The 144,179-nt window shown below is 33.9% G+C and overlaps 4 protein-coding genes across 12 annotated transcripts; 2 read left to right on the top strand and 2 right to left on the bottom strand.

Annotated features, from left to right (window-relative positions):
• The first annotated feature begins 21,600 nt into the window (after positions 1-21,600).
• On the top strand, positions 21,601-76,436 carry LOC126703373 (histone-lysine N-methyltransferase ATX2). 8 transcript variants are annotated; one of them, XR_007648036.1, is made up of 28 exons: positions 28,401-30,474; positions 30,575-30,626; positions 30,762-30,836; positions 30,927-31,146; positions 31,798-31,921; positions 32,057-32,161; positions 32,829-33,031; positions 33,365-33,457; positions 33,600-33,697; positions 33,824-33,865; positions 34,308-34,478; positions 37,661-37,804; positions 38,124-38,171; positions 38,962-39,079; positions 39,161-39,226; positions 39,311-39,372; positions 39,618-39,674; positions 40,873-40,941; positions 41,039-41,237; positions 42,092-42,376; positions 43,852-43,913; positions 44,001-44,078; positions 46,325-46,420; positions 46,906-47,009; positions 47,085-47,231; positions 49,519-49,782; positions 75,203-75,291; positions 76,005-76,436. XR_007648036.1 is itself a non-coding variant. In XM_050402334.1 (26 exons), the coding sequence occupies exons 1-25, from the start codon at positions 21,701-21,703 to the stop codon at positions 47,224-47,226; spliced, it is 2,748 nt and encodes a 915-aa protein (XP_050258291.1). In that variant the 5' UTR covers positions 21,601-21,700; the 3' UTR covers positions 47,227-47,231; positions 49,519-49,944. The 8 variants fall into 8 exon arrangements, 5 of the variants coding, with proteins under 5 accessions (XP_050258291.1, XP_050258288.1, XP_050258287.1 ...); XR_007648038.1 differs by lacking the exon at positions 49,519-49,782 and having other exon boundaries at positions 28,398-30,474; XR_007648037.1 differs by lacking the exons at positions 75,203-75,291; positions 76,005-76,436 and adding an exon at positions 54,765-55,408.
• Positions 76,437-81,414: 4,978 nt separating this feature from the next.
• LOC126701422 (aspartic proteinase 36-like) lies at positions 81,415-100,828 on the top strand. 2 transcript variants are annotated; one of them, XM_050399511.1, is made up of 10 exons: positions 81,418-81,872; positions 82,014-82,143; positions 85,728-85,975; positions 88,884-89,114; positions 93,562-93,724; positions 93,831-93,904; positions 95,653-95,740; positions 97,307-97,382; positions 97,659-97,730; positions 100,396-100,828. In XM_050399511.1, exons 1-10 carry the CDS (start codon positions 81,640-81,642, stop codon positions 100,554-100,556), a joined length of 1,476 nt encoding a protein of 491 aa, XP_050255468.1. In that variant the 5' UTR covers positions 81,418-81,639; the 3' UTR covers positions 100,557-100,828. The 2 variants fall into 2 exon arrangements, with proteins under 2 accessions (XP_050255469.1, XP_050255468.1); XM_050399512.1 differs by lacking the exon at positions 88,884-89,114 and having other exon boundaries at positions 81,415-81,872.
• A 1,672-nt stretch (positions 100,829-102,500) lies between these two features.
• On the bottom strand, positions 102,501-103,384 carry LOC126701423 (uncharacterized protein At1g05835). The gene is made up of 2 exons (XM_050399513.1): positions 103,204-103,384; positions 102,501-103,084 (listed from the first exon to the last, which is right to left on the bottom strand). The coding sequence occupies exons 1-2, from the start codon at positions 103,271-103,273 to the stop codon at positions 102,777-102,779; spliced, it is 378 nt and encodes a 125-aa protein (XP_050255470.1). The 5' UTR covers positions 103,274-103,384; the 3' UTR covers positions 102,501-102,776.
• Positions 103,385-109,141: 5,757 nt separating this feature from the next.
• Positions 109,142-115,629, bottom strand: LOC126703555 (probable protein phosphatase 2C 33). The gene is made up of 6 exons (XM_050402516.1): positions 115,376-115,629; positions 114,824-115,273; positions 113,566-113,937; positions 113,364-113,481; positions 111,751-111,974; positions 109,142-109,974 (listed from the first exon to the last, which is right to left on the bottom strand). The coding sequence occupies exons 2-6, from the start codon at positions 115,112-115,114 to the stop codon at positions 109,681-109,683; spliced, it is 1,299 nt and encodes a 432-aa protein (XP_050258473.1). The 5' UTR covers positions 115,115-115,273; positions 115,376-115,629; the 3' UTR covers positions 109,142-109,680.
• Between the last annotated feature and the right edge of the window lie 28,550 nt (positions 115,630-144,179).

The following is a 144,179-nucleotide window of genomic DNA, read 5'->3' on the forward strand; positions in this document are numbered from 1 at the left end:
AAAATTTTTTTTTTGGTGAGTTGGTAAATAAGATCAAATAGGAGTAGGGCATGTGGCATGTGCGAAAAATTTTACCTCAACGCTAGCTAACTTCAAAAGCTCATTACTTTCATCACATAACTCCAAATAATGCAAGGCCGGATTCATTGGAATGTACACTACGAGATCTTTCTAACAACAATAAGAACACAAAAACAAAATTTGTTAAAGCCTCTAACAAAGTGCATAAAGTTGGTACAACAAAACTGGAAAAATTGGATCAAATCTAGGTTGGAAAGTGTCGAAATGTGCTAGAAAAGAGCAAAACCCGCTAGGCCCAGACTAAGACTGGGCCTGGCACTCTACTCCCGTACTTGATCTAGGCCAGCACCCCTCCCTCTCGTCCGTAAGCACCAAAAGTCCACTAGAAGAATTCCAAACAATCTAGAATGCTCCATAAATCCCACCCCTCTTCCTAATTAAGGTCTTCATGGGTAATCACTCACACTTTCTTCTACAATTATAATTTTTTATTGCTTCTAATACTTGATTGACATGTTCTTTACATGAATATTGCTATGATTTTGTGATTATGCTACTTTGATTCCTACCATGAGTGGTTTAGTCTACTCTTTAAATTGTAACTATTTGACTAACTTTCTCCAATCTATGGGTGCATATGTCGTAAATTAGGGACGTATGTGATTATTATCTTGTTTGGATATTGTTGTTTGTCTAAGACTTTGATGTTTTGTTTAATTATATTATTATGATGACTAACTAAAGTAAGATAAGATATGTAGTGGCACTTAATGTTAGCCTTGTTAAACCTTGACGTAAGTTATCATATGAATCAAATCGGAGAATGTAAGATTAAATTAATAATTTAATTTAGTTCGGTGTCCCATTTGATAATGGAAAATTATTGTATACTTCAGGAGTATACTTCCTCCCTCTTACAGAGGGGTGGGCTCCAGGAAGGGAGCATATTTCCTGAGTTTGTAATAACAACCCTTTAATAACCTATATGTATGGTAAAGGTTCAACTAGGAGTTAAATACATGTCCCTAACTCTTCTTTTAAAAAACATACACGTCCTTAATTATTTTGAAATCTTATGACCCTACCTAAAAGGTACTTAACATAAAATTGCTCATACTTCTGAAAGGTCACTATTATTAGACACAATACACACATATATTATAGTTTTTAGATTAAATAGTGTTTTTTTCAAATGTGTCAAATCATTCCATTGTGTATAAAAGATAAGAGTTGAAGTATTAATAATCATTCTAAATTTAGCTTAAAAATAAGAAATTTTACAGGGTGGGAATAGATCAATGGATAGATAATTAATAGAAAAATGTTAGTGGGAATGATGATGTTGGTTATCGTTATAGTCATTGAAGTTCAATCTACTGACCTTAACACATTTCATATTTGCTTTACAGAGTATGTTAGCCATCGCCAACATCATATAATGAAATTTGAGATGGAGTTATTTGGAGAGTGTGTTTTACAAAGTTTTTATCAATGCATGAATGAACAAGTACATCCTTATGACCCAGAATACAAGGCTGCTCAACTATGTCTGCATAATTGCCACAAAGAAGAAATAAAGCCCTCTGATTATGGAATTTGCTTACTAGTATGTTACAGATGGCATAAGAACTTTTAGATTTGGTAAATCTCTTTCTCTCTCTTTCTCCTTTAATGCACATATGCATGAGCAATAAGTCTGTGCCTTTTTGTAAGTCCAAGTCACTTATATTTAACTCATCCAAACATTGGCCTAGAATTTTGTCTTTAGCCGTTAACCTCATGGATTATGACATGATAAAGGATTTTTCACTTGGTTTTATGTACTAGGAACTAAATATGGTATACACAAATACATGTATGGGACCACCAAATATGGTATACACAAATTTGTAGCTTGAGAATTCAGTTTCTAGAGTCATGTATGCAAGGACCCTGTTGACACCCATTCATTCATCATTTGACCCTATGTAGTATAAGTTGCTCTCCATATATGCATCAATTTCTTAACATCCTTTTGCACTCTTCTTTCTTCTTTGATATTTTTGGTCATTTCCTTTATTTTTTATATGCTATAAGATTAAATTTTTGTTGTAATTTTCTTTCTATTTTTTAGATAATAGTTATGTTTGACTGTTTTTCCTCAAAATTATGAGTAAGGAACATAAGAAATGTATTATAATACTATAAAACTATTTATGAGGTGTCTTCAATGTTGGTATACTAGGTCATATGGCTAATATGTGCAAATCTATTATTGAATTAAAAAATATTAACAACTTCTTATAGTTGTAAAGTTTTTAGGTTTCATGTTGCTTTAAAAACCCCTCATGTTGCAACTTTTATTATTTTTTGGTTGCTAGTATGAAAGATGAAAATAGGAACTAGGTAAGTAGTGTAGACATCCCATTTTATACCGAAAAATATTTGAAATCCTTGATCTCCCAACATGATGATTCAAGAAGAAACATATAATCTCCCTTATGATTCAAAAGTGGACACAACTCAAAAATTGCTCAAAACTATCCCGGGTTTTGATGCTAAAAAAGGGCATTTCATCATTCTTTGGTTTATATCTCACAGAATACAAGGAATTTGGACTAAAATTAATTTATTTGAAAGTAGATATCTAGGTCTTTAAAATGAGTACCAATTTGTTCCATTCTGAACAAGAAACAAGTGGTATCTGATTTTTATAAGTTAATCATACTATGCAACCCAAGAAGTTACGAGATTTATTTTTTTAAATTGGCTCAAGCCCATTTTTCAGAAATTTACCTAGCCTGAAACTTCTAAAATCCTCTGGAGAATAATCTCAACCATCCAAAATGGGACGGTGTCTTGCTCAACATCATTTTCTTTATCTTCTTTAAAAAAAATGTGAAAAATAAATAATAAAAAAGAAAATGAAAGAGAAAAAAGATACGAATCCAGAAAAATGGGGTGGCAGTTGTGAGCCCGATGATGTCATGACTCATGATCTATTTTAGGCTCAGGCTTGATGATTGTTCAAAAGGTCCTCAATTTTTAAAACTTTAGGTCCTAGTCACAAATAAATCAAAATCATATTCATATGTGACGAGCTTAAGGAGAAGTAATTGGCCCAGGGGGATGCTCTCGGAAAATTATGGGTCAATCCCGCGAACACATCCTCAATCTTTTTTGGGTTTGATTTGATTACCTACATCAAGCTAGTTGAGGAAAGTCTCTATTGTCCAGACTACTACCACTCCATGTCCTTCGTATCAAATTGGTTTGACAACCAAATCTTGATTGATGTTATCCCTACATCATTCACAATGAGTAGAACGTCATCAACATATAACACTATGAATGTCACCATGGAGATTGTGGGATTTTGGCCCTGAATTCCCCCAATTGTATACTTTATCTTTCCAATAAAGGTATTTTTTATTTTATGAGATTGTGTGTATAAATCTTGGACATAATGTATTATAATCCAATAGATGTATTGCATGTAATTTAGGTATGAGAATGAGATTTGCATATATAAGATCTAAATCACAATTTGTTGTAAGCTCAGTTCCTTTTCGGCCAATTCTACTCTACTTCCTCTCCCTCCCCCTCCATCCAAACAAACCATTACAGTTTAGGGGATTCACACCATTTGATTGCTGGAATAAAATATACAAAAAGATAAAGAAAATACAAACAAGTGGGTTTGATGGTTCTAGTGCTGATGGTGGAAAAAAGATTAATAAAACTGGTTTTAATGTCTGGTTTCTCCAATTTCGAAGTTGTGAAGTTTATACAAGTATTGTGGGGGCCTTTTTGTATAGTTGGGCCTTAACCCCTTCTACTGCATAATGGCCCGTTAATTTGGAGTAAGAGAGTTAGGATTGGCCTTGCTAGGGCTGCGCTTCAGGCCAGCTTGTGCACAATTCAGGCTCACTTGATGTAGATGCATCCTGATGTGATCATGTGAGTGTTGTGGGCTGGACACAAGGTGTAGTCACGGCAGGAGTAACTGTTGCAAATATTATAGCAAGAATATACTACAACAGGATAACTAAAAACGTGCTAAATAAAGTTAACATCGTAAACAAAATTAATAGAGTTACAGCAAAGTAATGCAACAAGTAGAAATAACACTACAGTAGGAAAAAGTAAATGACTTGGTAGCTTCTAATCAAACAATAAGAAATCGCCCTAGTAAGTATAATGAAAATAACTCGTTTTCTGGATTATGTGTTAAGCTATTCAGCATAAATGAACCCAAGAAGGAAACCAATCTCCAACGCGGGTAACCTCAACAAAGGCTTCTACTATAGAAGTTACCAGTTCTGGAGAAAGAGCCTAAATGATTTGAGCTTCAATTTACAACCTTCAGAGAGTGGGAATGTCGAGAAGGAAAGAAAAGATGGTTTATTGGTGCATGCCTCTATTTCTACCACATTACTTTCTCTTTGGTTTTCTTCTTACCACTTAGTCTTTTTTTTCTTTTCTTTTCCTTTCCGTGTTTTCTCCTCCGTATTCTTTTCTACCTCTCTTCCCTCATTTTTCCTCCCCTCCTACTATTCATGGCTACCCCCTTTTATACCATCTGCCACTATGAGATTTACCCCTTTTGTCCCTCAATCATTTTTGGCTTCTTGTGGGCATCTCTCTAGGACTGCGCACTAATCTGTTGGTTATCCAGCCATTACTTCTGCCCAAAGTGTGCTGGTTGCACCGCTCTCCATTTCCAGACAAAATTACTTGTCTTGTTTCTTACCTTTCTTCGTTTCTGTTTTACCTCAATGGATTTTGAAGATTTCTCTACACTTACTCCTATGGCATACATCAAGTGGTCCTAGCCCATACTTACCTCTTTTGGGTGAGATGTTACCCCAGCAAGACTTTCCCCCAAAGAAGCTTTAGCAGGAATGTGGATGTAAGGAGGGATTGAAATGGAGTCGCCACCTAGTTTTTTGCAATGGTCTAGGAACCATATATATAGCGTTATTTCGAGAAAGGACTTTTTGATTTTATTACCAAAGATATGAGTTCAGAGTTAAGGTACGGTCTTAAGAAGGTGCTAGGCTCCCAAAGTCACCCAACCTTAAGGTTGGCTTCCCATAATTGTGTCTTATGTCTTAACCCTATTAAAGGCATACTCAACATTGTCATCTAACTCACACACACACTAATCATACATCTAACAACCAACATGGCATCAAACATCCCTAACCATACATCTATCATGCTCACAGACAAAACCTACCATACATCTAATCATGCTTATCACTTCATCACAGACCCTAGCATTCATTTAATCATGGCATCAAAGTATTAACATAAACCCTAGTTCCATACATCTAAACATACTTCATCACATTACATCATAGCATACCCTTACGTACATCTCATCACATCATCCTAGCATTCATCTAGCATGGCATCATATCATATTCAAGGCAGCAACACGTATATCAAACCAAGGTAGAAACATGTAAGCATTAAAGATCAAAAGAAGAAACAAAGCAAAACAAGCATATCATCATTCAAGGCATCACTATCACCAACATAAGCATGAAACCTAAGTAAGAACATATCATAATGCATGAACATTCCCAATGCATGACTTACCTTTACTTACCTTGCAACGACTCAGCACCTATGACATTATACATGAGCATGTGAATGCATGATCACAACATCAAAGCAATAAAACACAAGATAACCCCTAATTCTAACATATGATAGCAAACTAAACAATTAAACATGTGAAACATAAACATTAAGAGCATAAAAACATGACAAAGGAAGCTAAACACACAAACATGTGAACGTAGAAATGAAAACAAATTGGGAAAAAAAAATTAGGGTTTCTGGGCAGCGGCTTGTGCATGCAAGAAAAGCCTGCGTATGTAGGCAAGATTATGCGTACGCAGGTTCTTGCCCAAAAACCCTAAAAACACAAAAACAGGGCAGAACCTCAAAACAGAAATTCTAACAACCTAACATGCATTTAAAACACACAACCATATAAACCTAAGCTAGATAAACATGTTAAAGTATATTATAACAATAAAATAAAGCAAACAGAAGACTAAAGTGCAAAAATAGAAAGAAAAGAAAAGGAAAGGTTTAAAACTAATACGTCAAATAAAAGCTCTTTAAGCTTGATTTTTGACCGTTCCCCTCAGTCAAATCTATTCACAATTCAATAAAAAGTGATTAGTAAATATTAAACTCAAAGATCAAGTCCAGAAAAGACCCTAATCAAAAGAAAATTTACTTGAGGGTGTTTTGTGAAAAACTCACTTTTGATTCACTATTTCTAGTGAATCTCAGTGTTTTCCTGTGAGATTTCTATGTGTTTTGAAAATATACCATATAAGACTTCTTATAGAGTGAAAAAAAGGTTTGGAATGATTCCCAAACGATGTGAGATTCATTCCAAACCTCAACATAAATGCAAAAAAACTTGCTTTGTATAAATTTTTGGAAATCACTATGCGTGAGCAAGATCAAGCTTGTGTACGAATGCAGAAAGCCGCATACGTAGGCTGATTCATGCGTATGCATAGCGAGGGTTTCCTTTGCCTTTTTTTTCAAAAGTTGATTTATTTGCTCATTAAAGTTATATTTCTCATTTTAATATTTCTTAAGTCAATTTAACTTCTGATTGGGCCTTAAACCAACCTTGGGTCTTAGAATTCAGCATCATTGGGGAACGGGGGCTCGAGTCGTAAAGGGTACAAAATGCAGTGTCTATAGGAAATCCCAAAATAGACCCCCCTTTTTCCCATTGCCAAACCACACTTTCTGAATACCTTGACCTATGACCCACTTCCTATGTATTGGCTGGGTACAAGTAGGTGGTACCTGGTCCTTTGTACAAGTTCCACTCCGTCTGTATTTGTCTCCTTCTGCTCTTCATGCCATTTTTGCTACACTTGCATTGTCTGGTTTTGCTGCGTGTACTAGTTTGTGCTTATCCTTTGTGGCATGAAAGATGCGTGGGCTTTTGAGCTTGTATTTTCTTCCTTTTATCCCTTCTTGGGCTGGGCATTATCCAAGCAAGGGCCTTTGCCTCTATAGCCGCTGGACCAGCGTTATTCGTCTTTCTTCTTCATGGTCGTCGATCTTTTAGCCATTAATCCTGCCACATTACTTCATTGTGTTTGCTAGCTCTCTGTTTGGGCCTCCTTGACTGCCCTGCCTTACTTTTTCTTCTTATTACCTCCGTAGGCTTGCTAGTTGGTGTTCTTGCCGTGTCAGCCCATTGGCCGATTACCTCTCTCATTTGTGCTTCCTTAGCTCATTTACTTCTTATTTACCTCTTATTGCTCACATGGGTTTTGCCTTATTCCTAGGTTTTCCTCAGCCCATTTAGTACATCTTTACCTCTTATCACTCTTATGGGCTCGTTGGCCATCATTCCTACCATGTTAGCTCATTGAGTTTACCACTTTATTCCTTCAGCTTCCCCATTTATTTTTTCTTTACCTCTCATTGTTTCCATAGGCTTACCACTTCATTCCTTGGGCTTCCTCGGCCCACTTACTTCTTTTTTTACCTTTTGTTACTTCCATGGGCTTGTTGGCCATCATTCCTACCATGTTAGCCCACTGGGCCTGCTACCTCATTTTCTCTCATTTCCTTTATTGTTGAGCTTCTTCTGCCACTGGGCCTTCTATGAAAAGTGGGCATCAATAACCATTAAATTTCATAGTTTGCACAAAATTCCATTTGTTCTTCTTAATTAATTGTTTGCTATGTCCATGTCTAATAAATGAGTCAACTCCAGAAGCGGCACCATATCTTTTTTTGTTGTTGTTGATAATCTAAAATTCATTGAAAGCTAAGAAAAGGAAAGGGGGATAGTCAACCTTACAGATGGCTGAAAGGACCAGGGGAAGATTGTCCTCATAAAAAAAAACAAGACAAACCTAAATCTAAAGCAAATCTGGCAACATCATGTGCTGTAGAGTTGCAAGCTCTCCTAATCCAATGTCTCATCTCTGCTTGCTTGTGTGAATGAGCTAATCTAAGCCTGCTGACATACCTTTCATACCACAGAACTCATCATCTGGTATATGTATGTGTAAACATACACATTATTAACTAAATAACACCATATGCATTAAACAAATATCCCAAAAGAGCATAATAAATGGTAACTAAAAACAACATAATATTATATTCTATGTAGCCCTAAACTCCTAACGTAAGCCTGAAAGGCATCCCTTCCTATAGGCTTTGTTAGAGGATCAACAATCATGCGACTTGTAGAAATGTGTTTTAGAACCACTTTATTGTGAGCAACCATGTCTCGAATGTAGTGATATCGTATATCAATGTATTTGGTTTTACCATGACATTTAGAGTCTTTAGCATAGGCAAGTACTGTCATGCTATCACAATGTACCATAACGGGATCTGAGGCATCCTTGACAACCTCAAGATTCTGAAAGAACCTCCTCAACCAAACTACTTCTTGAACCGCTGCTGAACATGCTACAAACTCAACTTCCATAGTTGATAATGCTATACAGGGTTGTTTCTTGCTACTCCAAGTGATGGCGCCATTATTTAGCAAAAAAGCATATCTAGATGTAGATTTGCGTTCATCTAGGTCACTACCCCAAACAGCATCACTATAGCAAATCATACGCAAATTTGAACCCTGATAATAAAGGACATAGTCCGTTGTCCATTTAAGATACCTTAATATCCTCTTGACAGCTTTCCAACGAGCAAGTCCTGGATTAGATTGAAATCCGTTGACTAATCGAACAACATAACATATATCAGACCGAGTATACATCTTTGCATACATCAAGCTTCCAACTGCATTAGCATAAGGAACACAAGCCATTTTTTCTTTTTCATCTCAAGTCTTAGGACACATATCCAGGCTTAAGCTCTCATTTTTGGCAACTGGAGTATCTATGGGTTTGCAATTATGCATTTGGAAACACTCAAGAACTTTCTTAATGTAGGTTTGTTGTGATAAACCTAAACGTTTATTTGAGTGATCCTTGAGGATTTTAATTCCCAGAATATAATCTACCTCACCCATGTCCTTCATTTTAAAGTTAGAGGACAACCACCCTTTTGTGGCGATAATCATCTTTATGACATTACCGGCCAATAATATGTCATCGACATACAATGACAAAATAATGAAACTTCCCTGGGATCGTTTTACATAGACACAGTGATCTTCTTTGATCATCGTAAACCCATTCGATAGAACAGCTTGATGAAATCTCAAATACCACTATCTAGAAGATTGCTTTAAACCATATATGGATCGCTTGAGTCTGCACACTTTGTGCTCTTGACCTTTGGTCACAAAGCCAATAGGTTGATCCATATAGATTTCCTCATCTAGTTCTCCATTGAGAAATGCTGTCTTAACGTCCATTTGGTATAATTCTGAAAGCTCGGATTTGTGATAAAACACAAGAGCTATTTAGACCCCCAAATTAAAGATTATGGCTCAATTGATTTTACTCTAACTTATACTAAGTGTAGAATAGAGTAAATGCAAGCGGATAAACAATATAACTACTCCAAGCCATATTCAATAAAACACAGCAGTAAAATAAAAGCTAAAAGAGTAGGGAAGAAGAATGCAAACATAAGATAACACGCCGATGTGTTATTGAAAAGGAAATCGAAATACTCGGCGTAAAACCTCTCCGCTGCCCTCCAAGTGGTAAATCGATTCACTAGACAATCAGTTGGGATATACGAGTAACAAGAGACATTCCAAGTCTAGTCTACCCAACACACCTAAGCCCTCCAAGCTCCTACTCCAACAAGGCTTCTCGGAATCGTGTCTTGTCTAGCTCTCCGGATCTTGTAATACGCCTGATTGCATCCACCAAAACTTGGCTTCTTCCAATGCTTCCCAACAGCACCAAAACCTCACTTGACACTCTGAAAGGGTGTGGTAAGTATTTAGGCTATCAACCTCTCAAGGATATGAAAAAGGAGAGGTAGGAGTTGAGGAAAAACCACAATGGATTGTGTAGAGAAATGTGGGTATAACAATTTCTAACTCTTAAGGATAGTGGCTAGGGTTTTCTCTCAGAAGCACTCCTCAACATCTGTGGATAATATGGGTAAAGAAAGTGTGTATCAAATATAACAATTCAGTAAAACAGAATGTTTCGCGGGTATCTCGCGGGAAGGCCTTACTCAGACACTCGCGAAAACCAACTGTCTACATCCTATCCTGACTCTTCGCATTCCAAACATGTATTGGGCACATGCTTCACTTCGCAGGAAGCCTACTCGCAAGCTACCCGCGAAAACTGCTTTAGTCTTCAATTGCCTTGAGTCTTCACACACACTCTCTCTCTCACAACCTTTACAAGAAATCCCATATAAAATACAATGTACAAAAAATTGAACAAAACTACAATCAAATTTGGCACAAAATTAAAGCCAACATAAACTAGTTGTAAATTACAACTTTATAAATTCCAAATTCAAGTTTGTAACAATGGCCAGAATGAGTTGAATAGGGGCAAACCTCACAACTGGAGAAAATATTTCCTCATAGTCAACACGCTCCTTTCGAGTGTATCCTTTTGCCACTAATCAAGCTTTATAGCTCTCTATTGACTCATTTGCCTTACATTTATTTTTAAGAACCCATTTGTTCCCAATTACTTTTCTCCCTGACAGTGGTCTACCAGATCCCAGACATGATTAGTCCTCATAAACTTCATTTCATCATTCATTGCTTTCATCCAATCATCACTAACAGAAGGTGAGAAAGCCTCTTGCACAGTTCTTAGAACATCATCATCTTGTGAAGCAATAATAAAAGCTTCCCCCTCTATCTCAAAATGACGACGACAATTGCTTGTACGTGGTTGAGGTTGTTGTGGATCATCTTCTTGTGCTCCCACTAGGTTGTGAGTTGCTCCTACTATCTCAAGGAGTTTTAGGAATTTCTTTCTTATCCTCTACTAGTCTACTTGGGGCGCCTCCCTCTTGATCCATCATTTCATAAAGAGTCAAATTCTTTTCAACCTCACCTTTGTTAAGGAATTCACTTTCAATGAAATCAACATCATGTGACTCCAATTCAGTCACACTTCCATCATATTATTCACCTATCAACACATAGCCTTTGGAATTCTCAGAATATCTTATAAAGATACACTTCTTTCCTTTATGCCTTAACTTCCCATATTTATGAGAAGTATTGTGAACATAACCTATTGAACCCCCGCAAGTTATTCAAGTCAAGTTTCTTGCCAGTCCATAGTTCATTAGATGTGGAAGATACTGATTTAAAGGGCACTTAGTTAAGTATATAGGCTGCAGTCAAAAGTGCATCTCCCCAATACGAAATTAGTAGGTTTGCTTGCGCCATCATTAACCTAACCATCTCTAGTAATGTTCTATTTCTCCTTTCTGCCACACTATTTTGTTGCGGTGTATAAGGCATCATTAACTGCCTTGCAATTCCCCTTTCATCACAGAGCTCCTTAAATTGCTCAGATAGTACTTACACCCACGATCAGTTCTAAGAGCCTTAATGCTCTTGTCTAATTGATTCTCAACCAATCTCTTGTATCGTCTAAAGCAATCTAAAGCCTCAGACTTTGAGAAATCAAATAGACATGACCGTAACATGTATAGTCATTTATAAATGTGATGAAGTAGAAACCTTCATGCCTTGCCCTCACATTCATTAGGCCACATATATCAGAGTGGATTAGTTGCATTGGAAAAGATGCCCTTGTGGCTTTTCCAAATGGTTTTCTTTTTTATTTTCCCACTAGACAATGTTCACATGTGGACAAAGTGACCTTAGCGAGACTGCCCATAAGGCCTTCTCCAGCTAACCTAGTCATCCTCTCTTGCCCCATATGGCCAAGCCTAGCATGCCATACAATTGAATTATAAGAAGCATTATCAGATAAAGTCAAAAAAACTGAACTATCATTATTATAATATTCAATATCCAAAATTAAAAAACCATTTGAAATAAAATCACACCCATAATAAATTGTTCCTAAATACAATAAAGCATAATTTTTTCTAAAAAATAAACCAAAAACCTAGTCTTAACAAAGTAACTACGGAAAGTAAGTTTTTCCGAATCTCTAGAGCATATAACACGTTGTGGAGTAACAAAGTGCGACCACCTCACAACTCTAGCTTGTAGGTACCAATTCCAAGTACCTCCACACTAGCTCCGTTTCCTATCTTGATGTCTCTACTCCCAATAAGAATCCGGCGGTACTCCACAAATCCTACTCTATCTCTCACTACATATCCTGTTGTTGCTAAGTCTACAGTCCACATAGGAGCAGAATTAGCAATAAGGACATGACTAGTTACAAAAACATGGTGAAATGGAGGAATAGGTGTTACCTTTTTTGGCTCAATGCAATCACAAGCAAAATGTCATTTCTTTCCGCAATTATAACAAGTAAACTTAGACTCGTCATTCTTTGCGTGCTTTCATCTAGTATTGCACTTGACAAACTTTGTCTTCTTAGGCAGTGGTCTAATAGGTCTCTCTTGTCTAGGAGCATAATCAAGTTGCTTGCGTTTAGGCCTAGATGTTTTACGCATGCTAGTCTCAACCACGTGCATAGAACTAATCGGCTTGGCCGCTTCAAGGTGCTTAGCTTCAAGTTCCAAGTGACGAGCAACATCATCAAATGTTTTGATGTTCTCATTATGTGTCAAGTTTTGACACATCGTCTCCCATGAACTTGGTAGTGAACAAATCACTGCTTGGACTTGTTGTTCATCAATAAGATTGTTTCCAGCTAATTTAAGCTCTCGAATCATGGAGGATATCACCCTAAGATATCGCTTTATTTTATGTTTAGAGCGCATCTTATATGAATCAAATTTTATTGTTAAGCCACGCAGTCTAGTGGCTGATGTCCCTCCATATCTTAGCTTAAGAGCTTTCCACATGACTTGCGCAGTTGTATACTACTCAAATTCACCAATCAGATCATTGTGCATGCTACTCAACATTGTAAAGCACACACACAAATCTTTCTTACGCCAACTTTCATAGGCAACAAGATCACGTTGGTGTTGCTCAATGCTTCCCTTATCGGGTTTACTCAACGAATGAGTTAAAGTCTCCAAGACTTCTTGTTCATTTAGCATATACTGGATTTTGCAGTGCCAAATATTGTAATTTTCACCATCCAGTTTCTCTTCTTTGTTAAGGTCAGCAACTATACCTTTGGAAGCCATTTCACTATATTACACACGTATTTCAAAAATTTTGACATTCAATTTAAAATAAACTTAGATAATCAGCACATGTTGCAAGATTAAAAATTCGCTGAGCTTCTTAATCATCTCTTTCGCCACTAGTGTTTATTATTAAGCTTGATTTTAATTTATTTGTGCAAAATAATGTATGGGAGATAACGCAACTTAAACAAACTCCCATTATTCCATATTTCAATTCTAAACATATTTACAAAAAATATGCATTGAATAATAATTCACCAATTTCATTAATTAACTATTAGGCCAAACATGCTATCACAATTTAAACTCATGAGAACAAATCATATAGGTATGTCATTATTTCAATAAGAAATAATTATTGCTTTGTCGTGTTAAATATAATATTTAACATTGTGTAAATATTTTTAATACCGTAATTTAAAGAATCAATCAATTCCATATAATTAAATATTTCTTAAAAATATATACACCTCCAATACAGGGCCGCATCATCATTAGTCAATTGCAGCAGCCCTTTAAATCTAAGAATAATGAATCTTCATGATATTTAAACTAGAAACACTATTCACGTGTCATGCTACAGGTTTAAGAGCAACTCCAAAACAAACAAAAAAAAAAAACTTTTAGGCCACAAGAAAAAATTATGAGACCATCTTATTTTCAAATGCTTTATAATAAATACACATTCATGTAGGCTGAATGGTGGCCAAACAACATATCCATTTCTGGCTTTGTGTTTACTGTCCTCAAAAGTTTATTTATTTATTTATTATGTTAGACGCGTGTATTTCACTCTTTTTGTGTTTAATTGTAATACTATCAGTCTGTGTAAACTGTACTAGGCGAGTGAGACTCTATGTAGTGCTTTATGTAGAGGACAAACCTACGGTGTGCTAGAGAGAGTGGGTTTTGCTGGAATTGGTTGTCTTCAACCTCCAACCTTCAAAATTCTCTAGCAAAAAACGAGTTTAAAAAAGAAATTTCAAGTGCTTATATCTTTTTCATTTCAAATCTGTTTTTGACATACCAAATACTGATTTAAAGCTTATAACATGTAGATTCATAATATAAAATCATAATTTGCAAATAGAAATCATATAAGAGCAGTTTTGTCCTTAAAGTTTTGGTGTTCTAAGTTTTGTCAAATTATATTTCATGGCACACTTAGAGATTTGCTATGAAACTTAAGGTAGATATTAATACGTGTAATATAAACAACATATATTAATTTTAAGGCACGAAATGCTCAAAATCAAAATTTGCCATTGAAGGCCATATGAGGTGCATAAAATTTCATAGCATATTACAGAAGCATAAAACACATTTATAACTAATCATATATGCATATAACATCGAGAACAATGTAAGAAACACTCTGATATAAACACTTTGATACCAATATAAGAAACAGAGACTTTGTAGCGAAATATAAACAATCAGTTTTTCAGCATACTTCTCTTGGCCTAAACCAATGATCACACAGGAGTTTTGAGATTGTTCTACGTTGTCCAGAGCCAGCCTCAACATAGACCAGCTATTCAAACACGTTTTGAATTCCAGTTTGTATAAATTACAAACCAAGGACGTTTCTCTGAAGGTATTGCACACTACTAGAGTGATGCAAACATAATCCACAACCTAAGAGCCTTACAACACTCTATAAACACTATGAGAGAAATACAGGATTCATTCTCCATACAATGGGTACCACTCTTGGTGTTTATATACACACTACTCCATTAATATTGAGTGTGATAGTGGGCATAGTGGGGTAGAGTAACAGTTCAAGCCATTACTCCATAATTCCTGAATGTTACTCATGGTGAGGTATACAGAGGGACATACCCACTTTGGATGTCCTTCTATATTCCTCTTAGTTTCTCACACTTGGAAAGAGAAAGAATATTGGAGATAGTAGCACTTATGGGCCAATTAGGGGCAATCCTTTTGTCCGTGAAGGGGTCAATGCAGCACTTTGCATCACCGTCGAAGATACATGACACTAGAGCTCTCTTTTTGCGATCTTCACAACCCAAAGCAGAGCCTTAACCTTAGCTTGGAGGGGGGGGGGGTGAGTCTCTTAGTTATTCCAACCCAAATTTTGATGACGACACCATTGTGGTCTCCCACAATGATAGCTAGAGAGGCTTTTGAGGATAACAGGGCTACATCTACGTTCACTTTTATCCAGTTTGGAGGAGTCCAAAGATGTTGGGTTGCACAAGAGACAAGAGGTGAGGGTTCAGCAAGGACATGGGAGGCTTCATTGAGCTTGTGGTGAATGCGTAGGATGGAAAGGTGGAGATCAGAAGTGCTTTTGTTAAAGAGGGTCTCATTTCTAGTATGCCAAATTTCTTCTTAGGTGAAAGCCATGTTTAAAGAGATGAGTTGATAATAGCTTACTTTGCATATTTATATCATTATTAGAAAGCATTATCATACTTATTTTGAGTTAATTCATACATCTTATATTTGGTTTTGGAATAATGTTGAATAATTAATTTTGTACTTAATTGAATTTTAATGCGTGAATTTGCCTTTTGTAGGAGAATGGAATTAAATGAGGGGATTTGTGCAAAGAAGAAGGCCAATGGACTTTATATTTACAAGAGCTATAATGAGGTCAAATTAGGCCAACCCAATGAAATTTAAGTCCAATTGGAGCAAATAATCAAAAGAAATTTGCACCAAATCCAAGTCCAATTCGGATTAGGATTCCATCTTGTGCACTAGTTAGTATTTTGGGTATAACTTTCGGCTCAGATGTCCAATCAAGATGATTCAAGTTGGGCTTGAAAGTTAACTTAAAGGGCTACAATTTGAAATTTACCAAAAGTCCAAATTCTGATGTTAAATGGGCCAAAAAAGTCGGTTAATTGAAGCCTTGAAAACTTGGAATTTTCTCCAAATGGGAATTCAATTTGTAATAGGATTCCTTGACCTATTTAAAGGTTTTTTAGGGCAAAATTCAGAGAAGACTTGCCGTAGAATGTAATTTAGGTTTTCTTAAAGTTTCTTTATAGTTTTTATAGTTTTATTTGTATTATGGCTTCCTAGAAGCCTTACTAAGGTAAGGGGTGAAACCCAACTATTTATTTAATCATCTTGAAAAGTGTTTAGTTCTATATAATTCTTTGATTTATCGTAGACTCCGGGCACGTTAAATGCTTAGTATTTCCTGCGAACAATTCACTAGTTTTGTTTTGCCTAAAATCAATCAATTTTATGAAACTGCCTTAGACAATTAATTCTTGAGTTTTTATTGTTAAATCATTTGACTAAGATCATCCTTTGTATGAATTTTAATTGAGTTATAAAATAAATTTTTTAAGACTACCAATAGATGTGTTGTGTATGGATCCCTAAACCTTAGCACCTTAGTACATTATTATTTTCTCTCAATTTAAATTACCTTTGCTAAACCATCAAAATCTCTTCAATTAAACTTTATTATTTCAGTTTTATTCTCTTGTGGTTTACTAATCATTTCCCTTTTTCCTGTGAATTCGACCTCGAACTTATCGAGTTATTACTTCGCAACAATACTGCACTTAGGAGCATTATTTAAGTTGCAGCGTAAGCCAAAAATCTTTTGTGGGGCATAGGGATTTTGGAGTATTTAGAATCGAATTGATAATGCTCTCCAGCGAAGAAATGGTACATTCATTTGCTCTAAGACCCAGCATGCTGCAAACCATATTGCTTTGGCAAAAAGGGCATAAGAAGAAGAGGTGTTGAAATGATTCTATGTCCTTGTTGCAAAGCACACAACTACGATCAATGATATTCAGGTAGCAGGAAAGATTTTCTTTGGTTGGCAGTGTTGTTGCCTAGATGCCACAAAAACATCTTGAATCTCTATGGAACTTTAAGCTTCCAGATCTTCTTCCAATTCACTTAGGAGTGAGGTGTGGTATTTTCTTGGGGGAGAGAAAGACGATATGCCGACTTGACTATGAAGACTCCCTTTGAGTTTGGAACCCAAATAAGCTTGTTTGCTTTGTTTTCTATGGGAATGGGGATAGATAGAATGGGTTGAGCAAATTGGGGGCTGAAAAGATCATTTATAAACCCTGGTTTCCAGCTATGAACATCAGGGTCAATGAGATCGGCCACCTTGATTGGGAGTGTGGATCATGGGAAATATTGACATCTCCTCTTCAGTGGGAATCACCAACACAGACAGAGAGAATAAAATGTGACGTAACAATGAATGAGGAGTCCCAATATTTGTAGACTCCTTCATGCCTATTGGGAAGAGATATATCTATTTACCAAAGAGTTGTATCTTATATAAGAAATGTGATTTTTTTAGTAAATAATTAGCTTTAACGCTTAATTAATTCTCTACGGTAGGTTGTTGAAGCAACACCATCCACCAAGTGCCAGGTCTTTGTATGAGTGATGGTATGATCATCTATCACTATATATACTAATATCTCCCACTTGATCGCACCATAACTAATTATGTTAACTACAATCAATATATATTGTGGTGTCACCCTGGTATTGCCTAATGTTGATTCTCATCTATGCTCTTCATAGATCAACATTAGTGTCTAACTATGGCAAAGCTGTGTACACATCTTGTCATACACCACTGACCGCACCCTTCGTTATATACCACTCTTGTAGTATACTTTGGATGTCTTATCACTCAGTATTATTTCAAATGAATGGCATTGAACATGTGGGACGTTTGTCACCACGCGCAAGAGGGGATTTTAGTCCACACCCGCATTGTCAGTCGATGTCCTTCAACCACACACACCAAACATGTGTTGACCAACACTTAATTGCTTGATACTTCCTCTAAGCCAATACCCTGAAGGTTTTCTTGTATGACTTCAGTGATTTTTCATTGTACAAGTTGTGTTATGTATGATGCACATTAGTGGACTTTACATTTATCCGCTAACTTTTCATACAATACTATTTTGCTTAATACTAACCATTTGTGTCCCCAAAGCATAAGCTGCATAGCCATGTTCTACGGGTGTCCCCAGTCCTTCCATTTGTGCAACTGCATGTGGTATCCCACCTAGGTTTTTGGATCTACGGGTCTCATTTTTCCTACATGCACTCTAGATCTATCTAGAGTCAATCCTTTGGTCATAAGATCTGCCACCATCTCACTCAAGGGGATATCCTAGACTCGTGCCTCAACTTTTCTCCACTATATCTTGAATATAGTTATACATTGATGTATTTGCCTTTGAAACCATTTACTCAACTTTTTATAAACGAGATAGCAAACCTTTTGTCACAATACACATCGATCAATCTATTAGGTATACTTAATTTTAAATTGTCGATATAATTTTAAATCTAGACCGTATTACTTATTGTTATGCTGCATCATATGTATTTCGCCTCCATTGTATGCTTCACAGCATAACCTTATTTCTTGTTTAACTAAGAAACAATCGTTCCATTGAATAGGAATATATGTTAAAATATCCTATTATCTCTGGATTACTCATGCCAAAACATAGTTTCATTCCTTTAGTGCCTTGGAGATCACGGAAAATTCGTTTAACTAACCGCCAATGTGCCCTATCAGGATTATATTGACATATACTCCCACTGGGATTATATTGACATACTCTCCCATCGCATAACAAATATTTGGTCTTGCACTTATCATAGCATGATGAGGTTGCCCTTAACTTGGGCATAGGAGATATTTAATTTCCTCCTCATCCTTAAGACACATTTCTTTCTTCGGATAATTCCTGTGCTCACCATACATAATCATAATGATCTAACAATGGACTCATTTCAAAATCAATCTACAAGATTGCTTGGTGGAACTACAAATACTATTACCTAAAGTATTAAATGAGTCCATACATGGATCTTTTTAACTTGTAGACTTTTACTCATGTCCTTTAACTTGGAAACCATCTTGATGTGACATATAGATGTCTTTCTTCAATTCACCATTGAGGAAAGTATACTTAGACATCTAATTGGTGCAATTCCAACTCTATCCGTGCCACAATAGACATGATTATTCTAACCGAAGCAAATTTTGCTACCAACAAATATGTAACAATAAAGTCTACACCAGGTTTTGAGTAAACCCCTTCGCAACCAAACTTTCATTATGCATGCCCAAGATATTGTCAATCTTGTACTTTTACTCCCTTTTTTTTTTTCAGGATCAGAGGCTTGTTGTTCTTGTACTAGTATACTAACTTTTCTAATGCTCCCGCTATTTTGAGCATCCACATATTGATCCTGATCTTGTGATTTGTCATTTTTTAGGTGAGTTTAATAAACTTCTTCACTGTCATAACAAAGTTGAAAATTTTAATTTTTGTCATATTTTTCTCTCACACATATTTATATAGTTATATAATCCAAAAAAGAGAAAATGAAAGGTGGTTTATAATATCCAAATCATTACATTTTTAAACCATATTTCAAAGTTCAAACACTGATTTTTTTTTTTTTTTTTTTTATTGGAGGTTAGTTTAGGATCTAAAAAACTTGATTTTAAAACATTGAATACAAAAAAATAAGATCTCTCAATACACGCAGGACACATATGAAGCCTGTAGTTAAGATTTATACGTTTCAAATGAAGACCAAAACTTATGTACAGTTCCTTATGATGAAAAGAAAGGGTGATGCTACGTTCATAGCATTTTTACAACAAATTCTAGGTATTAAGCTATTATTGGTTGGTAAATAAGTGATATCGGTGGTTGACATTGTCTTAAAAACCGGACTAGACGGTTGAACCGGTTCAACTAGACATGGAATCGGTATGGCAAAAACTAGGAAAAATAATCGGTTTAACTAGAAACCTGACCCATTTTTGGTTCTTTGATTGTTTCGATTTTTTAAAACCATGATAGTGGATTCAGATTAGAACTAATAACAACAATCTCTTAGGATTTGTTGTGAAACTATTGTGAAAATATTGTGGATGTTGCATTAATTTAAAGAAACCCTTTATAAATATATGTATATGTGTGTGTGTTTTCTTAAGAAAAAAACCTCTAAATATATAAACAAAATGTATGTGAAAATGGTAGATTATGTAAGGTATTGTCAAGTTGGTGTTACCTAGGTGGTCATTTAAGATATAACTAGCTTTAAGCGTTACAACATACATATAAAAGAAGAGAAAGTTAACTCGTATGCCCCAAGGGAATTGGTTTAGGAAATATTTTTAGAAACTTTTCATGAAAAAAAAAAAAGCGACTTATTTTTTTTACACCATTTTATATTTCTCATGAATTTGGCACATTTCGTGTGATCTTAAAGTGGAATAGATAATTTGGCGAAAACCCTCCCTCCATAAAAACCCAATCCCAATCCACTTTAAAACCCAAATCCAGACTCCTTTCCCAAAATTTCGAAATATTCATTTACTTAGAGTTCGTTTGGTTGGAGGAGTGGAAAAGTAGAAAGATAGAAAATTGTGAGATATGGAAAAATGGGAGGATAGAAAAGATTTTAATTTCCCTAATTTTTGTTTGGTTGGGAGTGGAAAAATGAAGGGACGAAAAAAGTGAGTTTGTATAAATTTATGCATATACCCTTATTAAAAAATGATGCCCAATTAAAACCAAAAAAGTGATAAACAAAAAAAAAAAAAAAAAAATCAATCACCTATATTTATTAGGAAAATAAAAATCATGTTGATAAAAATAAAATAAAATAAAAATCTAAACAAAACCAAAAAAAAAGGAGGCAGGTAACATCTAAGAGGAAAATAAAGAAAAAAAAAGTGTGAAGAAAAGCAATGTGGATGAAGCCCATATGCAATTGCACATGGGCATTTTTGTTCAAAAATGATGCCTAATTTCTTTCTTCAGTTTTCTCTCCATTTTGAGGAGAAAATTTTTTAGTGGGTAAGGAGAAAACACCTGGACTGCACTATTTATTTTCCTTTCTCCCCACTCAACCAAACACACTTAAAAAAATTTTCATTTCTAATTGCTCTCTAAAGTTTTTCCTCCACCCTATTTCACCTCTTAACAAATACACCCTTCCTTACTTTTTTTTTTTTTTTTTTTTGAGATCAAATACACCCTTACTTTCACTTTCTCATTCCACACATTTCATGTGATCTTATTTTCCTTTCATCGTCTTCTTTTCACAACAAACCTCCTTTCCTCTTTGTATACACTTGCCACTATAAGCACCTTCGCCATTCCTTACAAAACCCCTCTTTTTTTTTTCGCGCCTGAATCTCTTTTGGCGACGAAGAGTTTGACACGAAGGATTCTAAGGTGGACACGTTATTGTTAAATGTGAATAAGGAGAAGTAGAAGAAGAAAAGGAAAAGATTAGGGAGCAGTGAGCTTTTCAAATTGGGAGTCAATTCCACCGTCTTGCGAACCTTGATCGGTTGTAGTTGAGGGGTTGTAGAACTCATAATAGTAGTAATGCTGATGTAGATGGTAATAGTAGTAATTTGAAGAAAAGGAAGTGGAATTCGGAGAATTGCAAGAAGAATATGTCGGATTTGCCTACCACTAAGCGATGGATCAGGTCAAGGAGTGTTTTGATTTTACTTGTATTGTTTTTAAGATTCTTGAAGTGATTGCGAATTTAGATTTGAAAGTTTAGAGTAATTTGAACCAGTTGACTTCTGACAATGTTGAGCCTATTAACATTTATTGGATTACAATGCAAGGCAAACTCTTAACAAGCTTTTCAAAGGGTTTTTTTTTTTTTGAAGACTTGGTATTATTGAATCAATACATTTACTTTGAATCGAAGTCTTAAATTTTTAAATGATTAAGTTAATTAATTATTTATTGTCTTAAAATTAAATATTTCATCATAATTGTAAAGAGATTTTATTTTTTAAAAGTTTTGTCTTCATAAACACAAGTTTTCAAGTAGTACCAAGGAAGTTAATACCGTACCGGAGGCTGTACCGGTTTGGCCAGCGATACGATATATTTTGGATACCAATCAATATCAGTGTACCGTTTCAGGTTTACCGCTATTTTTTTATATTTATAAATAAATAAATATATATATATATATGTATATATATATATATATATATTATAATAAATACAAAAGTTTACCATAAAACGTTTTCTCAATTAAGAACTAATTATTCATGGTTTTAGACTTTAGTATCAATTAAAAGAAAAAAAAAATAAAAAATAGAAAGCTTAAAAGTTACCATTGCATACTAAGAAAACAAATAATCTATATATCTATATATATAATAATAGGTGAAGCAGAGAGAAAATCCAATTAGATTTCAATTGGATTCTCAATTTTGCGCCACTTGTCCTAACTAAAACTCAAAAAAAATTTTAATTAGATTATAAATTAGAATTCAATTTTGTGTCATGTATCTTATCTAAATTTTCTAATTTTTGTGCCCAAATAAATAATGCATTAACATTTAACACGGAAGCCAATAAAACCACAATAATAATGCTCATTGGCCTAAGCAAAGACATCTTACCTGCACACTTTCATGAAGATTATAAATTGGACTCCAATTTTGTGTAATGTATCTTATCTAAATTTTCTAATTTTTGTGCCCAAATAAATGATGCATTAACATTTAACACGGAAGCCAAGAAAACCACAATAATAATATTCATTGGCCTAAGCAAGAACATCTCACCTGCACACTTTTATGGGTGATCTCAATAGAGTCTGGAGCTCTTCTAATCCCACAACCAGAACCAAGGAGTCCAACGAGAAAGACTATAAAAGTAAAACATCATCTCCTCCTAATTCCATATCTTCATCCCATGTCTCCTCCTCTCTCAACCTCTACCAACTAGATCCACACACTGCCCTCTCCTCCTCCTTACGGATTTTTTAGAGCAAGGCCGGGTTCAAACACAATGTTCAATCCCACTCTTCCTTGCTTCACACTCTCATACATTATCGCTTCATTGGCGCCTCCAAGAAGATTCCAAGCTCAATGATTAGTTCTTATTTTTTAATAGTTTTTACTGTGTCTGGATTAAGATTTTGTTAATTTGTTAAAAGTGACAAAAATATAATCATATATATTATATTAAGTTGAAGTTCAATTTTAGAATTCAAATTGAATCAAATTAATTTATAATTGTAGTTTAATTTTGTGCTATGTGTCCAATTTGATTTTTAAATGTTGGTGTTAAGTTACTTCCATTCATAATGCTCAATGTGGAAATTGAATCTACTAAGATAAACATCTTATCATCACAATTGTTAATGTTTCCGTGCGTAAACACGGACTACATGCTAGTACTAATAAGTTAATGCAAATAAGTTACCATTCTGTCCTAACAAAAATTCAAAAATTACAAAATTAAAAAAAAAAAAAATATATATATATATATATATATATATCTATGTGCATGAGTAATAAATCTATGTGCAACCAATGCCTAGGTTCAAGTCAGTTATCTTTAGCTCATCCAAAACATGGGCCTAGAGTCCTAGACTTTGGATTTTCTCCATTTCTTAACTGAGCGAGCAATGACTTTAACTAACGTTAGTTTCAACTTTCATCGTCTAAGGTTTTATCTCAACTTGGTTTCTGTCTCCCTCCCATCAAAGGCTAGCCATGGTCGAGCTTCTCCTTGCACCCACAACACTGCTGCACTTGCATCACCCTGGCAATGATGCTCCGAAAACATCTCCACCCTGGCCATGCACCAACGGTATTTCAGCTGCCCACCTCTGTTTCTAAAGGCCAACCTAAAAAATAATAATAATAATAAATTATTAGATTTGGTGAGGAAATTTTGATATCAAATTTATGGTATTTTTTTTTTTTTTTTTCTATTCTTGTTTCCTTTGAGAAGATCATCATTTTCTTTTATTTACAGCACTAAAGATTTTGCTTTTCTTTAATTGAATTTTTTTTCCTTTCTTGTTATAGACTTGTGGTAACTGTAGTTAGTGTATGGGTCTTATCTCTCATCTTTGTTGTCTTTTTTCTTTAATTTTTCTTTTTGTTTACTGAAACCCCTTAGGTCTCATTTTGTTTTAGTTTTGATTAGTTTGATGACTGGGTTTTATTGTTATGTATAAAGCTTGATGATTTTGCTTGGGTTTGAAATTTGGGGTTATTGGGTATGGCTTGTTATTGAACGGAAAGTGGCTTGTTTGTAGTTGGAGTGTATAGGTCTCTTGGCTTTGGTAATGATCAAGAGTAAGTTTCAAATTTTAGAACTTTGACAAAAAAATTTATTGAAATTATATGCTAATCAAATTTTATATAAAAGTATGTCAAACTTTTGAAGTTTTAAAATATTAAATCTATGTGAACTATCTTGGGGAAGCCATGACTGATTTGAATGCCTAATGCAAGTTAATTTGGTAGTCATCATGATCATAGTTGCAACTTGAAATGAACTTTCATACTTAATTCCTTCTTACTAGGATATCCACTCCCCTTTGCTTATATGGACAATATGGATAGAGATAATTAACTACAGGTTTAATGGTTTTGACTTATCAATTCTTGAGCTAAAATCTTTATTTTTGTTGTCATTGTATGAGTAGTCTATTGGTTTTGGTAGTGTTCATATCCCTTCCTTTGTAGACTGTTAATAATTCGAATTTTAGTTTGTAATTATTATGAGGGAGTCTATGGGTCTTTTGGATACCGCTTATATTGCTGAAAATTGAAAACACTGTGGCAAAATAATTTTAAAACGCGGGTTCTAGTACAAACATGACATGACAAGACAAATTGCACCAAAAATAATTTTGAAGTATTACTTCATGACATAGAGCTATCACTGATAATAAAAGGTTGGGTGTTGAGCCAAAAAGTTACTAGAATGAATGGTTGAAACTAACTGATTGTATGGCACCAACTAACTAATTTTTTTTTCAAATAAATTTAATAAAATTTTATGCAGTTTAATGAAGGCATTTAGTGTAACCACAACTTTTAAGTCCAATTTTTATTATATAGTATGGTACATATGATATGATGTATATTGTATCGCTTGAAGTTAATTACATGTGGCAAAATAATTTTAAAACACGGGTCTTAGTATGGATATGACATGACAAGACAAATTGCACCAAAAATAATTTTGAAGTATTACTTTATGACAAGGAGCTATCACTGATAGTGAATTGTTGGGTGTTGAGCCAAAAAGTTACTAGAATGAATGGCTGAAATTTACTTTGATTAAAAAATTATATTTGAATGAATGGTTGGTGTTTAGTGTATTTGTGTTGTGAACATATCTTCTAATCTAGTCAAATACCTGTGAAATTATTCTTAAGTGGATTTCTTGTGACTTCTTTACCGTATGTATAATTGTATATTTGTATAAGCATTCTTTTAACGTTTTCCCCATAATTTGTCATTTCTCCTTTTTCAGGGTTTCTTAACTGGTTTACCATAGATGAATTAGTTTACCAGATAGACTACAGTTACTTGTATAGTGTTGCCCATGCATTAACTCGTGAGGCTAGATATTTTGAGGAGTTTTGGGCTTTCTTTCAAAGAAATGCCTGAGAATGGCCTTTAGTGATTCGTGATATGATCAATGTAATCTCATTTGTTGTCATTCAATGAAATTTCAGTCTTAATTCTTCCAAAAAAAACCTATCATGATATAATGGGATGAATAGAACTCTTATTATTATAAAATTGTGATCAAAATGGACATTTTAGTAAAATTTTCTTCATTACTGCTCAGATTGATTTTCAAGGAAGCTTTTGTTAAGCCTTGGATTGATTTTAAAGCAATATACATCATATCATATGTATTATGCTGTATAATAAAAGTTAGGCTTAAAAGTTGTGGTTACGCTAAGTGTCTGCATCAAACTGCATAAAATTTTATTAAATTTCTTTGAAAAAAAAAATAGTTAGTTGGGGCCATACAACTACTACTAACAAGAAACCTAATGAGTTTAAATCTAAGCACCTTATGTCCTAGTGCCCTATAACTACTAACTTAAGGCTATGGTTTATTGTTGTTGTTGTTGTTTTTTTTTTCCCCCTTAGATAAACATGCATCCTATGCCATCTTATTGATATTTACAACATTTCATTTTCACCAGAACTTCTCATTTTTGCCTTTTTATTACATAGTATATGATATGATCTTTCTCTAAAATTTTGTCTCTATGAATCTCAGTCATCACATTTTGATTTTTTATTTTGTTGTTGTAGACCTTTAATTGATGGCTTATAAAGTTGTTGACAATCATGGTTTTCGTTTGGCGCTTTGTTATGTGCAGTCTAGCTTCTTTAAAAGCAAATTTTGTTGTCAACATGAAATTGGATACAAGAGAAAAAGAAGCGTCTAAAAAAGTTCTTACATAGGGACTAGCTTATACTATTGAGATAAATTAGATTTATTGGTCCAAATTCCTATGTAAGTCCCTCTTTGCTTAAATCCATTTTCATATGTTTTAAATGTTCATAAATTTGGATTGTTCTTAATTAATGAATTGAGATTTTTGGTTAATTTCGTTTTTAAAATGTTTTTTAATTATTAAATTAATTATTTTTTCATGTGTGTATATATTAATATACATGTTGTGATTTTTGCTTTTAGTTTTAATTATTTTTTAATACTTATAAATTTGGATAGTTTATAGATGTGGATCACGCGGTGATTGCTTGAGGCTTAAAGCATAATACAATTAGAGACATTAGTCAAGTTGTATAAATTAGGGTGTAATATAATGTGGGTTCCTTCTTTGGACAGAGCCCAAGCCCAATGGTCTAGGGGGATCCTGAGCCTCCAAAGGATGGTGTAGATGGTTGGTGGATTAGGCTTGACTCACCGCGGCTTTGTTGGGCTGTTTACGAGCCAATCTGTGCACAAGAAATGGGCTCCACAACACACACACACACACACACACACACACACACATATTTATTGGTTAAATGAATAACTAAGGAATAGCAAGCGAACTGAAAGAGTGCAAATAAAAAGAACGCCAGGGATCCTCAAAATATAGTGATATTATGTTTCATTATATTAAGTGTTTGAATACGTTAGGTCCTACTTTGCTAGGATATATCACAAGATTCAATAAAGTTCAAAAATCACAGACTAATATAGCTCTCTTTAGGATTCCAAGACTTGTAAAGATTGAATCCCTTTGAATCAAAGTGTATCCTTAAGTATTTTTTTGAAAGATCCTTTACAGCCTCACTCTTCACTCCATTTCAAGCTCATAGCTCTCTTTCTAATGTCTTTTATGGTATATTAAGTGCTTCTTGCTAAATGCCCTTCTTGGCTGGTACTTTACCCCTTTTATAGTGCTACTTGGATGCTCCTCACCATCAATCATCATTCTCTTTTGTGTACTGGGTACTAGAACCCATGTTATATCTGAAAGCTTTAGTGGTTGGCCCCTTATCCTTTTCATTCTTATTTCACTTTTATGGATTTTAACGATCTAAAGCTCCCTTGCTGACTTCCTTTTATGGGAGATCCCTTCTAAGTAAGTCCAAATGCTTCTCCAAGGTCAAGGTTTCTTATTCTTCCCCCAAGGCCTTTAAAAATGTCATTTCAAAGATCTGAGGCTCTAATGTTGACCTCTCATGCCTTGTTTCTTTTCTCAAAATGGGGTGGATCCCTTCTTGATGATAGTGTAGTCGGAAAGGCTCTTGACCACCTTCCTTCTTGGTTCTCCTTCTCTTCTTTACCCAATGTCCTGGGTTTCTTCATTAGGTGTTGGTCCCGAAGTTACCAGTTGTCCCCATCATCCTTTCCTTGGTTGTGGACACCTAATTTTGACAGGACACCCTTCGTCTTTCATGCCTTCCTTTTATCATGAGCATACCATTCAGAGTTGTCCACGTCCGGGATCCCATATACCAGTCTTTCCTTAAGGATCCCTCCTTAGGGCTACCAGATCCTATGTCATTCTAGCCTAGCTCCTACTTGCCTCCCTTTTGGGCTTCCTTAGATGCCACCTCTTGCTTAAGTCTCTAACCCATGCTTCCCTTAACACCTCCTTTCTTCCTAGGGCCTAGAACTTATTATTTTCTCTCCATGGGCCCGGCTCCTCCCTTCTTTATTTCTAAGGACCAAGCCTTTCTTCTATTTTCCCTTACCTTCATGGGCTGGGCCTTTCCCATTTTTTAAGGGCCTGACTCCTTATTACATTTTGAACCTCAACATGTATGTATATATATATATATATATATATATATACTTTTGATGAGAAAGTTAGAATGTTATTGATACTACTTTCACCACTAAAAAAAATTAATATCGATACTACATATGTCAGTTTTGTGACAAACTAAGTATGTGATATAAGTATTTGAATAAAATGAACACTACAAGAGACGATTTAAATATCAAAGTAGAACTTACAAAATGAAATTTATTTTAGGTGTACAAATACAATTGACATTTTTTTTAAGTATTAAATTTATAGCTGGAGTCCAAAATCTCTCATTCTTGTAACCACTTTGGTACTTTGCTTATATAGCTTTTTAAGGTTCTTGTGGGAGGGGTAAGATCCGAGTATGGAATAGAGCCCATGGTCAAGTCCGAGGAAGGGGAAGGGCCCACCCATGCATTAGTCCTTACCCAACACGTGGATGAGAATCCGAGGAGGAACCACAAATAGGCCGATCTTTCAAGGAGCCCGAAGAGTGAGCGCTTCCTTGGGAATTGTTGGGCAGGCCACTTGTACTAGATAACATAATACTGAAGAAGACGGTAGAGGCATGCAAGCAAAGAATAAGGGAAGTATCCAGACAAAGTAACCATTACCTTCGCATTCAATGCACTGAACCTTGATGGAACAAGCATACTCTACCACTTCTAGCAAAACCTTGATGGAACAAACATCTAAAGGAAGGTTAGTGACTATACAAGTGGAGGGCTTAGATGTAATTCAGCTAACTATATAAAGAAAGGAAGGTCCAACATAAAGGGGATGAAAAACTGAAAGGAAATAAAAACATTTTGTAGCACTATCTTGTGATTAAAACTTGAATAATCTATGAACAACTGCTCTTCGGCCAGGCTCGAGGAAGTGTTAATTCTAAAAATCTATTCTTCTTCCTTGAATTGTGTAACTTTTACCCATTCATCTAAAGCTCAAATCATACCAGTACATTAAAGATGACCTTGGAAGCCTATCCTCTAACAAATTAATTATATTGAAATGTTTAGCTTAAATTTATTATTTTAAGTGGGCTTAGCCTGTTAGACCTGCTCACAGTTCCAATATACAAAAATTTGCATTTTATAGGCAAATAAAAAAATCATTTATTCATTAAAAAAATCATTTAATTATTATTTCTAAAAAAAAATATAGAGAAAATTTATGACCAAAACCTGCAACCCACTGAACTATCACTGTTATGCATATAAAAGAAACAAGTACCCATATATAGATTCCGTTCATCTATGATCTATCTCCTTTTTTTTTTTAATTGTACCTTTACACACGGCGGGAAACCGATAAATTTGGCGAAATTCCTCCCTCCAAAAACACCCGATCCTTCCCAATCCCCACTTTAAAACCCTAACGCACACTCCTTTCCCAAAATTTCGAAAAACTTTCATTCACATTCACATTTTCGCATTCTCTCTCTTTCCCACACTATTCGTGTGAGAGAAAACAAAGAGAGAGAGAGAGAGCAAAATCCCAAACCCAAACCCTTATTTCCATTTTCGTCACTTTTGCTCTCTCTCTAACAATGGCACTTGCTCTGAAGAAGCCCCAACATCTCCACGACGACGACACCACCGTAGACGGCACTCCCGTTCGGTACCTTCCGCTCGACCACGTCTACTCCGCCACCTCGCCCTGCCGCGTCACCGCCAGCGGCTCCTCCGCCTTAATGTCCAAGAAAATCAAAGCTCGGAAGCTTCTCTCCACCAATTTAGACGACAATACTAACCTTTCCTCGTCTTCTCTTCCTAACAAGCCTCCTCTCCTCTACGTCTACACTCGCCGCCGTAAGCGCCTCCGTCATTCCCTTCCGAACCCTTCCTTTCTCCGCTCCTTAATCTCTCGCGACGACGAGGAGTTCGAAGTGCAGGAATCGAAGGTGGATGCACTGTCGTTAAATGCGAATCAGAAGAAGAAGAAAAAGCATAGGTTAGGGACTGGTGAGCTTGTCAAATTGGGCGTGGATTCCAGCGTCTTGCGTAGCCTTGATCGGCCGCGATTGAGGGATTGTAGAATTCATAATAGTAGTAATGCTAATGTTGATGCTAATAGTAGTAATTTGAAGAAAAGGAAGCGGAATTTGGAAAATTGCGAGAAGGTTTTGTCGGATTCGCCTACCACTAAGCGATGGATCAGGTCAGTGCGTGTTTTTGGTTTTACTTCATACTGTTTTTCCAATTCTCGAAGCAATTTTAAATTTGAATTTGAATTTGAAGATTTGGAATAATTGGATCAGGTTGAGTTTGGACAATGTTGAGCCAAAAACGTTTATTGGATTACAATGCAAGGCAAGCTCTTTGTAAGCTTTTTAAAGTTTTTTGTTTTCCTAATCCAAGAATTGGTGTTATTGAGTTTGATAATGTTAGAAATGTTATGGAATAAAATTAGGTTTTTTTTTTTTTTTTTTTTTTTTTTGAGTACAGGTTTATTGGCCATTGGATGCTGATTGGTATTCTGGTCGAGTTGTGGGTTACACCCCAGAGTCTAATCGACATCATGTATGGGTTCTCTTGAGTATTATTTTAATTGTTTGAATGTTTGAGTTGTTGAGAGTTTCTGATTATCTTGTGAATGAAATTAAAATGCAGGTAGAATATGAAGATAGTGATAAAGAAGAATTAATTCTCTCAAATGAGAAAGTTAAATTCTACATTTCCCACGAAGAGATGCAGCGTTTGAACTTGACTTGCAGTGTTACGAGTACAGATGGTGATGTGTATGATTATAATGAGATGCTCGTGTTGGCTGCGAGTTTGTATGACTGCCAAGAGCTCGACCCTGGGGATATCATATGGGCCAAGCTTACTGGTCTGTGCTTAATATTTGTTTGTTTGTTTGTTTGTTGTGTGTGTGTGTGTGTGTGTGTGTGTGTGTGTGTGTGTGTATTTGGCAAGCTTAGGGAAAATATGTAGAACAAAACGAGAAAGAAAAAAGAGAAGCCTAGAGAATTTGTTTTGAGATAGACATTGGAAGATACCTCATATAGGATATTGGACTTAAGATTGATTCTTACACATCAATGCTACTTGCTCGTAGAAGTCAATTACAGTGTTTTTGTGGATTTGGTCATGTTATTGCTATATTTATGTAAAAGTGCAGTGCTGAGCTGTTATATAAAGTCACCGATGAGATAGAACAAAAGCTTTTACAATGTGCTATATCATACACAAATGACATGGCTTTTCAAAATGTGCTGCTTTTTTTAAAATTGAAATAATTAGTTGTATAAATTTCTGGGACACTAGTCATTTCACATCACTATGTTTCTAATAATCCTTATGATGTGGTTCTTATTGTATCTTTGTCATTTCTTCAAGTGTTGCTTGACTCGGTGTTTTAATTTTTCTAGAAATTATTTTTCAGGTCATGATATGCTATGTAAATTTCACTACTATCGTTATGCATGCCTTTTCTAATTGACTAATTTCACACCAACTTATTTCAATCGTTTTAGTGCAGGTCATGCAATGTGGCCAGCAATTGTTGTGAAGGAATCCCTCATCCGTGATCGTAAGGGTTTAAGCAAACTTTCAGGTGGAGGGTCAGTTCCGGTGCAGTTTTTTGGCACGCATGATTTTGCAAGGTTTGTGATCCTTTTCAAGTTTGAAGGAAATTTTTTGTTTATCATGTGCATTGTGCACTAACAAATTTATTAAGGCATATGTCAGACCTATTTCTTTTAAGCTGACATCATGTTTATTTTCTCGTTATTATCCAGGATCAAAGTGAAGCAGGCTATCTCATTTCTTAAGGGACTCCTTTCTTCTTTCCACCTGAAGTGCAAGAAACCTCGTTTCATTCGAGGCTTGGAAGAAGCAAAAACGTAAGTTTACTTATGTGAGTTCTTTTTTGGCTTAAGTGATGGGAGAAAATTTTTTCACTGAATTTCATGCAAGCCCCATCTTTCTTCTCTTACATAAGCTTAACATGCCTACTCTAGGATTTTCATGGGGTTAGACTTGGTTTTATATGTGATTTTTGTTGGTATAAATCATGCTTATTTCATTGCAGATTTTCTTTATCTCAAAAATTCCTTTTGAGATTATTGTATTGGTCAGTGCTTGTCCTCGTAAAATATGTTTTATGTAATCGCAGTTTGAATAAAGTGTGAAATATTGTTCATTGAACTAGGAATCATGTTTCCAGGAGCTATTTTTCCCTCCCAGTAATGGCTAAACTTACTGACTTGCCTTGTATCTTGTGGAAAATTATAAAAAAAAGGCTTTTACCAAAAAAAAAAAAAAAAAAAAAAAACCTACATATATTGGATATATTTAGTTTTATAGTAACTTCATATGGCTCTTAAAGTATTCTGGTTGCATTGTATTTCTCTGAATGTTCCTTCATCCAGACCATTTGATCTTTGCTCTATCATTTTAAAAGTATGGGTTTAACCACAAGTACTTTGTTGGGTATTTTTAGTTTCTATTCTGTATTTTGTTCCAATCAATTCATTCACATCAGTTATTGCAATCCTGTGGCTTTAATAGGTATTTGAGCGAACAAAAGCTTCCAAGAAGAATGCTACAGCTGCAAAATGGTATTACCACTGATAATGTTAGCACAAGTGAAGATGATGGAGCGAGTACAGATACAGGTGAAGATTGCATTGAAGATGCAGGGATTCAGGGAGCAACGCAGGGCCTTGGAACTCCTCCCTATGTAATTGGGGATGTGCAAATTTTAAGCCTTGGTAATTCTCTATATTTTTAAACTGCTGCTTACTGTGAGCTAAACATTGTATAGCATGCTTGTCTCACGTGTTCTCTAAATTTTCACATCATGTTTATGACTAAAGCATTATTTGTAAGACATGGCCCTATCATTTTTTTTAACTTTTAACTTTGACATGTTCAGTCAAGAAAGAAAATACTTGTTTGGATCCTTTTTGTATATTATCCTTTTGGGATCCAATAGTTTTGCTATTAATTGTCAAACTGCATTTAGAGAAGAGTATTTGAATTATTTTATTGATGGGTTTTGGAGACCACCATTCTGCTCATTGGTGTATGAAATGATCTTGCAGGAAAGATTGTCAAGGACTCTGAACATTTCCAGGATGAGAGATTCGTTTGGCCTGAAGGATATACTGCCATGAGGAAGTTTACTTCAATAACTGGTGGAGCATATTTGAAAGCGTTTATATATTTTTTCCCTATCACAGTCATATTGATGTGATTTATATTTTAAGTTTATTTGATCATCATCATCATTACGATTTCAGTTTCATAACATTTTTGCTTTTGTTTTGGGTGTTTCAGATCCCAGTACATGCACCTTATATAAGATGGAAGTGTTAAGAGATGCTGAATCAAAGATTCGACCTCTATTTAGAGTGACATCAGATACTGGAGAGCAGGTGAGTGTGTAATTCAATGAAATGAACTGTATGTATGAATTAATGGTCAATCTGATTCTTTTGTTGCATTAGACATTGTTTATGCTTATTTCTTTGCACTTTTTCACGAGTTTATCTATCTTGTAGATCAGTGATGACAGTAGGTATGCTATTGCATCACTGAATCAGGTATCGTATTTTTTTTTGGTTTTCTTTATAACCTAGAACTAAACATTTCACTATGTGCATCTTTGAACACATTCTCACATGTTTCATAAGACGATAAATTCGCCATATGTTCTTGATTTGGGTTATATTGTAGGGGAAAGTAAGTTATTAAAATGGGTGAAAATAACTGGGAAGTTCTATGAAATGTTTAATGAATCCACATTAGTTTGTTTTCATTTCAGATTTTGTTTTATCATCTATTTCAACGGAAAATTTCCACCATCCCCTTTCTTTCCTTGTATAAGGCCAAAGCATAAACTTTGTTTCTTTTTTGTTTTTTCAATATCATTGCACAAATATGGTTGCCCTTGCGTTACTGTGTAGTTTGATTTGTATAGATAGATTTGCTTGTTTTTTTTCGTAAGTGTATGTATGTAAGTTTTTCTCTTTCTGTTTTCCTTAGTTTGAGGGATCCACTCCATCTGATTGCTGGAATAAAATATACAAAAGGATAAAGAAAATACAAACAAGTAGCTCTGATAGTTCTGGTGCTGACGGTGGAGGAGAAAAGATTGATAAAACTGGTTCTGATATGTTTGGTTTCTCCAATCCTGAAGTTGTGAAGCTTATACAGGTCAATTTTTTTTTTGTCAAAAATGATTTTGCTGTTGAATTTTCATAGTTTGCAATTAACTCCACCTGTTCTTCTCAATTGGATGTTTGCTATGTCCATGTCTAGTAAATTAGTCAACTCCAGAAGTGGCACTGTATCTTAGTTCACATATAGCTAATTATTTTGTTACCTTTGCTTTGCAATTATATGGAAATGAATAAATCTTTAAATTCATTTGATGTTTGGCATTATGGTTGCTTATTTATAATTTTAATATAAATGTGTTCTGAAAATGGAGAATATTTTGTTGCATTTTTTGTCAGAATGGGTACAACATCTGAAATCACATAAATAGCTGTAGTTTGGTATGTTTGGGTTTGTAGTATGGGTATGTGAACATGGTATTGTATTGAGCTTGTTGTGTGGTATGATATGGTAGGCTGGCTTTCCTGCTTGGGCTTGTACATATTGTGATGCTAATTTTTGTTGGTAACTACAAGTGGTTACTTTGTTGATGACCACTAATATAATTGTAGTTATTCCATAAGCAAGCCATGTTCATCAGAGTTCATTGGTTGGGTTCATTGACATAGAGTAACATGAACATGTTCAAGATGGTTATGTGAAAATAATGTCATGCATATTTAGCTGATTTCTTTGGCTCCATCCCCACCTCTCCTCCAACACACATTCTTTTTCTTTTTCCCTGCTCCCCAACTTATGTCCTATAGTTGTATTAGCTCTATGGCTTTCACACTTTGAGCAGACTATTTTTGTATGTTTAGGTAGCTCAGTAATTTTTCCCATTCATTATGGAGATCATGAGATAAATCGTTTTGGAAAAGAAGCACGTAATGAATGGAAATCAGTACACATGATTGAGTTTTATATATGAGTTTAGTGAAGCATTCAGTACTATGATTGATTGTGCGCTAGTTTTTAAATGCCTATGCTGCGTTAAGGACTTACGCAATTGGTAGCTACTTTCAGTATTATGATTAATAGTTCATCTTGTAAGCAGTTTAGGCATAATAAATTATAAGGGTCCGCAACCAATATCAAAATGTGGTCTTAGGATTGTTGTTTCATGATTGTAAGGATTAATTGATTATTGTTACTCATCAGTATTTGGATTTCTACTTGGTGGGTTACATTCTGAGATCCAAATAACCTGAAACCAAGTATCAAGAAGCTATTTTGACATTTTCTCTATCATTGACATCCTTTATAAGTAACAGAAATTTGTTGCCAAAATGAGAGAATCTAGTACACAGGAAGTGTGCAAGAGGCACACAAAAAATTACACTCTGTGATTCATATAATCAATAAAATCAAAAAAGAATTACGAGAGAAAGCACTATTAGAAGCACATTGTTTGATTGGTCTCGTGCGTGGGGTTTTACTTGTTCGAAATCCATTCTGCTGTTTTTAGATTCACTTTTTTCTTGTACATAAGTTGTTTTGTTTTCCTTTGTTGCTTGTACATATTTTCTTCTTTTACTTCATCTCTTTGATTGAGTAGCTTCTTTTTAATGCAAAATTTTCTTACCTATCCAATATATATATATATATATATATATATATATAACCCTCTCAAAAAATGATATTTAATAGACAAGACCATATTCTCCACCTCCTTATAAGCTTGACCATTGCGTCCGTTCCAAATTGTTCACCTAAGGGACAATGGAACAACTATGCAAATATTAACATTATTATGTTGTCTGAACTTCCCTTTACAACATTCTAACAACTCAAACTGTCTTAGGCATTATTTACTGCACTCTGAATAAAGACAGCATTGACAATGTTGAAGTAGATGACTAACTGTATCCTCAGAGCTCTTACACATACAACACCAGTCTACAACAACTGTATGGCCCCTGATAAGATAATCTACTATCAATAGTTTGCCCCAAGCATTGGTCCACCCAAAGAATGCAACTTTTTTAGGAGCCTTAGCTCTCCAAATGTTTCTTCATGGAGAATAATTGTTATCAGAACCCTCAAAACATCATAGAAAGATCGGATCTCAAACTTGCTACTCTGTTACAGCTTCCAACACTTTCTATCTTCCCGTCTATCTGTTGGTAAGTATGAGTATGATAAATAAAAGATTAGGGGCTGCTTCCCGTCTACCCTTTTGGATTTTCTTTCATCTATTAGAATAGATTAGGGGCTTCTTGTCTTTTTGTTTCTTCTTTTCCTTGTTCACTACCGTGAACTCTTTGTGTTTCTCTTGCTTTTCTTTTATCAATAATATTCTCTTCTTACTTATTAAAAAAAAAAGAGTATGATAAATAAAAGAAGTAACAGTTATCATTCTTGAAATGCTTTAACATGAGTAGGATTCTAAAAGCAAGCCCACTCTTCAATGCTTCTATCCAAATAGGAGGCTACTGAAGCATCCTTATCACATGCTAGCATATATAAATCAGGAAAGATGTTTTACAGCCAAATCTTCATACCACATGTCATGCTAGAAATGAAATCTTCTATGCCTACAGCAAGTTTCCCACCCTAAAAGCATTGCCAACCACTCCTAATATTTTTCCACGTATTTATGAACATAAATTCATCACTCACCATAATCACATTTTTTAATTTAATTTCAAATTACTTAGGGAGCTCCACGTGAAGTTTGCAAATCTCTGCCAAACCTTTGCATGCGTCCTAAGTCAAGTTGTCCAGTTGTATTGAGTCATGTTAAAAGGTGCCTGCCTTTGCATTCTGAGGATCATTTGACTCACTACTGTTGATTGAACATGACCTATAGTTTGAACACCTCCATGATTTCTACCTTTAGCTCCTAGAGTAATTTAGTGTTTTGCATGTGTGGTTTATTAGAAGGTGTGCACCAATTGATTTTGATGGAATAGTTCTATTATTTCTTATAGTTCTACCTATGTTTTGCATGAATTATCATGGCAGGCAACTTGTCAAAAAAAAAAAGAAGAAGAATTATCATGGCAAGGAATAATTATATATAAGTCATTTTTGATATGAAAAAACCTTTCCTGATGCTTAGTCAGTAGTTCTCTGTTAATAATTAGCTGGCAAATATGACTGTTCATTTTTATACTATCTTGATACTGTTTGAGATCCATTGAGAATATGTCATTGTTATCACTTAAACTTATGATCTTCCTTGTTTTTTTATGCTCTAATATTTAGCCTAAAATAAGTGCCCATGGTGTTGACAGGGTTTGTCTAAATCTAGATTCTCTTCTAAATTATCCATGTCCAAGTTAGCCTCTAGACGACATCAAGACCTGCCTGTTGGTTACAGACCTGTTCGTGTTGAGTGGAAAGACCTTGACAAGTGCAGTGTTTGCCACATGGATGAGGTAAAAGCCAATTTTCTTTTGCATTATTCATCATTGACACTTTTTTTATAAAATTTTCCTGTCGACTTTTTTGCTTGCTGTCCTTGTTAATCTCTATTTTGTTAACTATAAAATTTAGAATTCTTTTCATCTCTTAGGAAGCCTGTTCTTATCTTTGGGAGCTCATATTATTTGCCTTTTTCTGGATGGGGATTTGGAATTCCTTTGCCCCCCCCCCCCCCCCCCCCCCCCAGCTTCATTTTTTCCCAGTCTATTTGGATTTTTTAAAATGATTTTGATGCATATGTGGTTCAGCTAATTCAGGCTGTTTTGTTTACAGGAGTACGAAAACAATCTCTTCCTGCAATGTGATAAATGCAGAATGATGGTAAGGGCTTCTTTATTTGTTTATCTGATGCCACTTTCATTGCATATTAGGATCATATAAGTACAGTGTTTGGTCTAAGTACTAGATGTTTGCATCATATCTGCTATGCTAAGATGGGTAAGTAGAAATATAAGAAAAGATAGGATACGAAATGAAGAAATTCGTTTAAAGGAAGGGTGACTTCTATTGATGAAAAGATGGGGCAGAGTTGATTGAGATGGTTTGTTCATGTGCAAAAGAGAACAATTAATGCCCAATAAGGAAGGATGATTTGGTTCAAGTTGAGTGAATGAAAAAAGGTAGAGGAAGACCCAAAATAACACTAGTAGAAGTGGTAAAAAAGGACATGTTAATTAAAGAGAGAACAAAAATATGATTTTGGATCGGATAGAATGGCGGAGAAGAAAATGTGGCCAATTGCAATTTGTCTGTTGAGGATCTTTTGCTGCCCCAAAATTTTGGGACTAAGGTTTTGTTGTTTACATCATATCTACTGTTAGTGTCAATGGTCTTTAGACCAAATGGTATATCTGCCCTCCATAAATTTGGGGTGGAGGATGAGGCCGCAGTTTCAATCCCATACAAGAGTGTGAGCTCTTTTTACCTATCTAAAGATCATATCTATGGTTAGTAAAAACAAATTGCTCATTCTGTGCTGTAGTCTTTGATGATTCTTCCTCTGCTTGATTATTTAATTCATATCTTGAGAATCCCTTCTTCTGGTTGTTTTGATATTTAGCAAAAGCACTAGCGTACATGTTACTTATATTTTCATTTTCTGTTTGCTTAGGTCCATGCTAGATGTTATGGAGAATTAGAACCTGTTGATGGAGTGCTATGGTTGTGCAACTTATGTCGACCAGGGGCTCCCAACCCTCCGCCACCTTGCTGCCTTTGTCCAGTAATAGGTACTTAGATATCATTAGAATTTCTTTTACTTAAAGCCATGGACAAAGCAACATTGAATCAGTGAAATAACTTTCCTTTAGGGGGTGCAATGAAGCCTACAACTGATGGGCGCTGGGCTCATCTGGCGTGTGCAATATGGATACCTGGTTCGTCTGTGTATAGTTCACATTTTTGGTTATCTAGATCTTTTATTTTTATTTTTTAGTTTTAACTCACCAAATATGCTGCAGAAACTTGCTTATCTGATGTCAAAAGAATGGAGCCCATTGATGGGCTAAGTAGAATCAATAAGGTATATATTATAGTCATATTCCTATGACCTTCCTTTGCTTATTTATTTACTATTATTTTTAAATTAATAAACTGACTTTTGTGATCTTTTCTTTGTGAAGATTAAGTAAATTTCTGTTGTGACATTTAAATTTTTCACTAAGGAACTTAAAAATTTTAACAATCGAATCTTCAACATTCAGCAAAGTTTGTTTCCTTTTCCACTAGTCCTTTATCTGTTCATTTATTTATTGCTTGTTTAAACAGGACCGCTGGAAGCTTTTATGTAGCATCTGTGGTGTGTCTTATGGAGCTTGCATTCAAGTAAGTTCATTGTGGGGCTTAATTTCAATTTTATCTTTTTCACATTTAATGGTTTGCGTTATGGTAGCTCCACTGAAGTATGTCTACTTCTTTGCTTATCCTCTTATCTCTGTATGGAGTCTGTCAAATTGTTCTTTTTAATTTCCCACCTTTCGTCAAATTGTTCTTTGCTTATCCTTGTCATTTTTCCATTAGTACCAACTTCAAACTTTTAGCATTCCCATACAAAATTTATCTATTTAGTTTGAAGAATGCACCAATTATGTAAACATTTAACTGAAGTTGTAAAAGAAAGTTATTGTGTGCAAGATTTTACTCCGCGCATGGGAGATTGCTAGAGTTTAATATAGGAGAGAGTGAGACCAAGCCCCAACTCGAGGGATGAAGGTAATTAAAAAACCATGCCTGAACAGTATCTTCTAGGATCCAACTCTTCACGTCTTTTTTAGCCTAGATCTTCTGTTTCAACAACTCTTGAGACAAAATCTGAGCCCATTTATATAATTTGGCAGAGATGTTGCTCTTTAGATTATTGAAAATTTTTTTGGTAACAAAATCTGGTAGATTTCTTAGCAGCATGCTGGGGGAGAACAACTTAATGTACTGTTTTGTTCTCTATTTAGAAAGTTACTTAGTGTAATTGTGTGTATTCAACACATCTTTATTTTTTTAATTGCCAATCTGTCCTTATTAGAATAACAATTTTGCACAGACAAGAAAAATGTAATTCGCTTTTGAAAGTATCCTATCAAATGTAATTCTTTAGGCTACTTGTGTTTAGTTTCATGACGTAGTCTCCTTTCAATTATTTTTACCTATAAAAAAAAAGGTATCCTTTCGTAGCTTAAAACGACTAGTGATCTTTATGTATAAAAAAGTTTACTTTTGCAATTATTTAATTACATGAATAGCAGAATATATTTCCTAAAAAATAGAATTCATTTTATTTCACCCTTGACTGATTGCAACCCTCAGAATGAAAAATACAGGAAAGCAAATAAAGTAGGCCAAACCAATGGTTATTTTCTATTGTACATAAAGCTTGGATCATGATTAGATAGTAACATATAAATCTGGTCTGCTCTGACCTACTTCTAAGAGAAAAAATTCTGTATCTTTTTAAAAATTCGTTTTACATCTCTGGTGTTTCTTACTTATTTCTGATTATGAATTCTCTCTCAATGGAAATTGGTTACAGTGTTCAAACAATACTTGTTATGCAGCATATCATCCACTTTGTGCACGTGCTGCTGGTTTGTGCGTTGAGGTATATTTTCCTCTCCTTATTTCATGGCTTCAGTGATGTTTCTCATATGGTTTATTTGCATATTGCTTATATATTTATCAATTTATTTTCTACGTAGCTTGAAGATGAGGATAGATTATATCTACTAGCTGTAGATGATGATGAAGAAGATCAATGCATTCGTCTGCTTTCCTTCTGCAAGAAGCATAGGCAGCCCTCCAATGAGCGTTCTGCTGCTGATGAACGTCTTGGGCGAGTTTCTCGTCAGTGTTCAGATTACATACCACCCTCTAATCCGTCTGGTTGTGCTCGCAGTGGTATGTTAGTAGACATTCAATATTTGTGTATAGGAATTTATAGAACTAGAGGTTGGGCTAGGTGTGATGGCAAGTGCCTTCCACCAAAAGTGACATTTTGCGTGTTCGAGTCCAGTAATTAGCTTCTCCCAAAAAAGGAGTTAAGGTTACCTACTAATCACCTTTCCCAGACCCCTCAAAAAGTGAAGTTTTGTGCACTGGTTACAACCTTTATATGTATTTATAGTACTGTTGCTAAATACACCACACAAATGTTAATCTCTTTTCTCTTGCGAGGTTCTCTCTCTCAAAATACAATTGTGATTATAATGCTGTTGTAATCAGTTTCTTCTCCTTATTGTTAATAGTGTCTGTCTATTATCTCTCTCAATTTTATTTTGGTGCCAGCTTCCAGGTAGCTTTGCCTGAAATAGTAATAGCTTTGGCTTTTACATAGTAATTGCTATACTTTCTACTTTAAGGGAAGTTTGCACTTTGAATCCTTAAACTATTAGCCTGATTGTTTTACTGACACTTGCCAAGTGATTAAATGGATGTTAGATTAATACTCTCCAATGGTCAGAAGTTGAAAATAGATGGAATTGGGTCATGTTTCCTTATCAGCACTTCCATTCTCCCTCCAACTCTGGCTCCCACTGTTCATGTCTTTATTCCTTACCGACTTACAGCCAATTCAATTTTGCATTTTCCCATAAATTTCTTCTGTTAAATAGTTCCTTATACATTTAGCTGATGGATTGTGATTAGATGTTATGATTGTTGGTTTTGTTAGTTAAATTCTGTTTTTTCTCTTGTTTTTTTTTTTCTTTTTTGGTTGTTGTTGTGTCTTAATATTCTTTCCCATCCTTGGGCAGAGCCTTACAATTACTTTGGTAGAAGGGGACGAAAAGAACCCGAAGCCCTTGCTGCTGCCTCCTTGAAGCGCTTGTTTGTACAGAACCAGCCTTACTTAGTTGGTGGCTACAGCCAACATGCATTTTCAGGCAATTCACTGCCTTCCAGTGGCGTAATTGGCTCTAAGTTCTCTTCTACCCTTCAGAGACTGAAAACCTCTGAGCTTGATACTCCTAAAGACATACGTTCTATGGCTGAGAAATATACATACATGAAGGAGACATTCCGAAAGAGACTAGCTTTTGGTAAGAATTGATTTTCTTTTACTGAACTTCCAATAGAATTAATGTTATCTATCCTGTTTTCTTGCCATTTTAGTTTTGCATGTATCTAGCTGATCGTGTTAATATATTTCATAAATTTATTATGTCATTTCTATTTTCCTAATTTTTTATATTCACTGGTAAGTTATCTTCGATCCAGTGACACATTGAGGCAAGTGGTAGATGTTATGTTGATATTGATAACTTGTTAAAATTAATTCAACTTTTGGGGCTTTTGGCGATGGTGTTTTTTTGTTTCCTTCTTCTGCATGGGCAGTCCTTCTGCCCCTTTGCACAAATAAGAATTTTTATTCCAAATAATAAAAGATTCCTCATTGTTCTATGAACACATTAAATTATTAAGTTAATTCTCTATTACTTGCGTTCCAAAATGTTTAAATTACTATTTTGATATTTCTAAAAGTTTGAAAAATATAAAATAAATATCATTATTTATTTTAAATTATTTAATCATCTATCCTAAATTTTATTTTTGACAAAAAATTTGGCCTTGCACGATAATATAAGGCAACTGTTTCTATTTTGTTTATTGATATTTTATTCTTCAATTTTGATGGTATTTGTTATGCATATGATTTAATTAACTTGTGCATTGTCCGACCATAATACTAAATTACTAGTATAGTAAATGGTACTTTTGCCACTGTGGTGTTTGGCTATGGCATTGATATTGCAAATGTTTTTATTATTGGTGATAATGCCATGGAATCGATATTCTTTTCTTTTAAAAATATGATGCTCCACATTTGTTCAGTTCTACAGAATTTAGCAAGTGGTGCTTTGTCATAGTTGTGAGATGGCCTAATTCTCATAACCAATTATGCTCCAGTACAATTTCAAAAAAAATGGAAGGCCAGTGTTGTATTCAATTTTTTCTATTAGTTATACATCAGTTATTTTTTTCATTGAGTTTCCTGCTTTTGTTAGTCTAATTCTTTGGCGCTCATTGTTTTACGAATCAAATGAAAATTGTACTAGTTTGTCATGATCTGAGGAACAATAATTACATATGCTCAATGCTGTTCTCCAAAAGGATTAGTCAAGTCATGAATAAGGCTTCTTGTAATTGCTTATATAACTTGGATTGACCTAGTACACGCAATCCACTACGAATTTTCCGGGTATGAAGAGTTTCATGTCAGCTTAGTTTTTCATATTTTTAGTTTGGTGTACATTCTCATCTGCCGAATGTATTCTTGAGTTCTTAGCATTGATTTATTGATTTCTACTTTTTGGGATCTTTCAAACACAGGCATTTGACTGTTTGTGTTGTGTATCTATCTGTATCTTGCGATAAATTGTTTGCTATCATTTTTATTGTGTTATAAATTTGGGACCAGCACTAGGTAATGACTATACACACAGCTCAAGAGAGCATTTTATAATTTTGAGTATTTTTCTTATTTTGGATTTTGTTGCTTTTTTTTTTACTCTAGGGAAATCAGGAATCCATGGATTTGGCATCTTTGCAAAGCATCCACATAGAGCAGGAGACATGGTAAAGTAATTTGCTTGGTATTATAATGATGATCCATTTTAAAAGCAAGAAGCATTTGAAGTGAAGGATACAATTTACTGTCTGTAGGTGATTGAATACTCTGGTGAACTTGTTAGACCTCCTATAGCTGATAGGAGAGAACGCTTTATATACAATTCCTTGGTGGTAAGTGTTTTTGATATAATAATTGCTCTGATTATTGATATGTGTGCATTATTGTTTCCCTACTGAGTTAATTGAGTATGAGAGGATTAAGCACTTACTATTGTAATCCTAGAAGTCCCCTTACAATTTTACACCTTAGTTTTAGATACCATATTGTTTCTCTTAGCTTGCTAGTATTATGAAGGTTTGCTGAATTGGAAACTGGATAATTGTTTAATTTTGATTATGCTACTATAGTTTAATTACTTCTACTAGTGGTATTTGCTTTTATTAATATAATATATATATATATATATATATATATTTTTTTTTTTTTACTTTGAATAAGTTGTCCTCTCTGTTGTACATGAAGAAAACATCAAGTTCCAATGTGATGAAGTATTTGACTTGTTGGAGTTAATGAATGGTGGTGCTTAACATAACTAAGCTTGTTGATGAGAAAATGCAATGCACTTCCTTTCATGTCTTTATACTTGATGCTCCATATGTTGGGGTGCTCATTAGGTGTTCTGTTAGTTACAAATTCTGTAGCAAACAATTACTTTTATGGAGGAAACCAATTCACTTTTGAAAATTTTGAGAGTTGGGACCATCTAAGTTCATGGGTGGTTAATTTTCCAAATTGCATGTTTAAGGGCACCGAGATTCCAATGGCAAAGTCTCTGAAAGGTCAAGGTTCTTACCAAAGTAGCTTTTTTCACTTAGACAGCAGCTAGGGGAAAAATTCTTATTCTGGATAATCTTTGGAGGCGTCATATATGTATTGCTGAGTGGTGTTGCATGTGTAAGAACAATGGGGAGACTATGGACCATTTGCTTCTTCATACAGACCATTTGCTTCTTCATTGTGCTTATGTGCACAATCTTTGGTCTTTGGTGCTTTCCATGTTTGGTATACAATGGGTTTTGCCTAGGAGAGTAGTGGATTTGCTGGCTTTTGATTCTATTCTTGCAATATCTCTTAGAAAGTTTAATGAATTTCTGTAATTGTCTATGTAGGGAAAGAGAATCAATAAGGTCCTTGTATATTATATTATTGTAAAATCTCAGAAGTTGTGTATGTTAATTAGCTTAGATAAAGGGAGGATGACTTTTTATGCATTTGGATGGAGGGAGAAGAGAGGCAAGGAGGGGTAAGAGGTGGGGCTCCTGTTCGCTTTGTTTGGATCTCAATTTTCAGCAGGGGGGGAAGATGTGAAGGGAGTTGGAGAGGTTCTGCCGTAAAAATCATTTTTAATGTGTCTTTGTCAATTATTTTTGTCAATTAATTGACAAAAATCAAATTGAAGGAGCTTGAGGGGGAAGGATACCAAATCAATGTGTTTTTCTTTAACAACCTTTATACTGCTAATAATTTATTAGAATTTGAATAACTTTCCCACAAAAATTTATCACTAATTCCTTTAAATAGATAATTGACAAGATATCTCCTTTGTACTTTTCAACTAAGCATGGAAGTGACATGTTCTCTGCTCTCCTCCTAGGTTTGATTAACTTTCTAACAAAAAAAGGATGACTCTCTCCTTTACTCTCTTCTCCCTGTAAACTGCACAACATGATGTTTGGTTGCTATCTATTGCTACGTAGAGTTGACCTTGTTAGTGCTCGCTCTCTCTCTTGTATTTCCTTTTAGTCCTGTTTGATATATACTTTCATCTAGATTTAGTCTTTCCTACGGAATAAGGAATTTATGGACTTTTGAATGGCTTGAACTTGCATTGATATCAATCAAAGATTTATTCCTAAGAATTTTGTATGCTTGGGTGTCTGCCTTAGGTAAGGTTCATTCCACTTCTTTTGTATAATTTATTGATATTGTAAACTTTAGACTGTAATACTCCTCATTATTTGGTTGTATAAAAAGTATTAAATACGTTGGCACATATTATATCATTACACTCAAGGATGTGGCGGAGTTATAATTGGTTTAGTTGCACCATACGTCACATTGTGTGTTAATTTCCATTAGGTTTTTTGGTGCTCTTTTAAGTGAAAAGTGTTAATGATATATATATTTGAACACCACAATTAGGCTTACCTCTCCTGGTTAGTTTTGGGCTTTTGGCATTCTGACCCTGGGGTACCTGATAGGTGTGCTTGTGTTTCCACTTGACTTTTGTTTTTGTTCATAAGATATACATAGAAAACTGTTTTTATGTATTTAGTTTTAGTAACTATTGCATGTCTAGCATATGAAATGGCAAAGTGCAACTCCAAAAATTTGTTGAGTACCTTTCCTCATGCAGGGTGCTGGGACTTACATGTTTCGGATAGATGATGAACGAGTCATTGATGCGACAAGGGCCGGAAGCATTGCTCATCTGATTAACCACTCTTGTGAAGTGCGTATTATCTGCTACTGCCTTTTATTTTATTTTATTTTTCTTTTTTAAATGCAATTTGTTTCTCATATGAAGTATTCTTCATTTAGAGTAGCCTTATATATGTGATAATCCTGTGTAAAGATTCATATGCTACCAATCATATTAATGAATTAGATGCTTAGTTATATGTTACTAATACTAAAATGCTGAAGGTTAGGACAATATCTAAATCTCTACTCCCAGCACTACTGTTCTCTCTTGTAACGAACTCTTTGGGAGAGTTATGCTGGCAAGTATTTTTTAATATCAGTAATAACATAACAATAGCTTTGGTACTTTTGTCTAGCCATTCACATTCTTCATATGCTCTAACATTGCATGTATACTGAGTTTGTAGTAATGCGACATCAGCTTTGGGAGATTTTTTTGTTTCTTTTGGTTCGAGGGTCTGGATTTTATATTGTTGTTGATTGCTTACCTATTTTACTTTTTCTTGTGTGCAGCCAAATTGCTATTCAAGAGTTATAAGTGTTAATGGTGATGAGCATATAATTATATTTGCAAAGAGAGACATTAAAAGATGGGAGGAACTCACATATGATTACAGGTTTTTTTCATGTCCAAATGTATGCATCTCTTTCAAATTTCCTTTAGGTGCTGACTTTCTATATTTATATTACAGATTTTTTTCAATTGATGAACAACTAGCATGTTATTGTGGCTTTCCAAGATGCCGGGGTGTAGTTAATGACATTGAATCGGAAGAGCGAGCAGCAAAGCTATATGCACCTCGCAGTGAATTAATAGATTGGAGAGGAGAATGAGAGAGGTAAGCAACTAATTAGAAGATCTTTTTGGCCTCTCATGTCTTCTTGTTTATAGAACTTCCTAACCCTTTGCTTTATTGAAGTTGGGTATTAATGTCATGAAATAGGTTGAGACCTTGTAGATTTTGTCCTGCTTTGTCAGAATAATTCAATGCAGCATCTAGATATTGAACTGATTACTAGAACATTTGGGATGGGTAGTAAATACTTAGAATTAATCAAGAGTTTTAAATACAATGACTAGTGGAAATAATTATAGCAATCTGGTTTTGCTAGACTCCAGATTTTGAGGATTGATTAGAAGATGACGAGAACTTTGCAAAGGTTGACAGTTAAAAATTATTACAAAAGGAGTTTAGAGAAAGATTGGAAATAAGATTGACATGGGGAGTTGTGGGAAATAATCAATCAGTGACACTAGCAAGCAGCTCATCTTCAATTAGTATAAACTTCAACTTTGAAAAGAATTAGGCCTTACATCTTTGTATTACAAAGCTTGCTTGATAGAAGCAATAACCTATGTGCTACTTGTAATTTAGTCACTTATAGGCTGCTTGATGTTTCTTCACATTGAAGTCCTTCATTGCTAATGATTTTTAATATGCTAAACCGTGTAAACCAGCAAGTGGAGTTACAAATATCTTGTTAAAGATGGTTCCACTTATTTTGTTCCCCTTTATGACTGGCCATTTGCGCCCTTAAGGAATCCATAGCTAGGCTTCCCTAGTTTACATCCAAACTTTATGTTTGCAATTGCTCTAAAATGGGAATAGTTTATCCAGCCATGTGACTGCTTTGTCAGTTTATCTCCTTTCATCTCTTTTGCCTCTATAATCATCCAAACATGGCAAAGAACTATTACTTACTTTCTATTCTTCCTCCACCATTTTTCTATACATTCTTCTCCTTTCTCCTGATATTCTTCATTTTTGTACTTTCATTCTTGTTTAGTTTCTTTTTCTTCGTTGCCATTTAGCACACTGCCTGTGTGCCTTGCCTTTTTTTTTTTTTTTTCTTCCTTGTATTGATTTTCGATGAAGTTTATTATTTATCAAAAAGAAAAAAAAGAAAAAAAAAGATAAATTTTATAATATCAAATTTGAAATCTTTTCATATAATTTTCATTGGAATCAGTTCGTTTCATGTGGTATCATCTTTAGAGGTTAAAACTGTTATGTTGTTCTTTAATCTTATAAGTTTGAGTTTCTTCGCAAAATAGCAATCAAGCCTTAGTCCCAAAATTTAGGGGTTAGCTATCCTCAACAAAAGGCATTCAATGTGCCAATTGGAGCATGGTAAAAAATGGAGAAAGTGGTCCTTCAAAACAACCAAATATAAATGTTCATCTCATGGTATAATCCAAAATCTTTAAACTCAGTAAGCGTTTGGAGAGTTAAAGAATGAATGCTGAGTTCCTCCAGTTTAGACATTTTTCTCTGTTTTGGAACACATGAATTTTTCAGATTGTGTTAAAATTTCCTAGAAGTGCATTAAAGCAACGTATATTAGAGTGCTATCTTAATTGATGCCTTTTTAGGTTACGGAGTGCTGATTATTGTGAGCTTGACGTAACCTATTTTATTGATAAAATTTATTACCTATAAAAAATTAATACCATTTTAGAGAAGCATGATTCTGTCTGTACCCAATTTTTTATAGTCTAGTGACATAAATTGGATGCTTTTACTGGATGTGAAAACTTTTGTATCGTGCAACATTGCCTTGTGCTAACATAAGATTGCACATATAAACAGTGTTTCCATTTCTTCATATAAGCAGTTGAAAAATGTGGAATTGTTATAGGGTTGAACTTAAAAAATGAAGAGTTCTTAGTTGGACAAATGCTGAGTTGAAGAATTTTTTTTTTTTGGGAACTACAGAAAATGTCAAGAAGTCAAAATTATGTTAACTGGAGAGCCATTGAAATATAAAAGAATGATTGTCTTCAAGTTAAACTTCTCAAACAGATATATATTTTTTGGTGTGCCAGTGGTTAAATTTTCCTGGTGAACCTCCGCATGTTTCTTCATCTGTGCTACCACCGGAAACATTGCTCATCTTGTTCTGGCTCAACATATTAATTCATATCGTTTTTCTTTTGTGTATTTAGAGTTGGCTACCAGCCTACCACTTCTTCCCAATGTGTCTACTTGTGGTTCTTCTAACTCAATGTTTTCCTTCTTGGCCAATATCTCACAACTGCTTTGTTTTCTTTGTCAATATACTGCTTGTGTTGAGAGCTCTCTTTGTTCTCTTTGTGCTGATTCTTCTTCCATTTTCCTTTTGCAGAATTCTCATTGTAAAAATATGCTCATCTAAGATCCTTCTGAAGATACATTGCTTCCTTCCAACAATCTGCTCATCATCTGTTATTCTTATCAAGGCAGATAGGGTTGTAGAGCTCTGGTTTTCCTCCTGTCACCTATTTGTCATACCACAACCAAATGAAAGCTTTTTCACTAAAGCTGATTCCTCTTTTTGGTCTGAACAAACTAACTTGAGAATGGTGTCAAACAGTTTTAACAAAATTTAATTTCAAACATTGAAAAAAAGGTACTTTGGTCTCTATCTTAACGTCTACCTATTTGCCTTGATTTTTTCACTTGCCATTACTTAGGCACACAAAAATGTTTATGTAATGGCATTAACCTTTTGTAAAAATACGATTAAAATGATGTATAGTATTTATCAATGATTGAAACTTTCAATGACCTATTCTCTTTCATTTTTTATTTCTTTTTCAGTTTTTGTTTTTGATCTTAATTCATTGCATACCTGGGATGCCCCACACTGGGGCCTAGGAAAGTTGATTTCCTATCTCCCCCAAATCGACTTTCCTTGGTGCCAATGTAGATCAGTCAAAGCCTCATGCAATTAAATTATTAATTCCTTTAATTAAATTGTAGCATTTGCATTATGAACCCAAATTAATTTCCCTTATCATAATTAAATAGAGTAACATTTTGAATCCAGAGATCAATTACGGTACGTATTTTAACAAAAATGATTGTGTTCATATTTGTGTAAATACTTGATTTGTACATTAATAAAAAAAAAAGATGATGTGAGTGAGTCGTGATTACAATCCCTAAAGACCTATTATCAACTTTGCCTGTAATAGTGGGTAATCTCAATAGGTAAAATCCTTTACCCTCAAATAAGAGACTTGAATTTCCACTTAAACAAAAAATCAATTGGTGTCTTGGCTTGATGATAAAGAGTAATTTTCATGGAGTGGACATTAGACCCTGCTTCATTTATAGATGTTAACAGCAGTTTCTTCTACTCTTCTACGTTCCTCTGCATCTAATAGTCACTATTCTCTTTTGGTAAATTTGGATGGGAAACATGTATTTTAGTTTGTGTTTTGTAACTTTATTGTGTTGGGATTTTGAATTTTGGTAGAATACATCCTTTTATAGATGTAGTGTTTTGTTTTAAGCTTTAACAGACATAAAAAGGTAATTATACTTACAAAAAAAAACATAAAAAGTATGATTGGAATTGAATTTTTCTGATCACGTGAGAAGTACTTTTTTTTTCATTAAATTTTTTTTTCCTTTTAATTATTTTCATCTCCCATAGTCACAGCTGCAAGCAAAACCACCATTGTTGAAAATTGCCACCTCAATTGGAAATGATCACTTTTGTGCTTCAAAACCCAAACAATTGATGTTCATGAAAATCCAAAAACCCATTGTCATCAATCCATCCAACCTCTACTCAATTCTTTCCAATCTGCTACGCCAAAGTAGCTTAATCACTACCATGCACAGCTAATCAAATCCAATCACTGTCATGACATTAATCCAAAATCATCAAAATCCCATCCAAATCATAACTCTCAATACATCACCATGCACCTCCACTTTTCTGTCGTGAAAATCTGAAAGCAACCTCTCCTCCCACTACCAAATCTGTGACATCAACAGCTCCAAACCATCAACGGTAGCTCAACCCACAAGAGTTGCCAATTACCATGAACCTATAGTTAGCAATCCCCTTGTGCACCACCACCTCCCCCTCTACACAGAATCGCTACTTTGTAGCGATGATGCCTATAAAGAATTGCTAGGGGGGAGAGAAAAATTAGATCAAGAGGGAGGAGCAAAAGAAAAGAAATAGAGAAAAAGTGGAAAGATCTCATTGATAAGACCTTTTGTCGTGTGCATGTTAGGTTCTTCAATGAGAAATGTTAGAGGAGGTGGAAGTTGGAATGTCAGATTTTAGAGACTTTAATGATGGGAGTTGGTGTCGGTGAACTCCTTCCTAAATCTCCTTCACTCAAATATCCCTAGGAGAAAGGGTTGTGATAGAATGAGTTGGAGCTTGAGAGGGAGTGGTGCCTCTGATGTTTGTTCTTCATAGTGCCTTACGGGGTAACATCTGCAGTTTCATTCCCATGGAAGAGTATTGGTGTGTTAAGGCTCATTGGAGTGTCTCCTTTTTTGTATGGACACCATCTTTTGGGGGAAAGATCCTTACATGTGACAATCTCATTAAGAGAAACTACGTGTTACTTGGATGGTGTTGTATGTGTTGGTGCAGTGGGGAGATGGTGGATTGTTTCTTGTTCCATTGCACTGTTGCTTGGGTTTTGGAGTTTTGTTCGTAGCTCTTTTTTGGATTCACTGGGTGTCACTGAAAAAGGCCATTGGCCTTTTATTTGGTTGGAGGAATTGGGATTGGTAAACATTCCTCGGATATTTGGAAATTAGTCACTTTATATTTGCTGTTGACATTGTGGAGGAAACAAAATCGTCACACTTTTGAGGATATTGAAAGTTTGGGGACTCAATTGCTAGTATTGTTTATTAGATCTTTGCTTAATTGATCTCATGTGTGGGGTTTGAGCAATAGTAATTCCATCCCTGAATTTATAGTCACTACACTTTGTACATAATACATTTTCTTTGGAATTCTTTAGGGCATTTTGTGTTCATTATTATTTTTTTTTTTGATGATGTAGGAGAACTTTACTCAGATTAGGCTGCGTTTGTTTCAGTGTAAAATATTTTCTAAGTGTAAAATATTTTTAGGTGAAAATATTTTCGTTTCCCGAAAATATTTTCAAGTGTTTGGTTGCATTTCAAAAAATGCTTTGAAAAATATTTTTTGGTGTTTGGTTGTATTCTTGAAAATACTATAGAAAACACATTTTTTACTTGTTGCTCATATTTTCTCAGCTTCCAAACAAATATATAATATCATTTCTCAATAGATAAACATAAGAAGCAAAACCCAACAAAAAAAAATTCATCGAATCCGGTCAAATTGAGAGAAGAAGGAAGAGAGAGAGAGAGAGAGAGAGGCGACTGGGTTCGATCTAGAGGCGGCGGAGGCAAGATCGCACGGCGGAGGCGATTGGGTCATGGTGGGTCGCTCGTCTTGCGGTGGTTTGCTCGACATGGGTAGAGAGAAAAAGGGTAGATCGGTGACATGGGTGGCACAGGGAGGAAGAGAGAAACAGGGCAGATCGACGGTGAGAGGCACGGCCCAGATGGCGGTGGAGTCGATCTCAAGTTCAGATGACTGGCCTTTCTCTTTGTGACAGTGGGCGGCTCTCTCACACTCTCTGATGGTGACCGGCCTCTCTCTCTCCTGGTTCGGTTCTTTTTTTTTTTTTTTTCTTTTTGGGAAATGGTTTGAAGGTAAGCTTGGAGATGGGTTTTGGATTGTGGGGCGGCACGATTTGGGCTGGCCGGAGCTTGGCTGAGGTGAGCTTGGAGATGGGTTTTTTATCATGTGAGGAGTGTGCTCGAGCTCTCTCTCTTTAGGTGTGGTTTTCGGAAATTGTTTGAAGGTAAAATCAAAACGTAAATGATTTTACGCTCAAAGTGGCTTATTTTCCGTCAAAGTGTAAATGATTTTCCGTTGATTGTATTTTCCGTAGCTACCAAACACACACAAGGGTTTAAAATAATTTCTTGAAAGTGTTTTCAGGCGAAACAAATGCAGCCTTAGTTGCATGTTGCAGAGCATACTATACAACAATTCTTTAGGGCATTTTGTGTTCATTATCTACATGAGGTAGTATTTTTTCAATAAAATATTATTACTTACAAGTAAAAGTATAAAGTAGAGTTAGCAAACATGCCAACAAAAATGAAAAATGCATTCAGCTTGTTTTGACTTATAAAGGATTGCCATTGGTTATGTTGCTTGCAGCTGATTGCTTTCATGGGTGGGTTTATTAGGTTATCAATATATGGTTTACATATATTTTGAATGGAGTTTAAATTCAAAAATATGTTTTTGTAGAACTGTGATATTATCTAAAAAGTGAGTATCCAGTAGAGTTTTCTTACATATTATTTATAACCTTAGTGGTTTATCTATGTATTTCTACTAGAACTTGTCATGTGTTTGTATTTAGTGAAGGTTAGTTCTTAAAATGGTATTTGTAATTTTATAGTGTCTTTAGCATATTGCGATTTGCATGCCATGAGGCTTGGACATATTGTAACTTTGAGAAAGCAATCAACCATTGTTGCATTCTAATCGATGAGAGTTTTTAAATTTTAGGAAACGGAAGCTTTAGATTAGAAAAAAGAAGAAATATCTTGATCTTCAAATATGAGTATTTTGTTCTCTTCAAAACACACCACATGTGAGCCAAGGGTATAACTATCCAATTCATCACATTTCTATCCCCCAAAATGACCTCTCTAACAAGCTGACAACTCCAGCAGCTATTAAGGCATGACTCACATAGTCCTTCAGAAAAACAAATTATCAAAGTTCTATTGCTATGAGCAGAGGAGATGGAATGATGAAGTTTAGATGAACTTGCAGTCTTGTTTGCTTCTCTTTTAACTTTGAATATTAAATATCAAATATGACAATTGTGTAAAAGGAATTCTTTTTGTGGGATACTTAGGGCCTTGATTTGAGGGAGAGCCATGGAGAAGAATTTTTTGGGGTAGGTTTAACTGTTTTGCTTGCAGAAGGCAGATTGAATAATGGCTAAGGAGACTGTTGGGCAGTATTTTTTTAGTGATCCATCATGGGTGGGGTTTTTTTGGAGTAGCGGATTTGTAAGATCTGTTTGTGGGTGTAACAAGTGTGGTAAACAAAGAGGATAATGCTTTTGATGGTTTCTTTAGTCTCTGTAGCTTAAAATGTGAAGATGGGTGTGATTGGGATTTTTGAAGTTTCTTTGGTGTGAAGAATGTTAGTGTGCTTAGGGAAAGAGACTGGTTGGAATTAGAGGGGCTCATAATAGGCGGATGACAACTTACAGGAGGGAATTTCAAAGATATTCATGATTTAGACGTATTTTAATCATTGCTTTGTTTTATTTGGCTGTGGCAGTATGTCTTGGGGAAAGGGATTGTCTCCCATTTTAGCCTTTAAGATGACTTAAATATAGTTTGAACTCAATTAAGTTTTCATACTTATTAATTTGGGGTTGGCTATTATCCTTTTCAAAACCGCCTTTTGGTTTTCTCATTATTGCATTCATATGCTTTAAGTCTATTGACAATGTGTTTTGGGGAAGTGTTGCCACAATCTTATCATGGCTTTCTTTTCAGTCAATCAACAGTGGGAATCTGAGTATAAGTGGTGGGGGTGAAGATGTTTCTCGTAATTGACTTGCAAATCTACCTACAACCATCCATTGCATTGATTATAATTTGAAGATGGGTGGAATAAAGATCATATAGATCAAGGAAAAGATGTTAAGAGTTAAGGCTAGGGGAGGCCATTTTCAAAGATGAATTTAGAGTGAGAAAAAGGATAAAGAAGTAGATGTATCACGCGTTCAATTGTGTCAAGGCAGGGTGCAAGCTGGATGAGTGACAACTATTGATTCTTCAAGAGGAACGAGTGATACGATGAGTGACAAGATGGAATTGTTGGTTAGAAAATGATGAGAACCAAATAGAATCATGTTGGTCCAATGCATGCTGACTATGCATGCTGACTGGAAGAGAATGTACTTCTTGGTGTTAGAGTTGACTGCGTATTTAGTATTAGAAGATGTGTGATTTGTGGTATGTATCAAATCAAGGAGTTGAAAGATAGTCTCATGTGCTTGTATGGCGGATGTTTATTTGTACGAATTGTATTGAATTGTGGTATCAGTGTGTGTTGTCTGATTCATAAACCAGTGGATTTATTTTGTGTATGCGTAGTTTTATGATATTGGAATCAAGTGGGTTTATTTTGGGTATTAGTAGTTTTATGATATTGGATAAAATCTTGTTGAGGCCAACAATTAAAAAAAAAAAAAAAATCTTTTTAATTTGTTTCATGGGAGAATATGCTACTAAGGTGGAGTTTGGATTGCATTTCAGCACATTTGCGTCCCTGTCATTGGGTCTCGTGCACTGTTTGCGGGACCCACAAGTTGTCCAATTCAGCAAAATTTTCATTAAAACTGGGTCCCACGATACTATTCACACATTTAAAAATTATTTTGCTACAGTGTTTTTAGTTTTTAGTTTTCAGCAATAAGCGATATCCAAACAGATCCTAAAGGTCTATTTAGGAGCAACTTATTTAGCTGAAATTGAAAACTTTTTGCTGAAAGTATTGTAAATAAAGGTAAAAGTTGGTTGAAATAGTATAGTGGGACTTATGAATAGTATTAAAAAGTGTAGTGGGATCCATGAATAGTAGCAAAAATAAGCCAAATAGTAAAATAAGCTGACTTTATAATCTGTTCTCAAATGCAACCTAATTATGGACATGGAGATGATAGGGCATAGTGATGAATGTGATGATAGATTTGGGACTAAGATTTAGTTGTTGTAATATATTGTTTTGAGTGTAACCAATTTGAATGCATGTATCTAATGTAATATGATATTTAGAAGTGGATACTGAGAGAATGTACAGTTTAAGAAATCCATGAGTGCATTACGTTACACCAAGTGGCATAGCTAACTTCTTACAAATCTAGTTGTTTAATTAAATTTCAACCAATAACAACAACAAAACCTTAATCCCAAATATTTTGGGGTGACCATGGATACTCAACAAGATTTATAGTTTGTTACATGTATTCTTTTCCTTATTTCTATTTTATCCATGATTGTTACTTCCTTAATTGAGATGTCTTTCAAACTACTAATAATGTTATTTTTGGTCTTCCTTAGCCTTTTTTCGTTCCCTTATCTTGAGTCATTTCACTCTTTTCTTGTCGTTGAATTAATTGCTCTCCTTTGTATGTGATCAAATAATCTCAAGTGACCTTCCTTTATCTTTGCATCAATAGGGGCACCCCTATCTTTAAGTGGATTTTTTCATTTCAAATCATATCTTTTTATGTATTTTCACTTATTCATCTTAACATTCTCATTTTAGCTATACTCATTTTATGAATACGTTGCTTTTTAATAGTTTAACATTTTGTACCATAAAGCATAGATGGTCTTATAGTAATCTTTTAAAAATTTCTCTTTAACTTAAGAGGTATTTTATGAGAACACAATATTTCTGATGCGCATCTCCACTTCATCCACTATGCTCTTCCTCTTTGACCACTCTGTATTTATGGATTATTGATTCAAGGGGTCGAAAGCTATCTCTTTTGTATCTCTTGACCATAGAGTCTTACAGCCCAATCTCTATTTCTACTTTTGCTAAATTTACATTCCATCTACTTTGTTTCAGTTCTACTTAATTGAAAGTTTTTAGATTCTAGAGTACGCTCGCCAAATTTTCAGTTTGCCCTTAACTCCACTTATAGTTTAATCCACTAAAACTATATCATCAACAAAAAGCATACCCCAGGAAACTTTCTCTTGAATGGATTTAGTGAGCTCATCCATCACTAGTGCAAAGAGAATGAATTTAATGCTAATCCTTGATGCCTACCTATAGTGATAGGAAAATTCACTTGAGATGCCTCCACTTGTTCTCACACTAGTTACAGTAGCTCCATCATACATACCCTTAATCAACTTAAGATACTATATAGGGACTCCTTTAAGGACCCTATCATATGTTTTCTTGAGATTGATAAAAACCGTATGAAGATCTTTACTGGACTCTATATTTTTCCATGAGATGTCTAATTAAGAAAATAGCTTCCATGGTAAATCGTCCTGGCATAAAACCAAATAGGTTCTCCAATATTGTTGTTTCATGTCTTAAGCTGTGTTCAATTACTCTCTCCCAATGTTACATAATGAGTTAATGACTATTAAGTTTAATCCAACAGCAATTTGTATAGTTTTGATTATCCACTTTGTTCGGGGATATTTGTAGACTAACATCGTGGAGGAATAGAATATAGTAAGTTAATACGGGTTTGAAAGGAAAATGGAAACTAGCATCTCGAGTCTCAAAGACTCGCTTTCTACTTGCTGAGTTGGACACAGTTATGCCACATAGATCTCGAGTTTTTAATAGTCGAGTATAAAAAAAAATGAATCTCGAGTTTTTTACACTCGATTTCAAACAGTATAAACCCAGAAAAAGAAGAAAGAACCTGACCGAAGAAAGAAAGAACCCAGAAAAAAAAAAGAAAGAAACCGAAGAAAAAAAAAAAAAAAGAACCTGAAGATAGAAAGAACCTAGGAAAAAAAAAGGAAAAAAAGAAAGAAACCGAAGAAAGAAAGAACCTAGAAAAAAAAAAAAAAACCCAGAAAAAAAGAAGGAAAGAACCCGAAGAAAGAAAGAACCCAGAAAAAAGAAAAGAAAAAGAAAACCCAGAAAACCCAACCTTAACAATGAAGTTGTGTGATCTCATCGAGTCTCCCAAATTGAGGTAAATGCTTTTCCATTACCATTTTCACTCTCTCCTTGCATTTCAAATCTCAAATCTCTTTTGCTTTCTATATATATTTTCCTTCCAAATCTCGCACTCAAAAATGAGCGCAAACACGATCAAACGACGGCATTGAGTTGTCGGGTTCCGAGCCGAACTTTTGCTTCCAGTGGCGTTGGTGCTCGGGATTGTGCTGCCGTTTCTCTTCGTTAGAATTGCATTTTTGGTTCTCGAATCCACCCCGCTTGCTATTCTACTCTCAATAAATTCCAATTTCCCTTTTCTTAAGAACAGAACAAAGATGAAGCCCAGTAGAAGAAGAACAGAACGAAGATGAAGAAGAAGAAACCCAGGAAGATGAAGAAACCCAGAACGAATAAATAGAGGTGAAGGGGATATGTTAATGAAGGAACTCGAGTCTTATAGACTCGAGTTCCACGTGGATAATTTTTGTTTGCCAGCTCCATAAGACCCGAGTTCCATGTGGATTCCATGTGGATAATTTTTATTTGCCAGCTCTGGAACTCGAGCATTTAATACTTGAGTTCTATAATGGAACTCGAGATGCTATTTTTCCACATTGTTTTGCAAAATCACCGCTAACGAAATTGTTAAAAATTTGAGGCCAAATGGAAAAAAAATTCCACTTTGTTCTTGTAAATAGGTATTAAAGTACTTCTCTGGGGACATGCTCCTAGCTTTATTTGTTGGAACCTTGTTTGATTGGTCACGGGTGTGGGGTTTAGTGTCTAGGGAATCCATTATGTTTTTTTTTTATTCCCTTTTTTCTTGTACATAATTTTCTGTTTTCTTTTTGCTGCTTGTAAATATTTCCTTTGCCTACTTCATTTCTTTGATGGAGTAGTTTTTTCTTATACAGTTTCTATCCTCCATTGGGTTGTCCAAATTGCTCTAATATTTCACATCATTTTCATTAAAAATTTATCAAAATAACTTTTCCATTTCTCTTTAAATTTGCTTTTCTTTTACTAACACTTTTGGATCTTTATCTTTAATGCAGTAGACACCATTCAAGTCTCTTGTTCTCATTTCCCTTTTTCTTAGTAAGTGTATAAATATTATGTTTTCCCTCCTTTGTCAACAGCTATATAATTTATCATAAGCCTTATATTTAGCCTCTTGGACAACCTTTTTTTATCCTCTCTTTGCTACTTTATAATTTTCATTAGCAGCATTGTCTCTACATCCAGGTAGGTTTTTATTGCTTTCTCTTTAGTCTATCTGGCTGGTGGGGTCCAAAGGGCCCTACCTTGGTGAGGTTCCATGACATTAGGAAAAAAAAAAAAAAACTCTCTTTAATCTATTTGTTGCTTGAACCTCTGAATTCCACCACCAAGTCTCCTTAGTCAGCTACCTACATCCTTTAGATTCTTCAAGTACGTCTTCATCTGCATTCTACTTGCATTCTTTGATCATATTATTTTTAAATACATGTTTCTCTCCTTTCAAACTCCACTACCTAATCTTTGGGTTTTTTGTCTAACACCTTTTTTTTATTTTATTTTAAACTTCTAAAACAAATATCTAATACCACCACCCTATTCTGAGTGCTTACACTCTTTGCTGGTATCACCATACAATCTTTACGACATATACTATATCTACTTTTTGAGTGAGGTTGAAATATATTTCATTAACTTTTGTCCCACTTTAAAGGTAATTAAGTGTGATTTTATCTTTTTGAACCAAGTATTCATTAATATCAAATCATAGGCTATTGCAAAGTCTAGGATAACATCTCTTGGATCTTGGTTCATTCCTTACTCCATAATCCATATCCCGTGTCCATGAACTCTTTCAAAACCCCATATTTTCCAACACGACCATTTAGGTCTCCAACAAAAATCTTTTTCCCATTTAGTAACCCTAGGATCAATTCATCCATGTCCCCTCAAAATTTTTGGGTAATGGATTCTTCCTATCTTATTTTTGGAGCGTACGCACCAATTATGTTAATTGTTTCCTCTCCTAGGACAAGTTTTATTAAAATAATTTAATCCCCCATTCTCCTAACCTCAACAACTTCTTATTTAAGACTGTTATTTATGCTTTTCCCTACATCATTTCTATTCTTATTTTTTCCCATATACCATAGTTTTATCCTGTATGTTTATGCTTCTCACCTACCCACTTAGTCTCCTGAAGATATATTATGTTTATGCTTCTCCTAATTATTGTGTCTACTATTTCCACTAATTTCCCAGTTAAAGACTCTGTTTTAAGTGTCTATTCGAATCCTATTCTCTTGAACTAACTTCTTTACCTGTACCTATCCATCAAAGTGTGGGAATTCTTGCCCAATTATAACTATACCCGAGGGCTGATGTAGCGTGTTGCTTATAGGGAACACACTAACCCTTGTCCACTTTTCACTGTATTTGGGTCCTATGCAGCACATCACTGTTAGGGGACACCTGCGATTATTTGTATTGGATCCATTCATAAAGAGTGACTAAATTTTACACTGGCTGTCAACTTATTGTAACCCTCCTCCTTTCCTTGGGCTTGGGACCAGCCATGAGCAACCAAAAAAAAAAAAAGGATAGAAAAGAAAAGAAAAAAATCAATCAAGATTATTTGAAACTCTATTATTCTGAGAAGGTATAGGGTGAGTTCTTATTCAAGAGGGTATATGGTGAGTCTTAAGATAAGTTTACTTTGTATTCAGTTAATAAACAAGTCTTAAGTCAAATCTTCCTACCACTTAATTCTTCTTAAAAAAAATACTTCTCAACAAAGAAAAGTCCAAGTGCTGCCACAACTGCCAATAAGGTTGTTGGATGTGCCTTTATTCAAGTTGGACATGAGGGTGGTCTAGGGACCTTGATTTTGGATCAACCATTGGCGGCCAAACAGCAGGTTAGAAGCTACATCTTTGCGAGTTCGTTCGTGAATTGTATCTTGGATCAGGACAGTGAGATGTGGCCAGAATTTCTAGGTATTTTAGATGGTTCTTTTAATTACTAATTTTTTTTTGTAAAAGGTCCAAGTGCTGACTCAATTGCTTAATAATGTCGTTGGATGTGGCTTAAATCAAGTTGGACATGAGGGTGGCATAGTATTAAACTCTGACTGACTTGGCTGGTCAGACTGATGAACGGGTGACCCAGCACTGGTCTGAGTCTTTAATTAGATTGTTTAAGAATATGACCCAATCAAACCTGGTGCATTTTTTATAGCTTGTTTGAACCTGGACAGGTTCTTAAGAACGGCTGTTTTTTATTTATTTATTTATAATTTTTAATATAGTTTATTTATTGAATTTTCAATTTTATTTTAATAAATAGTTTTAACATTTAATCTTTTGAAGGTAAAATGCAACATCTTTGATGATTATTAACAATTATTTCCAAAATGTATCACTTAATTAATATAAAGCTATTAAGAAGAAAATTATGTACTTTCAAAATGACTTGAGTTATTTTCATTTCAATATTTTAGACTTATTTCATTTTTTTTTTCCTAAATGAATTATTTTTACTTATATTTGTGTTGAAAGTTTTAATATATATCTAATTTTTCTTTCATAATTGAAAATTTTTGGATTATATTTTTCCTTAATAAGTTAAACACTCTGTTCTTTTATAACTTGTATTAATTCTATATATTTATTTGCTATAACTTAAGGATCTCTTAATTATAGAAAACTTTGTAAAAAAAAAATTTTGCTATTATTTTTTTTATCATTATAATTTTTTTTAGCTATTTATGTTTACCTTAAACAATGAGTATTCAATAATTAATATATTGTATTAAGCGTCATTATATGATTATTATATCTTTTATTGTGAATTATGTATATGTATATGTTATTGTATTTTTATTTTTTTAAAATTGATCTATTCAGAAGCAACATATGCTTAAAATGAGTAGCAGAAATGAGAATGTTAAGATGGATAAGTGGGAATATGCAGAAAGATATGATTTGAAATGAGGAAATCCGCTTAAAGATGGGGGTAGCCCCTATTGATGAAAAGATGAGGGAAAATCGCTTGAGATGGTTTGGTCATGTTTAGAGGGAAGTGAGTAATGAATCGGTAAAAAAGAGTGGGTTGAAGCAAGTTAAGGGAACAAATAAAAGGTGGAGGAATGCCTAAAATAACATTAGTAGAAGTAAAAAAAAAAGGACATGTCAATTAGGGAAGTATTGAAGAGCATGAATTTAGATAGAATACAATGTAGAAAAATAATTTTTGTGGTTGACCCAATCTACAATCTAATATGTTGAGCATCCAAAGCCAACCCCAAATTTTGGGACTAAGGCTTTAGTGGTGGTGGTGTTGTGTATTTATGGTAAAATGTTTTTAATTTTTTTTCAAAATTTAATTAAACCTGTTGTTTGATAGGTGATGGTTGACACAGTGACCCGAAGCCTATAATGTGTCAAGTTTTGGTTTGGATTTAATTACTTTGGAGAGTGGTCTTGGCCTCTTGGGACTTTTTATTGAGGGTCAACTATTGGTGGCTGAACAAACAACACGTTGGAAGCTTCATCTTTGTGAGTTAATTTGTGAATGCTATCTTGGACTAGGACAGTGAGATGCTGACGCAGGACAACCAGAACAAAATTGAAAGAACGGAAAAAATAAAGGGATATGACCTAGGAGTCAGCACCTAGGTCTTGCTTGGAGTCAGCACCAAGCGGGAAACAATTAAGAGTCAGCACCTAGGGTAGGCTTAGAGTCAGCACCAGACCAAAGAAAGACCAAACGGCCATTGTTTTCATTCATCAAAATATCAACTGTCCCCTCAAGGAGTACAATAAGTTGCTTATAAAGGATTACTAAATCCTAGTTTTAATTGGCTAGGAAACCCTAATTGCCTTATTACAAAAATACCCTTGCTTCTAAATTAAAATTCTAATAACCCAATAAACTAATAGGACCTAAAACATAAAAATACAATTGACTTGGAAACATAAATAATACTAAATGATAATTTTCTTGCATCTCCCGCATCATTCTTCTTTGGTTGGAGAAAACTCGACCTCGAGTTTTAAAACATTGAAGGATTAGGATGCTGACAAACAACACTTACTTCAAGTCTAAAATCATCTTAGGGAGCACAGGGAAAAGAAAAACCTTGAATTCCACCACATCAAACTCATTTGGAATAACAAAATCAATGTGTGGAATCAGTATAATCTCGTCTTGAACCTTATGAACCATAGGAAGCACTGTGGTTTTAACCTCTTTGACTTCACCAAGATGTAGATCTTCAAGGATTATGGAGGGTTGATCAGAAGCACATTCAACAATTTCAACTTTCACAACATGTGCACCCTCTAACATAATACTCTCTTTAGGCACCATCTTTTCACTTTGCTACTCTTCAATAGATTCATTTCCTTGCATGCATGTTAAAGCAACACTTGTCAAGGCATGTACGTCTGTGTCAACATTAGGCTTTGGTGGTGCTGGAGGATTCTCCACGACCAAGATATCACCATCAATATTGTCTTCTATGGGGGCAGCAATAAGTTCATTGTGATCAATTATCCTTGGTTTCCCAATTGAATCGAGTTGAGTCTTTATTTGGTTCAGTTGAGCAATCATTTCTTGAACATTTTTCATGAGCTTTATAGATAATTCCTTTAATTCCTTGGTAGATTGTTCAAAAGTGTGCTGAGGACATGAAATGGGATGAGGATGAGGATTCATCGCATTTGCTTCAACTTGAAAAGTACCACACTGAGATTGGGGTAGAAACTTAGCTCAATAGTATGGTGACAAATACTCATCACAAAGCTTTTCTTTCATATCTTCCCACACAGTAATGGCAGGTTCATAATTCATATAACGGAAATATTCAAGATTCTCCTGAAACCTTTGTGCTTTACCTATTAACTTCAACTTGGCATACCTAACCTTTTTGTTATCTGCAAAATTTGCTTGCTCAAAAAATTGCTCCATCCCACTCATCTAGTTGACAAAATCTCGTGGATAAGTTTCATAACCATCAAAATAAGGTGCTTCTAATATTTCCATGATTCTCTAAAATAGTGCGTCAACAAATAGTTTGGAGTTGGAACAAGAACTTGGGCTGCTGTGATGTTCTCTGGACAGGTTGTTGGAATGGGCTTCTAAGACTATTCTCTCAAATAGTTGCTGGAACTGGGCTTGGACGGTTTGTCACGGGCCTGGACTCTGCTTGGTCTTTTTTTTTTTTGGGTGAAATACAATAAAGAAAGAGTTACAACTTAAAACTAAATCTGCCAAGTTAAAACATTAAAAACACCAAAACTAGAAACTAGAAGCAAAAGAACCTAAAGAGAAGGGAAGCGGTGGCGTAGTCACAAGCGGCGCTTGAGTCAACGGGTGAGAAGGGCTCACCGGTGGTCGCTGTCGGCGGTGCTCAATGGTGCAGATCGGAGCTCGATGGAACCTGTAAAGCATGAAGTGGCATGGTGGGAGCGGCGTCAATAGCGAGTTGGCGTAGGTGGTTCTTGGCGGCCTGATCCCATTGGCGGCTCTTGTTGACTTTCAAACTCCGTTTCTGGTCTGGTGGCTGATGGGTTGGCGGCAGCTAAGTGCTATTCTGTGGGTTTCGACGGCTGGGGGGTCAATATCAGCGGTGGTTGGTCGAGGTTGCCGATGGGTCTCGACGTGGGTCTCCTCTCTTTGTGGTTGCAAGGGATTTGGAGACTTGATTGTGGGTTCTGGACTAGAGGTTTCTGGTTGGCTTCGAAATCTGGTATATATATATATATATTTTTTTTTTGTCTGGTTCTGGATTGACTTGCGATGATGCTTCAAACGGATCGGTGTTTGCTCTAATACCAAAATTGACGCAGCACAACCAGAACAAAATTGAAAGAACGAAAAAAATAAAGGGATATGACCTAGGAGTCAGCACTTAGGCCTTGTTTGGAGTCAGCACCAAGCGGGAAACCACTAGGAGTCAGCACCTAGGGTAGGCCTAGAGTCAGCGCTAGACCAAAGAAAGACCAAACGACCATTGTTTTCATTCATCAAAATATCAACTGTCCCCTCAAGGAGTACAATAAGTTGCTTATAAAGGATTACTAAACCCTAGTTCTAATTGGCTAGGAAACCCTAATTGCCTTATTATAAAAATATCCTCGCTTTTAAATTAAAATACTAATAACCCAATAAACTAATAGGACCTAAAACATAAAAATACAATTGACTTGCAAACATAAACAATACTAAATAATAATTTTCTTGCATCTCCTGCATCAGATGCAGGCTGATATTTTAGATGGATTTTTATATTGCTAATTTTCTGTTGGTAGTTAAAGTTATAATGGGTGGTTTTGTAATGTAAAGAATATGTGAAAGTCTAGATAACACAGTGTGTTTTGAGTATTATTTAGTGTAAATTTTATGATTATCTAATATCTAATCTTATTTAATATATTATATATTACATGATAAAAGTTTGCTTTTTGAAGCAGTGGTTGTGTCAAGTTACTATCTTCTCTGTATGACAAATGGCTGTACTCATTTTTTTTTTTATTAAAATAGTTTAGTATATTAATTGTAAACATAGTTTACTTAAAGTAAAACATTATTGCCTAGTTTCAAGAAATATAAAATTATATTCCACTAAATTTCTATTTCCAAAATTTTTCTAGAAACTTAAAATAAAATTTAAAATGCATTTTAATTATTTTGATCATATACCATAATTTTGTATTTTAATACAGTAAAATGTACACACTACATATCGTCCTTGCACCAAATGGCTCAATGTATTATATATTACAATAGTTGATCTATTAAAGTTTCAAGTGCTTTGCTAATTATTAAATAGTTTATATTTGTAAAATATATATACATGTATGTATTTTCTTTTATTTAGAACTTCTGATTAATTTGTTCTTTCGGGCGATGTTGTGCATTTGGGGTGTTACTTGTCATGGGTGGGTCCAAAAGGCCCTTCCTTGAAGAGGTTTCTTGTTATTCATAGCGAAATATGACCCTCGCCACCGAAATCACCTCCACATGCCTCAGATAATGACCACTAAAAAAATCTTTGTAGGTCGTGATATAGGACAAAATATGCAATTTATTTTTTGTAATTTATTAATTTTGATAAATTTATGTAATTTTTGGAATTTTAGGTCTAGGGTTAGTATTTTCTGGATTTTAGGCTTGGTGTAATGATCACTCCACAAGTATAAGTGCTTGTAGGATGTGGGGACAAGGGCCGAAGTTCAAGTTTCCAGGAGGGAGCTTCACACACATACACATAGATTAGGCTAGAATAGAATTCTCGCTCAATTAAAAAAAAAAAAAATTTTCTTGATTTTAGGTGTTTTGAATGTTTTTTTAGTCAAATTAGGTCTTGTTATGGTAGGGTATCAATTAGGATCTCTTTTAAAATATTTTTACATGTCAATAAAGTTTTATGGAGCCTTTAATTAGGTCTCCAAATGAACATTAAGTTCAGTTTCTCTAAATTAATAAAATTTTTCGAGTGTTTTCTCCATTATTTTTTCTGTTGGATTCTGGAGGTTCGCCTTGTGTATCTAAGGGTTATTTTCTTGAGATAGATGTTTTCTGTTTCTTGTGGCTTTCCGCTTGGAGTAGTCGTTCACCACAAAGAATTTATAGGTTTTCTAGGTCTACTTTGTTCTCCCTCTCTGTTTCTCCAAAAGCCGTTCAACAATTAGTGTAACATTTCTCTTTCTTTTTCTTATCCCTTGTCAACAATCAACCACCGATCTATAGAAACCACTGTTGATCTTGTTGGCATTTCAACCTCTATGGTGTGGTGGTAGTTCAATTTCTATGAACCCTAATTAGGTTGATGCAGCCAAAAAGCCTCTCCCTAATTGACCACATTGATCCATGAACACCCCTAATTATATAATAAATTTTATTGTGTTCATGTACTATATGATATGAGCACACGAACACATTAGAATTTGCACTTTGATAGCTATGGTTGGATGGTGGATGAAGGAGAGCTCAAGTTTGGGTAAAATTAGGTACAATGGGATAAGCAGACATGGAGTGCATAAGGAAAAGCCATTGACTAAGGAATTGTTATGAGTAGTATACATATATGTTAGGGAGAATCTATAATTTGAATTGGTTATCATTATAAATGCCAAGTATGTTTTATTAGGGTAAATTTATGAACCTTACACACACTTCTTGAAGTTAATATGGTATCCAAGTTGGATGTTTAGCTCCAATCTAAGTTCCATTTAAAAGTTAAAATTTTTTCCATTGGTTGGGTCCATATATTGAGGGGATTCTATGCCACATGTGAGGAAGCTTTAGAATAATGATTAAATGATTACATTAACCATTTTCTATTAGTTTAACCTTATTGGAGTGATATCATGTTGACTTTGTAATCTCATCAATGGTAAGCCTTCCGCTGTTCTAGGAAGTCAAATTTCTTTTATTGTGTTGTCTCTCGATAAACTGTTGTTTCATTTAACTTCAAAGATTTTTGGATTTGTTCTTATGTACACATTTAGGTCTAGGCATTATGAACTCGATCGCTTGAGTGTATTTTTTTAGGGTATTCTTGTGCTTAGAAGGGATGCAAGTGTTATTATCCTACGCTTCATCGTCACTTTGTTAGTGTTTGATATCACTTTCCTTGACTCCACTTCATATTACACCTCTCCTCCAAATAGTGATAGCTATCCTTTATGTCTTCCTCGATTACCTCCTTCTCCTTTTTCCACTAGCGTTAAGAGCATTCACAGCAGTGGAGCTAAAAAGCTAAATTTAGCTTTTTAGCTCCACCAAAAGTTACTTTATCTATTTTACCTACACACATGCTGCAGCAGTGGATCTATTTTAGCTTTCAACACAATAAAATAATATAAACATCACAATAAAATAATATATTCCCTACAATTAAATAATATATCCCACTATTCAAAAAAATCCACAGCACCAACCACAACCACAACCACCTCTACCATCAGCCACAACCACCACCACCACTACCACCAGTTCACAGAAGAAAAAAAAAAACCTAAATCTCCAATATTTTTCCTCAACTCAGACCAAACAAATCACCAATCACAAACAAAATAAAAAATCACCAATCATAGAGCTGGGCTTCGGTGAGGAGGACAGTGTCGGCATGGGTCTGATTGGCGGAAGAGAAGTGGGTTTGAGGTGGATGGGTCTGATCGGCGGAAAACCAAAGCAATGGTCTGATCGGCGTTGGGTGAGCGTTGAGACGGAGGACTGGGCGGAGGCGTGGGTCTGATCGGTGGAAAACCAAAGCAATGGTTTGGGCGGAGGCGTTGGGTTGGAGACGTGGATCGGCAAAGCATGATTTGGGGTTGGGTGAGCGTTGAGATGGAGGATTGGGCGGAGGCGTGGGTCGGAGACGTGGATCGGCGGCTTGGGACTTGGGTCGGTGACATTGAGGCCGACGGAGGCGTGGGTCGGAGATGTTGAGACAGAGAGGTGAGAGTGACTGAGAGAGAGAGGCATGGAGTAAATGAGAGAGGAGAAAGACTTTTTATTATTTTAATCAACCGGCAATAATAAAATAATATATATTTTTTTTAGCTCTCATGAACAGTGCACATCTATCTATAGATGTGCATTGTAGCAATGGAGCTAAAAAGAAATAGATTTAGCTCCACTGCTGGAGCATAATTTTAGTGTTTGAGGAGCTAAAATATAGCAATATAACACCACTGCTGTGAGTGCTCTAATAGTTCATCTCTAGTCACTCCTTTTGAGAAACCCTTATAGGTGTATCGTTGTTGATGACCACCTCTCATTAAGCCTTCTATTCCATTTGGAGTTCCGCATCCTGGTCCTGATTCTCTTCACATTGTTTTATGCAAAGGTAGTTCTTGTACTTTTCATTCTACCTATTTCTCAGCTCATACCGTATGCATGATTATCTCCATCGTTTTGTGATTTTTCCTTCTCTTTGTCTCACTTGGTTATTTACTTATTTCTAAGTCTGTCCAAGAGTTGTTATCTATTCCAGGCTCGAAGTAAGCTATGGAAGAAGTGTGCTAGCGAATATTTTAAATACCTTTCCATTCCAGTCAAAATGTTCGGAATTTTTCATCCTAGTGTGTAGTTTGGTGCAAGTGATACCTTGCCCCATATCACCCTGAATTTCTGCCTGTAATGGAGTTATGGTTGGAATTTCATCATTTTGGGTGAATGTTGGTTTTGAAGCAAAATGAAGAGTTGGTTTTCTTGGATCTGATGGTGGGGGAATATTCAAAAAGGAGAGGGACTAAGTTAGTAAAGGAAGACTGAGAACCAAAAAATCAAAAACGAAAATAAGAATTTGAGCTGAGAAGGTAGAGGGAATGGTAAAAAACTAAAAATAAAAGTAGAAAGAAGATGACAAGGATGAGAAGAGACTTACAGAGGACACTAGAACGAAGAAGATAAGAAGAGAAGGAATGGTGAGACTTACTCTTGAGAAAGGACAAAATAAAAAGTAGCAAAGAGAGAATAGGTGGGAGGGGTAGTCTTTTGCAAATTTTAAGTTGAAGGAGAGATCACGTGTTGCTATAGATCTATGTCAATGTATTGTTTCCTGGTTATGTTTCTAGAATGCTATAGGTGCTTCATAAGCTACAGGCTTGGTGACTAATAGTTGGATTATATTGTTTTGTAATTATTTGAAGTTACCATGAATCAACTTTCTGTGTTTTTTTTAATAAAAAAATATATAAAAAGGAAGCTTCTTGGAAGGTGCCTGCTTTTCAAATTTACCATTACAATGCAATAATTGTCATTTGATTATCAATTTGAAAATTTTAGCTTAATAATAATAAGTATAACATTTATTATTATTATTATTATTTATGTGTGTTTAAACCTGAAATTGTACACCGGCATGTATCGATGCTAAAATATTTCGTTCCAGTAGCCAATTTAGAGTAGTCCCCAAAATGGAATTCAAAACTTTGATGTCAGCACTTCTTGAGAATGACACTTGGAACTTAGTTACTCCTTCATTTAGGAAGTTTATTGTTGGTTGTTGATGAGTTGGTGCTGTGAAGTACTAGCTAAAGGGGATCTATTGAGTGTTTCAAAACTAGCATGATCGCTAGGGGTAATACTCAGACTTGTGGTTTAAGTTACTCTGAGACCTTTTCTCTTGTTGCTAAAATTTTAAGATTTTAATATCATTGGCTACTAATTTTGGTTGGGCACTATTTCAATTAGATGTTAAAAATGCCTTCCTATGTGGTGATTTATAGGAAGAGTTATACATAGAGCAATCACCTGGGTTTTTTGCTCATGGGGAGCTTGGTACGGCCGTAAACGAGCCGAGCTTTGTCGAGTAGTGAATGTTTAAGCTCGGCTCGACAGCAGAAGTAGAACGTTCAAGCTTGGCTTGGTTCATTTACAGCCCTAGAGCCTGGTAAGGGGTGTTGATTAGGCTATCTATGGCCTTAAGTGATGTAGAACAAGATATGGGGTTTAATTTTTATTGTTTGTTGATTTTTAAAATTTTAATGTAATTTTTGTTATTTTAGGTGAAGATTTTATTTCCTTGTTTTTAGGTGTTTTTAAGAGTTTTTTATTCAAATAAGAGTCCTATTATTGTTGGTTATCAATTAGGATCAGTTTAGAGATATTTTGACTTGGAAAATAAGTTTTCTGGAGCCTTCAAAATAGGTTTGCTAGATGTATTATGAATTTAGATCAATATACATTCAATGAAATTGGGGTTTTAATTATTTTTGGTGGATTCTAGTGTTCTTCCTTGTGGATTCAAGGGCCTTCTTATATGGATTTAAAGGTTTCGCTATGCTCAAATGAGATCTTGCCCACTTTCATGTTTCCATTCTGCATCATTTGGAATTAGAGCTTTTCAATGATCTAGTATGGTAAACAATCAAGGTAAGAGTAACAACAGTGTTGAAGAAATGCATGGGGTACATGGCCTTGGGGATGCACTCTAGGCTTATCAACAATGTATAGAATATTGGTTCAATGAGATTTGTGACACGCTCAATGATTTAAGTTTGAAAACCAAACAAAATCATGAAGACCATGGAAGTAATCATGTCCGAGATTGTTTTCGTGGCCAATCTATCAACAAAAATGTTTGTAATTTCAATGATATTCAATACTTTGATGGTGAATCATACAAAGAAGACTTCATAGATTGGATGCTGGAAGATAAACAATTTGAAGAAAGATTGTCTATTGAAGATAATATTTTAGAATTTCTTGAAGAGGCTTAAGAGGAAAATATGGAGTAAATTAGGGAGAAGGGCATAAATCATGTGAAGGAAAATTTTGTGAATATTGTAGAAGATCCAACTGAAGTCAAATACGATAATGAGCCCATAACCCAAAATTCCCAGGATCCAATTGATTTTCTTACGACCTCTACAAAACAATCTACTGATTTTCTTGTAGTTGAAAAGTTTAATGTTTTCTTTAATCCTTCTCTGGTTAATATTGCAAATCAATGGGAAGGGTGAAGAGAAGAAATTTTGGATCGTACAAATTGTGGAAAATAATTTTAAGCTGGTTTTGAAGATGCCAAGTATTTGAAGTATCTGTTTATTTGGAGTGGAAGATTTCAATTTCCAATTGAAAATTCGAGGTCGAGTTTCATTCAAGTGGAGGGGTATGATGTTGGACAAGATATGGGGTTAAATTTTTATCATTCATTGATTTTTGAATTTTTGATGTGATTTTCGTTATTGTAGGTGATAGGATTTTATTTCCTTGTTTTTAGGAGTTTTTAAAGGTTTGTGTTATGACTTTGCTCCAACTATGTAGATATTGTCCGCTTTGGGGATTCATATCCTTCACGTTTTTGTTCTCCTCCAAAGCACATAACAGTGGGTGAAAGACCTCTACACATTAAAGGGAGGTCACTCCTTATAATCACATTCCCATGTGCTTTCACGATGTGGGATTCCATAGAGTGCAAGACCCCCCTACTTTTGGGTCTCTACAATCCACCCCCCGTACAGGCACACATGTCCTCGCGTGTGGGGCCCACACTTCCGGCTAGGGCATGACTCTGATACCATTTATAATGACCCCGTTCCAATTGTGTAGATATTGTCTACTTTGGGGCCCATACCCCTCATGGTTTTACTCTCTTCCAATGCACACAACAACGGGGAAAATGCTTCTACACATTACAGGGAGGTCACTCCTTATAAGCAGATCTCCATGTACTTCTCTAAGCGGTGTGGGATTTCATGGATTGCAATACCCCACTTTTGGATTTCTATACACATACCCCTCACGGTTTTGCTTTCCCCCAAAGCACACAACAATGGGGAAAAGGCCTCTACACACTAAAGGGAGGTCACTTCTTATAAGCATATACCCATGTGCTTTCCTAAGCAATGTTGGATTTCATGGATTGCAAGACCCCACTTTTGGGTCTCTATAGTTTGTTAGTCAAATATGAGCCCTATTTTGGTAGGTTATCAATTAGGATAAGTTTAGAGTTATTTTGACTTGGAAAATAAGGCCCCATTTGGTACATCCACTCAAACAAATGTTTTCAGTTTTGAAACAACATTATACATATTTTCACACACTTTTTCATCTATACTTATTTTCACACATGTTTTCAAACAAATGTTTTCAGTTTTTAAGTGCATGTACCAAACACTTCTTAAGTTTTTTGGAGCCTTTAAATCGGTATTACGAATTTAGACCAGTTTAAAGTCAATAAAATTGAGGAAATTGAGGTTTTTATTACTTGGATTCCATTGTTCTTCCTTATGGATTCAAGGGCCCTCTTATATGGATTTAAGGGTTTCATTATGCTAGAACGAGATCTAGGCTCTAGCTCACTTTCACATTTTTGTTCCACATCATTATGTAATTTCCTAGAGCTTGGTTTGGTAAATTAAGTGATGCCGTACCCAAGTTTGGGTTGCACTATTGTCAATTTGATCACTTAGTTTTCTCTTACATGTCTCAGAGAGGGAAGATTTTATTGACTCTTTATATTTATGATATTAGTAGTGGTTGGTCTACTTTTTCACGTTACATATAGTTTGAGATTGGAGATGGGACTAGAGTGAAACTTTGGCATGATGTTTGGTGTGGGGATAATCCTTTGAGTTTGTGTTTTCTAGAATTATTCAAAATCAGTAGTGTTAAGGAGGCTTATGTGGCTCTCATGTAGTTCCTAAATGGGGTTCTTTATTGGGACTTGGAATTCTTGTGAGCAATTCAAGATTTGGAGTTGGAATCTTTGTATATTTTTTGGGATGTTATATATGGAGTCTTGTTGAGGGTTATTGGTGAGGATAAGATGTGTTGGATGCCCTCTAAGAGTAGGGGCTTTGAGGTGAGCAATTATTATTAGGCCTTGTTGGGTGTATGTACTCAATCCTTCCCTTGGAGAAGTATTTGGAAGCAAAAAGTTCTTTCCAGAGTTGCGTTTTTTGTTTGGATTGTAGCTTTGGGAACTATTTTGACTATTGATAATTTATGTAAGAGGAAGGTGTTGATTTTAGACTGGTGTTATGTGTGCAAAAGTAATGGAGAATCGGTAGATCATATTTTATTACATTGTCCTATTGTTTTTGAGTTGTGGTCTATGGTGTTCACCTTGTTTGGTATATACTGGGCAATGTCAAAGACTGGTTGAGCTCCTTACATGTTGGCAAGGAAAATTTAGTCATCATTGTAGTGGTCTTATTTTGGATGGTTGTCCCTCATTGTTTGACGTGGTGCATTTGGCGAGAGAGAAACAACTGGTGTTTTGAAGATTCTGAAAGGATTGTAGCCGACGTAAAACTTTTCTTTTTTAAAACACTATCGGATTGGATTTCTATTGTAGCAAGTTATTTTATTTTTTTGGTTTATGATTTGATGGATGCTTGTAAGTTATGTATTTGATTGATTGGGTCCCTTACTGTATACTTCCTGTATACTTGGGTGACTCCATTTTATGACTTTGAATAAAATTTTCTTTACTTATCAAAAAAAAAAAAAAATAATAATATTGTTTGTGATGACAATAAGGGACTTGACGAGTTAAAGACAACCTTCCAAATTTCATTGAAAGGATTTGGGAAAGCTATGTTGTTTCTTAGGTATTGAGGTACCACGATCTAAAGAGGAAATTTTTTGTAACAAAGGAAATATGTGTTAGATATTTTGGAAGAAATAGTCTCTTAGGTTCACATTCCTAATATATCAATTAAATAATCATATTATATATTTTTCCTTTTCTTAATAACATGTAATATAGTTGAACTAATACTCGTAATGTTAATGAGTATATATACTAGGGGAGTATCACACATGGGCCAAATAGAAAACTTATAATTATTTTGGAATGAATCTGTAAACATTTGGCATGAACACAAAAAATCCAATTTCTCAAATCTAGGTTTCCAATCGGGTTATAATTTTCTTATAGATTAGAGTATACAAGGAATGGAAGTTCTATATATACTCCTTATCATTCCTTCATGCATGGAAGTATCATTAGGCTATAAAGTCATTAGCCTTGTTACTACATAAACTAGTAACACAGGGGAAGTGTGGGAGATACCAGCTAGCAGCACTTGCAAGCAGCTCAACTTCAATCAATATAAACTTTAACTTCTAAAAGAAGTTTTCTTTTCATCTTTGTATTACAAAGCTTTCTTGTGGGAAGCAATGCTGTATATGCTACATTGCTACTTTGTGAGTGAGTTGTGGCTGCTTCAAAGCCACTTGATGTTTCTTTAAATTGAAATACTTCAAAGATAACTAAACTTGAGATTAAAAACCATTTAAACCAGGAAGTGAAGTTACGAAAATCCTGAAGCAGCATTCAAATAGCTTGTTAAAGTTGATTGCACTTCTGATTTTGTTCCTTTTTCTGACGGCCAGTGGCCACAAGGAATCCATAGCTGGGCTGCCCTAATATTCCAACCACTCTTTTTTCTTGCAAATGGTTGTAAAAGTGGGAATAGTTTGTCCAGCCATGCAATTCCTTCATCAGTTCATCTTCTTTCACCTCATATGCTTCCACGTTCATCCAAACAGGCCGAAGGACTATCATGTACCTTCCCTTGTCCTGTGATTTCTTTTCCTTTTTCTGCTAAACTTCTACAAGCATTCACTGCAACTTTTCTTGATAGAATTTGCTAAAAATTTTATATTATAATATCAAATTTGAGAACTCATTTGATCTTCATTTAAGTCATTGTTGTTTCATGTGTTATCACATTTGGGTGTTAATTCATTTTTTGAAAGGAAAAAACTTGAATTGTTTCTTCGCAAAATGTGAACTAATGTATTCAATGTGTCCATCATCCAGAGCATGGAACAAAGATGGAGCAAGTGATCTTTCAAGATAATCAAATACGAGAGTTCGACCCATGGTGTAATCTAAAATTTTTAAATATGGTAAGTATTTGGTGAGTATAAGAATGAAATGCTGAGTTCCTCTAGTTTAGATTTTTTGTTTATCTTGGAACACAGGAATCTATAGGACGCTGGAAATATTTGCTAAATTTGCAATAAAGCAGCATTAATTATTTTCTACTGTGTTTTTTCCAGTCTAGTGACATTAATTGGATGTCTAATGAACGCGAAAACTTTTCAATGGTGCTGCATTGCCTTATATCTACATGTTTGTACCTGTGAAGAGTTTTTGTTGGCCAAATGCTGAGTTTGTGAAAAATTTAGATAATGTTTTTTTCAACATTAGAAAATGTATACAGCTCAAATTTTGCAAACGTGAGAGGTATTTAAATTAGAAGAGAACTGAGTTCTTCAACTTGAATATTTTGAAGCAATATTTGCATTTTTGGTATGCCAGTAGTCAATTGTGTGGTAAACCTCAGCAAGTTTTGTGACTGCCTCTGTGCTACCACCTGAAACACCAGTCATCTTTATCCAGCTTAACATATTTGTTTGTAATTTTTTATTTTGTCTATTTAGAGTTGGCTACCACTTCTTTCCAATGCATTAAGTTATGGTTCTTCTTACTAAATGTTTTTCCTTGCTCAATATCTCATGTCTGCCGTGTCTTCTTTGTCAACACACTGCATGTGTGGACTGTTGAGAAGTCTCCATGTTCTCGTTATACTGATGCTTCTTCCACTTTCCTTTTGCAGAAGTTTGTTATTGCAAGAGTATGCTCGCCTGATTCGGCCAAAAAAAAAAAAAGTTTGCATATCTGAGATCCTTCTGAAGTAATTCCGCTTCCTCTCAACAATCTCTGCTCATTGTCTGTTATTTTTATCAAGGCAGATGGGTTATTGAGCTCTGCTTTCTCTGCTCTCATCTATTTCTCGTAGCATGACTTGGTGAAAGCATTTTTCACTTAAGCTGGTTCCTCTTTCTGATCTGAAAAAACTAACTTGAGAATGGTGTTGAAAGTAAAAACCTAACAGAAATTTAATTTCGATTCTTCAAAAAGTTACTTTAGATTATCTTAACTTCTACCCATTTGCCTTGATTCTTACACTTGCCATCATTTGGGTGCATATATGTAAACTTTTGTAAATATACAATTATATGTTATAAAGTAGTCATTGATTATTGAAGCTTACAATGGCCTATTGTCCCTCAGTTTTATTATTTTTAAGGGTTGTTGTTTTTTATTTATTTATTTTTTTCACCTAATTGATTGCAATCCCACCACCTGTTGTGAAAATTTAAAAGTACTCGCAACTATATTGAAATATAGTTTGGCAAGAATGAGGTTGAACCTACAAGGACTTGTATGAACATATGAAAATTAATCAAACCTTAACTAAATAATTCTTAATCTAGTTCAATAAAAATTGTTTATATTAAAATTAAATAAACTAAACAAGTAATTAATCTAAGCAAATAAATAATAAAGATGGTAAAGATATGTAAACAATCAATAAAAAAGAATTAAGGTTTTGGAATATGCCTTGTTAATTCATATCAGTATATATTCAAGAATTAAGGTACTGCATAATAATCTATAAATCAATCTTGTTATCATGGAAGATGTTATCATTAAAACTTCTATTTTAAAATATAAAGCATGCTCTTCTTCGTTTTTTAAATATAAAATCAAATCAAGAAATAATAAATAAAGCATGCAATCAATTAAAATAAATCCTAAAAAAAGAGAAAAATGAACTCATATTGAGAATTCTATCTTAGTCAATTGATATCAAGTAAGAACGTCTAATTCATTAAAGAACCATCAATGGGAAAAACTAAATTTCACCCGTAATACGAGCCTGCCGTCTCTCCCTTTTATAATCTTATTCCTACACGCTAACTTCAACTTCAAGTCTGTCTCCCAAAGTGGCCCAAAAGTCTTCAACTACTTGATCTGCTAAAAAGGGGAAGCCCACTAACAAATATGCATATAATTCTCTTCAACTTGGCTTTGGTCCCACCTTGTAGTTCAACATTGTCTAATAACTAGAAGAAAGAATAGCTTCTTCTTCTTCTTCCACTAATTTCCTTTAGCATGGAAAGTCTATATTACCTAAAAAACAAAGGTTATTTATATTAGCATAAAATAGCATAGATATGAAAAAATGAGATTGCCTTATTATGTAACCCGTGTGTGATGAATTGTAGTGTTGCTATTGATGTTAGTTTGAGTTATTAAACATACAGGACATAGTTCGATTAGGACATTTGGAGGTACTAAAATAGTTTTTTTTTTTTGCAATTTTCATGACATTGGTTACGTCAAGTTTTTCATTACATTACTATTATGTATATAATATTGAAAATTACTACTAGCTACTACATATACAATATCAATTCACAATTATTGTCTGTAAAATTCTACTAAATACAACACAAAATAAAATAATAAATTGGTCAAATAGTATCTCTTAAATTGAATAGGAATAGGTGCATGAGATTGTTCAGCTCAATTATATTTTGTTACATTCAATATCTTTGCAAACAAAATATCTAAATAAAAATAGTATATAAAATCTGCTTATTAGTTCAAAGAAAAAATAATAGCAAAAATCTAAATATTTTATTTGTATAGAGAGCTAACGAAAGCAAAATCCAATTTTGATTCTAATGGACCATACATAGTCATGGTATATTATATAAATGACTTATAAATTTGAATTATTTTTAGTTTTACAAAAAAAAAAAAAAATGGCGCTTAAATATAAAATCATTCAAACTCTCTCTTCCTCTAATTTTATATAGAGTTAAATATATGATTAGGTTTTTTATGGTTTATTTATATTGGACTCCTTGTTTTCTACACTAAATTAACTCATTTGACACAAAAAATTAAAAAACTTAGACCAGATGAGACGTGGCACAAAAATAAACTCTAATTGAAATCCACTTTTCACACTGAATTAACTCATTTGACACAAAAATTTAAAAACTTAGATTTGATGTGACATGTGGCATAAAATTAGACTCTATTTGAATTCCAATTTGAAATCTAATTGGATTTTCTTTTAACTTTGCCTATTAATATTTAGATATATAGATTTCTAGCACATTATCCAATTATTTAGAAAAAAATGCACATTATCCAATCTATTTTATGTATTGTATGTATGCATTCTCCCTATCAAAGCATTAGAAAATCTTCCAAATTAGATACGGATACTTTTAGGGCCTCATTAAATCAAATTATCATTCATTTAATAAAATTCTACGGCCCATTTGGTATTGTTGTTTAAACTATAACACGTATTTTCATAACACTTAAACAACGTTATTAGAAATCTCTTACCAAACGGGCTTCTAGTTTTTGCATTTAGACCTAGATTGATGTCCCTTGTCGAAATTAAATGGGTAACCTTCTTGAAATGGGAAATCAATTAAAATGCTTATTTTAAGCAAAAATGCTTGCATTAATATTTAAGTTGTATTCGATGGTTTCTCCAAAAAAAAAAAAAAAAAAAAAAAAAAAAAAAAAAAAAAAACGTTGTACTCGATGAGTTTTCTTGTATTCTGCTCCTGAAAAACATTGATTTTCAGTGCATTAGGACTTTGTATTTGCAGACTTTACTGAGTTCATAAGCATTATTAGCAGTCATCCACTCTTCTATGCTCATCCTTTGCTTCTGATTTTTGTCACTTTTCTCTTAATTGGGTATCAAGGGAATCATGCATGCTAGTGAATTTGGATGGGAAACATGTATCTTAATCGATCTTATAATGAGTGGTAATCGCCTGTTGAGACTTGCTGGAATACCATTGGTTATCTTGCTCGCAGCTGAGCGCTTTTCACGGGTGGGATCTGTAAGATTATCTTCTTTTCCTTCTTTTTTATTTCTTTTTAATTTTTTAAATTTTTATGGAGAATCTGTAAGATTATCTATTTATGTTTAACATATTGTAATATTAAACGTCCAATATATGTTGACGTAGATACTACAAAATTTGTAAAAAAAATTGTAAGCATCTATTTTGATAGGTCTTAGAAATTTTGCATATATAAAAGATATAAAAAAAAAAAAAAAAAAAAAAAAAAAGCCTAGTGGTGGATTTATCAAAATTTTCACTTTAGTTTAGCAATTAGTTTCCAATATGATGTTTGCAAACATCCACAGGAACCACAACACACCATCAACGCTTGGTGTGAGTGAGTGATAGTACATAAATGAGAGGCTACGGTTTTTGGGAGACACGAATGCAAGGCACACACGTGAGATGCATGGTGTGAGCAATATCTTGGTATGCCTTCCCATCAAGAAACTTTTCATGATCAGTATTCACTATTCATCTCCCTATTAGCTCGACTCCATATAGTTTATTACATATTGGAGTGTAATAAGCTTGGGCTTTTAGCAAGAAGTTAATCTAAACACATACTTAAACAAAAAAAGGTTGAAGGTTTTAAAACTTTCATTTGATTACTTTCCTTATTAAAAATTTTCAACTGTTAAATGTTTTGAAAGGTCTAACGTTAGTAAAATACCTATCTGTTTCTTACAATAAATTTAAGGTTTGACTTACTTCCAATACTTTTTTAACTGAAATCTCATTTTGTTTTAATAAGAAATTACCACATCACCTACTAACTAAATAAAAAGTGAAGATTAAAACCCACTACCACTTGTTATTATGTATTTAAAATAAAATGAAATCTCCAGTTAAAAAAGTACTTAAGGTAAGCCAAACTCATAAATTTAAATTTAGTCAAAGCAATAAAAGGAAACTTCATTGCTAATGATTCATCTGATTTTTAATTAGCAAGTACCTTTTACTATATATATAAATGTATGTATGTATGTATGTATGTATATAGATTAATAGGTAATATTCTAGGTGTACCGAATTTTAGAGAGATAGAAGAGAAACTTCTATGCATATGTGTGTGTATATATATATATATATTTATATAACAGAAAACTATCCATATATTTACTTTGTTAGTTTTCTTATCTTTTATGAAAATAATATATCCTTGTATATACTATATTTCTGGGTAAAAGAAAAATACTATTTAGAGCTTCTTATCCTACAAGCAATGTAAGTTTGAAGGATAATCAACGAAGGTAGTTGGGTTGTTGTATCTCAGGAGTAGTACGTACAATGTTTAGTCTACTACACTAGAAACCTCGTAGACGCGTATATTGTCTCAAGACAGTGACATGGTCCACGCCTCAACCTCGCCATCTAAAAACATATATAAATTGACGGTAATTTGCTTTTAATGTTATGAGATTACTTTGAAGTATCATTGAGGTAATATCTCTCATTCGTTCTCTAATTTTATGATAAATTCTAATTATGTGATATGTGATTATTTAAATGATAATTTGAATATTATTTATTTATCAATTATTGTTGTTAGGAACAACAATTACTTGAACAAAAAAAGGTTACCCACTCTCTCTTAAAAGTTACCACATTTTTTTTTTTTTTTTGGAGTTTCTAGTGCATCTTTGTGTTAGAATCTTGTTTTCTCTTCCTTAAGTGTGTTTGTTTCTTAAAAAAAAAAAAAGGTATACATATTATTTTGGTTCATAAAGTTTACCCTATATTTAAAAAATAATTTAACTAATGTGGCAAGTGATCTACTGGCCAGGCCTTGGGCCAACAAGACTTAAGTCTTGGATTTGAGTTCTCTTGATTCCCATTAGTAAGCGTATTGATACTCATCTCCTTCTGTATTGTTCTAGGTGCGTAAGGGTTACCACTTTCCTCTCTTATGCATTTTTCTTTAACAAAATTAAAAGAGGTTAGAACCGTAATATAGTGCAAACTTCAAGTGCAAAAATGATAATTAATCTTATAAAAAGAATCGGTGAAAATAACATTTTGGTCTAAAGACCGAATTGATAATTGATACAAAAAAAAAAAAAAAAAAAAAACATTGGGCCTTGGCATCGATGGGCTTTTTTCACTTCGTAATAAATAGCCATTTTACACGAGCTAAAATATGGATTTACTTATTATATTTTAAAATTTTTTATGGGAACTAAAATCAAATGTGGATTATTCATTCAATAGGGTAGGGACCTTTCACAGGGTGGGCCCAACTACCCTGAGGAGACTCTTAACAAACTCTTAACACCCCTCTCACCCTCACAGCGCGAAGACTCGTATATGATATACCAACGCCATTCGCTTCAAAACCACCTATAAAAGAAAAGTCTCTTCTCTTATTATTTTTCTTCTATAGACTTGGCCTAAACCAAAAAAGTAATCAAAACCCAAAAAAAGAATATTGATTGAGATAAGAATGAACAAGAGAAATTCGAGTTGACGATCACTATTACGACGACTACGACTACCACTACGACGACGACGACGATCGCCATGGCCATAACGATATTCAGAAGAAGCTTCGTGGTTTCAGCGGTGGTGCTGTTATCGTCTCTCTGGATTACTTCCGTCTCTGCTCACAGCGCCGTTCTCAACGTCAAGTACAAGTACGCCGGTCAAGAGCCCTCCATCACGCAACTCAAAGCTCACGATACCCGCCGTCAGCTTGGTATTCTCGCCGGCGTTGATCTCCCCCTGGGCGGCTCCGGTCGTCCCGATGCCGTCGGGTAAACTCTTCTTCAATTTTTTTTTTTGTTGTTTTGGTTTTGAATTTTGATTGGAAATGGTGTATTTTCAAAATTCAAGCACAATAGATTTTGTTGAGGTTATACAATTTGATTGATATTGAATTATTGTTGTTGTTGTAGGCTTTACTATGCAAAAATAGGGATTGGAACACCTACAAAGGACTTCTATGTGCAAGTGGATACAGGAAGTGATATTATGTGGGTCAACTGTATTCAGTGCACAGAGTGCCCCAAAAGAAGCTCCCTTGGTGTATGCTTCTCTACCCTTTCACTTCTTTGTTTTTTTTTGCTCACTTTGTTTGTTTTGACATTAACGTATTCTTGAAAATGAATCATTTTCTCGTTTTCCGCGACCTTAAGATGCGTTGGAAAACTAACTTTTAATTTCCCTTATTTACCTTCATGTGAGATAGATTTATTTTCCTTATTAAGCTTCACGTGAGATATGTAGAGTTACTTTCTAGAAATTTTTAACGGAAAACAACTCTATTAAAATCGACATGTCAATTAAGGAAGTAATTGCAGAGTATAACTTCAGATAGAATAAAATGAACACATGTGGTCAACGTTGACTAATCTATTGAGGGTTCATAGCTGACCCCAAAAGATTTGAGACTAAGGGTTGGTTGTTGTTGTTGTTGTTATTTGCCCAGCTTATTTATTTATATATTTTTATTGGATAATTGAGTAAGCTTTATTAACAACCCGCAGCAAAAGATATAGGATTAGTTTTGAAACACCAGAACTCACTAGCAGCAGCTTGGTAATCTACACTAGAGAACAGAGATAAGATAACTTTCCCTACTAATATCACACTACAAGCAACTAATACCATTGCCCAGCTTGAATGATGAAAATTAGATCGAGTAGCCCCTCGATTAATGCAACTAACACCATTGCCCAGCTTGAATGACACACGCAACATTAGTAGAAATGTAGAAGTAAAGCTAGTTGCATCATAAATTAATCTTTAGCAACACTTAGGGAATGAAGCATCTAAGGGTGGCAATTATCATGCCAAAGAAAAATTGAGTCTGCACTGAGTACTTGATGAGAAGTCTAGCTACACCCTTGAGTTGTAAGATTTTCGCCCATCCTTATGAAAACTACCTTGATGAATTTTAACTACTAAAACTAAATGCTTACTTGACTATATTCTTATTCATCTAAGTTTACTAAGGCTCCAAAAAGAGTTTCTTTTTTGTGTGTGGAAAGTAACATGGGGCAATATTCTAACATGCGATAATCTCATGAAAAGAGAAATTACTCTAGTAGATTGGTGTTGCATGTGTAGGAGTAAAGTGACTGGTGAGATTTTGGAGCATTTGTTGTTGCATTGTGACATTGCATATGAATTTTGGATTTATGATTTTTTTTTATTTTAATGTAGGACGAATTGGGGATTTGTCTACGTTTAGTTGTGGTGGGTTTAGGGTTGGAAAGAAGAAGAATTAGAGAGAAGCTAGGGCTGTTTAGGGGCTGTGTGAACAGTATCATGAACAATATCATGAACAAGAACCCTAGAAAGAAAGAAGAGAAAATAAAGAAAAGAGAGAAAGAGAAAGAAATAACAAGAGCCAACGTGCCTATTGCTCAAAACACTCAATTTTACTAATCAACTCATACTATTTTTTGAATACATTGAGCACCCTATATATATAAAGACTCTTACTTGTATACTAGTAGTATTAGGATTCCTAATAGTATAACTATACGAGGGCTACTATTTAACCCTAATAAATTAAACCAAAGCCGATACATAAAGACCCATAATTAATAAGACTCATTAATAAAACCTATGGCCTATAACTATGGCCCATACCTAACAATTGTAAAATTTCTAAAATACCCTTGACTCAAGAATAACCAAATAAAATATAAAAACTTAATTAACTACCATGCACACTTATTCTTGGGCTTTGCCTTAGCCTTAGGCTTCCAAAGAGAATGTCCTTTCTTTAACCATGTTATGATTCCGCCATCATTTTCTATTTAGGGGGTAATGCCTAGGAGTGTTGTTGGTGTATTATGTGGATGGAGAAATTGGTTTGGTAAACATTCGTCCTTTGTCTAGAATTTCACCCCTTTATGCCTCTTGTGGACATTGTGGAGAGGGGAATCATCATACATTTAAAGATTTGGAGGTCTCGGATTTCAGTTGAAGTTCTCTAATGAGATCATTGTTTGAATGGTTGTGTTTTGGGTCCTAGCTAGATTCAATATATAATGTATGAAAGATGAATTTTAACTAATTAGAACTTTTACCTTTCAATATATAATGTTTTGTTGAAGCAACCCATATAGAACTAGCTTTGAGGGAACAAATTCCATACAGCATTATTCCATTAATATTTAATTATTCTTAGCCCTTGTCCCCCCTCTGTTTTGGGCATAAACCTCCATCTTGAGTTACCTTAACTCATATTTTAGACACTTCATTACCATTCTACAGAAAGCTACTGAACATTTGTTCAATCTCATTAATCACCATCATAGGCAAGGTAAAAATGCTAGTTTTAATACACCTGGATCCCATAAATTGTTGAATACAAAAAATTGAAGTATCAGTGCAAATAAAAGGCTTTCTTTTGTCCACTAACTAGTACCAGTAGTCATTTTATTTAATAAGGGTGATAAGCTACCACTATTTCTGAAAAATTAAGCCGTTAGGAAATGATGGATTTAATCTTTAGCCATTATTCTAATAAAGCCCTTCGAGTGTGGCACAAACTCACCCTTAATAAGGGTGGCCCAACACATGGGATTTGTAAATTTTTTATAGAGTAGAGAAAGGGTTCAAATCCAGGACCACTTGCTCTAATACCTTTATAAATTACTACTTTTTCCAAACTTAATCTGTTAGAAAATGGTGAAATTTGATCATTTCACCATTATTGTAACAAAGGCTCAATCTTGGGCTATGAGATTACCAGAAATCAGAGGCAGTCCCAAGTATCTTACTAGCAATTTTCCCTCCTTGAAATGCAGAGTAGACATAATTTGATCTTTGATTTCTTCCAGCAAAAAATGTCTATAACTTGCAGAGTGGTCAGACATCTGATGAAACTCTTATAATGTTGCTGAAATTATTTTTGCTAGATTTCAAGTCAGTAGCAGTGAACATCATTACATCATCAGCAAAGTTCAAATGAGATAGTTGTAATCTTTCACATTTTAGATGGAACTTAGTGTTTGCACAGTGTTAATTAAATGAGATAGTTGTAATCTTTCATAGGAATTGCTTATTTCTAGTAGCTTGTTTGCACAGTGTTAATTAAAAGATATAGTTTTTGATAACTTTTGTGTTAAACGTGTTACAAAAAGCTAAAAACTAGTTTATTTCAGAAAAGGTAAAAGCTAGATTATTTGCAAAAAAAGCTAGGAAAAAAAATTAAGACAAAAAGCAAAAAACATAACTTTTTTTCAACAATTGCCAAACGCACACTTAAAACCCTTTGCTTCTATAGCAGCTTTCTTCATCATTCTTGAGAACACTTTCATGGTTGTGACAAAAAAATTAGGATATGAAGGTTCTCCTATGTGAAACCATTCCTCTCCTTGAAATACCCCACAAAGCTTTCATTCACATGTATGGAACTTGGAGAAGTGATGCATTTTCTCACCCATTATATGAGTTGCTCTGGAATGTCAATGACAACAATAAAACTCAACAGAAATTCATTCCCATTATAGAAAATCATAGGCTTTTTATTATGTCTGACTTTAGCGTGCATCTAGCAGGTCCAAGGTCCCTGTGATAGTTTTGCACCATCTCCTGAGCGATGAAATTACACATTTGATTGCTTTGCTGATTCAGTGTTTCTCTTCTAACAGATTAATCTATCTCTATACAATATAAAGGACTCGGTCACTGGGAAAATGGTTCCTTGCAATCAAGAATTTTGTTTAGAGGTAAACGGGGGTCCTTTATCTGGCTGCACAGCTAATGATTCCTGTCCGTATCTTCAGATATATGAAGATGGCAGTTCCACTGCTGGAGTTTTCATAAAGGATCTTGTACTGTATGATCGGGTTTCTGGAGATCTTCAAACTGCTTCAACCAATGGAAGTATTAATTTTGGGTGAGCTTATGATCGATACTTCTTTTGTTAGTGAACCTGTAGATATGGATTGTGTGTGGAAGTATGATCATGATTTCTTAGTGTACTCTTAACGTAATGTGATGTTTGGTGTGCTTACCAAAATTTGTTTGTGTTACCTATTCATGATAGATTCAGTGATATAAAGGATATACTTCTTGATTAGGTTTTTATTTTTTATTATTATTTTTGCCGTACTTCAGGTGAGACTGAGGGTCATATTTCATATAGTTTAGAGATAAACTTGGTAGAGTGGTATCAGCCACTAAAGATGATCTTTTTGGGTATAAGCGTGTATTCTAATTCAGAATATTCTGTAGCTTTTTCTGCATCCTGAGGCCTAGAATCTGAATGTTTTTAATGGTGATTCCTTGTTGGCGGTTCAGGTTTGTGTTGATCGTGTGAATTTGCTTTCTTCATAAAGAAACTCTTTGTAGGGCTTTGTGGAGTTTTGAGATTCTCATTGAATATCACAAAGTGGTGGAGATGTAAGTTGTTGTTTTCAGATACTGTATTTCCATTTTAATAGTTAGCTTCCTGTGTTAGCTTACCCATGGAAGTAGCTCAACAAGTGAATTATGCAATCACTAGTATAGTGGCTGTGTAATTTTGTCTTCCTTTACTTCGTAATTTATCTTGTAATTCTTGCACAAGATAGGTATATTGTTTGGCCAAAGCATTTTCCATTTTAGAATTCAGCAATTGGACTTGGCCAAATCATATATATATCTTTTAAAAATTTAAATTTAGTAATTGTACTTTTCTCTCAAATTTTGATTAATTAGAGTGCTATCAAAGAGTTTGGGAGTCTAAGATGCGTGTCTAGTTATCCTTTTAGGGAAGTTTAACAACAATAGCAAGTGAATTTTTAGAGGGAAAACTGTGGTCAAACCATGTTAGATAATAGCAAATTTTGAGGGAAAAGTGTGATTGAACCAGGTTAAATTCTTAACCCTTGTATGTCTTTCAATTTATTATTTATTGGATCTCTGTGTGGTTCCACTGGCCCTGGTTTCAGAATCAATGATTTAAGGTAAAATAGTCATTACAATTTGGTATCTTCTTCTTCTTTTTTTAATAGTATTTTGGTATCCTTGAGATCTGGAGTGTATAAGAGGAGATTAGTACCACATTTTGAGTCTAGTGATCTCTTGACATGGGTTGCATGTACTAAAATTAGTAAAGGTGGAGCTACACACTTTTTGCCAAGAAGATGAAGGGTTTACATGGTTGAATTTGACCATGGTAGATATATGGGAATCTGTATCAAATTCCTATTTGGACTTGCTAGAGAAGTTTTGCAGGAAGTTTTTTGCTTGGTTATGGTGTGAAAGGAAATTGTTTCTTTCTTATAATCCACATCTAGGGTTATGAGTAAAAGGGTTTGACAAGAGATGCAAGGGAGACGGGGTCACGGGGAACATTGATGAAATATGGGATCAAGGCTATGTTCTATGGCTTAGGTGTGATGAGTATAGTAGCTGTTGTCTATTGTTCTGGTGTAAAGTGTCAATTTGGATGCCTTGAAATCTTGTTCCTTTATAATTACCTATACTTACAATGGATTGTTTCTCTCATCCATGGATGCAGGTGGGTTTAGATGAACTTTCTATTTGTAATTGAAGTTATGGTTTATCTGATCTCGTTGTGACTGAACATCTGTTGAGCTGAACAAGTGGTATCAAAGCTGATAGTTTGTTGGGTATATCATTGGCATTTTGGCATCCTTTAGCTTGAAGTATGAGGAGATAGGCTACAAGAGCTTTGAGTATGATTAGCTAGGATGATTATTAAAGGTTTTTGTTGAAATAAAATCTACTAGATATAGAAGCTAGAAATTTTTATAACCAAGTCAAACCCAATCTTAGCCTAGGACTACTTTATCAATTTTTGAAGATTAGGATGAAATACATCGAAATGCTTTAAAATATTTCATTAACATTATTAGAACATATCTGATCATGTACTTCTCCATATATTTGGTATCAATGTGCTTTTACATCTCTTTCTCTCTCTTTGTTGTAAGATTTAGCTGGAACCTTTCATAAACTAAATTAGGTGAAACATTTTAAAATACATGCACTCCAACACTATCACTTTAGCATAACAAGGAGCTCTAGTATATTTGGGGTAGGGTAGCTAATTGTTTTTTTTTTTTTCCTATTAATTTGTCATATTTAATTTTTTCCAAGGATGTGTTTATGACAAATAACCATTATAAATCTCTTTCTGTTGTCTGATGTTGTTCTCTTTCCATGTGTGTTTCTCTCCCCAATAAGGAAGTGGGTGAATTTGTATTCTAGATTTTTATTGGACAGCTAATACAGTTATGTGTTATTCTTTCTACAGGCTACTGTTACAGTCTAGTTACTGAAATAAACTGTGTTAACTCTTTAAAATTAATCAAACAATTCTTCTATAAACTAGCTCGCTCAGTTTATATACTCAGATTACCGTAATGTGTCTCATTTACTGTGTGCTTTAGCTACTGAAAACTGACACGTTTTTCATTGCCAATTTAAATATAGCAGGTTGAAAACTAAACTGCTTGTGAACTTATTCCAATGAATGGTGACAGTATCTAAACTTCTGTTTAAAATCAAATGTCTCCTGGTCATTTTATGTTATTCTGTGCTTTGCAGTCCTTTTTCTTCCCTCTCTTAAATTGTTTTTGCACAGAGGTTTCTTGAATATCATGAAGTTCCCTCTGATGCTTTCTATTTTGTTCTAGGATTTATCTATTATATAAACTTCTTGAAATCTATCTCAAAATCGTGTCTGTTGTATGATGTCAAAAGGATTATCATTATTTAGTTGTATGGTCAATCAACAACAACCTGTCCCTCTTCTCAGGGGTAATTAAGTGGTGTTTTCAATGTTTTTGGTGTAGGTGTGGTGCTAGACAAGCTGGGGATCTAGGTTCATCTAATGAAGATGAGGCACTAGATGGGATTCTTGGTTTTGGAAAATCAAATTTGTCCATAATTTCACAATTAGCTTCATCTGGAAAAGTGAAAAAGATGTTTGCTCATTGCTTAGATGGAGTAAATGGAGGTGGTATTTTTGCAATTGGGCATGTCGTGCAACCAAAAGTCAACATGACTCCCTTGGTACCAAACCAGTATGTGAGATCTTTTATGGGTGTTATGGTTGTCTCTTGTTCTCCTTTGTCTTATTTATAGAATCTCAGCAGTCTTTTGCTGAAAGCTTATTTGCTTATTTACTAAAAGTTGGTTAAAAGTATAGCCGTACCTAGAAAATGTGAGTTTTTTAAAATCTATACATAAGCAAATAAGCTAAAAAGTTAGAAGAAAAAGATGTTGCCAAACAGACACTGTTTATTTTGGTTGTAATACTATATAACTAGTTTCTTTTAACAATAAATTATGGGCAAATTACAACTTACCCACCTGTGTTTTGACTGAAATTTAAGTTGCCTACCCGTGGTTTAAAATTTGACACTTTACCCACCTGAGATTTGACCGAAATTTAAATTGCTTACTTGTGATTTAAAATCTCATGATGTAAGTGTTCTGCTGGATTTTTTTTGATCTTGTATTTTTTTTTTAATTTTTAATTTTTGTGTTTTTGGAGGAGAGCGACATAAAAGTGGAACAAAATTATATATTTAGCCTTGTTTTTAATAAAGGTGGGTTATAGAAATCTAACTAAGCTAACCTTAGGTGGGTAAAGTGTCAAATTTCAAACCAGAGGTAGGTAACTTAAATCTTGACCAAACCACAGGTGGGTAAGTTGTAACCTAAGACTCATGACTTTAGAAAAGTGTCATAGCTTCCTTTGAGTAATTCAAGTTTAGCTTGCAGTCCTTTTTTTCTGATAGGGATACATGTAACCTAAGACAAGTTGAGGTTTAAAGGAGGTTGATTAATTTAGCGGGAAAAGATCTAATGATGGATAATAAAGCGAAAGCTGACCCCTAACAATTGGAAAATGCTTAATATACTTTTTATTGTGCTTGAAAATAATGCAACTATACTTGATTGTGCTTGAAAACAATGTGTAATTCTCTAGTACTTAGTGAACCTATTTCATTACTTTATATAAGAGTGCTATAGTGAGCTCTCAAGCCTGAAGTTTTATTAGCAGGATATAGTTGTCTTGCTTTTAATAGTTTGCTTCATTATTTATGTGCTTTAATAAGTGCTTGGGCAGTGAAACAATTATTTTTGAGTCCACTGATATAATAATTGAGCTAAGATTCGTACTGTTTTCCACGTACACCCCCGGTGTACCTGGACTTTTGATTAATACAATTCCGTTATTTATCCAAAAAAAAAAAAAAAATTGAGCTAAGATTCAAGAAGCTGGAGTTGGTTGGAATTCTGTCGGTCTCTGAGGAGAGGAGGTTAAAAGAACTTTGCAGTGTTAGATTTCATGATAAAAGGGAACCAATGCTGTAACTTCGTGAAAATAAGAAGACAGCAGAGTCACATGTAGTCAAATAGAATGGCTATGTTAATCATTATGTATTAAATATTCAGATATGTTGGGTATTTTATATATAATAAAAGATCGCTTGTTAGTGCTATGTTTATCATTATCTATTGAAATAAGTTGAGTGCTAACATCAAGACCAAATTTATAATAATTCAAAATTGAATAGAATTCCTTAAATATGATGTTTGATCTCTTGAGCATGTCAAGGATTGTTTCTTTGTTTGTGCATGCTCATGTCAAGGATCTCTTATGCAATGCTTTATATTAAAATGGCGTTGACTTTCTTTGAGATTTTAACCGGTTTGAAAGTTAATTTGAGCAAGAGTGAAGTAGGGATGGGAGATGTGGGTTATATAGATGAGTTGGCAGAGATTTTTTTATCATAAGGTTGGGAGCTTGCCTATGAATTATTTGGGTGTGCCTTTGGATTCATTTATTAAGGCATACATTGTGTGGAATCCCTTTTTAGAGAAGAAGCGGAGATTGTTAAGATGGAAGAAGTTATACTCATCTAAAGGGGGAAGAATAATACTAATTAAAAGCATGTTATCGTGACTTCTTACATCTTATTATTTGTTAATTCACCTTTCCATCCCATGTGGTGAATAGATTAGAGAAGTTGACGAGGAACTTTCTCTCGAACGGGTTGAGGGATGAGCCCAAGTTTCATTTTGTGGACTAGAATATTGTGTGTTCTCCTGTCATGTGAGGGGATTTGGGTTCCAAGATGGGGATCTTTAATAGAGCTCTATTAGTGAAGTGACTGGCATTTCGGGGTAGAGGAGACTCATTTATGGGGAGGATAATAGCGTTAAAATATCGCATGGAAGGGGGCGGCTAGGCAATGGAGCAGATGCATAGCACACATGGGTGTAGTTTATGGGAAAAGCTTGGGCTCCAACCACCAATAGGAAGATAGCATGTATCCTGTCATATGTAATGAACATAACTCACTTAATTGATTGGGTTAAGTGAGTCATATGCATTGCACGTGACAAGAGCTAATGTCATCTTCCTATTTTTGGTTCGAGCCCAAGGCTCTAAACATGTCCAAACTTTGCCCTAGTTTATGGAAGGAAATTAGAGCAAAGTGGGATGTCTTTGTCATGAATGTGCATTTTGAAGTGGGAGAAGGAGATGAGGTGCATTTCTTGCATGACAGGTGGTGTGGGGAGCTGGGAAGCACGGACGTGGCACCAGAGGAGCCGCACCCGCGTCTGACGCGGCGCGACGCGGTGACGCGCGAGGGACGCCGCTGCCCGCGCGTCGGTGCCGCGTCGGGCCGTGTCCTGCCACGTGTTTTTTTTTTTTTCACTACTTGCGCCGATGCGGCTCAGACTCGGGCTGATTCGCGCCGACTCGGGCCGTATCGGGCGAAACCGGCGAAATGGCCGATTCAGGCGGTTGGCTTCAAATCTGCAACTATACACAAAAAACCCCAAACATAGTGCAACACAAAACATACATCACAGCTACTGCCTCACTCACTTCACCATACCCAAATTACCCATGGCCAACTATTACACTCACACCACCAAAAAATTGCAAAAGTGATGATCAATCGCCGAGAATAAAATGAGAGGGGGAGAGCAAGAGAAGGTGACAGTCATATGCACAGAGAGAGAGGGAGGAGTTGTGTTTTACTTCAGAGAGAAGTTTGGCAAAGGACTCACACTCGCATGATGAGTGATTTTTAGCTTTTGATTTCAAAGAGAACCACGAAGAAGAGTCAGAAATGATGTTTGATAAGAATGGAAGACAGGAAAAGATAAGTTTGCATTATAAAAATAAAGAAAGAGAAAGTTTGCATAAAAAGATGGAATGGAAGAGACATGGTTGGTAGGACGTGTCAGCCATGCAAAGAAGTAAGAGTTTCAATAGAAACACGGTTCCCAAGTAAAAAAGTTGATAGTTCAAAATACTCTGTTGGGTCCGGGTTTGATAAAGAAAAAGAGGAAAACAAAATATAATTTTAATAATTTTTAATATAAATTTTTAATATAATTTTTAAACAAAATATAATTTAACAATATATTAAAAATATAAATAAAAATATTTTTAATAATTTTTTAATTGCCGAGTCCTGCCGCACCCGCACCTGCACCCGAGTCCCAAAACGCACCCGTGCTTCATAGGTGGGGAGCACCTTTTGAAGGAGCAGACCTCGTCTTGTATGGTGGATGAGGAAGAGTTGGGATTTGCTTATTTGGTGGGTGGTACAAGTGGGGGTGAGGTGCATTGAAATGTTTGGTTCGTTCAACCTTTCAAAAATTGGTAATCAGAGCCGGTTGAGCCTTTGCTGATTGTTGTATTCTAAGGTGCTAACTAGTGATTTCCAGATAGGATGCGATGTAGACTGCGTGGGAGTGGGGCGTTTGATGTAAGGTCTTTTTATGATGTGTTGCATGCCCATAGGGTGATTAATTTCCCATGGAGAGGTATTCGGTGTGCCAAGGCCCCAAAGGGGGTTGCTTTCTTTGTGTGGACTGCGGCTTGGGGGAGGATCCTGACCAATAATAATCTTTGAAAATGGGAAATTATATTGGTAGATTGGTGTTATTTGTGCAGAAAACGGGGGAAACAGTGGATCATTTGCTTTGTAGTTTGCTTATGCGATGTGGAGTTATGTGTTTGGGCTTTTCATGGTTCAATGGGTGCCAAAAATATTGGACTTACTGGTTGGTTGGCGTAACTGATTTTGTAAATGCTCATCTGGGATGTTGAATTTAGCTTCCTTGTGCTTGATGTGGATATTGTGGAGGGAACATAATAGTTGCACCTTTGACGAACATGAACTTTTGGAATTTCAGCTGAAGACCTCCTTTATTAGAAAATTTAGAGATTGGTCCAGTGGAATGGGACTGAATTATATACTTACTGTAATAGAATTTATTTATTCACTTACATTTGCATGTAATCTTTGATATATATATATACTTCTGCAATAGAAATACATTACTTATATATATTATATATAAATGTAATATGTTACTTATTTTTCCTTCTGCATTTATGAGTTTTATTTTTATTATTTTAAGAAATTTCTTCTCAGTTAAATCTTGGCCTATGTAATTACATGACTAAACTGTTTCTTCTTGCAAAATTTGTAGGCCTCATTACAATGTCAATATGACAGCTGTTCAAGTTGGTCAAGTTTTTTTAAATATTTCAATAGAGGTGTTTGAGTCAGGAGACAGAAAAGGGACAATAATTGACAGTGGTACAACTTTGGCCTATCTCCCAGAAATGGTTTATGAGCCATTAGTAAGTAAGGTATGTCCATATGAATCATTTGTAGTGTACATGATACATTAGAGTTCAAGTTGGTTGACTTCCGTATTTCAAGTTGCCCACTTACACATTTTGATATCTTTGTTAGATCATCTCTCAACAGCCAGATATAAATGTTCAAACTGTTCACGATGAGTATACATGCTTCCAGTACTCCGAGAGGTATGTTGCATGTATATTGTTGTCATATGAGACTTTTGAATTAAGAGATGGTAGTGCTAGATTTGGTATTGGTGGCTACAAGGAAAGAGGAAATACATAAAGAGATGGGATCTCAACCCAGTGGTGGTTTTGCTTCCCTACCTATTTATATAATAGATTTTCAAAATTTTGTAGAAATACTAATGCCCTTGCCTATAAAGCTCTTATAATATAATGCCTAGAATGTTTTAGAGATTAAAAAATGACCGTTATGGACGGCCTTGTAGATATATCTCCCAAGTGATCACAAGACGTGACATATGAGGAAACAATTTACATACCATATCTTGGATGCAACATGATGTAGAACAATGAGCTTGATAACAAACTAGTGCACCACAAAATTCTCCAATGATTTTTTTTTGGAAAAACAAACAGAAAAATAAGCTAAACCTGAGAATCAGCACCTAGGAATTGGTTGGAATCAACACCAAGCCATTGGAAAATTCCAACTAAATTTTTATTTACCATAAACTTGTCTCCATAGTATTAAAATAACTTGTGTTATAGACTACTAGGACTAAATCCTATTCCTAATTGACTGACTTGGGTCCAACCCCAATTATTTAGTTCTGAAAATAACATTGATGCTAGGAAATTAAGTAAAATACTAATAACCTAATTATAACTAATAACCCCAAAATAAAGTTCAATTCTTCTTTGACATTGTCAATTGCTCATACTTCTTCATTGATTTGTCTGCCCAACCCCTGCTCCCAACACGAGCTTTTTCAGATTTTTGGTTTCTTACCTTAACCACCTATATGGCCAAGTCTCCCCCACTTATCTCTTTGTAGATTTTAATAGTTTTAAGTTTTATCTTTTTTTTCTTAGGTATATCAGGTATCAACTATTGAAAACTTATTGGGTTGGCATATTGAGTTGGGCATTAACTTATAAATTTAAAGGCTTTTAACAAATTTTATGAGCTTTGACCAATACCAATTAGTTTAATGAATGCATATATATATATATATAGTGGTAACCTGAAAAGGTAAACCATTATTGACTACTACCAAAATATTTCATTCTCTTGGCCAAATCAAAACGCCCTCTGGTCTGGTATTTAGTATTTACAACTTTGGCCAATAGTGTCAGAGAACAACAACAGTGAGGGATTGGAGTTTGTTCTGATACCAAAATTGATGCAAAATGTGTTTGATATCAAAACTAATGCAGCAAAAAATTCTGCAAAGAAATTTGTAGGAAAAACCAAATAGAAAATAAGATAAACCTAGGAATTAGCACCTAGGGTTGATTGGAATTAGCACCAAGCCATTGGAAAATTTTTAATTTTTATTTATCATAAACATGTCTCCTTAGGAGTACATTGTACAATAATATGCTTATATTGACAACTAGGACTTAACCGTAATCCTAATTGACGTGGGTCCAAACCCAATTATTGAATTACAAAAATAACCTTGACTGTAGAAATTTAAATAACCTGTGTCTTGTATTTTGTTATATTTGAACATGCTGGGTCACCTTCATTCATGGTTGATCCTAAAGATATATTCTTTTATCTCTCAAGCCTGCCAATTCCTTCTGGCTTGATATAACTTCATGTATCATTGTTGATGCTATAATGTTCTGACAATTGAGACTTATCAAAACAAAAAAAAAAGTTCTTACAATTGAGAATAATGTGTAAACATTGTGCTATAGTTTATTTAACTTTAATTTGTGAGTTTTGCTTTCAATTGCAGCATTGATGATGGATTTCCACCTGTTGTATTTCATTTTGAGAACTCACTCTCATTGAAGGTTTATCCGCATGAGTATCTATTCCTCTTAGTAAGTATATCAAGCAAGTTGATAAAACTTCTCTTCAGATATGTTTGTTTCTACATTTTACTTGCTTTCTTCTTGGTCTTCTCTTTCTATGTTGCTGGTCATTCTTATCTTTTTTGGTGGGTTGCCTGCCCCTTCTGCTCATTTTTAACCTTCTTGCCTCAATCTGTGACAAGTAATACTTCTTAATGCCTCAAAATTTAACTTTTGGAAATTAGAAAAAAAAAAAAGTTTAGATAAAATACACTTGTTTTCTCTGTGCTTTTAAGCTCCCTTAAATTGAAAATTAAAAACACCTCTTTGCTTGTTTTTAGTTTCCTTTGTAAATTGAGATGTGGAAACTGTTTCTGTTTTCTATTTGTTTTCAGTTACCAAACAAGTTTTCAAGTCTATAAAATAGAAAAGATCTTTTGAAATAGAAAACTTGGAGAAAAAAACAGTTACCAAACATACCCTTACCTTTTGGAAAGTGTTGATGCTTCAAAGCTCTTATTAACTTTTAGATTGCTGATAGTACTCTATCTTAAGAAACTGTTCATGCTGCTTTCTGATGAGGAATTACATTTTGTTGAGAAACCAACTGAAATGTTTTAGTCTACATTGTACTAAAACAATGTCTTTTGATGTTCCCTCATAGAATGCTGCAAGAGCGGTAGATCTCTTCCACTCTCTCATATCTGATCGTTGGTTAATGTCTGAATGTTTTAAATTGACAGATTCAGGACATGCGCTGAATAAGATTAGAATCAAACCCTATTTATGAAAACATTGTGGGTCCTCATCATTGAGGGCTACCAAAACTGATCCCTGGGATGTAAACCCCATACAAACTGTATTTGGACAATTGTGATGCTAGGAGTTCATCACAAGGGGGCCAAAAGTAAATCAATGAATATGTTAATAAAATCTAGGATTCTTTATATATGTGAATAAGGATGTTGTTCTAATTTTATAAAAAAGGTGATAAGAATAGAGTTTATTGTTCGAATCTTTAAAAAAAAAAATGATAATTGATTCTCTCTTATTGAATCTATTTACTGACTTAAAAAAAAATGTAAATAATGTTAAATAACATGGGGAGTAATTATTTACTATACAGTGGGGGATTCTTTTTTTCCTCTGTAAAGAAAAAAATAATAATAATAAAGATATACAAATCTGTAGAGATTTTTTTTTGGGTGGGGTTGGGGTGTTTTTGGTGGGCAGGGGGGGGGGGGGGGGTGTGGTGGGGGTTGCGCTGGCCCCTATTGGCGTATGTGTTGGTAGAAAGCACTTAATAGCAGTACTAGAAGCCCTATTAACCATCAGTGTTTGCCAACCGTCACTCCCATCTGGTTCACTCTAGATTTCTCAAGCATTTAAAATTTTGGTTTTCACAAATATTATGTAAATGAAATGCAACCTACCTTGGGAGATTTCCTGCTTTTTTATCATTACTCTAGCCAATCTTGTAAATGCTTGTAATTCTTGTCTTGTAGCATTTTTTATTTTCAGATTTCCCATTTTCTTAATTTCTGTTGCCTTTTAATCTATGTCAATCAGTTAGTTTACTATTGTGGATCTTTACAGGAAGGTTTATGGTGTATTGGTTGGCAAAACAGTGGGAGGCAATCCAGAGATAGGATGAACTTGACCCTTTTGGGAGGTATAGCCCAAATATGTGTTTATTTCAGTGGTAACTCTTGGCTAAGTACTTTTGCTGCATGATTGCCATAGAGCATTGGAATCTTTATTTTGCCATCTCTCACGTCTGGGGGTTTGACACTTAGATAAAGTTTCATTATTAAAAGAGTGAAAGCATTCCCCCTTTTCATGAAATTCAATTCCAATTGAACACTGGCAGGAACACTAAGTATTGACTTTATGAAGCTCCACTGGCATGATCAATGGAAATATAATTTCTTGTTTTGTTTTTTTGTAGATCTAGTCCTTTCAAATAAGCTAGTGTTGTATGATCTTGAGCATCAAGTCATTGGATGGACTGAATATAACTGTAAGTTTCATGTTATTTTCCCTTCATTCTATTCCAATTTTTGTGTTGTATTTTATTTTAATTCAAATTGTAGGTTAGTATGTGTTAGGCCTAGCAGCATATAGTCAGGCCCCTTATTGCTTGTTTTTGTGGAGACCTTGAAGTCTTCTTAGTTCTTACACTTGTGAAATTTGCATGTAATGTATGACAATTTGTGATGTGAATTTTCATAACCTGTGGTCCACTTCTTTCACCAAAGCAAAGGGTAGGGGTGGTATTGTGTCAGGGAAGGTCTTAGCTTTTGAACTTGCATAGACGTTGGTTAACTTAGAACAGTTATTATTCATGAAGAAGTAGCTCTAATCATGAAGTAGTGGCCATGGATTTTCCGCAAGGATGCACGGGTGCACCGTTTTGGCCGGCGCACCCGCTTTGGATTTGTGTGGACACAGCTGAACGCACGTCCCCCGCTGATTTTTTTTTTTTCTATTCGGCCTGATGCAGTCCGAAATAGGACCTGATTCAGACCGTTATGGGCTGAAATACTTATTAAAAAAAAAATGTAAAAGATGTGATCAAAACACACTGTTTTGTCGGCAAACTTTAAAGGAAACAAAACCCTACATTCATCTCAATTATCTCTTTCTCTCTCCGTCTCCTCTCTCTCTCTCTCTAATCCACGGCCTCTAGCTCTCCCTCTGTCTTTCCTTTGCCTCGCTGACCCACGTCTCACTCTCCCAGCTCTCCATAAAATCTCAAACCTCAAACCTCTATAAAATCTCAAACTTTCGATCTTGTATTCTAAATTCTGAACATCATGTAATAGTTATGTATTTAGTATTCACTTTATTATCTACTGACTACTATTGCTCTTAAATTGATATATGTTTACCATTATATGTATAAAAAAAAAAATGCTTAGCAATATATAGAAAATAAAAATAAAAATATATTTAATAATTAATTAATAAACGTATCCCACCGTATCTGTGTCCTATTCAAAAATTGCCGTGTCGCGGCACCGCACTTGCACCCAAATTCGCACCCGTGCTTCGTAGATTTTCCGTCACAGCTGTATTTTTTTTTTTTATAAGTACAGAACTTCATTGAAAATAAGGAAAACCAAAAATAAGGAACCAAAGCACACAGATAGTGAGATATGGAACCAGCAATACATCAAAACTATGGAGTATGACAAGTATAACTATCAAGCGAATCAGTCAAAGAAACAACAGCAAAGACAACTGAAGCATTTGTCCACTTTAGCAATATCAGGAGGAAAGAAAGATTCAAGTCATTGGTCGATCTCTCATTTTCTTCAAAAGTATAAGATTTAAAGTTTTTTGTTTTTTTGTTTTTGTTTTTTCCATCCCTATGGCATTCTAGGAAGGGTTTTGTTGCTCTTCTGATGGGTGAAATTTGTGTTTTTAAAAGTCATTTATACTCAAGAGTGTAATGTGATTAAAAAAAGAAATTGCAATATTGATTAGTATATATTACAAAATGTACAATTTTTAGTTGTCATGTCTGATTCAGCCCTGGGTAATGTTACTGACATTAAAGCTCTCAAGCCCTGACTAGTGTAAAACTTTCTTATGAATTTAATCATTCTTGTAGCAATTTGTCACACACCTGTCTTTCTGAACATGCATTGAAATTGACCTGCATACAGAACTCAGAAAATTAATCCCCAAGTTAGCTTTGGGATTTAGTAACTAGACCTAAAGTTATTTCAACTTGACATGTTAATGCTTAGTTGTGAAAGGAAAAAAAATGTATAATTTTGTTTTATCTCAATGTTGCCTTTGCCTTAGTGCAACAGTAAGATTTTTTAAAAATTTTAATCGAAGTGGACAGGTTTGATTCTGAAGAGTGGCTACTTTATGCAAAATTGATGTTAGGACAGGTTTTGGTGGAAGCAAAATTAGTTAGTGGTGTTTACTTTGTTGTTGCCTTTGTGGAATCCTAAGAAGTTCTGGCTTTTGTTGATTAATGATGGGATACAAATATTCATCCAATGATTTCTCTTGATGCAATATCAAGTGAAGCAAGCAATTGTTTCATGAATTTGGTGGATTCAGGATCTATAGTCATCTGTTTTGCACAATTATTTGTTTACATGACAATCAAATCATGGTTAATAATTTCCTTGAACTAAAACAAATTATTATTAGAATAATAGTTAAGGAATTAAATTCACCCCATCCTACCAGTGTGACACCAGTGTGACGAGTGGTAATTTATTGTGATATCAAAGTAGGTGATCTTCAATTCGAACCATGTTTCCATGTACCTCCTATTTAAAAATTATTTCATGCGTTGGGCCTCATGTATTGAAGGGTATTGAAGAGTTTGGATCCGTACATGAAGGTCAAATGAGAATAATGGTAAAAGTGATTTAATTTATTTCTTGCAAGTTTAAGTTTTTGAGACTGATAATTTGTCAATTACATTGCATGAATTTCTAAACTCTAATCTTAGATGGAGCTCTAGAGTTCTATCATGCCAGACGAACTGGTTTTGGTTTTACACTTCACAATCTTATATGAAGAATGGTACCTCTGTTTTGTCTTGTGACCCTAAGTTTGAAGTTGGAAAGTTTAACAAAGTTCACTGTAAATTTGTCATAGTAATGTTATTTTTTCTTTTTTGGTTTGTTGTTTAATTTTAGATTGATTTATTTCAGGCTCTTCAAACATTAAGGTGCTGGATGATCAAACTGGAACAATACATTTAGTAGGTTCCCACTATCTTGCTTCTGCTTGCAGTTTGAATATTCGATGGGCTATAGTTTTGTTGTTTCTAAGTATGTTGTTGCACTATATTTTCACTGGAATTCTACTATAGGTTTCAGCCAATAGAAAGTATCAGTAGTTGATATATGAAAAACAAAATTTGAATATAAATAGAAAATAATTAGATTTATTGATAAGATTGTGCCCCCATATACTTTTCTCAGTTGTGTATCTATTTTCATGCCTGATGTGGAAACAAACTAGGATTATTCATTGTACCAATGCTTCACAGTAGACTGATTCACAGTGGGTTACATTTTTCTACCCATAGTGAATATGTGGAAATATAAGAAAGCTTAGAACCGGCTTTGAGTTTTGTAAGTATACATGGTTTAAACTTTTTAATTTCTGGTAGAAGTTTAATTAGTTGATTGTAGTTATATAAATTTTAATAAGGATTGAAATTCAGCTCAAGAGCTTTGGCGACTTGTTACTCAAATCTAATGTTCAACAATACACGAAAAAAAATACTTAAAAGGGCTTAGTGATATGCTTTCAAAAAGGCTTCCTTCGTTACGTCATAAAGCTTCAAAATGTAATGAATTTGAGCAATGGAACTCAAAATCGTAGATCTTATCTGGTGAAGGATCAAGGTGTCAGTGATTCGGAGACAGATGGCGGAGATTTGCTTTTGGTTGTCTTGGATTTGGGTTTACCCATGGGTTTTAAGGGTCTTGACGGTCATGATGGGGATTTACAATGGGGGATTACAGGTAGTGTTTTCTTAATTCTTTTAGAAGCACACTATTTGTCACAATTTGTTGGCGGTTGATTGTGAATGCCAAACAATGACTTTCACGTGGACTTACTACTTTTTCATTATTAATTACAATCATTTACATTAAAGTTGTTGTAAAAGTTGTGTTCCTAGATTTTTTTGTAGTTTTTTGTTGTTGCTGTGCTACCGAGGAGATTGGCTGCCATGGTCATATGGTGGTGCAGGAAAAGATGAGGAAAAAAAAAACATGAAAACAATGTAGTTTTAATATATTAACATTACGATGTTGTTTTGTGCTTACATCATAGTCATAAAAATAGACAAAATCCCATGTTAGTGTTAAAGGTCAGGGCTAAATTTAATTTTTTTATAAACCATCAAGGACCAAAATAAAAATTGATCCAAATATAGTTGTAATTTGGAATATATATTTTTTGGGGAAAAAAAAAGGCAAAAGGGAATCCTAAAATGATTAGTATGAGAGTTTCAAACCTAAAAAGCTTTCAATTAGTTGGTGAAAAGATCTAAGTTATATACAAACTCAAACCGAAGTCTTAAAGCAATTGATATGAGATTTCCATATCTACCATACCTTCAAGTTTGCATATAGTCCATCCTCAATTAGACTCGTGCCAGTTAATTTGCTAGAATATGTTTTAAAAATATAAAATGGTTGGGCAGTAGGAATTTTAGCTGCTTTTTAGTCAACTTTGCAGGTCAAATCTGGAACCCAACATGTTTATCAAACCAAATCTATTATAAAATTTAAATCATAACTTTTTTTTTTGTTTAAATGGGGCAAAAAGTTGGAGCCTTGAAGTTTCAGTTGAAATACAATGAGATGTCATTCCTAGAAGTCATGGGCCACGGGCGTAATACGTGACGTGTTTGAAAAAAATTAAATTGGACCTTAATACCACGTTAGAACATCCAATTCAGAAGCTTGGCACGGTGGCGAAACTCAACAACATACATTTATATCATGTCCTATCCTAATTGATGTAGAATTTCTTTGCAATGAGTACAAGCTATAAGAAAAGACATAACTGTGAGAGAGGTAACTGGGGAGATTGTTTTAGATAGGACGAAATGAGACAAGGATTATAGCTGATCCCAATTATCTTGGATTAAAGTTGAGTGGAATTGTATATTTGAAATCATACCTCCGGTGTCTTTCCCTTGTAATTTGAAGCCACTTTTTGGCACTGATAATTGCACGACTCTACTATAATCTCTCTCTCACACATTCATCAATTGATTCTCTTTTTAACGTTTCAATTCTGCATAATGTCACTTTATTATGCTTTTTGTTTGATCTTTAACTGAGGGTTCAAATGAACACCTACGATGCATTTGTCACAAGAAAATTCTGCCTTTTACCACTTAAGACAAGCACACAACCATTGTCTTTCTTGTTGACAAATTGTACAACTCGGTCATTCATACCAAATAATCGAAACAAAAGAGAGGGCAAAGACTAGAAAGGCAAATAGAAGAGGAAGTGGAAAAATGAAAATATGTTAAGACATAGTAACTGGCAGGCAGAGCAGCCTGTCACTCGCACTGGAAATACCAGGTTGTAGGGTGCATTAGAAGCTTTTGATGAGTGTAGTTGAAGGAAAATTTTTGCAAGGGTGCCAAGGGTAACCCACTGTTGACGACACAATCATCATAGCCTAGCACTTTGAGCAGCCTGGGATTGACAAGAGTTTGAGGAAAGTTTCCACAGTTCAAATGTATATTGATAATTGGGCACATAGGGCAGTTGTTGTGCACTTCCACCATGAATTTTGGAGGCTCACCGAACCCCACCTGAGTCTGTTGCACTGTGGGAGCATTGGCTGCACACTTTGCTCCTAACCCTGCAATATTAGTTTATAGTCCCATTAGCTTTTAACATAATAATAATGATAAAAAACAATAATTGTGTATGCTTGTGAATGTGTTTGTGTCCGAGAGAGAGAGAGAGAGAGAGAGAGACCATGGTATAAAAGACAGGAGAAAGTAAGGAAAGCGAAGAGAAGCTTGGAAGCAGCTGATTGGCTTTGCATTTTCAGTATTGCAGAGTATGGAGGAGGGGAAGAGCTTAGGAGGCTGCATTGGCTTGTTATATAGAGCTAATTAGAGAGAATTTAGAACCAGTTTTTTTGTGGTTGTGGGAAGAGGTGTCATCAAGAGAGTCACATGCAAGGAGAAGAGAAAAAAGTGTTACTATGAGTGTGAAGTGAGAGGGAACCAGAAAGTGCAAGACGTACGCACTCGCTTCCCTACCAAACAGCCTCAGGCACATGGGTTAGTCAGAACCCAAAACATGCCAAGAATTTTTCTTGCATTTCTGCCATAGCAGATTTTTGAGTGTTATATTCACATACATCTCTCTCTCTCCTCTCTCTCTCTCTCTCATACATGGTCAGAATCAGAGGCCAGCCACATGCTAGCCTATAGCTCAGCCATACCAAAATTGGGGAGAGGGGGGCGAGTGAGACGTACCTAGACAAGCCATGTGTTACGGTGTGACAATTTTCTTTCCCTACCTTTTAGACTTTTTTGTGTTAATGCCTCTGATGACACACAGAAATTATTCAATAGACTTGAAGGACCGCGTTAAATAGTGTCCACTATTTCTTCCACCCAAATGAAAAAAATGTCATGTGTGTTTTAATTTAATGACTCAGATCATAATCACACAACCAACAAATGTTAAAAAAGACCAAAATATCCAACCCAGATCGGGGCACATGTTGAACTTGGCGTCTTTTTGAAATTGGTTAAAGGTGCAAGTAAAGGTGCAGATCCTTGAGGGTGCGAAGAACAAGAGGATGCATAGCTAAATGTTGTAGGGGAAATTGTTGAAGGAAATGGAACCACCCATTTCGTAGGTACCACCGCTCACTTGTGGTTGTGGAGGTGGTTGCCATTAGTGGTTTGTTGTCGGATCTAGGGATGGTATTTTGGTCTTTTTAACTTCCACCAGTTGTGTGATTATGCTTTTTAATCATTAAATTAAAACACTTGGCATGTTTTCATCGGGTGGGGGGGACCATTGTTGACTGACGTAGTCCTCTTCTTAGTGCACTTAATATATATAAGTAACAAGTAATTACATCAAGAAAAAATAGATTTGCATTAAAAGATGCGAAACTACCCTATTACCAATTAGTTCCTCAAATCAACTCTTAGACATGGTGAAATTGGACTTGAACAAAAAAGGGTATACTCATAAGAAAAGTAGCTTGTTATAGTCCTTTTTATTTATTTATTTATTTTTACCAATACCTGATTTTGACTAGGGTTGATCCCGACACAAACTTGGATTTTACCAACGTGACCCATTGACCAAGCATCTATTATTAATTATTAATTATCATTTTTTTATTAACCTCTTTCAATATATGTTTGTGTACAAAATTTAATTATATGTTCTATATTATAGATGAAAATGCTTAGGTCATTCGTCTACTTGGATGTGATTCTTAAATATAAATATTTTTAGTGTCGGATCTACTATCGACGTTGAGTAGTTTTTCCGTAAGTTCATTACAAATCTTATACCAAATTATTTGCTTTTACTTCTTTACATAGTATGTTATTTTATTCCTAATATATATATATATATATATATATATTATTCTAGTTTTTTTTATAGATTTTTTTTTTTTGAGAAATAGTTATTTTTATAGATGTGTGTGTGTATACATACACATTATACACATTTTTTTTTCTATTTTAGAATTAATGAGCTAAAAGACTATGAAAATTAATTACTAGACTATAAACTTAGGGATTTTTGTATTATTCAATTTTTAGCTTTGAGTGTTTTTTCCCCTTATTGTTTTAAAAGAAACACCAAAAAAAGAGTTTAGAAAGTGTAATTTTCCCAAAATTATACCCCTGATTACACTTTGCAACATTAACTTTTTTAATGCACATTTTGCACCATAATATGATTTTTGTTACACTTTACACCCTAACATCAAATTTACCATTAACTTTAATGGAAAAATGTGACACCATATGAAAAAAATCTAATTGCCCCTCTTTTTAATGCTTTAAAAAAAAAAGTAAATTACACTTTACCTCTTTAGACTATATTCCTAATTACAATTTGCACCCTAAATTTTGAATTTCCATCTAAGTTAACAACGAACTTAATGTTGGTGTGCAAAGTGTAACAAGAGTCATAGTTTAGGGTGCTAAACGTGCATTCGAAAAGTCTAGAGTGTAAAGTGTAAGATATGGTATAGTTTAGGATAGTAAAGTATAATTTTTTTTTTAAACAATGTTGAGGTTTAAAAGAAACATTTTAAAAGCATAATATATACCAAATACTCTAATGTTTAAAAAATAATTTTCCCAAAAGAAAATACATTTGTGAATAATTCTTTCGTTCACAGGCTCAAATTCATTATTCTTGTTACTTGTGTGTGCTTTTTTTGGATATTTGTGTACAATTTGACTTTATTTTTGTAATATATATATATATATATATAAAGTTTTATTAAATGGAGCATTAAATACACCTTAAGTCCTTAACACGTGAATTTAGAGGATTCATTAACAAAAATGTCCATGATACTCACACGAGTATTGTGAAAATATTAAGAGATTTTGTTTTGTCCATAAATTTTATTGTTTAAATTGCTTTCTAGTCTCATTGTTATAATTGAAGAATAGTGATATGGGTATAACAATTTCACAAAAAAAAAAAAAAAAACCCAAGTTTTCATTTTGGCCCACTACTGATATCAAAATTTTTTTTTTTACTATTGATAATTTGGCACCTAGACTCAGGTTTATTATGGTGAAAATATTAGACCCATAGCTTTATTGTATAATTGAATGAGTTTTGTTACATGTAATCTCCCCGTTCTCATTCCCAAATTAGGCAACATGTAATCTAAGCTTTACCAAAGTGACCGTTGGACGTTGTTGAAGCAATATTGTTGAGCACTGGGAGCCCATTTAGGGAGCCACATGGAGGCCAGGGAAGCATGACATGGCCACTTAACACCATTAAACATTTTAAATGAAAAATGAAACATTTTAAAATAATTAACTCTTTTTAATATTCCTTTAAAGTTCAAAATATTAGTAAGTCCTTCAATATTTTATTATTTTATTTTCTAACATCAAATTATGCCAAATTTAATTGAGAGTTGAGATAGATCATTAAATCTTGAGTTTATGGCATATATTAAGCCACGGGTTTACTTCCTGAGGTCGCTTTGTGTCACATTTTCTTTTTCTTTTTCTTTTTTTGGGGCTAAGCAAGAAATTTAGCGAAGGAACAGACAATGAAATAGGCTTATACGATTTTAAATCATTCAATAAAAACAACAAAATCCGATTTAGTTCAAGGACTAATTTGATCGAAAATAGTTTTTTTTTTTTTTTTTTTTTTTTTTTTTAACAGTAACCATCTGAATTTGAAGAAGTAGTCGGGTTTCAACTTTGAAGAACTTAACCCGAATGAACTAAAGTCGACGTATACTTAACTTATTTGAAAACATGGCAAGGCTCCATTGGCTACATCCCTCTCTTTTTGCTAACAAGCCTCCTCCCTCCTTCAAACTATGGATTATTTATAGAGTTCTTAAGGTAAGTCCCTTTTCTAAAATCTGATCTATCCATTTCGAAATGAATGAAATGGATAAAATCACGTCAATAAATTTTTAAGAAATATTTATGATATTTATTAAGGCAAATTATAACTAACTCACTTGTGGTTCGATTGAAATTTAAGTTGTCTATTTGTGATTTGAAATTTGATACTTTATCCACCTGAAGTTAGTTTAGTTAGATTTTCTTAACCCAACCCTGTTAAAAACATAACCCAACCCTGTTAAAAACATGGATAAATATGTGATTTTGCTTCACTTTTATGTTTCTCTCCTCCAAAAACACCAAAAACACAAAAATATAAGATCAAATAAGATAAAAAAAAAATTCAGTGAAACACTTGCATCATAGGATTTTAAATTATAAGTACGCAACTTAAATTTCGGTCAAACTTCAAGTGGGTAAATTGTCAAATTTCAAATCACGGATAGACAACTTAAATATTTTTTTTCTTAGAAAAAAAAAATTAGCCAAATCACAAGTGGGTAAGTTATAATTTGCCCTATTTATTAAAATTATAGGCAAAACTTAGGTATAATATTAGGTACTGTTTTTTAGGTTTTTCTCTTAAAATTCAATCATATAGTAGTACTTAACTAAAAATACACTTTCATCTCATAAGGAAAAAAAAATCACATAATTAAATTTTAATAAGAAAACCTAAAAAATAGTATATTGCACGTAAATTTTGTCCAAAAAGTAGTGTGTACGGGATAAAGTTCAATCCATTCATTTAAAAATTGATGTATAGTGTTCTGCCGTTTATCCTAAAAAAAAAAAAATAATAATAATAATAATAATAAAAAATTGATGGATAGTGTTGGGGTTCCAAGATCCTGAAACCAATGCTAGCAATAAATTAGCCTTCAAGCCCAAGCATGTAACAACTAACAACTAACAACCCATTAGCCAACCTAACAATCCGACTTGAATGCATTTATTATTGCAAAGTCTACTACAACAAGCCTTGTTAATCATAAGGGCCCCTGCCAATCTGGATGGTATTGCCAAGCAAATGGAGGGCTAAGGGAAGTCTGACGCTAGTGCGATGGAGTGATCGAATTTTCAAATCCAAAACTGAAATCTGCTAAAACCAAACCGACCAATGTGTGTGTATATATATATTAATATTATTGGATTACTGTAGCAACAACTCTTTTTTAAAAACAAACGCATCAAACGACGTCGTTTCTCTTGGTTTTGAAAAAAAAGAGCACCAAACGTGGTCGTTTTGTGCTAGGTCTAGGATACTATATATTCCTTTTTTCCTCTCACCTTAACACACTCTCTCCTCTCAAGTCACACCAGACGGCCTCTCCTCTCAAGTCTCACCAGACGGTGGTAGACACCAGGTAACTATATATTACTTTTGTTAAAACTTGATCTGGGAATTCGTAGATATCGTTTGATTGTAGAGAAATCCAAAGAATAAAGTAAGTTTGATTGCTTTAAACATTTTGACTGTGTTAGTGTTTTTGGTCGCTGAGGATATAAAATAAAAAAGGGGATGATTTTGGGATTTGCTTTTATCTTTGTATTGAAGAAGAAAACAATGCAACATTATGTTTCACAGTTTCAATTTCACAGGTGCTGTTAAAAAGTTTTTTATTTTATATTTTTTTTAACATATTTAAATGTTTAACAGGTTCTCTCCAAAAAAAAAAAAAAAAAAAAGTTTAACAAGTTTGTAAGAACAGGTAGATAAGTTGATGTGTGAACAGGTTCGTGTGAAAGGTTTGTTAAATAGACATTTTGCTTGAAATCTTGAACATGCTGTGTATTGATATTGGGCTTGAAAGCCCAAATTTTTTATATTTTTTAAAAAAATTTAATGTTTTAAACCAACCCAAACCGATTAAACTAACCACTATAGGTCAAAAAACCGACCCTACGTGGTGTACATTGGTTCCAATTATGAGAAAACTTATCCCTATCAATTCGATGATAAATTTGAGAAAAAACTGCCCCAACCAAACCGCGCACACCCCTACTAAATACATTTGTTAGTGAAACAGTTTAAGAAATTTTTTTATGAGAAATGAAAAAAAAAAAAAAAAAATTTAACAACTTTTTAAATTTCTCATAAAAAGTAGTATAAAAACTTTCCTAAGATGACTCATAAATAATTACTTTAAGGACAGCCGTTAACATAACTTTTTGAAAAATTCTTCATATAATCTATTTCCCTTGTATCAAGGTACACGCGCTTAGATCCACATGAGAGAGAGAGAGAGAGAGAGAGAGAGAGAGAGAGAGAGAGAGAGAGAGAGAGAGAGAGAGAGAGAGAGAGAGAGAGAGTCTCAAAAGCAAAGTACAAGATCAAACATAATAGTTTTACATATTACAGCAAAGCAGAAGGCCCTAGAATTACAAACAAAAAGTCGACCTCCAAACACAAAAGCAGAAACTGCCACCAAGAAATTTCCAAAATCACACTAACCTGAATGACAAAGAACTAATTACAAAGCTCCCCAAAACTTGGATTTACAGAAACTCCTAAATCACCAATGCTTGATAGAGGGATAGGGGAAAATAACCACTGCCACAAAAATAAGGCTGCGTCAACCTCCCTCTTGAAAATAAACTTAATAAAACCCCTAAAAAGAATGGAAACAATATTGACAATAATTTATATTTCAGAAAAGAATCATAAAAAAATTATCTTCCCCTTTATTTTTGAGACCTTGTTTTCCAAACCTGCTCAATCAAATCAACATGGCTTCTGAAGAGAGAAGTGCACCAAGGATACCACTCAAAGGTAGGTGGCTGCTGCTGCAGTTGCAACATGGGCCTACAAACTCCCTTCTCTCCAACTTAAAACATATAATCAAGAGGCAATCTAGAGGGTACCAGGATGGTCCATGTCAACTGATTTGCAAAAATCTTTCCTATTTCTAATGCCAGACTGGTTCACTGATGTCTGTGTGTCATTGGGTATGAGAGTGGAAGCAGAGTAATGGTTTGAACTTGAGTTGAGGAATAGGCAAACTACAGCACAGTCATCGACCTTAGCATATGGGAATTTGAACTTCCAAGCTCTGTTAGCTGATTCAACCAGTTTTCGAGCCGCAGAAGATGGTGGGGCAGAAGCCACTATTTCAACAACTTCTTTGTTTGATAGGACATCCCAGAGCTGTCACAAAGGAAGAAAACACCACATAAAAAGATCTTCAATGCAAATCAATCAGGCTCATTATCCTTCTTTCATGCATAGAGGTCAGCAAAAACTTCGTAGGTATGGCATTAGTTCTGTTATAAATATACGCTAATGGGGGGAGAGATACCACTTGGCTATGAGGTTTGATGGTGAAATCATCTCCATTTTAGGTTTGTCTTACGGCTCATGGTATATACAGTAATTAGGAATAATATATGCTAATGGTTTCCAACTCCCATTATCACCCTTTTAAACGTTGAAAAGAAGAATTGTGGGATTCAATAAAAGGGATATTACAAATTCTCCAGACACGAGAAACTATGCTCTCAACCCAGAGCAGAATATAGAATTCAACACAGTAATTGTAAGGATTTCTTGTTGAACAATGGAATGAAGACAACAATAAAAGACTATGGGTCCATTTAGATACAACTTATTTTGCTGAAAACAGAAAATACTATAGCAAAATAATTTTTAAATGTGTGAATCGTGAGACCCATTTTTAATATATATATATATATATATTTTTCTGCATAAAGTGGTTGTGGGTCTCATGAACAGTGCGTGACCACTTTGTCTCCTGCATAGTGAATCCATGTGCATGAACAGTGCGGTTACGGTTCATACGCACGGAAAAAAAAAAGAAAAAAAGAAGAAAACGTGAAACTCAAAACGCAGATGCATAATAAACCCAATCCAAACGGGCACTATGATTAGCGAGGCAATAGTCTAACATAATGCAAGATGGAGAGAACCTTAACCTTATATGTATAACATCAAAAAGTTTATACGTGTAATCAATTTGAACATAACACTATGGGTCCGTTTGGATACAACTTATTTTTGTTGAAACTAAAAATTAAAAACTGAAAACACTATAGCAAAATAATTTTAAAATGTGTGAATAGTACCGTAGGACTCATTTTTAATATTTTTTCTAAATAAAGTGGCTGTGGGTCCTGTAAATAGTGTTGTGAATAGTGATGAACAGTGTTTTTTCTCAAAAAGCAGAAAACGCGTGGAAAAAAAGAAAAGAAGGCAAACGTGTGAATTATAAATTGTATCCAAACACTCATTATAACCAGCAAATGATTTGACAACCATGGGAGATACACTGATTTGACAATTCATAAGTTCTTCAAGTAAACAAAGCAACTAATTAAATTATAAGCAGCCAATGAGGAAAACCATACAATTTCTAATACATGCATATAATTTTCCTTAGTTGGAGAGAGAGTAAGTTGATCTCCTACCCCATCTGAAACTAAAAACTGAAAACTGAAAACACTATAGCAAAATAATTTTTAAATGTGTAAATAGTACCGTGGGGTCCAATTTTAATATTTTTTCCTGAATAAAGTGGCTGTGGGTCCCGTGAACAGTATGTAAACAGTGATGAACAGTATTTTTTCTCAAAAAGCAGAAAACGCGTGAAAAAAAAAAAAAAAAAACGCAAACGTGTGAATTATAAGTTGTATCCAAACACTCATTATAACCAGCCAATGATTTGACAACCATGGGAGATACATTGATTTGACAATTCATAAGTTCTTCAAGTAAACAAAGCAACTAATTAAATTATAACCAGCCAATGAGGAAAACCATACAATTTCTAATACATGCATATAATTTTCCTTAGTTGGATAAACAATAAAAGGTAGCTCACAGTATACACAAACACAAACACACACACACAACATATACATACATATATGTAGAGAGAGAGAGAGAGAGAGTAAGTTGAACTCCTACCCCATCTGTAGCCAAGACTACAAATTCATCCTTCTCGGTGAGTTGATGATAAGAAATTTCAGGGACAGAGATCAAGCCAAAATCTTTGAGGCAAAAATCTCCAAAAGCCCGAGCCATAGCCAGCCCAGGGGAGTTAGCGTTGGGCAGCCAAACTCGAGCAACCTCAGGCTCATTCTGAAGGGCAAAGACCCGCCCTTTACATTTCCTAATCCTCTCTGCTTCCTCTGTACGGTAAAAGAAAAATAATTAAATATTGAAAAAAAAAAAAAAAGTCACACCCATATCATTAATCTATTTCTCCTCGTACTTACTGATAATTAAAAAACCCTTTCTGTCAAGAAAACATCAGGGAGCCATAACTAGAACTTACAAAGACATTGTAGTCAGTCTAGCAACCACAGTTAGGCTATTTAGATATAAGTGCATATCAAATTATGAGATCGTGTTCATGTCAATTTAACATAAAACCATTCATATATTTGTTTCACATGCACATGCAGAAACATAAGAAGAATATTTCACAATTAGATTACCATATATGCAAAAGCATGAACATATTTAGCTAGGATATAAATGATCAATTATTATGCAAAATGCTAGGAAAAAATTCATATATATATATTTTTTTATGAATAATAAGTTTCAAAAAAATAGGGTAATAAGAAAACTTTCACCCAAATATAGTCAAGGTCTACAGATAGTAACATATTAGTCTTTACTGCTAAAATTATCTCTTCAATTGTATAGACTTTCTTTTCCTTGCTGAACACCATCTAACAGGATCAATAAAGAATTTTGTTTTACATCCTTACCACTCTATTGCAGTCATTGATGTATCCATGTGTTGGAACATGAAAATTTTATAGTGCACACGCTAGGAGAACCAGTTTTCCAAAATTGATGTGAAATTGTCCATGCTCACTTTTTAACTCAAATTGGTGAAGGCTACTAGGTTATGTTTATCCCTTGAATCTAGACTTTCAGATTTTACATTCCAAAACCCATCCTCATATTCTTCTTTGCTAGAAGAAAAATAAAAAGTCATTGATTTCATAGAAAACAGACATTTAAAGTATCCAGAGCCACCATTAACTGTTTGTTTCGAAACTACAAAATAAAAACCATATGCAGAATTACAAAAAGTTTTTATTTTATTTATTTACAAGAGCAATAGATGCTAACCGCAACAGTTGATTAAAATGGTGCATAAGCTGTTAAATCAAGTTCCAGAAAACATCAATGTATTCATTGTCCCTGGTTTCTAAAAATCACCATGATTCTTTATATGATTATTTTGGCAATTGCCAGATGAAATCCCCAAAGATTATTCTCTCGTTTAAACTCAATTGTGAAAATAAGACTAAGCACTATTCTATTTGGATTTATAATATATCTAATAATTTAAAATTTTTTGAAGGCGAAGCAATAATTGCTGTTTTGAATTTCATACATTTTGATCTCATAGGCTCATAGTATCGTAACATGCAATATTCTGATAAAAATAAGGCATCAGACCGAAGTTACAATTGTCATGTTTCTCTACTTCATTTTTAAGAGAGAGAGAGAGAGAGAGAGAGAGAGAGAGAGAGAGAGAGAGAGAGAGAGAGAGATACTTGGAAGATTTGGTTTGAGGTCTACAGTTAACTGAACTGCAATGAGAAAATCTTCTTCATCTCTAGTACCCAATACAGCTCTAGAGTCCCCAACATTTCCAATAACAAGATCTCGTCCCTATAATTAAAAGAAAATGATAAGACAAACCTAAAATTATTTACCACTGGTCAAGAAGACCAAGTTGTAATGTTCATCAATTACCTGCTTGACCAGGGTGACTGCTGTTGTCCCACTGCAATAGCAATCGATTGAAGGATGCAGTTTGAGTTCCTTATCCATAACCTTAAATGCTTTCAGAAATGACTCTCTCATTGTCTTTATATCAGTATGATTTTGATTATGAATCCCAGCTTCCCCATCAGTTGATGTCAATGCACTTTCTTCGGAGGTCAGACTTCCCAAGCCACTACTGATGATATCATGATGCCCATCCTTGTTGAAACTATTTAGTTGCAACTGAGCACACAACTTTAAAGGAAGAGAATCCCTCACTTTCTTTGCAACCATATGGCCAAAGGGACCATGGCCATCAAAAACACCACACAATATTGTGTCTTCCTTTGAACCAAAATTCTGTGGGTGAAAAAAGAGATGAAATGAACCTATTTCAGATTAAAGAATTCTCTTAAATGATACATGTGAACAATAACGAAATCACGTGATCAAAGGAAAAAACAGTAAATTATGAAGCAGAAATGAATATATATATATATATATATACACACACATCCCAGCTGTTGGACAACTTGGCTAGCATTTTAATGAAATGAAATAAACAGACTTTTTGAAGAGTACTTGCTTAAAGATTCAACAATAAATGACAGATTTTAATTAATGGCAACAAAGAGATGCATATGATCATCAATGACCACATGAAAAACGAGAAGTGCAATGACAGAACACTCCAGATCATCTATAAGTACCCATTTGGTAATTCGGTTTTAAACCAAAAACTTTTTTAAAGCACAACTTTTATAAAACTTGACTTTTTTCTACATGCAACTTTTATAAACAACCTCATATTTTCAAAATGCTAATAAATAAGACACACCAAATGAGCACCAAGGGAAGATTTGGACTAGTGATTTCTGCTTCATAAAGCAGAGTCCCCAGCGAACCACTCTAGATCACATATCCTATTCAACCACTCAGAAAGAGCTTTGTAGCTCAACTGGCACTTGGCGCTTTCGACAAAGACGTCTAAGGTTCAAATCTCCCTCTCCAATTATTGAATTATAAAAAACCAAAAAAAAAAAAAAAAAAAAAAAAGTTTTGACTTAGTTCACAAACTAAGTTAGAACAACCTATCTAGTCAAAATATTCTACTATGCTTAATCCTGAAATTCAAACTGGGTCCTAAAATTAGAGAACAAATTACATACAACTTAAAATACCAATGATCAATATATATATATATATAGATTATTATATAAGCACAAAAGGAAAAAAAAAAACTAACCTCCCAAACAATCATAGCATCCTGATTGATCCCCTTCTTCCCCTGCTTACTAAACAAAGAAGCAACCTCGCTCGAACCATTCACAAACAACCTCTTGGGAATTCTATGCAGCCACAGCTCCATCTTGGCATCAAATGAGCAGTTCCTCTTCATTATCTTGGCGGCCGACTTCCTTCGCTTGTTAGCCCCCACCTCCGACTCGGCCACAGCGGCTGCTGCCAAAGCATAAGGGAGGGCGCTGGCCGCGCCGCCGTGGGGGCCAGCGCCGTCCCCGGAAAGACACGATCCCATTCCCAGAGCCCTGACTATACTCAGCAAGCAATCCAGCCCCACCGAACAGTCTGACTCCGAGGCGGAGCCTCTTTTCTCCGACACTACCTGAGGATCCGTCGGATTCAGATTCGGTGATACTATCACCGCTTTCTTTCTCAACCTCAAATTCTCGATAGCCTTAATTTTAAAATATAAATAGATACGATTATTTTTATGAATAATCGAATCAACATAACAAACCAGATCAAAATGTTTTTAACAATCAGAAAAATCACCTACCAGATTGACGGTGAAATTGGTGCTCTCTCCCTTATATTTTGTTAGAGAGCGGGACGAATGGTTGTTGAGAAATCAAATCACAAAGCTAATATCGAAAAGGAAAAGTGGAAGAGTAGCTAAGGATTTTTTTTTTTTTGGCTTTCAATGTCTAAGTTGGGAGCTTCTTCTTGTTTTTGCTTATGGCTGAGGTTTTTGACTCGATCCTAATCCCCTTTTTCACGCCTATATACACATCAGCTTTTCTCTCTCTTTTACCCTTTTCGATAAACGGTCTCTTTCTTTTCGCAAGTTGAATTTTGTAACAACTTGGAACATTACTACCGTCACAGCAGGCTACGCCACCCTATTATACAGAGATTTGAGTACGCTGTTTGAATCAGTTTATTTTACTGAAATATAAATTTTATTATTAAAAATATTATAAATAAAGGTAAAAATTAATTAAAATAATATAGTAAGACTCATGAATAGTATTAAAAAGTAAAGTGAGACTCATAAATATAAATAAAAATAAATTAAATAGTAAAATAAGCTGACAAAATTAAGCCATGCTAAATGCACACTTAGTCTAATTTAAGGAGATATTTGGTAGACTGTAATAGATACTGTAATGTAGTAGATATTCCTATAGCATAACTATTTGGTTATTTGGTTATGTTTTTATTACAATGAATAATTATTAACCATTTTTTAAAACGAGGAATAATTATTCTTTATCAAAAGTATTGAATATTTATTTCTTCATTTTATGTAATAACTTTTAAAAAAAATTCTTGAAAAGCTATTAGTTGCCACATCTTCAAAAGGAAAGAAAATAAATTCTCATTCTTGTTAATTATTAGCTCTATTTTGAACACCCTAAAATAAGTGTATTTTAGGAAATTTGACTAAAAAAATGATTTAATTACACATTTTTTTTATATTCTACTAAATTGTGGATGCATATTTAGTATTCTATTCCTAAATGGTTACCAAACTAATGAATAATAATACTTATTACATTCCAACTTAATGTATTTTTTGTAATACTTATTCCTATTCCTATGTAACAATCATTACAGTGTACCAAACGTGCCCTAAGTGTATATGTGTGCGAAGTTTTTTCTTAGAGACTTGAACTCCGACTCTTGCCTCTCATATTCTACAAACTCTTATATTTGTAAAATGACCATCATGCCAAATGTGTGCAGTAAATATGATTTTGGATCTTAATTTGGAAGGATTCTAATTTGCACATGTGGTTCATTTAAGGATTTTTATAATTTATTTTAATTAAAAAAAAATCTCTTTTTACTTGTTATAACATTAGAACATTCACAACAAATAAGTATAGAGTTTTATTAACCAAATACATGATCTATCAAGTTACCACATTTGCATCTGTTCGTGCATAAATTCTTATCTATTTTAGCATAATAACTTACTTTATCTATTTTATATAGTATGTTTTATTAAAATATTATTTCTTTATCAATTTTTTTTATTCTCTCTATATGAATAAAGAAATATTAAAAAAATAAACTTTCATGTGAATATAATTGTGTAGATATTCACGGTTACTATAATGAAAATGTAAATATACGTATTTAAAAATTAATATGGGTAATTTTGAGACTTAAATGTGTAAATTTGACACATTTTTCTATTATACACACTAATACCAAAGTACATGCTCTACCAAGTTATCATCCTCTCTCTCTATATATATACATCACCTTGTGAAAAAAGAGAATTATTTTTTGGATAAATATGATCAGATTGATTTAAATATATGATGTCCAATGACTCCACTGTCCACTCATAATTAAAAAACAAATTAATGAAAAGTGAGCTACTAAATTAGAAGTACAAAACTTAGATATAATACCTTAATAGGTATTGTTTTTTAGGTTTCTCTATTAAAATTCAGTTATGTGATTTTTTTTTTTTTAATAAATGAAAGTGTATTTTAAGTTAGTAACCACATGACTGAATTTAAAAAAAAAAAAAACTTTAAAAATATTGTAACTAAATTTTACTCTAGAGTATAAAATTAGTAAATTTTAACTGTTATTTGGCCAAAATTTTTTGCACATAATGGCAAATAAAACTTGATATAATCACACGAAATAAAGTGTAAATGCCTTTTTGTTTTCTATAAATGTCTTAGAACTAGTCAGATCTTTTTTGTTTTATAGAAAGGTCACAGCTGCCATGAATTGCTGTTATCCTAGCTAGCTTTATAATTATAATATAATTAGGAATTAGTTAAGTGAGTCTGACCTGTTAATTTATCCGATATTGAGATACAGAGCATCATTATTCTGTTCCTATCCTAAATGGATTAGGACCAAGGAAAACTCACATACCATATCTAGGCACGAGACGAAATTCTAGACTATGGACTACTAGGGTTGTTTTAGTCATTTGCGCAAGACAAAAAGATAGCTGATTTTGGGGGGCGGTGCAAAAGTGGAAAACACGTGTGTGTCATGTTAACCCGCAACAATTTCTGTTGTTATCCATCTGTTAAACTGTTAGGCAGGTTTTAAATTTGTTTGGAAAAATTTTTAGGGGAAAATACATTATTGGTTTCTAAAGTTTATCAAATAAGTGTTTTTAGTATTTAAAGTCTCACATGAGTATTATTAATCTCTGAAATTTAAAAAATGACCTCAATTGGTCCTTCCATCAACTTATGTTAAATTTTATTGCTTATATGTTTATTAAAATAGTGACGTGTTATTTTTTTTATGATGTGGCAACAATTTTTATTATTAACTTATTACATGATGTGGTAAACCCACCACCCATCCCAAGTTCTCTCTTTCGATCCCAGTGGCCAGTGCCTCATGTCCACCATTCACCAGTGCAACAAATTCAACCTCCATGAAACAAACTGAAATTCCGTAAAGAGCAACAAATCCATATTAGACGAAGATCAACCCAAGATCTAAGCTTGAATTACGCAACCCATTACAAAACATCTCTTATGAAAACCAATAACCCCAGCTACGGCAAATTAAATCTGGCTATAAATCTTAAAGTGGGTCTCTTTGGAAACAAGCTCATCCATAATAAAAAAATTTGGGTCTATTAGAGAATAGGTTTAAGCTCACAAAACCTCAAAAACACAAGGGGCGATTTAAAATATGGACTAAATTAGAATCTAGGGTATTCATTTGATTGCTTTTCATGGCCGTTGAGTTTGTTTGAGGTCGTCGCTGATGTTGGTGATGAGGAGGAGGGGTTGGGAGCAGAACCAAGAGGAGGGAGTGAAGTACTGATCGGAGCCATCTGTGGTGTTTGAGACAAACACAGACTTGAGGCCTAAAAAGAAAACTTGGGATGATAGAGAGCATGGGAGATTGCTGACATGTAATTTGTTAATAATAAAAATTGTTGTGACATCATTAAAAAAATTGACACATCACAACTCTGTTAACAGAAGTTGAAGGAGGGACTAACAATGCTTATTTTATAAACTCTATGAACCAACAATACTCATTTGAAACTTTAAGAATCAAAAAAGTTCAGCAGGTAAACTTTAGGGACTAACATTATATTTTTGCCAAATTTTTATTTCCTTCTAACCTTTTTCTCTAAATAAATAAATTATTTCTATTAATATATATATATATATATATATATATATATATATAAGGCTAAAGTTCAGATTAGGCCCTTTAAATTTATATCAATTGCAATTTTCATCCTTAAATGTGATTTTTTTTTTTTGGGGGTCAATTTCTTAAGAAAAGTTTACATTTGTTGTCAAGGTAGTTCTTATATTTACTACGGTTTTGTCTAATCGATTGGAAAGAATTGGAGACAAGATTTCAAAACTTGCAAGAACTTCAACTGAAATTTAGGTGATTAGAAGACTAATCGGTGTAATGGCAAGTTTTTTAAATAAATTTGGGAACTTTTTTGAGTAATTAATATAACATATAGAGACATACTTTAACTCAAAAGGCTTAAACCCAATGGATATGTACTCAATTATGTTTTATTAACTACTCATTTTTCTCATTACTATTCAATGTGGAATTTTACTTACATGTGTAACCCAACAATAATGAATATAGTTTAATCATTTGACTTTGTTTATAGAAGGAATAAGATTTGGTAATACCTTAATTAGAGGACTTTTTAAGATTGATGTGATTAGCAAAGATAATGCTAGTTGTAATGATCGATGAAAGGAAGAAGGTTACATCCTGACTAAAGTTATAAGTTATCAAGTACGAAATGACCTTCATTGACTCAAATTTGTTATGGGAGTCAAGCATAGACCTCGACATCAATACTAAGAAAACTGATAACTACAAGTTCACTTCTCCATTATATCATCTTTTATTCTTAGTAATAAAATGTTACCATTCCTATCGTAATTTCCATTTGATTTACCAAACATGTATACTGTGGAATTTATTTGTAGAATATAACCTATATTTACTACTCTCCATTGAATATATGGAAACATATTAGCAAGGCTTGTAATAAGTGCAATATATTGAAGCGTTGTATAGTCCAGTAGATTCGGATCCAAACTTTGTTATGCACCCTGCATTGCAATCTCCCTTCAAGCAATCCGATCCAGAATTGATTACGAACTAGCCCACTTGTCACAATTTAGCATCCACCACCATGGGTTTTCTGCCTATAATCATGATTGAATATAATTTAATTAAAATATAATTCTTATAATCAAACAATCTTATCATAGTTGGTTTGTTATCGCATAATCTTAACAACTTTAGATAAATGTCAAGAGGTTTGTAACTCGTTGATATTACATGGTGTTCCTTATAAGGAGAACTAGATTTTGAATCCTCATCTTCCACTTATAACAAATACACACACGCACACACACATATATACTATTGTGAATAAAAATGGTTAGGCCTTCTCTTTGTGAATAAAAATGGTTGGGCATTCTCTTTGAGAGAGAGAGAGAGAGAGAGAGAGAGAGAGAGAGAGAGAGAGAGAGAGAGAGAGAGAGAGAGAGAGAGAGAGAGAGAGAGAGAGAGAGAGAGAGAGAGAGAGAGAGAGAGAGAGAGAGAGAGAGAGAGAGAGAGATGCAAATTTTTATTGTTCTTGTTAAGTATTTTAATTTTTATCAACTCCTATTAAAGTTTTTAGGGGTGTTCTTGTTAAGTATTTTAATTTTTATCAACTCCTAATAAAGTTTTTAGGGGTTTTCTTTTTTGTGGTTGTACTTTTCAATATACCATATTTCTATTCCCATAAAGGCTGCATATCCATAAATTGGAAATTAGATCTCTTTTTAAGTACAAAGAGGAATAATATTAAACTTATGATACTCTTCGTAAAAAATTTAAAAAGTGTTTCAAAGATTTTTTTTAAAATTTTTTTTTAAAAGTTTTTTGAGAGAGTTTCAACCTATGGTGTCTGCTCATATTGGTAACTTTTTATCATCGTACTAAGACACCAATCAGTTTTTGGTGTAGGCGGAGATTGAACCCTAGATCTTTAATACAACCATCAGAGATTTTACCAGTTAAGTTAATTGAAACCCATTGTTTCAAAGATTTTGGATTGATTGTGATGTGCACATATTGAACGTAATGTTATGAGAAAAGAAAGGGTTATCCTTATTTAGTTCATTCTTTAAAATCAGACGCTTTAAAAAGCCATAGACCAAAAGGCAAAAAAAAAAAAAAAAAAAAAAAAAAAAAAAAAAGCCTTTCTAGTTACTATATTTTATTTAACCCTATTTTAAAATTGGTTTTCAAGATTTTATAGGTTTCATTTAGATGTTTATATTTTTAATTTTGCTATCATTTTGGTTTTTTAATTTTGTTATTATTTTGGTCCCCATTGCCATTCCACTTACAAAAAATGCCTAAATGGCTAATCAACTGCATTGTTAGTTTAAAAATAGACTTCTTCGTAAGTGATATGATGGTTGGGATAAGAAAAATCATAGCAAATTTAAAAAAAATAAGAAAAAAAAAAATGAAAGTTTTTTTTTTTTTTTTTTGAGAAACAAACACACACACACAAGGGAGAGAGAAAGAGATTCTAACACAAAGGCATACCACAACATATATTAGTAGCAAATAGGTGTTTTGCCTTGATTAAAATTATACTCTCTAATATTTATAAGATGATATAATTTTCTTATAGCCACAATTATATATAGGAACAAAAGGTGAGAAATTGTAAGGACATATGATGGTCCTATCAAATTAAAAAGGTTAAGAGATATGACGGTCGATTCTTAAATAATAGAAAATATCTAACTTATATGTAAACTAAAAAAATGTAGAAGAGCAACAAGTTTTGAATGAAAAGCGTACCAATAGTAATGAAAAGAATAAGCAAATAAAGGATATATGTAGAAAAATGGAGTCAATTTTGTATTGGAGACTACTTTAGTTTGGCCAAGGAAACAAAATATTTGGGTATCGGTTGATACCGGTGTACTGCTTCAGGATTACTACTATTTATATATTTCTATACATAAATATATATTTGTATTATTTATGTAAGTATAAATTTATTAATTTTTATGTTTATCAACATAAAATTTAAAATCCACATATTTTATAAGCCTACATATTAGCTTAATTACATTAACCAATATATTAGATTAAATAAAATATTTTTTAATAATTTTTTTCAATTTTATATTTTTTATTGTATCGGCCGAAATGCCTATACCAGCTAATATAGGCTAGTACAACCCAATATTTTTTTCCGGTACATTTTGAAGGAGTACCGATACCAGTTTAATAGCCAGTACGGTATATTTTCTTGGTTCGACCGGTATTAGTATGGTATTGACTTCTTTGAGAAAAAGTTATCACGATTTAGGTCTCCTATTGAGTCTTGCCAATGAAAGAGAAGTGAGACAAGAGGCAGTTTTTTTTTTTTTTTTTTTTTTTTGAGAAAGTGACAAGAGGCAGTTGGGTAGTAAATGACAATACATTTAAATATATAGAGACATTACATGAATATATGACAAGAATAATTTTGTTTGATTGGATTTTTTCAACCGGTGAAATGTGCCATAAAGTATCATGAGATTAGATTCTTTCATTTATGTTTTGTCCAAATATTATATTCAATAATTATGACATTTAATATAGTAACTATGTGGGGCAAAAATACAGGTTCCAAAAAGGAATTGGGCTTGGATCAAGGTCCAATATATTTTAATTTATAAAGATGTGAATTTGGATCAACGGTTGAAATTTTTACGACTATTCTTTATTGGAGACCTCAAAAAAAAAAAAAAAAAAAAAAAAAGGTCTACTAGGGAAATGCCTGATTGTGAATTAGGGTTTTTTTAGTTTACAAAAGAACTTGTATTTTGATCTTCTTCACACACATCATATCCCTATTCCTAGATCACATACTATGCATCTCATGAACTATAAAATAATGTCCAAATATTCATGTCACAATAGTGTCAAAAATAAAAATGAAAATTATTATTCAATAGATAATGTCAAACAATAGGATTTTAGGGCATAAATCCTAACATTGGTTTAGTTTTTCCATTACATCATCTTTTATTCTCAGTAATAAAATTACCATTTCTATCATAATTTCTATTTATTTGACCAAACATGTTCATTTTTTGAATTTATTAGTAAAATATAACCTATATTTAGCACTCTCCGCTAAATATATAGAAACAGATTAGCAAGGCTTGTAACAAGTGCAAAATATTGAAGTGTTGCATAGTCCAGTAGATTCAAATCCGAACTTTGTTATACACTCTGCGTTGTAGTCTCTTGGAAAGCAATTTGATCCAGGACTGAATACGAATTGGCCCACTTGGCACATTTTAGCATCCACTAGGGGTGTCCAACCAGACTCGGAACCCGACAAACCTACCCAACCCGGCCAACTCGACTAGAAAACTGGCCGACTTGACATTGGCAATGGTTGGCAGCGAGTCTCCACCCCTAAAACTCGAGACCAACGGGTCGGTTGACGAGTTTGAGCATGAAAAATCGATTTTCAACCGACCTGACTAGAAAACACATTAGAATTTTTGTTCTCCGTCGATTGGAGTGGTTAGCTGATCTGATTTTGTCCAATCTGTCGAGATTCGGCTTGATCTCATTGAGATCTGCTAAGATCTCTTCAAGATTCGGCCTAATCTCATTGAGATCTGCTAAGATCTCTTCAAGATTGAGTCAGATCTAGCAAAAACTAGAGACTTCGGCAAAATTCGGTGACGATTTATACAAAATTCGATGATGATTCACATAGTCTGAAATCGACCAATACCTGACTGAAAATTGATGACATTCAACCACCTGAACCATTGCCTTCGGCGGGTCCGCGGTGATTCTAGGTTTAGGAGACCCAAAGTGATTGGATCAGTTTCGGGTTGGGCACAAACCCAACTTGGACTGACCCGTGGACATGCCTAGCATCCACCACCATGGGTTTGCTACCTATAATCATGATTGAATATAATTTAATTAGAATATAATTCTTATAATCAAACAAAAATTATAGCAAATTAAAAGATATATATGAAAAAAAAAAGAAAGTTATGAAAACTTGAAGACCAAATAAAAAATAGAGAATATGTTAATAGCAAATAGGTGTTTTGCCTTGATTAAAATAATACTCTCAAATATTTATAAGATGCTGTAGTTTTCTTATAGCCACAACTATTAGAGGAACAAAAGATGAGTAATCATAAGGAGATACGATGGTCCTATAAATTTGCTGCCACCCAGGTTTTTTTTTTTAGTTGCCATTGACCAAAAATTGCTTCTCTTTGGCTTGTTTTCTTAAAAAATGGTGAAGTTAAATTGCTATGATATGGCATATTTGATGCAATATCTAGTGGTAGAATGCAACAGTCAATCCAATTAGCGTAGCAATAGAATGTCGTAGTCAATCCAAGTAGCTCCAGCCAGCCAATAGCTCAGCAGCTTAGTCCTTACTACCTAATTTGCTCAGTCATAATTCACAAGCTGATGTTCTAGGCTCTCAAGCTGATGTCTTAGTATAAAGGGTTGTATGATACTACTAGCAGATAGCATTGTGCACATGTCTTAATTAAATTAAGCATGTTCTTGGTTGTTGTAACTATTGAGAAAGATATAATAGTTAGTAGGGTAAGTTAGAACAATTATTTTGTAATCAGAAGCTATAATTGATCAAGCATGTTTTGTTTTGCATATAAAGGGGCTAACCAATTGTAATCATGATTTTTTCAAGCAATGAGAATTAAGGTTTGTTTGTATTGGGCATCCGCATTTGCGCGTCCGCGTTTGAGGCTTTTTTTTTTTTTTTTTTAAACTAGCGTGTTATGCACTGTTCATTAGCCATTTGCATCTGTTCGTGCTTCTTATCTATTTTAGCATAATAACTTACTTTATCTATTTTATATAGTATGTTTTATTAAACTATTATTTCTTTATCAATTTTTTTTTATTCTCTCTATATGAATAAAGAAATATTAAAAAATAAATTTTCATGTGAATATAATTGTGTAAATATTCACGGTTACTATAATGAAAATGTAAACATACGTATTTAAAAATTAATGTGGATAATTTTGAGACTTAAATGTGTAAATTTGACACATTTTTCTATTATACACACTAATACCAAAGTACATGCTCTACCAAGTTATCATATATGTTATAACTCTCTCTCTCTCTCTCTCTCTCTCTCTCTCTCTCTCTCTCTCTCTCTCTCTCTCTCTCTCTCTCTCTATATATATATATATATATATCACCTTGTGAAAAAAGAGAATTATTTTTTGGATAAATACGATCAGATTGATTTAAATATATGATGTCCAATGACTCCACTGTCCACTCTATAATTAAAAAACAAATTAATGAAAAGTGAGCTACTAAATTAGAAGTACAAAACTTAGATATAATACCTTAATAGGTATTGTTTTTTAGGTTCCTTTATTAAAATTCAGTCATGTGATTTTTTTTTTTAATAAATGAAAGTGTATTTTAAGTTAAGTAATCACATGACTGAATTTACAAAAAAAAAAAAATATTGTAACTAAATTTTACTCTAGAGTATAAAATTAGTAAATTTTAACTGTTATTTGGTCAAAATTTTTGGACATACGGGCAAATAAAATTTGATATAATCACACGAAATAAAGTGTAAATGCCTTTTTGTTTTCTATAAATGTCTTAGAACTAGTCAGAACTTTTTGTTTTATAGAAAGGTCACAGCTGCCACAAATTGCTATTATCCTAGCTAGCTTTATAATTATAATATAATTAGGAATTAGTTAAGTGAGTCTGACCTGTGAATTTATCCGATATTGAGATACAGAGCATCATTATTCTGTTCCTATCCTAAATGGATTAGGACCAAGGAAAACTCACATACCATATCTAGGCACGAGACGAGATTCTAGAGAATGGACTACTAGGGTTGTTTTAGTCATTTGCGCAAGACAAAAAGATAGCTGATTTTGGGGGGCGGTGCAAAAGTGGAAAACACGTGTGTGTCATGTTATCCATCTGTTAAACTCTGTTAGGCAGGTTTTAAATTTGTTTGGAAAGATTTTTATTTCCTTCTAACCTTTTTCTCTAAATAAATAAATTATTTCTATTAAAAAAAAAAAAATAAGGCTAAATTTCAGATTAGGCCCTTTAAATTTATATCAATTGCAATTTTCATCCTAAAATTTTTATTGATTTTTTTTTTGGGGTCAATATCTTAAGAAAAGTTTACATTTGTTGTCAAGGTAGTTCTTATATTTACTACGGTTTTGTCTATTCGGTTGGCAAGAATTGGAGACAAGATTTCAAAATTTGCAAGAACTTCTACTAAAATTTAGGTGATTTAGTGATTAGACGACTAATCGGTGTAATGGCAAGTTTTTTAAATAAATTTGGGAGCTTTTTTAAATAATTAATATAACATATAGAGATATACTTTAACTCAAAAGGCTTAAATCTAACAAAATATATGCTCAATTATGTTATATTAACTACTTATTTTTTTCATCACTATTCAATGTGTAATTTCACTTATATGTGTAATCCAATAATAATGAATATAGTTTAATCATTTGACTTTGTTTATAGAAGGAATAAGATTTGGTGATACCTTAATTAGAGGACTTTTTAAGATTGATGTGATTAGCGAAGATAATGCTAGTTGTAATTATCCATGAAAGGAAGAAGGTTACATCCTGACTAAAGTTATAAGTTATCAAGTTCGAAATGACCTTCATTGACTCAAATTTGTCATGGGGAGTCAAGCATAGACCTCGACATCAATACTAAGAAAACTGATAACTACAAGTGCACTTCTCCATTATATCATCTTTTATTCTCAATAATAAAATATTACCATTCCTATCGTAATTTCCATTTTCCAAACACGTATACTGTGGAGTTTATTTGTAGAATATAACCTATATTTACCACTCTCCATTGAATATATAGAAACAAATTAGCAAGGCTTGTAATAAGTGCAATATATTGAAGCGTTGTATAGTCCAGTAGATTCGGATCCAAACTTTGTTATGTACCCTGCATTGCAATCTCCCGGCAAGCAATCCAATCCAGGATTGATTACGAACTAGCCCACTTGTCACAATTTAACATCCACCACCATGGGTTTTCTGCCTATAATCATGATTGAATATAAATATAATTCTTATAATCAAACAATTTTATCATAGTTGGTTTGTTATCACATAATCTTAACAACTTTAGATAAATGTCAAGAGGTTTGTAACCCGTTGATATTACATGGTGTTCCTTATAAGGAGAACTAGATTTTGAATCCTCATCTTCCACTTATAACAAATACACACACGCACACGTTCCTTATAAGGAGAACTAGATTTTGAATCCTCATCTTCCACTTATAACAAATACACACACGCACACACATATATACTATTGTGAATAAAAATGGTTAGGCATTCTCTTTAGAGAGAGAGAGAGAGAGAGAGAGAGAGATGCAAAATTTTATTGTTCTTGTTAAGTATTTTAATTTTTATCAACTCCTGATAAAGTTTTTAGGGGTTTTCTTTTTTGTGGTTGTACTTTTCAATATACCATATTTCTAGTCCCATAAAGGCTGCGTATCCATAAATTGGAAATTAGATCTCTTTTTAAGTACAAAGAGGAATAATAGTAAACTTACAATACTCTTTGTAAAAAAATTAAAAAAAGTGTTTCAAAGATTTTTTTTTTTTTTTTAAATTTTTTGAGAGAGTTTCAACTTATGGTGTCCGCTCCTGATGGTAACTGTAGGGACAAAGTTTGGAGCCTAGGCCCACACTATATGGAATCCTGGTAAAAAAAAGCCCAATACAATGAATTTTGTAGAGTATGGGTCAAAGAACTAGGTTTAGATGAGTCAAGCAGTGGTTTGCATGGGATTAAGGAACATCCAGACAAGAACAAAAGCTATTATGATGAAATGATCTCCGGTCCGAGGAGACTTTGAATTTTATTTATGAATACAGATCACTACATTAGGGTTCTTTTGCATGCTACAGTATTCTCCTCTCTTTTTTTCGTCCCCTCCTTATGGGGGCTTCTATACATTACATAGGCTCTTCCTGATCATCTGAGTTTTACATTTGTTGATCATCCAAGCCCCCACTTGAGTACCTATTCCATCAGACACCCCTTTCAGTCCTTTGGTAGTTGTGGTAGCCAAGGTAACACTATTCAGAGTTTTCTCCACATTAATGCGGCCAGGAAAGTAGCTGCAGTGCATTTAATATGATGGTGGCAGCTTTTGCTTAGATATTTTAGGTTTTCTTACTTTTCGTGTGTTTAGGGGGTGCGCTTTAGTGGTTTGAACATACCTCTGCTCCAGATTTTAGTGTCTGAGGAGGAGTTCCTCCTCGGACCCTCTTTCTTTGTCTCCCGTGATAAGGCTTATAACGTAGATCATCTAAGTCACGTTATCTCATCGGACTCACTAGTGTCCTCGGACAGCCCAGGGCCCAACTCGTTACTTTGGGCCATAGCCCCCACAGTAATTTTTTTTATCATTAGACCAAGACACCAATCAGTTTTTGGTATAGGCGGAGATTGAATCTTAGATCTTTTATACAACCATCAGAGATTTTACCAGTTAAGTTAATTAGAACCCACTGTTTCAAAGATTTTGGATTGATTGCGATGTGCACATATTGAACGTAATGTTATGAGAAAAGAAAGGGTTATCCTTATTTAGTTCATTCTTTAAAATCAGCCACTTTAAAAAGCCATAGACTAAAAGGCAAAAAAAAAAAAAAAAACACCTTTCTAGTTACTATATTTTATTTAACCCTATTTTAAAATTGGTTTTCAAGATTTTACAGTTTTCATTTAGATGTTTATATTTTTAATTTTGCTATCATTTTGGTTTTTTAATTTTGTTATTATTTTGGTCTCCACTGCCATTCCACTTACAAAAAATATGCCTAAATGGCTAATCAACTACATTGTTAGTTTAAAAATAGACTTTTTGTAAGTGATATGATGGTTGGGATAAGAAAAATGATATCAAATTTAAAAAAATAAGAAAAAAAAAAATGAAAGTTATGAAAACTTGAAGACCAAATAAAAAATAGAGACTATATTAGTAGCAAATAGGTGTTTTGCCTTGATTAAAATTATACTCTCTAATATTTATAAGATGATATAATTTTCTTATAGCCACAATTATACATAGGAACAAAAGGTGAGAAATTGTAAGGAGATATGATGGTCCTATAAAATTGGACTTTGGTTTCTAAAAAAAAACAAAGCACAAGGGTGGAGTCCAAGTCGCGGGCACCATTATGTGCTGGTGGTACCCACAGGCGATGTATCTGTGGGGTGTGGTCGGTTGTGATAACACACGTGAGCCACCCTTTTTGATTCTCAAAAAAAAAAAGAAAATATCTAACTTATATGTAAACTAACAAAGTAGAAGAGCAAGAAGTTCTGAATGAAAAGCGTACCAATAGTAATGAAGAGAATAAGCAAATAAAGGATATATATATATATAGAAAAAGGGAGTCAATTTTGTATCGGAGGTTGTTTTAGTTTGGCCAGGGAAACAAAATATTTCGGCATCAGTTGATATCGGTGTACCGCTTCAAGATTACTACTATTTATATATTTCTATACATATATATATATATATATATATATATTTGTATTATTTATGTAAGTATAAATTTATTAATTTTAATGTTTATCAACATAAAATTTAAAATCCACATATTTTATAAGCCTACATATTAGCTTAATTACATTAACCAATATATTAGATTAAATAAAATAATTTTTTTCAATTTTTTGTTTTTTATTGTATTGGCCGAAACGCCTATACTGGCTAATATAGGCCAGTACAACTCGGTATTTTTTTCGGTACATTTTAAAGGAGTACTGATATCAGTTTAATAGCCAGTACGGTATGTTTTCTCAGTTCGACCGGTATTGGTATGATATTGACTTCTTTGAGAAAAAGTTCTCACGATTTAGGTCTCTTGTTGAATCTTGCCAATGAAAGAGAAGTGAGACAAGAGGCAGTTGAGTAGTGAATGACAATACATTTAAATATATAGAGACATTACATGAATATATGACAAGAATAAATTTTGGTTGATTGGATTTTTTCAACCGGTGAAATGTGCCATAAAGTATTATAAGATTAGATTCTTTCATTTATGTTTTGTCCAAATATTATATTCAATAATTATGACATTTAATATAGTAACTATATGGGGCAAAAATACAGGTTCCCAAAAGGAATTGGGCTTGGATCAAGGTCCAATATATTTTAATTTATAAAGATGGGATTTTGGATCAATGGTTGAACTTTTTACGACTATTCTTTACTAGGGACCTCAAAAAAAAGAAAAAGAAAAAAAAAAGAGTCTACTACAGAAATGCTCGATTGTGAATTAGGGTTTTTTTAGTTTACAAAAGAACTTGTATTTTGATCTTCTTCACAGACATCATATCCCTATTCCTAAATCACATACTATGCATCTCATGAACTATAAAATAATGTCCAAATATTCATGTCACAGTAGTGTCAAAAATGAAAATGAAAATTATCATTCAATAGATAATGTCAAACAATAGGATTTTAGGGCACAAATCCTAACATTGATTTTAGGGCACAAACCCTAGCATCCACCACCATGGGTTTGCTACCTCTAATCATGATTGAATATAATTTAATTAGAATATAATTCTTATAATCAAACAAAAATGATAGCAAATTAAAAAATATATATGAAAAAAATGATAGCAAAATGATGGTTGGGATAAAAAAAGATAGCAAATTAAAAAAATATATATATGAAAAAAAGAAAGTTATGAAAACTTGAAGACCAAATAAAAAATAGAGAATATGTTAATAGCAAATAGGTGTTTTGCCTTGATTAAAATAATACTCTCAAATATTTATAAGATGCTGTAGTTTTCTTATAGCCACAACTACGAGAGGAACAAAAGATGAGTAATCATAAGGAGATACGATGGTCCTATAAAATTAATAAAGGTAAAGAGATATGATAGTGGATCTTTAAATAACAGAAAATATCTGACTTATATGTAAACTAACAAAGACGAAAAGCATGAAGTTTTGTATGAAGTGCGTACCAACAGTAAGGCAGAGAACAAGCAAACAAAGGATATAGGTAGAGAGACTTCTCATGACTTAGGTTTCTTGTTGAATCTTGCCAATGATAGAGAAGTGAGACAAGGTGAAGTTCGGTAGTGAATAACAATACAGTTAAATATATAGAGACATTACGTGAATATATGGCAAGAATAAATTTTGTTTGATAAGATTTTTTTCAACTAACGAAATGTGCCATAAAGTATTGTAAGATCGGATTCTTTCCTTTATGTTTTGTCCAAATATTAAATTTAATAATTATGACATTTATTAATATAATAACATTTCTTATTGTTGTGGTTGTATATAAAATTATCTATTCTATCTTTTAAAGAAAATATAATATGAGAATATTTTGATGGAGGTTTAAATATAGAATAAAATTTAAACATGTAATTAATTATAAAATTTTTTCTAATTTCATTTTTAGAAAAAATAAAATAAAAAGTGAGATAATCGTTACTTTAATTTTAGTTGATTTCATAATATTGTACAACAACAAAATTTCATGTCTTACAATTTTGCACATTATTATTCTAATATAAATTTTATAAATTCTAAATAAAATTTATATTAGAATAATAATGTGCAAAATTGTAAGACATGAAATTTTGTTGTTGTACAATATTATGAAATCAACTGAAATTAAAGTAACGATTATCTCACTTTTTATTTTATTTTTTCTAAAAATGAAATTAGAACATTATAGTAGTTGTTAATTTGCATTTATTATGATTTTATTTGTATCATTGGTTTCAAAAAAAAAAAAAAAAAATATTTGTATCATTAAATATTCTACAATTTTGTAAAATTATTAAATTTAATTTCAATTTATGATAGTCATTAATAGAATGATTTGTATTTATTATAATTGAATTTGTATATGTGGCAATCTATTCCACCATTTCAAGAAAATATGGCATGACAAGATTTTAATAGAAGATTTCTATCACACACACACACACAAGCCTCATCACACACGCATTGTGTGTGCGATGAGGCTTTATTTATTTTATTTGGTCTAGTGTCATAATTTTCCTTTTTAAAAAAAAATTGGATAATTTTTTTTTTTTTTGAAGATATGAATTAGTAAGAGAGTGTCCTATTTTATATCATTTTAAGTGGAGTTGAAAATATATTTTCACCAAGTTGTCCTCAATTTTTTCCCTGTTAAACGTAAGGTTTAGGGATATTTCTAAATCACATAAAAGTCTAATCCAAAGAGGGGAATCCTCTTATATATAGTGTGTGTGTGTCTTTCTTTTTCAACTAATGAAATACTTTGACGCTGTAATCTTCTCGGACCTAAAATGTTTTGTTTTTGGTGCAATAATCAGGAACACAACGGGCGACGTAATGATTAGAATGTCAGCAAAGGGACCCTATGTAAACAGCAGTGAGGAAGCTGAAGCTCTAGCACGTCAAAAAGCTATTGAATTTTCCATGGAAGCTGGCTTTTCTAAGCTAGTCATTGAAGGGGATAGTCTAAACGTGATGAGAGCGATTTCAACTTCAACAGCTAAGAACTCTCTGCTAGGCCATATCTATGAGGATATCTGGTGCTCTATTAGTGATTTGTAGATGTTCTCTATCAGCTAGGTGAAAAAAGGAGGAAATATGGTGGCTCATTCTTTAGCTAAATATGCTAGGGATATTGTTGAGGATATGTATTGGATAGAAGATACACCACCACCAATGGTGGATGCCTTGTACCAAGATTTTCTTCATATCAGTGAATGATTGTGATGGGGATCAATCTAAGGTCAACTCGTCCATATTAGTTGTCCATAACTAGACCACATCCAAAAAGTTTTGTGGAGAAAAAGGAACTCAGGATGAGCATCAGGTGGAAATAGAAATCGTTCATAGGTAATAAATTCAATTTCAAGAAGGTCGTCCATGACCCAAGTGCATGGACGACCAAAGGACACTTAGTGAATTCTACAAGAAAACTCCTCAAAAGACTTCATATAACCAAACCATGATGCACTACTCCTAAAACGTGGAGAGGATTCCCCGTAATTTGCTCCATATTTCCCATTTTCTCCATTAATCACACACATCAACCACGATGGTGGTGGATCTAAACAAGTAGACCCACTTCTAACTCTCTATAAAAGGGGCAAGTCCCATTCACTCAAGGTAAGTCCCACCATTCACCATTTTCTATTCCTTGTGTTCTAGAGAGAAAACTAACTTAATTGTCAGAGGGTCCTTGGCTATGTTACATTGGTCACCTTTGACAATTCTTTTTCTTTTCAGGACCAAAAAGCCATCACCATAGCCTGAAGCATTCCAGCCTATAGATTTTCATGCATCATTAGATTGAATTTTTTGTTTTAAAAAAAAAAAGAAAAAAAGAAAAATTCAATAAAGTATTGTAAGATTGAATTCTCTGCTTTATGTTTTGTCCTAATATTAAATTTAATAATTATGACATTTATTAATATAATGACATTTCTTATAGTTGTGTTTGTATATAAAATTATCTATTCTATCTTTTAAAGAAAATATAATATGAGAATATTTTAATGGAGGTTTAAATATAGAATAAAATTTAAACATGTACTTAATTATAAAATTTATATTAGAATAATAATGTGCAAAATTGTTTGTTGTACAATATTATGAAATCAACAAAATTAAAGTAATGATTATCTCACTACTATATCACCTATATGTGCTTAAACATCACAAATAAATTATTAGGCCTCTCTAAATATTGTTTTACCCTATTATCATGATAACCCACAATTATTCTCCATGCCTCCACTAAACTGGGCCACAAATATAAAATATTATAAAACCTAATATTTTGTGAGACCTATAGTTCAAACCCATAGTCAAATTATTTTACTAAAAGGGTTCAAATCCCATGATCAAAGACCATTCAAGTCCATGACAAATTATCTATTAAAAGGCCAATTTTTATTGGAAATATTGAAAAACCCAATTTTCATTGGCAATATTGAAAAGTCCAATTTTCATTGGCAATATTGAAAAAATCCAATTCTCATTGACAATATTAAAATCTCAATTTATATTGGCACTATTTAGTAAAAACCCTAGATTATTGAGAAGGTAAAACCCCAGATTGTTGATACCTGGAAAATACCACATGTTAATGATAAAATTACCTCTCATAACCGCAATCACTTTAGAGCTTGTTACATACTCATGAGAACCCATGACTACTTATCTATTTACAAAACTCATGGGTAATTATGATTATTTTCCCTAAACACATGAAATTCTTTGGTCACTACTCATTTCACTTTCATAATGCTACGGTAGTCATTCATCTTACAAGCTCATCATTAAAATCATGACATGATTATTAGGTCTTGTTCGGAACCGTAAATATTACCTATGTTATTCTCAAAAAATCATGGAATTCATTATTTAAAAATAGTAAATATTATTTACAAGGCATTTTGAAATAATTAAGTTTATGCTATTATTTTAAAATCTTACAAATCATTATTCAAGAACCCATTACAAATATCTATTAAAGCCCAAAATACATTGAATATCTATTAACCATAAAAGTCCAGGAGGGTCAAAGCCCCATGGCAATTTGTGTCTTTGTTGTCCATTTTGTAGGACCCAAGATGTGATAAAAGGAGAACAAGCCCAAGAGAAGAAGGGCACAAAAAGAGCCCATTCGAAGAGTCCAACCCATGTAGACAAGCTCAATTTGAAGTTCCAACCAAGGCAAACAAAGGCAAAGGACTGAACCAACTGGATAGCTTCACTCTTGTCCATCCATGACCAAGGTTCACCTAGAGAATTCCTCAAGAAACAACTGAATCTCTAAGACTAAACTAAGGATTGTCCCATCAACTCTCTGCCACTGCCTCCCTTGACAAGGACAGTGCCCAGAGGTTGGGCTGGCAACTAAAGTCTGATAGGTAATAGAACTCCATCATCTTCCTCAAAGCTCTAGTTCTAGCAGAAGGAAGCCATAACAAAATTACTCAAATCTCAACAAATCAGCTTTTAAATGCCAAAAATGTTCAAGAATTGGTTCATGCACCAAGCCCATAAATCCTAAAGAGGAAAATTTGGGAAAATGTGGTTTAGAGGGCACGAAGGGATCTCTTGCGAAACCCTTTGAAGTAGACCTAAAATTTGACATCTGGCTTGGGGTGTTGAATCCTATTATTTGGAGTCCAAATCTTATTTGTAGTACCAAGATTCTATTCTAATATTTGCCTTAATCCTATTGGTTGAAGTCAATCCTAAGAATCTTAGCATTTAATGCAAGATTAGCCAAATATTCACCTCCATATGATGTTACCCAAAGAAGCAAGACAACCCAAAAGAAAATCCACCACTTTTAGCCAAATCCTAGGATGAGCAGTCCGACACTCTTCTTACTAATCAGTCCTATGAATTTGGAGTCTTGCTAATCACACCCCAAAGCTTCACTATAAAAGTGAAATCCCATCAACTCTACCAACACACACCAACCCTCCTGAAACTTCTGTCATTCTTGTTACTTTGACCCATAGTTCATAAAGAGAAGCCATCGTTTAGCTTGTCGATTAGTTTCCCTAGCTCATAAATGATCTCTCTCAGTCCATAAAAACCAATACTCACTTGACCTCAAACATTCCTTTCCCTTTACTACAAATCCTAACTCCATAAATGTTCCCTAATTAGTTATAAGCAACCTTCTCCCCCACTAAAGACTTAATATAACTGAGCATTATCATTATTTCCCTCCATTTCACTACAAACTTACTCACCCATTCACTTAAAAATAGCCCTTACTACCCCACATATATCCCACATATATATTCCATAAGAATCTTGGTTCAACTACACTGAGCTAAAATCTCTCTCCTTTCATATCATGCCAAATAACCCCTTTTTTTCACCATGGAACCTCCTCTTTTTTTTTTTTCTTTTTTTTTTTTTTTCATTGAAAAAAAAAATGTGTTTGTAACAATGGAGTTTTTTTTTCCTCTTATTGACGTAGTAGTAGTAGAAAGTACCCTAGACCATTTCAACCGAGACACAAGGATTTTTTGAAGTGAACACTTAACTTTTTTTTTTTGGATAGCAGGAGTGAACACTTACTTAAACTTATTCAATAATTGACTGTTGGATCATCAGTTTAATTTTACCTTACCGTTGGAGAATTTTATTTTCTTGCATTGTTGTAATATAGCTACTTATTTATAAATTAATCCTCAAGAAGTGTTTTCCTAGGCCTTAATGTTGTTCTTGCTAAGGTGCAGCCTTTATTCTTGCTTGGATAGGCTTATCACTATACCGAAAGCCTTTGGGCATCATCTCAAAGCTCAATGTTGAGTTTCGGCTTGGCCTCCTCATATTTTATTCAAGAGCATTAATTTTCCCCCGCTACATATGGATAATTCAATAGTTTGAGGAGAGGAGATTTGATTCTTAATGTCTTCGTCATATATACTAAAAAGTGCTAATTGAGTTACAAGATGTCTTATTTATTGATTGAATTTATTGCAAAATTACGCATTTTGAGAAGTATATATATCCCTATGGTATGCTAAAAGGTATGTAGTCGTTATTCCTTATGTAACTTAATAGCTCAAAAACTATAAATAAGAATTCTACAAAATCATCATTGGTTACAACTCTCTCTCTCTCTCTCTCTCTCATATTTTTAATAATATAACATTATTCTTTTTCTAATGGAAAACTAACATTCATAATTATTGGTTTAATAATTTAATTAAAAATTGGGTAATGTTAATGCCTGCCCTTAGAATAATTGTTAATAAGAGCATCCATAGCAAGTGTGGCAAATGTGCCAAATGCCAAATATTTGGCACATTTGCCACACCAAACACCAAAAACCCCTTTTATCAGATGTGCCAAATCTCATAAAATTTGACACATGTGAATAGTACCGTTGCAAATTTGCAACGGTACGGACGAGAATGCTAAAAAAAAAAAAAAGTTTTTTATTCATTCTCTCTCATCCTTTTTTACTTTCTCTCTTCTCTCTCTTTCTTTTTCTTTTTTCTTTCCCTACCACTCCATCTCTGTCACTCTCTTTTCCTCTTTTCTTCTTCTTTCTCTAGAAGCTTCACTTCCGTTGGACTTTTCTTCTCTTGCCTTGTTCCACGAGTCAAGGAGTAATTGTTCCCAGAAGATTATTTTTTTAGATATTAATTATTTTTTTAATTTTTCTGGGTTCTGTGGAGTAGAAGAATCTGGAAGGGTGATTTCAGATTTGTCTTTTAGAGCTTATCAAATTTGGATTTTGTTGCTTGGACTGAACCAAGAAAAAGGGTATGTTCTTCTACTTCTGAATCTTAGCTCTATTGGGATTTGATATTTTGTTGCTTTTGCTTTTGCCGATCTCGTCGCCGATGGTTGGTTGAGTTTTTTCATTGATTGATCTGTTGGGTTGGAGTTTTGTTGAAGATTTTGAGTTTTTTTTTTATTTTTTTATTTTTTTTTTATTTTTAATTTAATTATTTTGTTGAGGTTTTTGGATTTGGAATTTGTTGGAGGATTCGGTGATTGTGGATGTAGTTTGTGGTGGTGGTTGTAGCGGTGGTTGTTGTTGTGGCGGTAGTTGTAGCGGTGGCTGTTGGTTCTTGGGTGGTGGCGACTGCCATTGGCTGTGCATTTGTATATTTGCTGGGTTTTGGGTAAATATATTATTTTAATGTGTAGTAAATATTATTTTAATGTGTAGTAAATATTATTTTAATGTATAGAATTGAATGATAAAACATCTGATAAATGGGATGTTGTAAAATGATGTGGTAAAATAATAAAGTAGGCTTTTGGTATGGTAAAATGGCATAATTTTTGCAACAGCTGCTACGGATGCTCTAAATCATTTAAGGAACGTTTTGATATCATTTTTATGGGAAATATAAAAAGCCGTAAATTTTTTTTGTTTTTTCCTTTTTCCACAAAAAGTCACTAAACCAATGCTCTCAGGGTTTTATTGACAAATATAAGCCTACTTCATTTATATTACGATGTGAAATTTAATTAAAAAATAAATGAAACATTTTAAAACTAAAACTACAACTTAGTCAAATATACGTATTTTGACAAATTCCATATTGTAAGCATATTCAAGAATGAACTAAAGCATGCAAATAGCAATATGAAAATTCAGAAATAAATCAAACCGAAGTTAAACACATGAAAGTGTTTATAAAGAGGAAAACTCAAGCAACCAGGCACAAAAACCCATTCCCCAACCACACTCTTCGGAAAATCTCCACAAGATGAATAGTTGCAGTACAAGTAAGACTATGAACTCTCGAAACCCATATCCGTCTATATACTTGAGCCCTCCAAGCTCTTGCTAGTAACCAAATTCCCGGAGTCCTTTCTTTAACTAGCTTGCCTAAGTTACCAATGTTGAGCCGCCAACGGAAATCCACCAAATGGATATGGATTTTGTAATGGCTTCTATGATTTCCTAACCTTCTACTTAATCTCACAACACTCAAGGGATTGTGTAGATGGTGAAGGTGACAAAAATATTTCTCTCAAAGATATATTAATGGTGAGAGAAATGGAGAAGAGGGTTGGGAGTTTTCTAGCTCTAAGGCCAAGGCTCTCTCTTTCGATGGGATGTATGTCTATAATGAAATGAGATCTCTCATAATGTATATACTCATATCAAATTCCCTAGACACGTCCAACATGCACAGACAAGTTGGAATATTGCTATGCATTGGCTCTTTTAGAATCTCATAAAGCCATGGACATGCCAAGCCTCATGCATAGCCACTTTCTAGAACTGTTGGAACACACTATTTTGGCCCTCCAAACCACAAATTCCCAAAATTTTCCCCCTAAAAACTCATGGTTTGAACCATGAATCAAAGCTTGAAGTCATGTATCACCTTTGTTTGTTGTGGGTGAAGAGGTTTCTTCATAAATTTGCTGCCACCCAGGTTTTTTTTTAGTTGCCATTGACCAAAAATTGCTTCTCTTTGGCTTGTTTTCTTAAAAAAAGGTGAAGTTAAATTGCTATGATATGGCATATTTGATGCAATATCCAGTAGTAAAATGCAACAGTCAATCCAATTAGCTTAGCAATAGAATATCGTAGTCAATCCAAGCAGCTCCAGCCAGCCAATAGCTCAGCAGCTTAGTCCTTACTACCTAATTTGCTCAGTCATAATTCACAAGCTGATGTTCTAGGCTCTCAAGCTGATGTCTTAGTATAAAGGGTTGTATGATACTACTAGCAGATAGCATTGTGCACGTCTTAATTAAATTAAGCATGTACTTGGTTGTTGTAACTATCGAGAAAGATATAATAGTTAGTAGGGTAAGTTAGAACAATTATTTTGTAATCAGATGCTATAATTGATCAAGCATGTTTTGTTTTGCATATAAAGGGGCTAACCACTTGTAATCATGATTTTTTCAAGCAATGAGAATTAGACTAAAGTTTCCCCCCTAATCTTTCTACTCATTCTCTCTCTCCATTTTGGAGGCTCTGTTCCCTCTAAAGAACCATTTCAATTTTCCATCACTTGAACTCTCAACCATCAAGATCAAAAGGAAATTATTAACATTTGGTATCAGAGCAAGATCATTTTTGGTATCATGATAGCAACCAGATATCCAATCCAAAACAACAACAAAATTGCTGCTCTTACGTACTAAGATCGTTGATCACCATGATTAAGTCCCGCAAGAAATTCACCAGCAGCTAAGCCATTCTGACTTCAAAAATACATTAATTTCAAGAATCACAACAGGGAGCTTTAATCCTTGCTACACTTGATCATGTTTCAGGTGAAGAGAACCAATGGCCGGGTTGAAACACTGCCAAACCCACTGAAGCTTGAAATTCCAATTTTTGTAGACGAAGAACTAGCTTGCTGGGTATACAAAGCAAATAAGTTCTTTTTTACAACTCACCTCTCAATAATCAAAGGACTTTAATGGCTTCTTATTACATGGAAATGGAGGATCTGGTTTGGTTTTAGGATGCAAAAGAAACATGGGTGTTCACTAGTTGGGACTCTTGCTAGAGCTTTACATATCAAATACTCAGCTTATGATGATGCTATGGAAGCCTTAACCAGGCTTAGGTAGACAATTGATGTGGTTGTATACTAGGGTCAATTCAAGGCCATTTCTAACAGAATTACAGGCTTATATGATAGGCACAGACTGAGTTGCTCTCTTAGTGGCCTCAAAGATAAGATTAGGCCTCCTCTGAGAAGGCTAAAAACCCAAGAAGAATACCTGTTGAACAAGAAGTCATATAAGTTTTTACCTGAAGCTCCAAAGCCTTTAATTCTAAGTTTACCTTCCATGATTGAAATCAAACTGGATTCCAAGCATAAGGTGCCAATACAAAGAATTACACAAGCTCAAACGGAGGACAGAAAGGAAAAGGGAATTGTGTTATCTGTGATGAACGATGGCAACCAGGGCAACCAGGTCATAAATGCAAGATTCCAAGATTGTATCTTCTTTAGAGTTTGCAATAATCCAAAACATAATTTAAGAGTGCATATAGAGAAACTTATGGAGGATGAAGCTAGAATTGAGTTGGTGGAACAAGATAGTAAGAATGCAAAACTTGAGATAACGGCCTTTATGCTTTGATTGGTATTCTTCGTCGGGTAGAAATTGAATTGTTTGATAATGTGTTGTGCGAGCATGTGTTAAATCTCATATCAATGTATACTACTAAGATATTAGATGAAAAAGTGATTATAAGGAGTCCTAATTGAATTTTGACTAATTCTTTTGGAGTATAAGTGCAGATGTCGATTCTTAACGTGTTGATACTTGATAGCAGACTAGCAGGTGGTAGGTTGGGAAAAATAAGATTTTTAAATTTGCTGTACACACCTTTCTTTCCATCCTCAAACATACTTCTTTTTTCTGTATTGTGTTTTGAATTCATTAAGTTGGTTCCTTTGGTTAGTCTTCTACGTGAGAATCAAAAGAAACTTCTCTCTTCTTCATCTTTTTGTCTCTTTTAGGGAGTAGGGTTTTGTGCTTTAGTGGGTGGGCCTCCTTTTTGTTCAAATGGGTTCAATGCTTTGGTGCGCATGGACTTAAAAAATGCAATTTTCTCAATGATTTATTTAACTAGTCTATTTGTGTAAGCACTCGGGAAATTATTGGGGAAGCCCATTCCATGCATGAGGTATAAGATAAATAATGTGGGTCGAAAGCCTTGAAGCATTGAATAAAATGAAGGGTAAGGTGTGACAAATATGAAATTTATGAAGTCACAGGATTTGGGCCCAATCAATGAATTCAAGCAATACTATCAGACCTAGAGCCCATTACATAATATAGAAAATGTGGTCCGTGAGCCTGTCCCGTGAATTGAAAAACTTTGTTGTCCATGATTCATTTCTAATCCATGCAATTAAATAGATGGACAAAATTTAGTTACAGTATCTTAGGTGTTGTTTCTTAGATTCCTCTTTTAAGTTTCAGTCATGTGACTACTTAATTAAAAAATACACTTCCTTCTCATAATAAAAAATTCACATGGCAGAATCTTAAAAGGGGAACCTAAGGAAGAACAACTAAGTATTGTACCTAAGTCTTGCTTTAAATAAAACATGAGCCTTCTCGGGCATTAAAATAAATTTAATCCAAGACCTATTATTTCTTGCTTGCATGTAATAAAATAATAATGTCAATGTGACACTGGTTGCTCAATTAAATTGTGCCAAGTGTCATGAAGAAAGAATTTGACCCTAAACACCACAATTAAATTCTAATTGAGTTTTAAGTTATCAAGTACTAATCACTAACCTATGTTATGCACGAGAACCTATGATAACGCCTTAAAATGTATACTTGTTATATATTTATATGGGCGTTATCTCCTTATTATTATGCTTAATTATCTCCTTATTATTATGCTTAATTTGTATAATTAAGCCATGATTTGCATTAGTCCCTATTATTTATCTTTACATAATTTCTTGAATAAAATGCTATTCATTGTGTGTAATTTTCTACTTTCAGGAAATTGTGTGAGAAAGATGAGTTTACAGGAATTTGTGAGAGAATGGAGGCCAAACTAAAATTAAAGTGGAGTTAAAGGACCATGCTTAAATGTCTAAGGAGGTGCAGCTGGAGTGCTTGGATCGTCTACCATGATTGGAAGCTTCAAATAAGGAAAGAAATCAAAGAGGCAGAATCTGAAAATGAAAAATCTGATTTGAGCACTGATCAGTATTTTGGGTGTATCTCTCTCTGTAAAAATCCAATTGACACAAGGCTAGACGGGTTGGAACCATAACTTAAATATCTACAACTTTCCAGTTTTGAGTTTTTCGAAATTCTCAAGTTTTGAAGGCCGAAATTAACTCACAAGTTACTGCTGTAAACTTGGACGGAAATTAAAATAGTAAAAGTTTTATTTTCTTTGGACACTTAGACATTAGGGTTTTGAAGGGAGGCTGTGGAGAACGATTTTTGGAGAGAAAAACTTGTATTTTCCTTTCTCTAATGGCAGCCTAAACTCTTTGCTAGGGCTAGGGGTTATGTTTATTCTATACGGTATGAATATTTAATGTGATTCTTTCTAGGATTTTATCAACGACATATTTGATTGTTCAATTAGATTTCTTTTGATGTATTAGTTCTTCCATGCTTCCAATAAGTTCAATCATGTTTTTCTTATTATTTAGATGAATTTCTAATAGTTTCAAATAGAAATCAAGATTTAAAGTGAATGGGTATTTTTGAAAACTTTTCTAACCGCATTATCAATCGAGGTTATCATGCGTTCTTGTATTGTCTCAGTTCAACCGACTCATAAGTTTTTAATTGTATAAGAACAATCAATTATGAAATAGATGTTTTCTTAGATCACAAAGAATTTCATATCGATATAGGGAAACACCCCGATGCCCTAGTATTTACATTATTGATTAAAATCAGTTTTTATTATTATTCTTGTTAACAATCACCAAGTAAAAGTATTTTTCTTCTTCACTCAAATTTTTATTTAATTATATTGTCTTTGAATTTACCCTGCTCCTTGTGGTTCGACCTAGGTACTTCAAGAAATATATTGTTACAATCTCCTGCACTTGGGAGTGAGCAAGCAACCTACTATTAGTGAGGTAAACTAAAATAATTTTATAAAATCTTAAATTGATTAAGAAATTATACCATTGCATGATTTGCTCTTGTATGACTTCAATTTGTGTTACGATTTGATAAAGAAGCCGTTGCTTGAATGTGTAATGACTTACAAAATTTTTTTTAGACAGTTTCAAATACTGTAAAAAAAATAACTCAAAAATTTACATATTAAAATTTCTGAAAGACCAAAAAATATTAAAGAATCAGATGATTCATTACTTAGAAATTATTGAAACAAAACAAAATATATATGATTAAACGATAGAAAAATATAAGAGAAAGATGAGTTACATTCAAAAGAATAATCCATGGCTATAACTATTAAAAGGAATCAAAAGATTTAGACCCCGCAAATTATAGATAATATATATATATATATATATATATGTGTGTGTGTGTGTGTGTGTGTGTGTGTGACTACACAAATTCAGAAGTTAAAACTTCCAAAGTGCCAAAAAAGATATATAATTAAAGAATAAATTATTGAAACAATTCAAAAAATATATGATTATTCAAAAGAGAAATATAAGAAAAAGAAAAAAGTATACGAACCTATAAAGCAAAAAGTTTTAAATTTGAACGGGTCTAAACTTTAATCGAACCTTATTAGCATGTGATCCATGCTAAAAACTGTTGAGCAAGAACCCACGTTGAAATAATGAAAGCCATACCTCATCTTAATATATTGTATATAAGCTTTATGTCCAAGAAATTAACATACTTTCATATCGTGAGGTGAAACAAAGACAAAAGTAGTAGTAGCAACCCTAAATACGACAAAAGAGAGTTTGGTGGTTCATGTACAAAAATTACTTTTTTAAAAATACACGAAAAATCATAAAATAAAAATTTCCCCCTAAATACGGCTAAAGAGAGTTTGGTGGTTCATGTACAAAAATTATTTTTTAAAAAATACATGAAAAAACATAAAATAATTTTTTTTAATAAAGTAGAGGAGAAGAAAATAACAGAAGAAGAGCTCATACCTCTACTCGACTTTAAACAAAATATATTGGGGTTTGCATTGCTTTTATAGTGTTCATGATTAACCTCGCAAATTTGGAGATAAATTATCAATGTTTGAGTTTGAGTTTAAGTTGGA

Source organism: Quercus robur, chromosome 10 (genome assembly GCF_932294415.1).
Source record: "Quercus robur chromosome 10, dhQueRobu3.1, whole genome shotgun sequence".
NCBI classification, from domain to species: domain Eukaryota; kingdom Viridiplantae; phylum Streptophyta; class Magnoliopsida; order Fagales; family Fagaceae; genus Quercus; species Quercus robur.

Coding starts and splice junctions, on each gene's coding strand:
- LOC126703373 (XM_050402331.1), top strand. CDS start 29,864: ATGGCACTTGCTCTGAAGAAGCCCCAACATCTCCACGACGACGACACC. Junction 33,032..33,364: donor TGTGCAAATTTTAAGCCTTG/GTAATTCTCTAT, acceptor ATGATCTTGCAG/GAAAGATTGTCAAGGACTCT. Junction 38,172..38,961: donor GTGATAAATGCAGAATGATG/GTAAGGGCTTCT, acceptor CTGTTTGCTTAG/GTCCATGCTAGATGTTATGG.
- LOC126701422 (XM_050399511.1), top strand. CDS start 81,640: ATGGCCATAACGATATTCAGAAGAAGCTTCGTGGTTTCAGCGGTGGTG. Junction 93,725..93,830: donor ATGAGCCATTAGTAAGTAAG/GTATGTCCATAT, acceptor TATCTTTGTTAG/ATCATCTCTCAACAGCCAGA. Junction 93,905..95,652: donor TGCTTCCAGTACTCCGAGAG/GTATGTTGCATG, acceptor TTTCAATTGCAG/CATTGATGATGGATTTCCAC.
- LOC126701423 (XM_050399513.1), bottom strand. CDS start 103,273: ATGCAAAGCCAATCAGCTGCTTCCAAGCTTCTCTTCGCTTTCCTTACT. Junction 103,085..103,203: donor CTCCTGTCTTTTATACCATG/GTCTCTCTCTCT, acceptor CTAATATTGCAG/GGTTAGGAGCAAAGTGTGCA.
- LOC126703555 (XM_050402516.1), bottom strand. CDS start 115,114: ATGGGATCGTGTCTTTCCGGGGACGGCGCTGGCCCCCACGGCGGCGCG. Junction 113,938..114,823: donor ATGCTATGATTGTTTGGGAG/GTTAGTTTTTTT, acceptor TTTCACCCACAG/AATTTTGGTTCAAAGGAAGA. Junction 113,482..113,565: donor CAGTCACCCTGGTCAAGCAG/GTAATTGATGAA, acceptor TTTTAATTATAG/GGACGAGATCTTGTTATTGG.